At 47.1% G+C, this 143456-nt stretch overlaps 1 protein-coding gene across 4 annotated transcripts; it reads left to right on the forward strand.

Annotated features, from left to right (window-relative positions):
* Nucleotides 1–26910: 26910 nt before the first annotated feature.
* On the forward strand, nt 26911–86856 carry USP12 (ubiquitin specific peptidase 12). Of its 4 annotated transcripts, none has more exons than XM_086329653.1 (9): nt 26911–27123; nt 59177–59257; nt 68613–68826; nt 74184–74410; nt 76363–76439; nt 76560–76643; nt 79780–79977; nt 82466–82544; nt 83662–86856. In XM_086329653.1, the coding sequence occupies exons 1-9, from the start codon at nt 27076–27078 to the stop codon at nt 83761–83763; spliced, it is 1110 nt and encodes a 369-aa protein (XP_086185779.1). In that variant the 5' UTR covers nt 26911–27075; the 3' UTR covers nt 83764–86856. The 4 variants fall into 4 exon arrangements, with proteins under 4 accessions (XP_086185779.1, XP_086185778.1, XP_086185781.1 ...); XM_086329652.1 differs by lacking the exon at nt 26911–27123 and adding an exon at nt 28515–28616; XM_086329655.1 differs by lacking the exon at nt 26911–27123 and adding an exon at nt 56470–56589.
* The last annotated feature ends 56600 nt before the right edge of the window (nt 86857–143456 follow it).

The raw sequence follows: 143456 nt of genomic DNA on the forward strand, positions 1-143456 counted from the left end.
TACCAGAATTCCAGTGGCAACTGTACAGCTGCTGAATTGCCTTGAACTGACTTGGATTTTTAATTTATACTGTAATTAGGCTAATTTTGCTTCACTATTATTCTGTTATGTCTGTAAATTTCCAGTGAAACTGCTTGTTAGGTCAAATTTCTGGGAAAATCACATAAATATGGAACTAGCACTTGATGAGACTTGTTAAAATTTCTCTTGGAGACACTTTAAAAAGAAAGCCACACAAGTTTTCTCAAAACAGCCTTTTTGGTTGTCAAGTGAAATAGGTGAGCAATTAGGCTTTGGTCCTCTGAGTAGACTCAGAATTTTCTGCTGACTGGCCATGTCCTGTCTCCACCTCTCTGCTATCATTCAGGTCCTTGGCTGTACTCTCAGGGAATAAAGAAGAGTTTGTGGTTGAAATATTTTGACTACAGTACTTGCTGACAAAAGACTGAAACCTTTTTAGCCATTAGAAAAATTACTTGGGCTCCAGTTTCATAATGCCAGGAATTTCCGAAATAGAATTTTTTGGAAAACTGACAGTAACTTTAACCATTGTAATGAACCACAATGACATCAAAATGCTCCTGCAAAATGACTGATACAAAGTGGTTTTGAAAAAATTTTAGCGCTGGAGTTTGTAGCTGAAGTAAAAAGTGTTATGTGAACAATCTTTGTCAGACATTATTTTAGTGCTCCTAATTTTCACAAAGCTTTCACATTTTGCAAATGCAATCCCACTGCCAACTATTTTCTTCAAACTAGTTTTCAAGCATCTGTGATACTTAACAGTTGGTTTCTGTAGTATTTGAAAGCTGATTTAGGTACACGAAATTGGTGAGGCTCAATTTAAATAATTTGGTAAAATTCTATTTATTTTTAGTTGATCTAGGAGAAGATATTTGAAACTGGAGAATAAACTGGATAGGAAACTTTTTAGGGTAGTGGTCTGATTTCTTTGGCACAGTGGATTCCAAAAAATTTAAATGTAGGTTTCGTAAGGGTAAGGACTTAGTCACTTTGTATCTACTGCTTAGAGAGTGGAGCATGAAGATGACTCAGTCGTGTCCGACTCTTTTCGACTCCATGGACTGTAGCCTACCGTGCTCCTCCGGCCGTGGGATTCTCCAGGCGAGAATACTGGAGTGGGTTGCCATTTCCTTCTCCAGTAGATCTTCCCAACCCAGGGACTGAACCCGGGTCTCCCGCATTGCAGGCAGACGCTTTACCACCTGAGCCACCAGGGAAGCTCAAGTAAATGCTCAAGAAATAATTGGAAATAGAGATGGAAAAAATGGAACTGGATGGGAGCAATAAAATAGCCCAATTGGTTCAATGTTACTATGGGTAATTTTTTAAAATGCCGATTATTTGGCTGCATCAGGTCTTAGTTGTTGCACGTGGGATCTTCCTTGGGGTCGGCAGGCTCAGTAACTGTGGCCTGGTGGGCTTAGTTGTCCCACAGTATGTGGAATCTTAGTTCTCCAACTAGGGATTGAACCCGCTTCCGCTTCATTGGAAGGCAGATTCTTAACCAATAGATCACCAAGGCAGTCCCTGGGCAGAATTTGATAACACTTTGCTAGGTGCATGTTCCCATTCCCTGTATAACTCAGCAATTCTGTCGGTAAGTACCTGCAACTGCTTCTGCACATGAACACAAGGAGACATCCATAAGGACATTCATAGCAGGATGAAAATGGCGTTTCCACCTTCTTTTCTGCAAGCATTGAATAGATGCAGAGTCTATCTCTGTGGATGAAGTGACCCAGAATTTTAGTTATATGAATAACTCATTAGGGAAGTGCTTAAAAATAAACAGAAGATTTTCATAGAACTACACATTCCTTTTTTACTCTGGGTAATTTTAACATGGCATCAGACTGGCAAGTCACCTCTAATAAAATATAAACTGAAAACAGATTTTTTTCCTTCATTGTCTAGACTATTTAATTTTGTTCTCCTTTGCTATTTTGTCTAGTTTCAAAAGGAGCAGCTTCATGTGAAATTTGTGGGAAGGCTGCTATTCAGAGTTTAATGCCATTATGTAGTAGCCCCGTGAAAATCCAGCAGGAAGAATGTAGATACTTCTAGAAGATGCTGAAAACTATTTGAAAAATGAAGAATTCATAGACATAATTTCTCTAAAGTCATTGAGTTGGAGATTGAATAAATGGATAATTGAATGAATGGGTGATTCAAAATACATCATTAATGAATTGGAAGTAATCAATTATGTCACCTGGTCCTAAAAATATTCCTCTAAGGGCTTCCCTAGTGACTCATATGGTAAAGAATCTGCCTGGAATGCCGGGTTCAATCCCTGGGTTGAGAAGGAAATGGATACCCACTCTAGTAATCTTGCCTGGGAAATCTCATCGAGAGAGGAGCCTGGCTTGCTACAGTCCATGGGGTCACAAAGAGTCGGATACGACTGAGTGACTTAGATTTTTTTTTTGTCCTAGAGAATGAAGCATGTGATAAAGCCAGTGAGTTCCTTGGTCAAGATCCCACTGGCAAATGACAGCCTCTGTAAATGCATCTCTTTACAACATTGTGGTGATAGAGAAGACAGTCTCTGAGTTCGGGAATGCTAGTGCTGGTGGAACTCCTAGGGGGCAGGGAAGGCAAGCACATGATTGGAGCAAAGATCCATCCCACTGAGGCTGATTCTGCTGGAGGGGTCTCTTGCTGACTCCTTGGGGCACGGTGCCATCTCAGGGTCTCAGTGTTGATCAGATGCCAGCAGGTTGGACATTCAGCCCCTGAAGAAGCCAGACCAGAGTTGGAAAGGGAATAAGCTACTGGCGTGTACAGCTTCCACCCTGCCTCCTATGTCCTTTGTTCATGAGCCCCTGGATCAGGCTCGCGGGTGACGAGGAAAGACTGCCACAGGTCCACAGGGTGGATCAACTTGACCACCTGATTACTGCTAGGGGCTAGGTTTCCCCTCCTCATATCCATGAGTTTATGTATTTGGAGAAGGGCCTTAAGGGAGATAATTGTTGTTGTTCACCCAGTAAGTCGTGTCCTATTCTTTGTGACCCCGTGGACTGTAGCCCACCAGGCTGCTCTGTCTTTGGGGATTCTCCAGGCACGAATACTGAAGTGGTTGGTATTTCCTTCTCCAGGGGATCTTCCTGACCCAGGGATGGAACTCACATCTCCTGCATTGGCAGGAGAATTCTTTACCATCCGAACCACCAGAGAGGCCCCTTAAGGAGATGCTGCTGCTGCTGCTAAGTTGCTTCAGTCATGTCCGACTCTGTGCGACCCCATAGACGGCAGCCCACCAGGCTCCCCTGTCCCTTGGATTCTCCAGGCAAGAACACTGGAGTGGGTTGCCATTTCCTTCTCCAATGCATGAAAGTGAAAAGTCAAAGTGAAGTCGCTCAGTCGTGTCCGACTCTTAGTGACCCCATGGACTGCAGCCTACCAGGCTCCTCCGTCCGTGGGATTTTCCAGGCGAGAGTACTGGAGTGGGGTGCCATTGCCTTCTCCCTTAAGGAGGTGATTCGAGTTAAATGAGGCCCTACAGAGGGGGCACTAATCCAACAGGACTGTTGTCCTTAGAAGAGGAGGAAGGCTAAATGTTCATTATAGCTCAGTAAAGCTGGGAAAAATTTGAATAAACAAAAATGAGGAACAAAGGGGAAAAAAGACGAGGAGACCTCAAAGAGCTCTCTCACCACTGGCGCTCAGTGGAGAGGCCTGGTGAGGACCGAGAGAAGACCGCCTTCTCTTAACCAGGAAGAGAGGCTTCACGGAAACCAGCCCTCATGGCACCTTGCTGTTGGGACTTTTAGCCTCCACAACATGGAGAAAGAAATGGCTGTTGTCTAAGCCTGCCAGGCTGTGGAATTGTAATCTGGCCACCTGTACAGATTCTGTACACATTCCAAAACACATTCCAGCCACACGTCTCTCCCACGCCCTCCCGCCACTAAACTATTTTTTCCAAATCCCCGATCATGTGGTGAACCCGCTACCACTGCCCATGAGTCAGGTGATCATTCCTCAGACCTCCTTCTCTTTTCTACAGTAAAGCAGGAGGACGCGCCCCATCCTCCCTTCTTTCAGGCCACCCCTACTCGTTGGCTCATCCCTGCTGTCTGGCTCCATCCTACCATGTACATCCATGAATAAATCCAGCCAATTTCTCCTTCTTTGCAAGCGGCTGCAAGGAACTTTCCATCGGTCCACCAGTGTGTGTTGAGAGGGGAGCAGTCAAGCTGTAGGAAGAGGTGCCACGGAGCGTGGACCGCCCGATTTGAGGTTTCTAGACCTGCAGAGCCTGGTCTCAGTGCATCACTCACAGCACACTGCTGGGCATGCCCTGGGTGTGAGGGGTCAAATGGTCAGTCCCTCTGGGGCCCTCAAACTGTCCAGGAGCTGCTTTTCAACTGCAAAAATAGTTATCAGCAGGACTACTTCCCTGGTGGTCCACTGGTTAAGAATTCGTCTGCCAGTGCAGGGGATATGGCTTCGATCCATGGTCCAGGAAGATCCCACATGCTGAGGAGTAACTAAGCCCATGCACCATAAGTACTGCAGCCTGTGAGCCTAGAGCCTGTGTTCAGCAATAAGAGAAGCCACTGCACTGAGAAGCCCACTCATTGCAACAAAGAGTAGCACCCACTCATTGAAACTAGAGAAAGTATCCGCTCACAGCAATGAAGAATCAGTGCAAGTAAAAACAAAAAAATTACTGAAAAAAATTATTTATCAGCAGTTGGCTTTACTTGGCTCTTATTGGGTCTTCCCAGGCCCTCCCCACCCCCAACCCCACCCCCATAGCATCTCCGTCTGCCACAGATTCTCCCAGGCCACTGGGTCTGCAGCTCACAGGGCTTGTAACACAGCCTGGATTTGTTTCAGAACCTTTCATATCCTGTGCCCATTCAAAATGGGCAGCCTGGTAGGTTACCTGGTGAGTCGGTCAGAGGGGCACACAGCAACACGTGGTTGAAGTCGCCTCTAATATCTCGGTGCTGTGTCTCCCAGAGGGTGTGGGGCGGGGCACAGCAGCTATCTCCCACTTGCAGAAGAAGACAACCCAGCATGCCCCAGGCCCCTGGGACCATCAATGATGCAGCAGCCCCTGGACTTCCCAGGGGGTTAGCTCCCAACTCCTTGGCACGTGTTTTGCCAATGCACCTAAGGCTCCTGCCACCTCCTGCTCCCCGATCCAATTAGCATAATGCCATCAGAGTAATAGACCAGCATGACGTTCTGCAGAGTATCGATGCAAACAAGCGCTCTCCTGATTGGGTCCAAACAGCAGGATTTGATATAGTTCTGAGGCAGAACAGTTACAATAGAGTGTTGTCCTTGACACATGAAGACAAACTGCTTTTAATTTTTTTGCTGATGGAGAAGGAGGGTAGTAAAAGCATTTTACAGATAATTTGGTGCATACTAGGTGCCAGAGAGTTGGACTGTGAAGAAAGCTGAGCACTGAAGTATTGATGCTTTTGAACTGTGGTGTTGGAGAAGACTCTTGAGAGTCCCTTGGACTGCAAGAAGATCCAACCAGTCTATCCTAAAAGAGATCAGTCCTGGGTGTGCATTGGAAGGACTGATGCTGAAGCTGAAACTCCAATACTTTGGCCACCTCATGCAAAGAGTTGACTCATTGGAAAAGACCCTGATGCTGGGAGGGATTGGGGGCAGGAGGAGAAGGGGATGACAGAGGATGAGATGGCTGGATGGCATCACCGACTCTATGGACATGAATTTGGGTAAACTCCAGGAGTTGGTGATGGACAGGGAGGCCTAGCGTGCTGCGATTCATGGGGTCACAAAGAGTCGGACACGACTGAGCGACTGAACTGAACTGAACTGAGGTGCCAGAACAATGGAAACAGTGACAGACTTTATTTTCTTGGGCTCCAGAATCACTGCAGATGGTGACTGCAGCCATGAAGTTAAAAGATGCTTGCTCCTTGGAAGAAAAGCTATGACCAACCTAGACAGCATATTCAAAAGTAGAGACATTACTTTGCAGATAAAGGCCTGTCTCGTCAAAGCTACGGTTTTTCCAGTAGTCATGTATGGATGTGAGAGTCGGACTATAAAGAAAGCTGAGTGCTGAGGAATTGATGCTTTTGAACTGCGGTATTGGAGAAAACTCTTGAGAGTCCCTTGGACTGAAAGGAAATCCAACCAGTCCATCCTAAAGGAAATCAGTCCTGAATATTCATTGGAAGGACTGATACTGAAGCTGAAACTCCAATACTTTGGCCACCTGATGTGAAGAATGACTCATTGGAAAAGACCTTGATGCTGGGAAAGATTGAAGGCAGGAGGAGAAGGGGAGGACGGAAGATGAGATGGTTGGATGGCATCACCAACTCAATGGACATGAGTTTGAGCAAGCTCTGGGAGTTGGTGATGGGCAGGGAAGCCTAGCATGCTACAGTCCTTGGGATCTCAAAGAGTTGGACATGACTGAGCAACTGAACTGAACTGAGGTGCCAGAAGGTGTTGCCTTTGGAGCAGCCAACCCACAGCAACCCTGAAGAGGAAGCCAGGGTTATAAACACGCCAGCCAGTCTCCAAGCTCCTGCTGGTGCCTCCAGGTACTCAAATCCAAATAAAACCCAATCCTATAGGTTAGACCGTGGGACAGGAGGCAGAGCAGAGAAAGCGGAGACTGGGTCAGAGATACAAATGGAAACCAGCATGACATAGTGCACACTTGATAAACAAGTGAATAATTGGATTCTGATGTTAAGGGCTTCTCTGGGGGCTCAGTGGTAAAGAACCTGCCTGCGATGCAGGAGACCCAGGTTCGATCCCTGGATTGGGAAGATCCCTTGGAGAAGGGAACGGCTACCCACTCCAGTATTCTTGCTTGGAGAATCCCATGGATAGAGGAGACTCCCAGCTGCCACTGCCTGTTTTGAGACCCATGACCCAGGTCCCACTCAGCTCTTTTCTCTTTCTTGCCCTCATAAGTAACTGTCTTATTTCTGAGCCATATTCTATCTGTTTTTCTTTTCTCTGCATATATTTTGTTTGGCATTGCTTAACACATGCAGAGGATGAAGTGCATCCTGACTGGAAAGCCAAGCATTATTATTATAATTTGTATCTTAAATCATGGAAAATTCATTCCTTTCTCCTTATAGGGTCTGTTCTGCAATACACTGACATTGTGTCGTTCTTACTTTTCATGCACAGGCAAAACCAGACATTACCTTTCAGATCATCATAGTATCCCTTTTCTGAGCTCTGAAACATAGTTATACCATGAGGGAAACAGGCATGGGAGAGAAGACCTTTGATGTTCAGGGGGTTCACCTACTGTCTCTACCTGCTGCCAGCCCCTTCTGGGGGGAGGAGCACATGCCGAGGTATTAAATACTTGCAGTATTTAATGCCGCCTTGTCAGCACACTTCTCCTTATGGGTCACCCTAAGTCACTTTTGCTTCTCCTTCGCGTCTCTCCAGTCTCAATGGAAATGAACAGCTGGCTGGCCATCCTTGCTCCCCTCCTCCCCTCCCCTCTCCTCAGGAGCAGAGTCCTTTTGTAGCAGGAGATCATTCTTTAGTCACTCTGGAGCCATTTCTCTCCCTGGATGACTCACACCCCTTTCTTAAAGGTCCGACCTCGGTTTTATCATTCTGAGTGGTTAGTCATCTTAGTCATCAGATGGCTTTTCTTTGAAATCCTCCCTAAGCCCTTTTCCTCTCTAAAAGTTGAGGTCCGAATGAGTTGGATACTCTTCTGCAGAGCATTTCCAGGAGGGATGAGACCATAATCCTTTTCATAATTCTTAGGATTAAAACATAAAACACAATGAAGTAAACCACTGACAACTGTGCCCTGACAAATAAGGATGCAAATACACAGTTGGGGGATTACCCTTGTTTCTCTTAAATATTCCCATTATGTTTCTTGCTCTGAACCAGGTCCTTATCTGCTAGGCTGCTGTCCTCCCTGATGTCCATTTTCTCCTTTGTAATCAAACCCCCAGTTACTGGCTGGACAAGTGACCCCTCAGAGTAGGGACTCTTTCTCAGGCTCCTTCCTAGCTCAATGGGGCTGTGATCAGCGGAATGATTTTGGAAGTGTTGCATGTGACGACTGACAAATAATTTTAAAGGGTAAGCGCAGGCCCTGCGACCCTTTCTCCCTTCTCCTTGCTGGAAAAGGAGATGAGATGGTAGGGACCAAGCACCTTTAGGGGCCATGAGGATGCTGTCTGCGGAGAGAGACCTGTACAACTATTGGCCTGGATCCAGATGATCATGTTAGAGCAGCCTGGGCTGCCTACCTTCTGGCTTGTTTTGTGTGTGAGAGATATTCATTTCTATTTTCATAAGCCTTTTGTGTGTGTGTGTGTGTGTGTGTGTGTGTATCTGTGTGTGTGTATGTAGAGGCAAGAGTATGTATTTATTTCACGCAGCTAAACTTGACTCAATGGCCTTAGGAGGTGTTTGTATATGTTTTGTTTTGTTTCACTGGCAGAGAATGATACAGAGACTATCTAGCTGGTTGTTTTCCTCTCCTCTGTGTAAGAATAGCTCAAGTGTACCAAATGCTTACTGGGCTTCCCAGGTGGCTGAGTGGTAAAGAATCTGCCTGCCAATGTAGGAGACGCAGGAGATGAGGGTTCGATCCCTGGATTGGGAAGATCCCCTGGAGGAGGAAATGGCAACTCTCTCCAGCATTCTTGCCTGGAGAATCCCATGGGCAGAGGATCCTGGTGGGCTACAGTCCATGGGGTCACAAAGAGTTGGACATGACTGAGCATGGACGCACCACTAAATGCTTACTCTCTAGCAGGTATTTGGTACGCCTTGATATTAATCCTGATATACATGCTAGTATGATGCTGCTTTTATTTTCTTTTTCAATGAAAGTACACTGACACCGAGAGGTAAATAACATGCTCAAGGTCACACAGTTGGTTAAGAGTGGATACAGGATTTGCATCGGACAGCCTGGCCCCAGAGCCCACCGTCTTGGTACTTTATATGAATGTGGATTCTGTTCCCTAAGGACCTATCAAAAAGGTGTTCATAATAGCTACCATTCACTGAGTCCCTGCTCCATGCAGGCGCACTGCTGAGACAGAAAGCAAATTCTAGAAAGCCTGGACTGAACTGGGCAGAGGGGAAGCAGAGCGAGCAAGGCAGCCAGGGGCCTGAATGGCGAGTGTTTCCAACATCAGAGCACCTTTCAACAGTGCTGGGTAGCATAATTTTCCTCTCTTTCCACTGATGTATTTTGAAATTGTGATTGATAGATGCATTCTTTTTGAAGTTCAGTAATCCACGATTCTTTCTTGTACTTCTGTCTAAATTATTCTCTTAAATTGCTTCATCTGGACTCTCCCTTTGTTTTATGTTGAGAATACTGATATCATACAAATCTTATTCATCAAATGCTTAGATTAATTCTGGAAAGTACTTACTCTTGTACTTGTCTTACTGACTCATATCCAAACTCATCACGAGACAAAAGAACACGAAGTATAATAAAAATACAGTAATTTCTCAGCTATTAACCTGCAGATATTATACATGACTTAAGCTACAAATAAAGTCAAATAAAAGATTCTTCGATGTCACTTAATTAACATTTAAAAATCATCCCCTTTTAGACTAACAACCTTGGGAAAATTCAACACGCAATATACTCAATAAACTATTGATTGATGGCACGTGAAAATAACCATTCTTTTTTAATTCTCCTTTAGCTGTTCTTTAACAGGAGAAAACTCTTCTCCATTTGCATTTTGAACAATTAGTAAGGTGAACTTTCAGCCCAAATTAAGCAATCTTTCCCCATGAAATTCTGTCATACATTTTTATGCTCCTCTGCTTCTTGAATAATCGATCTCACCATCTTTTTAATTGAGAGCCACATATGAAAGTGTGACTCATGAGTATAAATCCTACACATTGTAACTTTGAACCAATATTGCAAATTAGATTCTCTGAGCCATTTTTTTTTCATGCTGATGCACTGTAATGATACAAATAATATCAGCTGCAAGATATAAAAGCTATTTTTCATAGCTAAATTGGTTATAGCTTTGAACTACCCAACTAGTACTTGAATATGGGAGCAGTAGAGTTTCTGTAGTATCGTGCAGTACTGTAAGAACAAATGGTGAAGCATAAAAACCACTCCTTGTTGTTCAGTCACTCAGTTGTGTCCGACTCTTTGCGACCCCATGGACTGCAGCACTCCAGGCTTCCCTGTCCTTCACTATCTCCTGGAGTTTGCTCAAACTTATGTCCATTGAGTCAGTGATGCCATCCAACCAACTTAACCTCTGCTGCCCTCTTCTCCTCTTGCTCTCAATCTTTTCCAGCATGGGGGTCTTTTCCAAACCACTTAAAAAGAGACAAACTCCATAGTTTTGATCACTATTAAAAAAATAAAATTCTGTATTGCAAAAATGTGGCATTCAAAAAAGCAAACTACAGATTTGTAAAACTAAATATACCACACAAAAATATAGAGAGCTCACAAAAATAACTTAAAAAACCATAGGACACCAACAGAAGCATAGGGAAAGACTACAGATACAAAATTCATGAAAGAAGAGGTACAAACAGCTACTAAATATAACAAAAGTTATTCTCAAAAACAAAGAGATACAAATTAAAATACACAGTGATTTAAAATATCTCACCTTAGCAAACATTTTAAAGTAATGCTCTGTTAAATAGATTTGGTTGGAGTGCACATTCTTGCTTTGTTCTGATCTTAGGGAGAAACCCTTTGGTCTGAATCCATTAACTATGATGCTAGTTGTATATTTTTCGTACATACTCTTGATCCTGTTGAAAAAGCTCCTTTTTATTCCAGAATTCCCTTTTGTTCTCTAGTTTGCCAACAATGCCCAAGGTTAGCAACAATGTCACAAGACATACACAGATTCTCTGCTGTGGGAGTGTATGTTTGCACGCTGTCTCTAAAATCAAGTTAGCACTATGTATCAAATCTATATACTGTATGTTTAATTTTTTTTTCTTTGGCCACACCCTGGGGCATGAGGGATCTTAGTTCTGGACCTGGGATGGTACTGCTTGCAGTGGAAGCTTGATTTCTAAACCCTGGACCACCAGGGAAGTCCCTGTGCCATATTTTATGTCAGTACTTTTGCTTCCACAAACCAGACCTAAGACAGTCACCTGATATATGCCTAAAGATTTATTTACAAAAATATTCACTGAAATGTTATTCATAACAGTGACAAACTGAAAACTAATCTAAGGTCAATATTAGGACAATGGTTAAGACAATTATGGCTGAACATAAAAGAATAATATGCAACCATTCCTTTTCAATTTGCAGAGGCTTTTTAATGCTTGTAAGTGGGGGGGTGGGAAGTATGATAAAGATCAGTTCTGGTCCAGGACTCTGGCTTCAGGGTCAAAGATGTGAGATGAATGGATTTGAAGTGACAGGGCTCTGAGATCCTGACCAGGGACATGATTGGGGGACCAGAGACTGAGGGAAGACTTAAATTAGGGTCACAAGCCCACAAATCTGCATTCAGTGGGGGAAGAAGTAGAGCCCAGTGTAGGAAAGAAGAAACAGAGCGAGAGTCATCAGTGAGGAACAGAACAGAGGAGACAGAGACCATGCTGCCAATGCAGGAGATGCAAGAGACGAGGGTTGGATCCCTGGGTCGGGAAAATCTCCTGGAGGAGGAAGTGTCAACCCACTGGAGTATTCTTGCCTGGGAGATCCCATGGACAGAGAAGCCTGGTGGGCTACAGTCTATGCAGTCCCGAAAAGTCAGACACTGCTGAACAATGAGCACTTAAAGTAACTAAGGTTCCAACAGGCAGAGAGGGGAGGAAGCCATGATTTCCCAGAGGGTAGGAATTAGGTTTATCTTGTTCCCTACTGATTCCCTCGCTATAAGCTCGTTCCTGGTTCTTAGTAGGTGTCCAGAAAACATTTAAGAAACGTTTGTGGGCAGGGTAAAGGGAAGAGACACATAATCAAATTCCCAGCCATGAGGAAACAGGTTTATTCATATAAAACCTAGTTTTCTTTGGTAGGAGGATAAGCTGCATGAAGAGGAGCATTGGAATTTAAATGGGAAAGTTATCTGTCAAGTCCAAGTATGCTAGACTAAGGAGCACACAGTAGATAATCACGATGGTGGACTGGAAATGTTCACCTGCAGTGGTTTTCAAAATCAGTGAAATAGACCAAAGATGAAGAACCAAGTGTAAATCTGTTAAAAGATAATTGGGGGAATATAGATGCAGACTGGGTATTTGACAATGTTAAACAATTATTGTTCTTTTAGGTGTGATAATAATAGTTTGGTGATCTCAAAGAAATACAAAGAAATATTTACAGATAAAGTAAGAAGATATCTGGATTTTCTTCAAAGTCATCCTGAGATGTCCAGGAGTAGGGGTACAGATGAAACAAGCGTGGCTTTGTATTGATAACTGCCAAACTGGGTGATGGCAAAGGAGCTTTCTGGGGTGATGGGAAAATTCTTTATATTGATAGGGTGTGGCAGTCAAACAAGTATATGCATGCATGCTGAGTTTTTTGTCCAACTCTATGCAACCCCATGGACTGTAGCTCACCAGACTCCTCTGTCCATGGAATTTTCCAGGCAAGAATACTGGAAGGCGTTGCCATTTCCTACTCCAGAGGATATTCACAACCCAGGGATTGAATCCAAATCTCCTGCGTCTCCTGCATTGGCAGGCAGATTCTTTACCACTGTACCACAGGGAAGCCTCAAACAAGCATATGATTTATCAAAGCATATTGTACACTTAAAATCCATGCATTTTACTACATGCAAATTTTCTGTAGAAAAATTGGATGATGAGTAAATTGGGTTCTGTTTATTCAATGGGTAAGTTGGGTTGTATTTACCCAATGGGTAAATTGGGTTACTATTCCCCCTGCTTTTTTAATATATTTGAAAATTTTCATAACAAAAAGCAAAAAGGAAAGAAGAATCTACTGCAGTCTTGGCAGCAGGGAAATTATTTAAATTAGAGTAGTGGCATGGAAAGAAGGCAGAAAGATAAAGAGTGAGATCTTTTAGGTTCAAACAGGTGATGGATTGCTGGATGGAGCAGGATTTGGCCTCCCTGGAACACTCACGTGGTGTTGCAGAACTGCGGTTGGTTTGGGTTGCTTTGACCCAGGCATTAGAACAGGAGAACACAAAAGAATTCATTTGGTATTTTCCAATGCAATTCCCATTTTCTCCAACCAGCTTCATTACCTGCATCATCAAAATGCCTGCTTGATATTCTCATCCACAGAACTGCTACTCCACCATCTCTCAAGGGAAGAAAAAAAGAAAACAGTGAGAAGAAATTTTCTTTGATGTGCTTTGGTTTTAGGGTTGAGACTTTCTCAGACCATTTCATAGTAGAACCAGGAGGAAGGATATTTAGGGCTTTCCAGGGTATGCTTAATCCTAGAGATCTGGTACCTTGACTCTTTCCCTGGGTGGCTTCTTCTGTTCGAACTATGTCAACAAAATAGACGATATTGCCTTTTTCATGTCTGTTGAGTTGTTTTCATTTTTATATTTGAATGGGAGCAATCTCTCTGGGGGTATTTTCCTGAAGATCTGGTATTCTAATTACTAAAAATGACAATGAGTGGTGTTTGATGTAAGAGTTAGGGAGCAGGGATGGTCGAGGAAAGTTTTCAGGACAAGGTTGGCAGGTCCTGAGCATGTAACTAGTGTGAACAGGTTCTAACATGGCATGTGCCTGGGCAGGAAGGCAGGGTATTCACCCAGAGCTTTACAATAACACTCTGAGTAACATTCAAACATACCGTTAAATGCACTATCCCAGAAGTACGCTGACAGGGTGGAAAGAAGACTCTACTGGAGGCAGCTCTGGCCTGGAGGTGGATCATTCCCCCAGTCCTACTCCCAGTGGACACATTTACCTAGCCTCTCTTCCTTGCTTCTTCTCTTCTCCCTGTTTTTTAGAGCTTAAATGTTTTGTCTTCTGGTTCTGAAGATCAGAAGTCTGACACATGCCTCACTGGGCTAAACTCAAGGTCTGGGCCAGGCTGAATTCCTTTCTGGACACTCTAGGGAGGGGTCATTTCCTTGTCTTTTCCAGCTTCAAGGGACCATCCACATTCCTTGGCTTATCCCCTTCTACCATCGTCAAAGCCAGCATCCTAGCATCTCCGTGAACCCCCTCTCGTCATCACATTTTGCTTCTTCCCTTCTGACCGAATGCTTGCTTTGGCCAGGGTGGCCCTCATCCCCCAGACAGTCTCATGCCTCAAGGACAGCTGACCTACAGAGCAGGTCTGGGGGCGAGCCTGCTTAGTCACCCAGCAAATTCCACACCTGTACCCTGCCAGTGATCTGCTCAGAAACTTACTTGTGTCTGTTTTCTCCACTTAAATGTGGAGGAACTCCATGAGAATGTGGATGGTCACCTGCTTTGCCAAGAACCTGGAACAGTGTTGGGCATAGAATTCTCACTTAATGAATGAATTCATCTTTTCCATTCCTCTTTGGCAAAGTTTAATTGCCCACCTACTTTATGTCAGGGATTCTTCTGAGTGCTGGGGACGAGAAGATATACAAGACTTAAGGATGGGCTTCCCAGGTGGCTTGGTGGTAAAGAATCCACCTGCCAATGCAGGAGACATCAGAGACACAGGTTTGATCCCTGTGTCGGGAAGATCCCCTGGAGGAGGAAATGGCAACCCACTCCAGTATTCTTGTCTGGGTAATCCCGTGGACAGAGGATCCTGGCGGGCTACAGTCCGTGGGGTCATGAAGAGTTGGACATGACTGAGTGACTGAGCACACCTAAGATCAAGGAGTCTAGCAGGGAAGACAGACAGTTCCCTAACAATGCACCACGGTGAACACTGTCATGAAGTCACACAGAGAAAGCCGAGTGGGCAAGGCTTCCCACACCTCCAACAGGGAGCAGATCATGAAGGATGAAGAATTAGGGCAAATGCAGTGACCACGTACCTTGTTGCCCAAACCAGGACACTGTGGAGAGTAAAAAGAAGGCTATTCATAATTACACCGAACAACAGGTGTAAGCAGAGACTGCTCTGGGCAAACCATGCTATGTGCGCCTTGGTGGAAGCCCGCAGGGATGGGGAGATGTTTGTGTGTTGTGGTGAGGGAGGGGCTGGGCTGGTATGGCAGGTGCCTGTGTGAGGGGTGTATTCTGGTGAGCAAGGAGCCCAGGCGTGTCCTCCAGGGTTGGGGCCTGTGGGGCTTCTTGGCAGGAGAGCAGCATGACCAGATCTGCGTTTGGGACAACAGCTCTGGCCATGATGGGGAGAAAGGTCTGGAGGGACACAGACCAGAGGAGTGAGACCAGACCAGAGGAGAGAGACCAGACCAGAGGAGGGACACAGATCAGAGGAGGGAGACCAGACCAGAGGAGGGACACAGACCAGAGGAGAGAGACAAGACTGGAGGAGGAACACAGAATAGAGGGGGCACACCAGACTGGAGGAGGGAGCCAGACCAGAGGTGCACGCAGAGGCTTCTAGCAGGATGCAAGGGCGTGTTCCAAAGACTAGGTGCTCCTGAGGTGGCCCTGATGGAGGGGCAGAGGAGGGAAGGCAGAAATGGGTGACGCTCATGTTCCCAGCCTCAGAGCCGGGTGGCTTCTGCTGGAGACAAGCAGAGAATGACTTCAGCTGCTTGGCAGACTCTGAAGAGTTATCAGGGAACCGACACAGGAAGCTGAACCTCACAAGGCCAAGTGCCCAGCCAAGCGGGCAATCCAAGGGCTGAGTCACTCCATCCAAGGGGTCAGCACAGGTGGAAAAGAGGAGTCCAGGTGACTCACGGGGCCCAGGGAAGCCCGTGAAAGAGAAGTGCTGAAGCAGATGGGCAGTGGGGCAGGAACCGAGAGAGGCCTGGTTTTACACTGAGCCACAGGCGTGCCTGGTGTGTTTGTAGCCTCCGCATCCTAGTAGTGATTCAGAAAGGAGCGGGGACGCCTGGGCAGACCCATGGGGGCACTCGAAGGCAGGCCTTAGGGTGGGGAGGCATACGGGGTGGCAGAAGAGAAGCTGTAGGGAGGTCAGTGTGGGGCGAAGGAACTCAGTCTAAATGAATGCATTGACCCTGTCTGTGTATAAGTCCTTGGGGAGTATTTTTCGTGATTATTTTTTATTTTGGTGAAGTGTATAATCCATAGCATAAAATTTACCATATTAACATTATTAAGTACAAAGTCCATTGGCATTAAATGTGTTCATGTTGCTGTGCGCCATCACAATTGTCCATACCCCAGACCTTTTCATCATCCTTGATAGAGACTCTGTACTCATTAAACACTAACTCTCCATTTCCCTCCTCCCTGTCCCCTGGCAGCCACCATTCTCCTTGTCTCTATGCATTCAACCCATTTTATTATTTATTTATTGGCCACATTCCATGGCACATGGGATCTTAATTCCTTGGCCAGGGATTGAACCTGTGCCACTGCAGTGGAAGCACAGAGTCTTAACCATTGGACTGCCAGGGAAGCCTCTGATCATTTAGGTACTTCATGTGAGCGGAATTATACAGTATGGCCTTTTGTGACTGGCTTATTTCACTTAGCATCATGGCCTCAAAGCACTTCCATGCTGTAGTATGCATCAGAACGTTGTTCCTTTTCCAGGCCAAATAATATTCCATTATGTGTATTTGCTATAGTTTGTTTATCCATTCATCCATCGATGGACACGGGTTGTTTCCACCTCTGGCTACTGTGAATTCATTGCTCTTCGAATCAAGCAACCACACACTGTTCTGACTGAATCATCTTGTTGAAGAGAAAAGCGGAAAGAATTCATGAGAACGGTCATGCACTCTCTTATGTCACTCAGCCTGGGGGCCAGCGGAGGCCAGTCCTTACATGCAGTATCTCGTTTAATCTCCCCAACAAGCTGATGACGTCAGGGTCTTCCCCTTTGCAATAAAGAGGAAACTGGAGCTTAGAGGGTGAAGAGTTTGTTCAGGATCACAAACTGGACACCCTGTGGGGGTGAAGGGGAGGGATCCAACCAAGGTGACACCCTAATACTTTTTAAAAAAATTTATTTACTTACTATTGGCTACACGGGGTCTTCATTGCCACTCGAGGGCTTTCTCTAGTTGCGGTGAGCGGGTTCTCTTCGTTGAGTGTGTGGGCTTCTCACTGCAGTGGCTTCTCTTCCTGCGGAGCACAGGCTTGGGGGCGTGTGGGCTCGGCAGTTGGGGTACATGGGCTTCATTGCTCCGAGGTACGTGGGATCTTCCCAGACCAGAGATTGAGCCCACGTTCCCTGCGTTGGCAGCCGGATTCCTATCCACTGTACCACCAGGGAAGTCTGAGACACCCTAATTTTAAGTTGAAACCCTCTAGTATTTCAGAAGTCGACCACTGCTAACTACCAGAGAGTTTTATACAACTTTGTTTTTCCCTTATTTATTATTTTCAATGTCTGTTTCCTATTTCTTACGAATGATTAACTATTGAAGCCTTAAAAAGCTCCTTGCTGCTTGCAGGCAGCGAAGATGAGGGAGCAGTGGGACCAGGTGTGGCCAGTTTGTCAGAAGCAGCAGCCCCTGGCTTGAGCCTTGAACAGATGGGCGTGCATTTCCCTGTTCCCTGGAAGACCTGTTGAAAGAAATTCTGGTATCATCTGTCATTTTTGCTTAAGCTTTGTGCCAGTAAGCAGATATATCTGCTCCTGTGTGTAACTGTTGTTCAAAAGAGAAATAAATTTTCTACTATGCTTGGTGAGCTTCTCTGGTGGCTCAGACAGTAAAGAATTGGCCTGCAATGCAGGAGACCTGACTTTGACCTCTGGGTTGGGAAGATCCCCTGGAGAAGGGAATGGCTACCCGCTCTAGTATTCTGACCTGGAGACTTCCATGGACAGAGGAGCCTGGTGGTCTACAGTCCATAGAATCACAGAGTCGGACATGACTGAGCGACTAACACAGACACACAGACACACAGACACACACACACACACACACACACACTATGCTTAGTAGAATTGGCCAGAGGGAATTGGGAAAGGCTAAAGCAAAAAAAAAAAAAAAAAAAAAAGTCCTACAAAAACACCTAGAAAAGGTTAAGATGCAGAAGTGTCTGGGAGGATGAGCACTCTTCTGGAGAAAAGCACCGGATTGTTTCCTGGACAGGTGTCAGGCAGGAGGTCACGTGATGGTGGTCGTTGGTTCATTGGTTATATGATCACATGAGGGTGATCTCAAAAGAGATGAAAAGAAATATCATCTCTTTTCCACTTGGGCCTTGAGGATGAAGCACCAGGAACAGGAGAACAGACAGGGTTTTCTGTGTTCACCTCCTTTCTTCCCATCTCTCATTTCCTCCATGACCTCTTCCTTTTGACAGAAAGTGAAAGTGAAAGTGAAGTAGCTCAGTCGTGTCTTTGCGACCCTGTGGATTGTAGCCTACTAGGCTCTTCCCTCCATGGGATTCTCCAGGCAAGAATACTGGAGCGGGTTGCCATTTCCTTCTCCAGGGGATCTTCCCAGCTCAGGGATCGAACCCGCATCTCCCGCATTGCAGGCAGACGCTTTAACCTCTGAGCCACCAAAGCAGGAGAAATACCCATGGCTAGCCCTCTTGAGGCAGGCAGACAAAAGCTTGCCCTTCTGTAAAGAGACTGCTATCTTTCTTAACTCACAGAGTCTGAGCTAGTGTAGACAGAAGAGTCCAGAGTCTTACAGGAGGTAGTGTCAGACGTCAAATGTGTGTTCTATTTAGGCAGAGATGGACCAGACTGAACTAGGCTCCCACTGACAAGTTACTTAAAATAAAATAAAAATTTAGATTGTGCCCAATAATTTTAAAATATTGTCACATAACTACATCTTTTGGTTTAAAAAAATTCAATTTACTCAACGTTTGAAATTGACATACTTTTGCATATTCCCAAACTCAAAAAGCATAAAGAGTTTGCACCCATTCCTACTTCCTCAGTCCTGGGAAATCACCATGAACAGTTTCCTGTATGTTCAACAAGAGTTTCTGTATGCTAAATATACTTTGGAATTTTTGCCTTTGTCTAACATCACTATGCTCGGCTATTTTAATAGAAGATTCTTCTAAAAAGAAGAAGTGGGTGTCACGCCTGTCTGTCTCAAGTGATGACAGAGCTTGCGCGTCTCAGGAAACCCCCGGGGGCTACACTGCCCCATACTAGGTGCCCTTGGCAGGCTCCTCAAAGTCAAGTGCACAGGAGGCCTGGTGGGTGGTAAGATGCAAAAATGGCAATAAAATCACAGGTCAGAGGCAAACGTTTACAATACAAACTCCAAGTACATGGTTAAATTCTGGTGAATCATAGAGAAAAACTGCCCTGACATTTTTGAGAAGTAAGTCATAAGGAGAGGTCAGGATGAAGTAAGATGCTGCCTCCACAGAAAAATCCTAAAGGCACAATCAAGAAAGTCAGAGTCATGATTGGGGAAGTTAGATGTAGGTGCTTCAGACTCTCAGAGTCCACAAAGTGCATTTTCTCTCTTTTTTTTTTCCTGATGCACTTTCTTACAAGAGCTGAGCAAATGCTGAAATGAAAATGCGAAACTCCAGACGGAAAAGACTCAGAGAAGCACTGGAGTGTCTCTGAGTGCTTTCAGAGACTTCACATTCACTGCATGGATTATTCAGGATAAAACAGTTCTACCTGCTCTGGAGGGGACATGCTTAAAGAGTAGGTGTTTATCAGTTTCTGTTCATTCACTGACGTTTATTCACTGAACACTTAACTGTTCTTTCTCAGGCCTTGGGGATAGCTCTAAAACAGACAGGGTTCCAATTATCACAGATTTACACACGGTGGCATCAGAGTGGGCCTCCTGGAGAAGGTGACCATGTAAAGGAGGAGAGTGTTCCTGGGAGAAGGAATGGCCAGTACAGAGGCTCAGAAATGGCTTGGAGCTCGTTGGTGTTTGAGGAAGAAGACGGAGGTGAGTGTTACTTAAAAGATATAATTATGTTACTCTGAGATTTTCCAATTTTTCCCTTTGGATCAGATGACCCTACTCTCCAGTAAGTGGTAGAATTCTGGATGACCTAAAGAAGAAACAAGCACCTTCTTCTCTGCACAATGATAATGCTACAAATCACACAGTTGGTACTTAGCTGACTTAAAGTGGTTTGTGTACACGTCTTCTCTCTCAACTAGATGGCAAGCTTCTCGAAGGAGCAAGCTTTTTGTTCCTGAAGTGTCGGAAGTATTCAACAGATACGTGTCACTAAAAAACTGCAATTCAGATGCACAAAGTTGAGTAATCGTATGACTGGAATGGCTCACATTTGTATCCAAGGTTGTCACTCTATGGCTCTCTCTCTGTGTTCCCCCCTTTTCACAGGAGATAGAGTGGCTGATTGAAACCATTTGAAAACATATCCACTTCTCAAGTCACACTCAGCAGCTTTTGCACTTTTTCTAATCAGCTAGGATGCTCCCCAGTTTTCTCCCCAGCCTCCCACAGTCAGGCCCTGCTTAGTAAGGAGCCAAGCACTGAACAAACCATTCTGGGTTACCGCTGTGCTCACCAGAAGTCACGGTTTTTCTCCCCAGTTACAGATCAGTTAGTTTGGTGTCTCCTTGAGATTCTCTACCATGTTTAGGCTCAAAAACGGCAGGATGAAGAATCCAAATAGAGAATAGGAAGGACGAGAAACAGGTTTCTCTCTTTTTTAATATTTATTTATTTTTATTAAACAGTTCATTTTGTATTGGGGTACCACTATAGCCAGTTAATGATGTTGTGATGGTTTCAGGTGAACAGCAAAGGGACTCAGCCATACATATACATGTGTCCATGTATTTATTTACTTGGCTGCTCCAGGTTGTAGTTGCAGTATGTGGGATCTAGTTCCCTGACCAGGGATCAAACCCAGGGCCCCCTGCATCGGGAGCATGGAGTCTTAGCCACTGGACCACCAGGGAAGTCCCAGGAAACAGTGGAGTAGGCTGCTTCTCCCACTTAGTAAGGATGGAGATAGCCATAGAGGTTCCAGAGACCATAGCCCTTGTTGGTCATTGTAGGTTGGATTGCATCCCCTTAACACTCCACCCTCATCTCCACAGATACCATGGACCACTCAGTGCCCCAGCCTTAGACGAGCCTCAGGCTCAGATGGGTGTCCTCTGTGGTCCCTTCCCTCACCACTGTTCATCCTGTTCTCCCAGGTTGTGAAGCTGGTCTCAGCTCGTCCCTCCTGCAGGCAGACATGCTTCACTCTCTCAGCTCGTTTTCCATAAAACTCACCTGTTCATCCCCAAAGGACCATGTACTCCTGAGGCCACAGATTTCTCTTAAATTGGTCAGTAGATGACCAATTGATATTGGTTTTAAGGAATGAACTAATTTTTTTTCAGTTTTAAATAGAGTATAAAGGGGCTGTGCCTTTGACCCTCTATTTGAAGACCTAGATTTAAACAATGACAAAGTTTTAGATATATTAGCTACAATGCCATGCTGCCCAGCAAAATAGAGTTGTATATCCACAGAGCATATGGTTCAACTACATTGGTCTGAATTAGAAATCAGCCTTGAAAAGACAGTCACTGATTTGTTGATTGACCAACAAAAGAACATCATTGTTTTGATTAAATTATGGGGGGGCTTCCCAGGTGGCACTAGTGGTAAAGAACCTGCCTGCCAATGCAGCAGACGTTAGAGACGTGGGTTCGATACCTGGGTCAGGAAGATCCCCTGAAGGAGAGCATGGTAACCCACTCAAGTTTTCTTGCCTGGGAAATCCCATGGACAGAGGAGCTGGCAGGCTACAATCCATAGGGTTGTACAGAGTTGGCACGACTGAAGCAACTTAGCATGCTGGACAGTTTGTTGTTGTTCAGTCACTCAGTCATATCCAACTCTTTGCAACTCCATGGACTGCAGCACTCCAGGCTTCTCATCCTTCACTGTCTCCAGGAGCTTGCTCAAACTCATGTCCATTGAGACAGTGATGCCATCCAACATCTCATCCTCTGTCGTCCACTTCTTCTCCTGCCTTCAATCTTTCCCAGAATCAGAATCTTTTCCAATGAGTTGACTCTGCATCAGATGGTCAAAGTATTGGAGCTTCAGCTTCAGCATCAGTCCTGCCAATGAATTTTGTTGTTCAGTTCCTCAGTCATGTCTGACTGTTTGTGACCCCATGGACTGCAGCACACCAAGCTGTCCTTCACCATCTTCAGCAGCTTGCTCAAACTCATGTCCGTTGAGTTGGTGATGCCATCCAACCGTCATTCATTCATTTCAATGAATATTCAGGGTTGATATCCTTTAGGATTGACTAGTTTGATCTTCTTGCTGTCCAAGGGACTCTCAAATTTGAAACCATCAGTTTCACAGTTCAAAAGCATCAGTTCTTTGGTGCTCAACCTTCTTTATGATCCAGCTCTCACATGCAACTGGACAGGTAGATGATGTTAATTAGTGCCACCAAGAAGGTTAATTCACTCAACTGTCAAGGATCCAGAGAGAGAAGGGGAGAGACCCTGGGTTTTCAGCAGTTGGGTCTGGCCCCTGGCCCTGTACTGTGTGGACAGCGCTGAGATAAACATGGTAAAATGAGCACAAAATGATCCAGGTCCAAGGGCCTTGGGAGCTTCTGTTAGCAAATGCATCTGAAATACAGATCAGATGACTGGCACACAGCAGAGCCTTGTCCCATCAGAGGGAGTGAGCTGGCAGCCTGGGAGCTGTACTCGCCCATCCTGATTATTAAAACCCCGAAAAGCTTGCCAGTCTATGCTGAATGCCAGACATGTTTATAACCGTGTCTCCAGGTTTTATCCTAGTCACACTCCTCTCTCTCTCTTTTTTTTAATATGTTGTTGAGTCACTAAGTTGTGCTCCTCTGTCCTCCACTATATCCTGGAGTTTGCTCCAATTCAAGTCCATTGAGTCCGTGATGCTATCTGAACATCACACCCGTCACACCCCTCTGGGGTAGGCATAAACATTACTCTTATCTTCCAATTGAGGAAAGTAAGGCAAAGCACTATCTCTCTGAGTATATTTTGTAGCTAAAACCTGGATTGGGGTCCCAAAGGAGTGAGTACCTTTCAACCTCATTCTGTTAGAATCAAAATGAGGCACTTTGACATTTACTGGGTTAGCAGAGTATATAGAAGTGTGACCTCGGGAGCTGGGTTAAAATCCTGGTTCTATTGCTTACTAGTTGTGCAAGCTTGGAAAGTTCTTTCTGGGCCTCTGTTTCCTCATCTGGAATGAGGTAGTGGTGGCACCGACTCCATGCCTGGTGCACAGAGAAGCCCTTGATAAGCACATCCTGTTATTGTGGGTGTCTTCCGCACTTCTCCCTACCTCCTCACCGTGTCCTTCCCTCCCCATCACAGGCAACATCTCACTCACTGATGTCAGCTGGTTGCAAACCCTAATGCCTGCAGGGGAGAGAGAGGCAGCAGAAGTATACAAAGTGACACTTGGTGAACTGGAGGCAGGAAGAGAACAGAAAATACAAAGTGGCTTGCAAGGAACTATACAAGGAAATATATAAAAGATTGTGCAAAATTATTCAGATGAAGCCATTTAAATAAATATCGTGCTGACCAAATGGAATCAGCTTGGCCCTAGGTTGTTTACTTGGTTGGCCCCTGAAGTTATCCGGCGTAAACTGGAGCTGATACACTCAGGGAGGCCTGAAAGAAGTCAGTTGCACACAAACGCATCTTTTCCCTGCATACAATGAAGCTCTTTGTGAAGCTGATATGGCTGCAGGTGAAGACTGTGTTCTAAACCCAGATAATCCCTTTCAAGCTCTGGGGGCGAAAGTGTGACATTTCAGCTTAATTTTATCTTCAACAGCATTATAGATGGTAGAAAACAAAAACCAAAAAACGCACACCAGCGTAGCACCTAGTGCATGGAAGACTCTCTTCTTTACATTTGTATCTTTCTATTCAACTTTAGGCTGGAGACCTGAGGCACTGAGATATTTGCTTTTTGGATCTGTGATATCACCCAATTTATTTAAGTTTTTGACCTCACTGTGAGGCATGAGAGATCTTAGTTCCCCGACCAGGGATCAAACCTGCATCCCCCGCAATGGAAGCACAAGAGTCTTAACTGCTGGACCGCCAGGGAAGTCCCTCACCTGAATTTTGATGACTCTAAATTACAAAGGTCTGTACAGTCAAAGCTCTGATTTTTCCAGTAGTCATGTATGGATGTGAGAATAGGACCATAAAGAAGACTGAGTGCTGAAGAACTGATGCTTTTGAATTGTGGTGTTGGAGAAGACTCTTGAGAGTCCTTTGGACAGCAAGGAGATCAAACCCATGAATCCTAAAGGAAATCAATCCTGAATATTGGAAGGGCTGATGCTGAAGTTGAAGCTCCAATACTTTGGCCACCTGATGCAAACAGCCGACTCATTAGAGAATACCCTGATGCTGGGAAAGATCGAAGGCAGGAGGAAAAGGGGACAACAGAGGATGAGATGGTTGGATGGCATCACCGACTTAATGGATATGAGTTTGAACAAACTCCGGGAGATGGTGAAGGACAAGGAGGCCTGGTGTGCTACAGACCATGGGGTCACAAAGAGTTGGACATGACTGAGCAAACTGAACATCAACCAACACAACGCTGGTAATTCTACCAGAAATCCATGTAGAAAAGTCCTTGTTCTTACGTGCATGATTGATTGCAAGCTCATCAGTTGTGTCCGACTCTTTATGATCCTATAGACTGTAGCCTGCCAGGCTCCTCTGTCCATGGGTTACACTTACACGTAAATCTGGTGGCTTCTGTTCCATGGACAGGGAAAGATCTCGGTGGGCAGCATAGATAGAGGTGGGGCTCAAGTTCTGGTGCGGACCTGCTTGATGGGACAAGATGAAGATAGATGTCAACCCAAATAGGGAGACAGCATCAAGGGGCATGGTGACACTGGTAGGAGGCCCAGGCACACACTGGGGGCCTAAGCAAAATGGACCATAGCAAGAAGGAATTCAGGTGGGTGATACCTTCCGGTCTGGGCAGAGAAACAGGGAGATGAGCACCCAACACCCTGAACATATGTTTTGGAGTTTTCTAGTACTGGCTCAGGTATCAGGGCAAAGAGGGTGGGCCTGGCTTCCCAGGAGGCAGGTGCCTGGAGCATCAGGCCAGCTACTATGGGACTTAGTTACATTCTGTTTGCAATTTATTTTCCCCCCAAGCAAGCTTATAATGGAAATCACTATGGAAACAGCATGCATGTACCAGAAATCTATTTTTCACCTAAATTTTGTTTGAATGTTTTGTTTTTTTGAATGTTTTGAACTGAGGAGATAAGGAATATCTGATTTTAGATATATGTCTGAATTTCTGCCCCACTGAAATGGGGGAACCCAAAAAGCATTCCATGACCACAGTTCTTTAATTGTGAAAAATCACAGCTTTCTAATACAATAAGGGCTTCCCAGGTGGCTCAGTGGTGGAGAATCCGCCTGCCAATGCAGGAGCCACAGGAGATGCAGGTTTGATCCCTGTGTGGGGAAGATTCCCCTGGAGAAGGGAATGGCAACCCACCCTAGTGTTCTTGCCTAGAGAATCCCATGGACAGAGGAGCCTGGCCAGCCACAGTCCTTGGGGTCGGTAACAGTCAGACACGACTGAGTGACTGAGCACACATGCAGGCTAATACAATAGTTTATATTCTATTAACTTGAACTTCTTTCTCAAATAGGAAGAAGTGAAGCTGAGATGCCTGACAGGAAGGACAGGGTGCAATGATGCATTTTACAAAAGTGGAAAATGCTAACTGTCCTCCTGGCTAACACCAGCTTCACCATTTCTCACAGGACCTTTTTCTCACTTGCGGGACTACTTGTCCCTGGGAACATCATCATCACTGCTAGGTTGAGATCTTTCCTATTTTGCAACTCGACTTTCAGAACAAATATATTTAGAAACTATATTTATAACCAAATTCTAAATTTGTGGCCAAGAAGCAGGCAGGAAAGCAGCTTCGCCCCCTTCCTCGTAATTTACCTTTCTTGATTCAAAGAGCTAAATATATATAGTTTCTTCTTTGCCCCTTTCACGTTTATTGAATTAATTTGTCTTTCGCTAAATCATGGTGTTTTGACCCAGGTTATTCACCCAAAGTGTGTAAAAAGAGACAAACCACCTTGTATTTTAGCTGTTTGGGATGTTGGATGACCTGGGCTATTTTAACCGTCCAGAAGCAGGTTTCCTCCCATCGCACCCAGGATTATCGAGACCGCCCCTCAGTTTTCTGGGCAGTGGAGGCTAGCTGTTCCTTCGGCCGTGCTAGAGGCTGGAGGTCAGCTCCTTTCAGGATGGGCGCTGGTCGCCCCCGCGACCCTCTTCGTCCCTCACCCGAAGCGGAGGCTCTAGGACCGCGAGGGCCGCGGGCGGGAGGCGGTGCCGCTCGAGCCCCGCCCCGGCCGAGCGCGGGGTGGAGCCGGCGCGGGAGTTCCCAGAGTGGCGCGTTCAGGGAGGAGGAGGGAGGTGGAGGGAGATGTCCGCGGGGAGAGGGCGGGCCCGGCGCGGGAGTGGGCGGGGCTCGAGGCGGCGGGCGGGGCTCGCTGCTGTGGGCGGGGCCGGCACGGGAGAGGGCGGGGGTGCGCGGCGGTGGGCGGGGCGGCGGCGGCGGGCGGGACCGGCGCGGGACTGGTCAGGGCGCGCGGAGGTGGGAGGGGCGGGGTGGCGGAGGGGCGGGGCGGAGGCGGTGGCGGTGGGCGGGGCGGGCGCGCCGCCGGGCCGCGCAGCTGCCGGGCAGGCTGGGCATTAGGGCCTCGGCGGAGCCCGCTCCCCAGCGCGCTGGGCGGGGTGCGCGGCGGGCAGGCGCGGGCCCGGAGGCAGCGGCTGCGCCCTGCGCCGGGGAGGAGCCGGGGGCGGGCGGGCGGGCGGCCGGCAGGCGGGGGCTGGGGCCCGCGGCGGGGAGTGCCGGAGCGCCGGCGGCGAAAGCGGCAGCGGCGGCTGAGCAGGCTTGGTGCGTGGGTCCGCGGCGGCTCGGGGTCGGCCCGCGGTGCGAGCGGGCGGCCCGGCTGCCTCCCTCCCCGCCCGCCGCCGCCGCCGCGATTCGGTGGAAGATGGCGCTGGGCGGATGGAAATCCTAATGACGGTCTCCAAACTCGCCTCCATCTGTACCATGGTAGGTGCGGCAGGCGGGCGGCCAGCGTCCCCGCCCTTGCCGCCCGCGGGGCCTAGCGCGGGGCCGGCCGGGGGCGGTTGGACGGCGCGGCCCGAGCGCGGGCGGAGCGGCCCCGGGGCGCGCGGGGGCAGGGAGGGGCGCGGGCCGGCGGTGCTCCCGATCGCCGCGGCTCTGGGGGCCGGAGGCGGGAGCACGCGCGTGGTGCCCCAGCCTTTGCGTCCGGAGCGCGCGGGGCCGAGGCGGGGTAGGTAGGTCCCGCTGCCGGCCCGCGCGCACGGAAGTCGGCGCAGGTCTGCTCCCCGCGCCCTGGCGAGGCCGCGTCCCCTCGCCGGGCCCGGGGGACGGGTGTGTGTGTGTGTGTGTGTGTGTGTGTGTGTGCGAAGGGCGAAACTTTAAAGTGCTGTCGAAACTGACCCCCCCCTCCTCCCCACCGTGTCTCCTCCTCGGAGGTGACTGAGCTCCCCGGTTTGCAGCCGGGGAGTCTTGTCTGGGAATGCCCGCCGATCCTGAGAACAGCTTAAGCGTTCCTGTCGTTTGTTTACTTGAACGCACTAGACGCATCGGTGTGTGACTTGGAAGTATTTCTGTGCGGGAACAGACGGCAGCAGCATCGCTGTCTTGTGTCGGGGGCTTTTAAGTAGAAGGGGAAAAGAGCTTCAGGGGAAAAGAGCTCCTGCCTCGTGGGCAAGTCCCGAGTTAAGCAGAGCGAACGTGCGTTTAAATCTTGGTGTTCTGTGCGTGGCCGGGGTACCCGTTGTCACTCCACACGATGGGGGCGAATTCGTTTCCTTAGTTCCTTATGGCTTTAACATCTGGCGATCTCTCTGGCGATCTTAGTTATGAGCCGTCTCAGGAAAAAAAAAAAAGTTATTCTTCTACCACGTGGGCCTAGCGATCACGTTTATTAAAGACTCCTGCAGTCTTTCCTTCTGTTTTACGCCTTCCCAGCCCTTTTTGTGCCTGTGGGAAATTCCCCCCGCCCCCCACCAGCTGTCTTCCTCGTATGGGTGGTACATTTCCTGTACCTTTCTTGAAGGAGCGGCGAATCCGATCGGAAAGATGGCTTTTAGCCGCAGATTTCTGAACTGCACCCTGAGAAACAGTATTTTTAAAAATGGCTGAAATCAGGTGGGATTAAAATCTACAGTATTAAAGACATCACGCTGAAGAATGAATCATGAAGAGTCCATTTCCTCAAGTGGATGTTTTTCTCGAACAGTTCACGTTTTAGGAAAGCATTGATGTTAAAGGGACCGTTTTAAAGGATGATTTCCAAGGGTCAGGTACATTAATTACGCTTAGATGTGTCAGTTATCATCTTACTCTGTTTCAGAAGGAATGTGATAATTAAGTCTTTGAAAATGATAATCTCGATAATCTCACCAGATTGCTGAGCCTGCACAGATTGCCGGGTCATGGTTCCCTGTCAAAGTCTAGAGTTTCTGGAGAGATGTGTCTGTCTTACTGCCTGCTCATCCACTCCAGTATTTCAGGTATACATTTAGCACCTACTTCGTACAGGAGGGTGTGCTGAGCGCTGGGGATACAACAGTAGTCAAGTGGGACTCTTGCTTTCATGGTTGTTTACCTTCTAGTTAAGGGAAACAAGCGTCATTCACATTAACGAATTTATGGATGCACTAGTCACATTAAGAAAATGAGGCAGAGCAATTTGCCATGTCAAACACTGAGTGGGATCTTGATCTCAAGAACCTTATACTCTAGAGTTCTTTCTAGGGCTTCTGCTCTGGTGCATTAATTGCATGTAGTGTAATGTGTGTATTGTTGGCAGATACAGAAACATCAGTGCTCAGCCAAATGAGATTGCTCCTGAAGCAGTGTTAAAGTTGGGTGTGTCAGTTTTCATATTTGAATAAAAACTCTGACGCTGTCCGAGATAGAGCCGAACATCTCAAAGTAGCCTGCGATCTTTTGCTTAAGGAGCACTTCAGCCTATCTTCTGAGATATCACCAAGTAGACAACGAAGCAAAGCAAAGTATTTACCTGTGTGCCTTTGTAGATTTCTGGTGCATTCACAGCTCTCTCTCAAGCAGGTAGCCTTACTTGAATAATCTTACAGCTGTCCATCCCCAGCCTTCATCCCCACTCATGTCTTTTCACAGCATTTTTTTAATCTCAGTGGTACTTCCCACACTAGTTATGTTGTAAAGTTTTCTCTTATCGCCTTATTAGGATAGATTGTAAAGGCCTTAAGCGGAGGGACTGTTGTTTATTTGTGCAGTTTGGTAGAGCACTACCTTCTGCGGACGGTCAAGAGTTTGTCCGGGTCCCTTCCGTCCCATGCCAATGTCTGGGGGGAGTGAGTTTCGCTAAACGTGGCTGAGATTGAGGTTGTGTGTTGGGTGGTGGGAGGAGGGGGCTGGATCTCTCAGAGAATCAGCAGCTGTGAAAACATTTATAATGAGTTGACATTTTATACTATAAATAATAAAGTTGACAATTTTATTTCACCTGTCAACATAAGGCACTTGGGCAAATCAGCAGTCCCTTGGACTTGGATTGGATTAAGTACCTGTTAAAAGCGAATCTCTTCCAAAGTGCCTTCTCCTAGATCACTGTTCTGCTGGCATGGGAATGTTAGTCAAGTTTGTTGCTCTTAAGTCAATGTTACAGCCCAATCGAGTGAGGGATTGCGTTTAGGCTGCAGGGAATCCATCTGCAGGGTGCCTCTAGAAACCCCTCTTATTTATGATGTCCAGGAAATAATTTCAGTATCACATGGTGCTTGTTTTGCCGCCAAAGTAGCTCCTGACTTGAGGGCCTGGCACGGAGTATTTACCCAATATTTAATTTGTACTTCATCGTGGTGAAATAATGGGAAAGTGACAAATGCATGTAGAGAGGCGGCCTGCGTTTGGAAATCAAAGTGAAGTTGTAGAGCAGCTTGTAGCGGCTGGGACCTGGTGACCACACGGGTCAGGGCCGTCAGGAAGCACAGTAGGGGGTGCTCCGGGGATGTGAGAGGCATCTAGGCTTGTTTGGGTTGTAGGAGTCCTGGCCGGGGAAGGGGCATGGGCCGGGTCTTAAGTAAAGGAGAAGTTGTGGCAAAGGAAGGTGGTAGGTGGTGGGGTGGCCTGGCTTCTTGCCCGTCCCCAGTCTCTGGAGTCAGCTAGGTCCCCTGGAACATGGGACTGCTAAGCCAAGAGCATAATCTGCAGCTTGGTGTCTGACAAGTTCGCTTCCAAAAAGGCTTGGGAATCTTGAAACTGACTGTACTTACTGCAGGAAAGTCACAGTTGAGACTGGCTACTTGTCTTGTCTTATTGAGTCTCACTGGGGTCACTCACCCATGGTGCCTTGTTCATGGGAATGAGGCTGTGGGGTAGGCTCTTCTTGTAGTCTGAATATTCTATTAAATAATAACATTCTGTGTTCCTTCTTAGGAAATAGGGTGGATGTGCTGTGCTCAGTTGCTCATTCATGTCTGACTTTGCAACCCCGTGGACTGTAGCTCATGGGGATTCTCCGGGCAAGAATACTGGAGTGGGTTGCCATTCCCTTCTCCAGGGGATCTTCCTGACCCAGGGATCGCACCCAGGTCTCCTGCATTGCAGACAGATTCTTTACCATCTGAGCCACCAGGGAAGGGTGGATGTAGTTCTTTTATTAGTGAAATATTTAATTAATTTTTATCTATACTTTAGTAGTAAAATTAGTGTTTCTGTGACAGGAATATTTAAAGTGAGTTGCTGTTGGTTTTCTAATTTTGCCGTTTTTAACGTTAACTTAGGAGGGATGAAAACTTCAAAAATAAGGAGTCTTCTGTCATATAATTGGTTGGATAGGAAATGTTTGAAGAGGTGTTTGAGGACCTTAGTGGATAAATCGTTGAGAATAAGTTTTATTTAAGCCAGCTGATCTTCTGAATTTGGCCAGAATACATACTGGACATAAAAAATTATTCTCATTATAGAAAATTTGGAAAATATTCTATTAAAAAGAGTTTGGAAACTCTGAAGGCAGCAGAAAATAATTTACTTTACCCTCCCCCCCACCCCCAGAGCTTGTTTTGTCTTTAAAAAAAAAAAAAATTCACCTATTTTTGGCTGCTCTGGGTCTTTGTTGCTGCTCAAGGGCTTTCTTTAGTTGCGGTGCACAGACTTCTCATTGTGGTGGCTTCTCTTGTTGTGGAGCCACAACTCAGAAGTTGGGGTGCATGGGCTTTAGTTGCCTGAGGTATGTGAGATCTTCCACCATCAGGGATCGAACCCTCGAACCTGTGTCTCCTGTATTAGCAGGCAGATTCTTTACCACTGAGCCACCAGCCTCCCTTTAAAGTCAGATTAACTGAAGCTTACCTGAAAGTTTTACTGTCTCCAGAAAGATTATGTAAGCACTTATTTAGCATTAATTCGTTTCTAGCAATCTTCATTTTTTAGATTTAAACGATCTGATTTTGTTTTGATTTCTCTCTCAGTAGCTCCCTTCTAGAAGCTTAATATAGTATTTTATAATGTGTCCTACCGCATGGTATAATTAAAAAGAGCAGTTGGACCAGAAGGAAAACTCTAGTCCAGATTTTGACATTTAGATCTGCGCATATGGGAAAGTCTCTTAAAACTTTCCGAGTTCATTTTTCTCATTTGTAAAATAAAGGGGTTCGACTAGACGCTAATAAATATTCCTTCTGTGTTTGTTTCCTTCTAGATCTAAAACTCAGTATTCTCTAATCCTTTTAGAGTTTATAAATTGTTGATTTCATCATTTTGGGAATGTTAATCATGTTTAATTAATTAATTTTACTTTTACTTTTTTGACCTCCTTCGCCCAGTTCTCTCCACACTTCACCCTTGTCGCCTCTGGCAGCCACCACTCTTGTTCTCTGTATCTATGAGCCTTTTTTTTTTTTTTTTAAGATGCCACATATAAGTGAGCTTATGTGGTATTTGTCTGTCTGACTTATTTCACCTAGCATAATAACAGTAATATCCATTCATGTTGTTGGCAATGGCAAGATTTTTTTTTAGTGGTTAAGTAACATTCCATTGTATACACATACCTCATGTTCTTTATCCATTCATCCACTGATGAACATTTAGATAGTTTTTTTCCATATCTTGGCTATTGTAAATAGTGCTGCACTGAACATAGGGGTCCATTTATCTTTTTGGATTAGTGTTCTCATTTGATGTGGTAAATGTCCAGAAGAGGAATTGCTGGATCATATGGTAGTTCTATTTTTAATTTTTTGAGGAGCCTCCATATTGTTTTCCATAGTTGCTGTATCAACTTACATTCCTGCCAACAGTGAGCAGATTCTCTTTTCTCCACCTCCCCACTAACACTTGTTATTTTTTGTCTTTTTGACACATTCTAACAGGTGTGAGGTGATACTTCCTTGTGGTTTTGATTTGTATTTCCCTGGTGATGAATGATGTAGAGTATCTTTTCATGTAACTTTTGGCAAATGTGTATGTGTTTTTTTCAAAAGGTGTCTGTTGAGATCTTCTGCCTGCTTTGTAATTGGATTGGCTTTTTGCTATTGATTTGTATTAGTTCTTTCATATATTTTGGATATTAGTCCCTTAGCAGATATATGATTTACAGTAGTTTCTCCTGTTCAGTAGGTTGCATCTGATCATGTTTTAGATAACATGAAGAGCATGGAATTAGATATAGTTAAATATGGATTATACCTAGTTTGCTAGTTTTTAAAAAATGTTGTGGAATTTATGGATAATTATGGTCCAAAGTAAATGTTTGTTCTTTCAAAAGCATTTAGTGGAGGTGGAGAAGGCAGTGGCGACCCACTCCAGTACTCTTGCCTGGAAAATCCCATGGACGGGGGAGCCTGGTGGGCTGTGGTCCATGGGGTCGCTAAGAGTCGGACCCGACTGAGCGACTTCACTTTCTCTTTTCACTTTCATGCATTGGAGAAGGAAATGGCAACCCACTCCAGTGTTTTTGCCTGGAGAATCCCAGGGACGGGGAAGCCTGGTGGGCTGCCGTCTATGGGGTCGCACAGAGTCGGACACAACTGAAGCGACTTAGCAGCAGCAGCAGTGATATCACTATTTTATTCATTAAGGGGCTCAATCCACATAGCTGTTTACTTATTTTCGACAGTTTTTTCTTTTCCGATACCATTTTTTAAAGATTTTTGAATTGCTGCCCTTTTTGAGGGCTTTCCTGGTGGCTCAGATGGTAAGGAATCCACCTGCAATGCAAGAGACCTAGGTTCAATCCCTGGGTCAGGAAGATCCCCTGGAGAAGGAAATGGCAACCCGCTCCAGTGTTCATGCCTGGAGAATCCCATGGACAGAGGAGCCTTTGCATCCATCGGGTTGCAAACAGTCGGACACGACTGAGTTACTGAGCAGGTATAAGCCCTTTTTGAGATTCCACATTTATTTTAATGGGTGTGAGTGTGATCTTGGACAAATTAGTTCTCTGTACCACGATTTTCTTATCTGTAAAATGGGGTTGAAATAACGTCCACTTTATAGGGTTCTAGAATGGTACTGGCCCATGACTAATCATCTGTTGTGTTTGTAGTTATTATTATTATCTTTGTAAAGTGGTTTGCTCCCCTCCATGAGGTAAGGACTCATTGGCACTTCTAGTTAATGTCAGGTTAGCAAATACTAGTAACCAAAATGGAAATCTTTTAAATAAAATGCAGTTATTTTAGTTCATTTTTATCATAAGCAACATGAGTTTATTAATAGTATATGCTTCTGAGAAAGCACACATTTATTTTGAAGTTAAGTGGGTTAGATCATAATATTCAAACTAAGAATGTGGATTGTCTTTTTTCTCCTGTTTTGAGTAGTTTGTAGGAACTACTGCTTTTGGCTGGGAATAAAAATGGTCTAAATTTGCAACATTCTCAAACATGTTTGAGAAGTTTAGATAAGTTGGGAATAGTACTTTGAGAAGAAAAGTCTTATTTTTTATACTGAAAAAAAGCACACCAACTTGTCATCATTGGTAGAATGGAGTTTGTGTTTTAAAGTCAGCTTCAGGCCTTATTTCCTTTTGGATTTTCCTGTTCTTTCCTGGGGCCACATTGTTGCATTTGATTCCTTCATGCCCTGGTCCCCTACCAAGGTGACACCTCTTGTTGGCCTGTGGTGCAGTTACCAAACCTGCTTTTTGAAGAGGATTGTTGAAATATCTGTAAAATGGTTTGTGTTGGAAGAAAAAGGTAAATGCCAGGTATAATGGTGAGTTATATGAGATGCTGAATCAATAATCCAGAGACCCAGTACTGTTGAAAATACCCATATAGAAGTCATCATCATTTAAAACCTTATGCACAGAATTTATATTAGAAGGAGACGAGAGAAATGGTTTGTATACATAATTCATCTTGGAAGAAAAACCCTGACGTCTACTTTCCCAGAAGTACTCAATCAAGAAGAATTTCGTGATGCTGTGAAGTACATGATATTTAATATAGAATGTGATTGTGTGAGTGGTGTGGGTCTTCATAATCCTGTATGTTCACTGGCTTATCCTTTGCTGCTGCAGCTTCCAAAGAAAGATCAGCTTTTTCTCAGAGTTGTGTGACGTCTATAGAACGATGTCGAAGCTTGCTTAGGACCTCCATCTGTAGTAATCCACACATCGAAAGCTGCAGGCCAGTAAAAATTTTTTTCCAGCTCAGAACAAGTGGATATTTTTCCAGTGCCAGCTGACAGATATTCTTATTGAAATGCTTCATAGGTTCAGGGACCAACCCTGCACTTTCTACTTGTGAATAGTGGTCTCATCATGGTATATTTTAAAGGAGTTAGAGTATTGTTGCCTTTGGTTTTATTTTAGTCCTTTTTCTTTCAGTGACCTAAGCCAGGCTTCTTCCTGATGCTAAGTGTGTAAATGCTTTTCATGGAAGGCGTGATGGATTTATTCTTTTTAAGCTAATAGCGATGTGTTCTTTTTTGCTCCCCCCCGTAAAGAGTGCCTTTTCTTCATAAGTGCTTTGAGGAAGTATTCGCGGGGACCTGCATGCTGTCTGGGTGCGTGCGGTACTGAGAATATGAAGATGAGCATGATGAGCTCTGGTCTCACAGGACCTTCCCATTCAGTGTGTCCCGAATAGGTCATAGTTGTGCCCAGAGAGAAATCTTCTTGGCTGCTGGGCAGCCAGGAGCTGTCTGGATTGACCAGAGACCCTTGACCAATTTGTATCCAGAAAAGAACCCGCCTGCCAGTGCAGGAGACATGAGAAACGTGGGTTCAGTCCCTGGGTCGGGAAGATCCCCTAGAGAGGGAAATGGCAGCCCACTCCAGTATTCTTGCCTGGAGAATCCCATGGACAGAGGAGCCTGGCGGGCTACAGTCCAGGGGGCCACAAAGAGTCGGACTCGACCGAAGCGACTTAGCAGACAAGTACTCGTGAGAATAGTCTTACCTGTATGTTCCTGTGGGCTCCACACTTGGTACTCACTATGTGTACCATGATGAGAAAAAGGTCGGGAAGGAGGCCAGACGCATACAGCACATCAGGAGTGAGGAATAATCAGTATGGGAAAGAGGAAGTGGTCATTTCTCCCTGGGAAAGAGACGAGGGCTTGGGGAGGAAACCTCTCGGAAGAGATCGGAACTTAGTGCTGTTGCTGTTGTTCAGTCGCTCAGTTGTGTCCGACTTCTTGCGATCCCATGGACTGCAGCACGCCAGGCTTCCAGCACGCCAGACACTGTCCTCCAGTGTCTCCCGGAATTTGCTCAAATTCGTGTCCACTGAATCACTGATGCTATGTAACCATCTCATCCTCTGCTGCCCCCTTCTCTTGCCCTCAGTCTTTCCCAGCATCGGAGTCTTTTCCAGTGAGTCGGCTCTTTGCATCAGGTGGCCCAAGTATTGGAGCTTCAGTTTCAGCATCAGTCCTTCCAGTGAATATTCAGGGTTGAATTTAGTGCAAGGAAGTCAGTCATTGTGTGAGCAGGAAGAGAGGGGATTCCAGAGGTGAGCAGAGGTGCAGCCTCCTGGGATCTGCATTTATCCTGAGCAGGTGTAAGTTCAGAGGAGAGTTGGGATAAAGGTATAGTGGAGTTGATAAAGGTACATTGGTCAATTTTACTACATTGATTGTTAAAACGTTGCTTTTAAAAAATATGGTGACAATAACATGATGAAGTAGAAGGGACTAATGGTAGTTAAAAACTTGTTAAAAGTCTTGTCCTCTATCCAAAAAACCTCCCCAAAAACAGTATTAGAAAATTGTAAGTTGTATATGCATGGTAAAAATGAAGGCTAAATATATACCTACACAAGAAATGATTTTCCTTGTTTCCAAACTAGCTGAAACTTTATCACTCAAATTCTGAGGGCAGGAAAATAGGAAATATAAGATTAAAAAAAAAAAACAAAAGAAAAAGATGAACAGAAAACCAAAGTAAAATGGAAGAAAGCTGTTTTATTAATTATAATAAATCTAAATGGATTAAATTCATCTGTATTATAGGGAAGGAACTATCAGATTACATAAAGAACTAAATATCGCTTAAAAACCTTTGTAAAACAAAAGGACAATGTATATAACAATAACACAATACTATCATCACCTCTAAGAACTTAATGTGCAGACAGCTTTTCTAGATATTTTAAGATCATTCAAGTCCTTTTTTTGTTAGTCTCATACTCCTTCTCACATCTGTCATCTTGAAGATCCTTTCAGAGCGAGGAAAGCTTAGGAAATATCAGCCCCACTTTCACAGAGTACAAAAACAAGCTTCAAGTCGTCCCCAAAGCGACTGGAGGTGAGATCCCTGTTTCTTGACTCCCTAGTCCGTGATGGTATCTACAAGACAATACGTTGCCTCTTTCATGGTTGAGATAAAATTGTTTTTCTTTCCTTTTTAAACAAGAATTTGGGAAATTTTTTTGTCCCTAATTTCTAAGCTTCTCTGTATGTGTGTGTAGCTTTGAGTCCCACTCCACTTACTAATTATGTGTATTTGGATGGACCACTTACTGTGAGATGGAATCATTCTCCCCATTAGATCAAATGAGAGAAAGCCTGTGAAGGGAGATGATCCATGTGGAACTGCTTTCTTTGCACTGGAAACATAAATGGAGATCCCCGTGGTGGTTGGTGATGGGCATTCGTCCTCAGGGGCAGAGGGCGGGGCGTGTCTGGCCACCTGGGCTGTGGCATGGCAGCGGGCTCCCAGGTTCCCTTTGACGAAATAGAAGTCAGTGCAGAGTTTGAAAATGAGTGTTTTAGTGATCCTGGTCTTGCGGTGCTCAGGTAACTGATGAAGCACAATTTTAGGTTCTCTTTCATTAAAAAAGTCTTTTAGGGATTTATGGTTCATAGACTTTTTTTTTCTTTTCTTTCTAATGAGGTATCTGTGGGCTTGGTTCTCCTACGACATGCAGTTCATTGCCAAATTATTTGTGCTATGAGGGAGCAGTTTACTTGTGATGTCAGCTAACTTCTTGTTGTTTCCTTCTAGTGCCATTTTTTTTTTAAGGTCTAAAATTATAGTGAATCAATTGTGTTAATCTCTATAGTATTCATCTACCTGAGTTTTTCAGGAATGCCTGAAAAGAAAGCTTTAGTAATTCTTTCAAATTAGGCTTGTAGAAAGAGAGCCCATCTGGGCACAAAGAAAGGAAGCAGTGGAGTAAGTCCTAGGGGCAAGGAAAGTAGAAAATAAGAGCCCCCTATTCTCTGGAGTGGAAAATATGTTTATAATGTGAGATCCTGTAGACATAAACATTTCCTCTGCTCTGAACCTCAGTCCAGAAAGCCAGCCACTGTCATTTTGAAGAATTTTTTTTTCTTTCTTCCCTAGAATGTTGTTCCACAGTTTTGTTTTGTTTTTTGGTTTGTTTGCTTTCCCTGATGTTGGGACGATTCCCTGGTGTTTAATCTGCTTCACGGAAGTGCTCTTCTGCAGGATGATCAAGGTGGTACCTTGGGGTAGCAGTTGGTACTTTGAAGTTTGCACGAGGAAGATGTGTCTTGAAATAGCAGAGGAAGGGTGTTCTGGTTTCTACTGAACAAGACAGCATGTTTAGACGGTTTCAGACTTCGGCTGTGAATGACGTGGCTTTGGTTCATCCAGGAGCAGGCGAGGAATGGAAATCAAGTGTTCTCCGTGTCCCCCTGAGGGAATCAGGGTTACTAAAGGTGAACAGAAGTCGGAACAGTTTTGAAATGTCAAAGGCTCAAAACTAGATACAGTTGATCAAAAACGAAACCCCAGGTACTGTATTAACGACTCTGCTAGGCAAATTTATTATTTTTGTTTTCGTTAATTTGCATGTCATTCTTTAAAAAGACAGTTCATTTTTTTTTTTTTTCAAAACTAGTTTCTCTAGTTTACTAGTGAGTTTCATTTGTTTTTGCTGCGTATTTTAACTTGAAGGAAGCTTACGTCTCCCTCCCAGGGGACGCAGCCAGCCCACAGGACGATTCCCCTCCCTGGTTAAGCAGGTGCCCCGGGGGAGCTGGTCAGCCCAGCAGGAGAAACCTAGAGGCACCTGTGAGCGCTCTGGTGGGTTTTCCCTGTGAAAATCCAGCCCTCACCCCTTGACCACGCTTGCAATCTGCCTCGTTGTCTTCTTCTTTGAAGACACTCATACGTTGCCCTTTTCGACCGAAAAGTGGACTCTCTTACCTTTTCTCATCTCTGCTTGTGGTTTGTTTTTATTTTTGTCCTTTCGAGGCGGCGTGGCTGCCTCTCGCGTGTCCTCCCGCCTCTCTCCCGTGGTTGCAGTTTTCACCCCAGATGTCATCTTCTCTCCTTTTCGCTCCAGGAACTGCGCTGTGGTTCTTATACCACCCTGTATGTTGTGTTAGTGATGAGCTGGCTCATCTCCGTGGTCACTTTCGAGGCGGGGTGGTGCCTCTCTCTCTTGTCCTCCCACCTGTCCCCCTGTGTGTTAGACCTGGGGTGGTAGATACGCCTCTGAGGTTGCATAAATTGTTTGGAACTATTAAAATGAGGATTTTAAAAGGGAGCACTTTGAATGCATTACCCCACCTCCTCAGCCTTGCTCCTGCTGAGAAGGTGTCCCTTCTAAGTGACTCATCCTTTTTCTCACACTGCTTTGAATTTTTTCTCCTTGTCTTTGACTTTCAGCGTTTTCACTATCACATGCCTGGTTGTGGGTCTGTGTGTTTATGACCTATAGATTCTTAAATTCGGGTTTATATTAAATGCCTATACCATTCAGTTGAAAGTTTGTTTGTTTTTTTTAGGATGGTACATTTCAGTTATAATATATCAACTTCATAGGCCAGAGTGATTAAATTCATTCAAAATCATTGTGTCTCAACCAAGAATATATTACTGCAGTTAAATATTACAAACATTCTCACAGAAGACATTCTTAAGAAAATTGGAAGCAAACTAAAATGAAATGATAGTGTGAATTCCTTTCATGAGTTGTATATTGGTATGCCTTTAGACTAGCCTTGCTGAGTATTTATGCCACAGATGAAATTGCTGGGTGTGAGCTCTTTGGAAAGGCAGTGCTCTTGAGGGTGTCCTGCATGCTTATCGGATGGTGTATTAGCTTTGTAGGGCTTCTGTAACAGGAGCTGCAAACTGAATGGCTTAGAACAAGGGAAATTTATTGTCTTACAGTCTGGAGGCCAGAGTCCAAGTCCACGGTCTTGACAGTGTACTGCGCCCTTGGAAGGTGCTGGGCTCCCTGCCCCGCCGCCAGCATCTGAGAGTCTCACTTGGAAGTCTGAGCCTCAGGTGTCCCGTGGCTTGTCAGTGGCCACCTTCCCCTGTGTCCCTTCACATCATTTTTCCTCTGTGCGTGTCTATGTCTCAATTCCCCTTTTTAAAAGGACACCAGTCATACTGAATTGGAGTTCACCTTAGTGACCTCATTCTAGCTTGATTACTTCTGTAAAGACCCAGTTTTTAAATAAGATCACAATCCACGCTGCTGTGAGTTAAGTTTTACATACATCTTTTTTTTTTTTTTGGTGGGGAGGGTGGGAATGGATACAGTTCAGTTCATAATGGGTGGCTTAAAGAAACATTGCCATCTCAATCCTTTCAGAAATCACATAGGGACTTAAAGAGCTGTAGTTTTTTGGTGGTGAGCGGGGAGCAACCAGTTTAAGTGTCTTTTAAACTAACTAGTGTAAATATCTCTAACGTCACTTGTGAGCCAAGATTGGACCTGTGCAGTGGTGGACACTTAATATTCCATTAAACCAATGATGGCTGACGTTTTCTGGAAGTGGATGTAGTTGGTTAGCTGTGCGATTTTTTTTTTTCCTTTGTGATTGATCATTTGCTACCTTCTACCCAGCTTCCCACTCCCAAGTCTTTCACAGATGTGTGATGTTTTCTTTTAGTTACATGGATACTTACTAAGAAATTTTACTGTCTTACTGATTATAACAGGAAAAAAATGTGATGGACAGCAATGTGTAAAGAAGCCAGAAGTCACCAGTAACCCATTAATCATTTACTCGTATTTGATTACATGTTTTTGTATCTCTCCTGGTCTTTTCCATACATGGCAGACATGATTTTTAAAACACAATTTGTATTATTAAATATGCTCTTACCGTCTTGTGGGTAATTGAGTTAATTATTAATACTAGCGCTCTCATAGCAGACGTTTTATTTGCTCTTGTATCTTTCTATTCTCTGACCTCTTAGAAACCAAGATATATTTATTTTTGTTGTTTCTCATTCTCTCTTCTGACAACCAGAGTTTAGAATTACAGATTTACAGTTTTGGAGTTTAAAAAGAACCTTTTGACAACTGGCCCTTTACAATAAGTATGTGGTGCAGGGGAGCTAAATCTGACGTCCTGATATTTCACAGTGATGCGCAGATTCTGAATGAACTCCTTAAGCATCATGGTTTAGTTTGAAGCTCAATGGGAGCTAGTGTACATTATTATTAATTTGTCCTTCCTTCTGAAAAGCTGCCAAACTGGAATGGCAAGCATTGGAAGAGAGTGGTTATGTAGGAAGTCTCCAGCCAGCAGACTGATTTCCAGAGGTCTTGTCAGTCAGTTGGTGCTCATTGACTCTCCAGCGGAAACAGTGTATATAATTTAGTTCCTTAGCCAAAGGGATAAGGCCTGTTTTAGCCTGAGTGTTACTGTGGTTCAGCCACATTATGACATGTGGTTCATGCAGAGGGGCTGCTGTTGCCACCTGGGAAGGTGGGACTCAGTCTCATGTTTTTGCTGCCTGTTGTTTTTCAAGAAGACTCCCTGGGGAAGGTCTTGCACTTCGCTAGTGATCTGAGGTGGACCTGACATTGGGAAGGGGGTGTGATGAGGAGGGGGAGCTCTGTGATTCTTACCCGAGTTGCGCTTTCCCCTCTGCCATTTATTAGTTACAGTCATGGGCCTATTGCCTTCAACCCTTGAGTTTATTTTCTGTATAAAGTGGGCCCCACATAATGTGCGTAATAGCTGGGTAGTGCTGACTGCATACTTGTCATTATTCTAAGCCCTTTGCATACATGAATCCATTTAGTTTTCATGGTAGTTCTGTGGGGTCGGAACTGTTGTTTTCCTTTACGGGTGGGAAAAGTGAAAGTGAAAGTCACTCAGTCGTGTCTGACTCTGTGACACCATGGACTATACAGTCCATGGAATTCTCCAGGCCAGAATACTGGAATGGGTAGCTGTGCTCTTCTCCAGGGGATATTCCCAACCCAGGGATCAAATCCAGGTCTCCTGCATTGCAGGTGGAAAAAGAAGAGAAGCGAAAAGCAAAGGAGAAAAGGAAAGATATAAACATCTGAATGCAGAGTTCCAAAGAATAGCAAGAAGAGATAAGAAAGCCTTCTTCAGCGATCAATGCAAAGAAATAGAGGAAAACAACAGAATGGGAAAGACTAGAGATCTCTTCAAGAAAATTAGAGATACCAAGGGAACATTTCATGCAAAGATGGGCTCAATAAAGGACAGAAATGGTATGGACCTAACAGAAGCAGAAGATATTAAGAAGAGATGGCAAGAATACACAGAAGAACTGTACAAAAAGATCTTCACGACCCAGATAATTACTATGGTGTTATCACTGACCTAGAGCCAGACATCCTGGAATGTGAAGTCAAGTGGGCCTTAGAAAGCATCACTATGAACAAAGCTAGTGGAGGTGATGGAATTCCAGTTGAGCTATTCCAGATCCTGAAAGATGATGCTGTGGAAGTGCTTCACTCAATATGCCAACAAATTTGGAAAACTCAGCAGTGGCCCAGGACTGGAAAAGGGCAGTTTTCATTCCAATCCCAAAGAAAGGCAATGCCAAAGAATGCTCAAACTACCGCACAATTGTACTCATCTCACACGCTAGTAAAGTAATGCTCAAAATTCTCCAAGCCAGGCTTCAGCAATATGTGAACCGTGAACTTCCAGATGTGCAAGCTGGTTTTAGAAAAGGCAGAGGAACCAGAGATCAAATTGCCATCATCCACTGGATCATTGAAAAAGCAAGAGAGTTCCAGAAAAACATCTATTTCTGCTTTCTTGACTATGCCAAAGCCTTTGACTGTGTGGATCACAATAAACTGTGGAAAATTCTGAAAGAGATGGGAATACCAGACCACCTGATCTGCCTCTTGAAAAATTTGTATGCAGGTCAGGAAGCAACAGTTAGAACTGGGCATGGAACAACAGACTGGTTCCAAATAGGAAAAGGAGTACGTCAAGGCTGTATATTGTCACCCTGCTTATTTAACTTCTATGCAGAGTACATCATGAGAAACACTGGACTGGAAGAAACACAAGCTGGAATCAAGATGGCTGGGAGAAATATCAGTAACCTCAGATATGCAGATGACACCATCCTTATGGCAGAAAGTGAAGAGGATCTAAAAAGCCTCTTGATGAAAGTGAAAGTGGAGAGTGAAAAAGTTGGCTTAAAGCTCAACATTCAGAAAACGAAGATCATGGCATCCGGTCCCATCACTTCATGGGAAATAGATGGGGAAACAGTGGAAACAGCGTCAGACTTTACTTTTCTGGGCTCCAAAATCACTGCAGATGGTGACTGCAGCCATGAAATTAGAAGACGCTTACTCCTTGGAAGGAAAGTTATGACCAACCTAGATAGCATATTCAAAAGCAGAGACATTACTTTGCCAACAAAGGTTCGTCTAGTCAAGGCTATGGTTTTTCCTGTGGTCATGTATGGATGTGAGAGTTGGACTGTAAAGAAGGCTGAGCGCCGAAGAATTGATGCTTTTGAACTGTGGTGTTGGAGAAGACTCTTGAGAGTCCCTTGGACTGCAAGGAGATCCAACCAGTCCATTCTGAAGGAGATCAGCCCTGGGATTTCTTTGGAGGGAATGATGTTGAAGCTGCAACTCCAGTACTTTGGCCACCTCATGCGAAGAGTTGACTCATTGGAAAAGACTCTGATGCTGGGCGGGATTTCGGGCAAGAGGAGAAGGGGACGACAGAGGATGAGATGGCTGGATGGCATCACTGACTCGATGGATGTGAGTCTCAGTGAACTCCGGGAGTTGGTGATGGACAGGGAGGCCTGGCATACTGCGATTCACGGGGTCGCAAAGAGTCGGACACGACTGAGCGACTAATCTGATCTGATCTGATCTGATCTTTACCACCTGAGCCAACAGGGAAGCAAACTGAGGCATAAAAAGCTGAAGGAGTTTTCCTACCGTCATGCAGATCTAGGGTTCAGATCCCTTGAGTCTGGGTCCAGAGTCTTGGTTTATAACTGTCTCACTTAACCGGTTGTCCAGAAGCACTGCTCTGAGGTTACTGGGGGGCTCGCAGGTGGCTCAGTGGTAAAATACCCACCTGGCTATGTAGCAGACGTGAATTCGATCCCTGGCTTGGGAAGATCCTCTGGAGAAGGAAATGACAACCCACTCCAGTGTTCTTCCCCAGGAAATCCCATGGACAGAGGAGCCTGGCAGGCTAGAGTCCATGTGGTGGCGAAGAGTCAGACACAACTAAGCGACTGAGCACACACACATGAGGTTTCTAGGAGGAGTAAATGAGATGGTATATCAGGGATCTGGTTCAGTAAATGTTAGCTCCCTTCTTCAGCTCTCAAGTAGTCCTCGAGGAACCCTGTGTATTCATGGCTGACTATATACTCAATCAAGTTATGAACTTCCTGTATCAGCAAGGTGAATTTTAATAACATAGTAGTACTTCGCTTGACCTGTCTGCACATTACCTTTTTATTTCAGGTGGAAATCCTTAGTCAAAATTCAGGCAGTTTTGGGGTGAGTGGAAAGGGAGGGACAGACCCTGGGAAGGGTCTGCCCAGGACATGATGGAGTTGCTTGGTGTCAGGCATCATCGGCAGTTGGAAAGTCTGAGGCATCAGAGCACTTGCCACTGGGGGGTAGGGCCATCTCTCTGTGGTGGTTCTGAGTTATACTTAGCTCTTTCTTGGTTTAGGTTCTAGTGGGAGAAATTAACCTTTCAATTAAAAGTTATGTGTTCAATAAAGGAATTGAATTCTAAGTGGGCAGATTCTGATGGATCATCTCAAAATCAGGGCTTCCTTCGACCTGACAGGTCCATTCCTCACCTGTGACAAGCCGTGGCAGTTTTCTAATGCTGTCTCTCATGCACAACGCAGTACCTGTGTGTGACTTCACCTGCGTTTATATATATCCTAAGGTCCGCTGGAGGAGGGCATGGCAGTTCACTCCACTGTTCTTACCTGGAGAATTCCATGCACAGAGGAGCCTGGTGGGCTACAGTCCAGCAGGGGTAACAAAGAGTTGGACGCAAATGAAGAGACTTAGCATGCATGTACCACATAAAATAAAGTGGGCCTAGGGCTTCCCTGGTGGCTCAGATGGTAAAGTGTGTGCCTGCAATGCAGGAGATCTGGATTCGATCCCTGGCCAGGAAGATCCCCTGGAGAAGGAAATGGCAACCCACTCCAGTACCCTTCCCAGGACAATCCAATGGACAGAGAGGCCCTGTAGGCTACAGTCCATGGGGTCGCAGAGAGTCGTGCATGACTGAGTGACTTCAACTGCGTATATGAAATTGCTGTAGGAAAGCTCTGTCTTTCTAAAGAGGTTTCTGACATTAAAGTTTTATCTAAGAACAACTGTTTTAGAAACAATTTTATTTTTTATTTTTTTTTAGAAACAATTTTATACACGTGTGTAGCGCGAGCTGGAGGAACCTTACTACTGTGGTAGGGATATTGGATGTATCAGCATTAAAGAAATGAATCTTCCTCCATTAGATGTAAACTAAGGAAAGCTCTGTTGAATGTGTCTGCAAGCTTAAATGTTGGTATTTTGATCTGTACGCTGAACTTCTTTACCAAAGAAATCATTAATCTGGGCAAAGTCCAGCAGAATGTTAACGGTAATAGATAGAGATATGTAGGGTGTTCAGCTGGAGCAAACTGAAAAGAATGAAAGGTGCAGTCGTGCTTGGGAAGATAATGATTTAAGGTGTAGAATGTGAATACAAGGCTGTGTTCTCGTCTCACCTGGGGCCCTCTGGGACTGAAATGTGTGCTGACACCTGGCCCACACCGTCTCAGGCAGAGCAGGGCACCGTCGTCCTTCTGCAGGGTCAACGTTGATCTCTCTGTTGTATCCTGGGGTTCCAGAATCAGTGTTTCTTTAAACTCAAGAGACAGAACGATGGCAAAACTAAAGGGGCAAACACTGCACAAACTGTGACAAATGTAGAGCTTCAGAATTGAGGATTGTCACAAAGTTCGCAGCTTAAACCAGCATGCGTTTGTCATCGAGCAGACCCACTGCCAGGTGAGGCTCTGATGGGAACTGACCTCTGGCCAGGGCACCAACTGCAGCCTTGCAGAGGGCACAGGTTGGAGGGGCCTGGCTTTTGGCCGGCTGTCTGTAGGAGACAACCCTCAGCACTGAGAGGCCGCCTCCAGTTCCTGGCTCTGAGACCTCTCCATGGGAGCCCTCCTCCATGTAGCCCTCCCCTCCACGTGGCCCCTCTCTGTCCTGGGATGGTCCTCTCAGCTCCTGGCAGCCTGTTCCTTCAGAGCCAGTCAGTGAGTCAGACAGCACGCCAGGGAGCGGTGCAGAGTCTTCTATAACCAAAGAATTGTCATCCCATGACCTTCGTCAGATTCTGTTGGTTAGAAGCAAGTTGCTGGCCCTTCCTGCAGTCAAGGGGAGCCCTTTAACTCTGTCCACCACAGTGATGCCTTCCCAGCAGCTTGTCAGTGTGAAGTCAGCCTGACTGAGGCCTGTTTCTCCCCTTGCTTGGTAAATGTCCTACTTGTGATTATTTTCTGTGAAGGGGCCACCTCTGTCTAAATGAATCCGTTATCTGAATCACTTCTTTGGCAGTTCATCATGTTTCCCATTCTGTTTTAACCAAGCACAGTCTTCTTTCCTAAAGAAAAACAGACGTCTCTCGGGTCAACGCTTCATGTCGCGTGCCGCCGTGCACCATCTGCTGTCTGCAGCCCAGAGTGTCTCTTGACCAGCCTGTCTTCTTCCTTCCCACCTGCTGTACACCTCCTGGGTTATTTTGAGGTGAACCCCAGGTACCATGTTATCACTGAAATTAACTTTTCCTGTTGGGCCCTGGTTCTCCTCTCCTACGCTGTGGGTTCCCTGCAAATAGGGATCGCCTCGTCCACATCTTGCTTTGTCCTGGTGGTGCCAAGTGGGTAGGCAGCTACACACACGTGTGCAAAGTCATTTCAGAATCCCTATCGCTTTCCACATAGACTCATGATGACGAAGCAGTCCTTTGATAACAAGACTCCGCAGTAACTCAGGCCTGTGGTGGGAGGATTCCTAGACGGAATCCTGCCTGAGTTCTAGCCGGAAGGAACCCTGTTCACACAAAGCTCATGTGTTCTGGGTGGGGAGACATGTGTCCTGGCCCCCTCCCCAGTGTGCTCCTGGCTGCACTTGTTGACGTATGATTGTATCCTCCGTAGAGACCAGCCGATATCTTAGGATTTGTGTCTTTCATAGACCTCAGTGGCTAAGTGTTTATGTAAATGTTTGGTGGTGCAGCTGAGACCATAAAGCATTTCCTGTATTCAATTGATAAATTTTGTTACACTTAGAGATCTGAGATAAAAAAAAAAAAAAACTATGAATGTTTTCATTCACTGTATGATGCCTCTTCGTTCATCTTCAGGCTGCTTGTAGGTACCTCTAGCAGCAGTGTTTTGTTCCTGATGTGTTTGTGTCATCCGGCCCAGCTTGTCTGCATGGCATCTCCTCTCTTGTTTAAGTGCATCACGTGTAAGTCTCTCTTTATGACACTGGTGGATACTGTGGCTTGGGATGGCGTTCCTGTTCACAGAATGGAGCACTGTTTTTCGTCTGCTTGTTTGCTGATACCCCACATAATATATCACTAATTGCTGACCTAGTCTTTCCTTTATAAAAGTGATTTTTAAAAGACTATTTATTTTATTTATTTGGCTGCACTGGGTCTTAGTTGTGGCATGTGGCATCTAGTTCTCAGACCAGGGATCGAACCCGGGCTCCCTGCATTGGGAGCTTGGAGTCTTAGCCACTGGACCCCCAGGGCAGCTCCCTGTAAAAGTGATTTTAAAGCTTTGTTAGAACATCCATCGGGAGAAGGCAATGGCACCCCACTCCAGTACTGTTGCCTGGAAAATCCATGGATGGAGGAGCCTGGTAGGCTGCAGTCCATGGGGTCACTAAGAGTCGGACACGACTGAGCGACTTCACTTTCACTTTCCACTTTCATGCATTGGAGAAGGAAATGGCAACCCACTCCAGTGTTCTTGCCTGGAAAATCCCATGGATGGAGAAGCCTGGTAGGCTGCAGTCCATGGGGTCGCACGGAGTCAGACACGACTGAAGCAACTTAGCAGCAGCAGCAGCAGCAGAACATCCATCACATTCTGTAATGAGATCACGTCTCTAGCATTACAAAATTATGTTCAAGTTGTGTTCAAGTTCCTTACTTCTTCTCTAGAGGAATTAGAATTACTGTTTGTTGGGGTTGTTTCAGACTTCCTCGGCTTACTCTTCGCTGTTCAGAAGGAAGTAACTGTGAGAGTATTTTTGGTAGTAGGAAAGACTTAAGGGGACCTGAATGGAGAGCAGGTCCCTATTCTTTGGGATTTGGGGGAGGGAGCACCATGTGTCTGGGCAGGTGATGTGTGTGCTCACCTTGGGACTCACGTTTCCCTCCTCAGACTGAATAGAGGAGACCTGTTCCCCACCTCTGTGTCAGTTTCAGAATATAATGGAAGATGATTCTAGACGGCAAACCAAATGGGATAAGGATATTTTTGAAGTTGAGTCACCTTTGGTCTGCACACTGCTTCTCTCCATGTTCTATCCCGTGGGAATCAGCATCACTATAAAGAGCAGTCCTTTAGTCCTTCTTTGGAGTGTGGTGACACAGTCAGTGTGACTAATAAGTTTTCAAATTTGTTCTAATTTATAAAAACTATTCTGAAGTAGATAATGGATCTATGAGTTTCTTTTACATTTCTGGATGTAATAAGAAAGCATTGTTGGAAGTGACTTCAGGAAACAGCGGTCTGAATGGAACAGCCTTTGCTGTGGGGTGTGAGTTTCTGCTCAGATTGGTTTAGCACCAAGAAGGACTCCTTTCATGACTGTAGATGTTTATTAGCAGAGCTTGTTATAGGATTTAGATATATTAGTGTCATGTGGAGCGTAGACTACTGGAAGTGATATAATACTTGTTAATATAAAAACTCTTACAAGATCTGCTATAAAGGACCCTGTGGCCAGTGTGAGCACATGCATGTCTGCTTCTTCAGTGGCACCATCTGTGGGAGTCAAAGAAAGGTGTGTCTGCGTGCATGTGCTGAGTGGCTGGCTATTGGTGCTTTGTCTATTGAACTGCAATAGAGCTAGAGGGTGAGCGGCGTTACCGATGCACCAGATCCTTTGAGGGATTCCTAGAGGACTGGAAAGTAGTGATGGGAAAGAAAAGAAGCAAAAAACAGACCAGCCAGCTGTGGTCCTCCCCAGAGAGCTCCTGTGGAAGCTTGAACTTGGAATCTGCCGTTCATGGTTGGCTGTGGCTGTGATGCCGTCACCATGGTAATCGCATCTAGCCTCTGGCTTGGGAGAGCTGGGTCAGGGAGCCTTCTCGCTTCCTATTGACACAGAGTAGTGGGCACATGGGGTCAGGCCAGAGACCTGGTCTTTGCAGAGAGTGGCTGACCTTCTGTCTGGGGGTGGGTGGACTGGCCGTGAGGGCTGGGGAGAGAGCAGGGACCGGCATGTGATGGGCTGGGTCCCCACAGACCTAAGGCCAGCCCAGGGTGCAGCCACCCCCTGCCACGCCCCCCGGCGCTCTGCCTCCCTGTCCCTCCCAGCTCTTTCAGGACCAGTGGGGAGGAATCCCAATCAGAGATGCAGATGCTGGCCATCTTTCTTTCACAAGTTGGATCTGCTAAGCAGGGGTTTCCAGACACTTAAGGGAAACCGGGGAGGGAGAAGGAGAACGGGAAACTTGAAAGATTCTCCTTTAAGTGACAATAGTTAAATGTCCAAGGGCCATGTGTCTGTTCCTTAGGTTTTTTCTTGTTGACTTTCCTGAACTTTGTCGCATCAATGTTTTTTTTTGATAGTTGTAAAGTTTGGCCGCCTTTGTAACTCACATTTTCTTACGTCGAAGTTACTCAACGTCTTTTTGTCTGCTTTCGAGTTGAGCTCCCCGGGCAGCATTGGCTGCCCTCCAAGCCGCTGTCTGTGGAGCTCCTATGTTGTGAGTGAAGTGTGGTGGGTGAATTGTCACAGAAGCAAATGTGAGTGGTCCAGCCTTTGCCCAGGTAAACAGGTAGTAGGGATGGGGAGGAAGGAGGGACATAGAAGGAGAGTTTCACAGCAGTAATTTACCTATTTTATGAGATTGGTGAATCTGGCTAGAGAGTTAAATATAGAATTACTAGATTCCCTAAAGCAATCTTATACCCAGTAATTCATAATAAAAACTGGGAGGTGGTGTGGGGAAGGAGAACCGGAGGCGTGTGCGTGCCAGTTTCACATTTGCAGAGCAGGTTTAAAGCTGGTGACGAGACATCTGTAATTTACAGCTGTGATAATAACCACTGTAGAGCTGAAACCAAGCTGTTAGCAGCCGGTGTCTCTGGGGAAAGGAACTGAAGGGAGGGGGCGACCAATAACACCTTGCTTTTACCCTCTACCCTCTGCACTTTGCATTGTGTTCAGTGTATGAGCTTGCAGTATTTATTAAATAAGGTGTTACATGAGGCACACAAAAGGGATTTGGTGCTTGTTCTAGTATTTATTACAACTGACCAGGGGGTGCTAACTTAAGACTTTGGGATAAAGAGCTATGTGTTTTCTTTAACCTGCCCAGTAGCTTCCCAAACAAAGTACAAGTGAGGTAGTTCGCTGTCTTCTGTTGGAATTTTCCGTTGTGTTGTTCCGTTTGGTTGAAACCATCACTTGAGTGACTGATGCTTCTGATAGCCTTACAAAGGGCAGCTTCACTCTCTTTGTTTGCTTTCCAGCCCCATGAGCTTGGCAGAGTAGGTGTTTTCCTGTATTAGGAGGTGCAGAGACCACACCAGCCTTGGTGACTTGTCCGGAGGTGGTGCTGAGCTTGGGCTCAGACTCTGTCCCCGATTCCCGGCCCCCACATAGGATCTCTGTAGCATTCCCAAACTCAGGCTCCCACTCCGATTTCTCCCTGCATTTGGAACATTGTGTTCTAGTTGTATTTAAAACAGGTACAATTATGTAAAGTTTAAAAATAAAATAAAATAAAATAAAAAAAGAAAACAAAAACAAAAAAACAGGTAAGCCTGTGTTTATTTTGAAAGGTGAGTTCTCTTGAGGTTTTTCAGCAGTGCCGCACATGACACTGGGAGTCACTCAGCCTCTCACTGTTGGGCATCTGGACCACACTTGCTCTCTGCCCTGCTGTCCTCGTCTTTCCTCAGACAGCAGTGCCTCCCGGAATTTTCCCTATGTCTTTATTTTGCACTCTTGTAGCTAGCTCAGTCAGAGCAGTGGAAGGTAGGTATTGTTTGCTTCAAGGTTTAACTCATCTTTTGGGCTTATGACACTAAACAAGCAATGCTTGGCCTTATCTGATCCTCATGGTGAGGTTTTTTTAACCCAAGAAATTATGGATTTCAGTAGTGACTTGCCCTCCAGGAAAACAATGGTGGGGGGGGATGCGTAATTAACTCTTGTCTTGGGATCCCAGTGTAACAGCCTTGACCCTTGATCATGAAGTCCTTTTCTTAAAATTGTGGTCAGATATATATAACAAAAAAAAAAAATTGCCACTTCAGTTAATCTTATGTATAGATTTCAGTAACATTAATTACATTTGCCATGTTGTGGCAGCTGTCAATGCTGTCATATTCTAGAATGTTTTCATCACCCCAGCCGGAGCTCCATGGCCACAGTAGAACTCCCCATTCCTCCCTGTCTGCAGACTTTGCTTAATCTAAAGTTAATCTACTTTCTGTCTTCTGTGAATTTGCCCAGTAGAGGTGTTCCATGTCAATGGAATCCTACACTATTTGTCCTCTTGGGTCTGGGTCCTCTTACTTCACTTAGCATAATGTTTTCAAAGTTTATGCATGTCGTGGCATGAATCAGTACTTCATTTCTTCTTATGGCTCAATGATACTCCATTGCATTAGTCCACGGTTTGTGTATCTGTTCCTCTCTTGATGGGCATTTGGGGTTCTTTCTACCTTTTGCCTTTAATGACTAATACTGCTGTGAATGTTGACCTTCCTGTTTGCAGACCTTTTGGATATATACCTAGGATTGAAATTGTTGAGCCATATGGGAATGCCATATTAAATTTTTGGAGGAACCACTACGTTTCTTCACATCCTCACCAATGCCTGTTCTGTTTCCCCCCTTGATTCTGGCCAGTTTGATGGGTGTGAAGCGGCACCCTGTGATTTCGATTTGCATTTCCCTAGTGAGTAGTGATACTGAGCATCTTTAAATGTGCTTGTTTGCCATTTGTGCATCATCTTTGGAGAAATGTCAGTTTGAGTCACTTGCCTGTTTTTTGGTTGGGTTGTTTTTTTTGTTCTTGGGTTGTAAGAGTGCTTTATTCCGGGTGTTTATCCCACTTGGTCATGGTCGGTAATCCTTTTAGTGCATTGCTGAATTCGGTTCACTAGTGCTTTGTTGAGGTTTCTGCATCTGTATTCATAAGGGATAGCGCCTGTAGTTTTTAGTGTCTTAGTCTAGCTTCAGAGTCAGGGTGATGCTGGTTTCATAAAATGAGAAAGTATTCTCCCCTCATTTTTTCCGAAGGGTTTTAAAGCCTGTGGTTTTAAGTCTTCTGACATAGTTAATGCTGAGGGTTTTTTAGCTGAACAGTGGTGGTGGAGGGCCTGACCCCAGGAACTTCCCCCTGTGTCTCCTCTGTGACGTCTTTCCATTCTGCGGGGTGTTTTGGACAGGACTCCGCGTGCTGCCAGCTGCAGTCAGTTCCTTTCTGTGTCTAACAACTATTTCGGTTTGATGATAATTTTAGTCTTTATTACAGTTAGCCCCTGGAATCTGGAGTATGAACCCTGTTGTTACAGTAACAGAATAATTCAGTCAGTCAATAATTTACATAGTTTTGATTTCACTTCAGCTTAATAATACGTTGTAGCTGGATGGTGATTTTCCTTGCAGGAGTGTGAGGGACTTCTCACATAGTCCATTTTACTGTAACACAGGATTTGGGGAAAACAGAGGGGTTCACGCTTTTGTAAGTGGGAAAACATTGGTCCCCGTTTTCTGATTGAGCGGTTTGGCAGTTAGACCTAATATATGTGTACTTGAATATTGGAACAGAAGTCTCACAAACCACTGTTTACTCTCTCGGTAGGGAGAGGCACTGTGACCTCTTCAGCGTCACGGAAAAGGGAACAGCGGTTGTGATACTCTGCTACCTACTGAGGGCTGCGACCTTTTTGGTTCTCAGATGCTTACTGAGGTTCATCTTTTCTGGAGGACTACTGCTTTGGGATGACTTTTAGGATGCCTGAGACTGAGAGTATGGAAATGGTTTTCTCATGAAAATGTTTGTTGTCTCTGGTTTAGTGTCGGGGTACAGTGTCTGGGTTAGCGTCGGGGCACGGCATACCTGGTTTAGCGTTGGGGCATGGCGTCTCTGGTTTAGCGTCGGGGTATGGCATCTTCCAGGGGAACAGTCGTGGGCTCTCAGCCTTGTCTCCCTTCTCCATCTTCTGGTTTGGGAGACAGGAGCTTGCTTCTCACATCTCACTCTGGATTCACCCCTTTCCTGCCCGCACTCATCACTTCCTCCTTGCTTTGTCCACATCCTACCTCGCCTCTTCCTGTGCCTCCCGCACTGTTCTCGGTTTGTAGGGTCACTTGCTTCTTTGATCTTCAGGAAGCCTTTCCTGCCTGTTTTGGCAGTTCTCCTTTGGCTCCCGACCTGATCTGACCCTCTTCAGTATTAAACTGGGAATGATAAATGCTGGATTTCAAGATAGGACTTGAAACACAACAGTGGGGGAAATGTGTTTTCTCATATTTGTATTAAATACAGGCTATCTAGTATAAAGAACTGTAAGCTGTCTAATGGAAAGAAGGAAGTGCCGGCCCTCGGTATCTGTGGGTTCCGCCTCCCAGGATCGAAAACATTTGTGAACAAAGTCCCAGAAAGTTCGTAAAAGCAAAACTTGAATGTGCCGTGTGCTGGCAGCTGTTCACATGGCATTTATACTGCACTAGGTGTGACATGACCTCGAGAGATGGCTCATGGGTCATATGCAAGAACCGCATTGTTTTGCATGATGGGTTTGCGCATCCTTGGGTTTTGGGATCTGTGGAGGTCCTGGAACCAGTTCCCCACAGATACAGACAGACGACTGTGTTCTTGATAAGTCCATTTCCTATATGGAGGTGTTGATCTTTTACATTTTCATCCCTTTTTATTTCTTGCTAAAATGTATAAAGTTTGCTATTTTCTTAAGCAGTGTACACTGAACATAATTAGCTTTTCCAAATACATCTTCACAGATAACCATTTTTTAATCATAGTCGAGCTTTAGATGGTAGAAGAGATTTCCTTAATTTACTGCCTTGAAAACATTCCTGGGTGTCACTTTGCTTTTGTGTAATTGTTTCTTTCTCTCAACGGCAGGATGCAGGGCGGTCAGATGTGTTTTCCATGGTTGACTGTGTAAACGTTGTCCTTCAGAAGAGCCATCTCCCGACTGGTTTTCTTTTTTCCTATTTGCAGCTGTGTCCTCAAAACATAGTATCTTTATCAGTAAACAGAAGGTATCCTTACAGTTTCTACTTCTCTCCTTTCACATGGGTTGGTGGTTAATTTTCGGTGAGACACTCAGTTTTTTAAGAATTGGACTAGGCCAGGCCAGGGTGTTGTTAGGAGAAGGCGATGGCACCCCACTCCAGTACTCTTGCCTGGAAAACCTCCATGGACATGGAGGAGCCTGGTAGGCTGCAGTCCATGGGGTCACTAGGAGTTGGACACGACTGAGCGACTTCACTTTCACTTTTCACTTTCATGCATTGGAGAAGGAAATGGCAACCCCCTCCAGTGTTCTTGCCTGGAGAATCCCAGGGGTGGGGGAGCCTGGTGGGCTGCCGTCTATGGGGTCGCACAGAGTCGGACACGACTGAAGTGACTTAGCAGCAGCAGTGTGTTGTTAAGTTGCTCAGTCGTGTCTGACTCTTCATGACTCCATGGATGGCAGCATGCCAGGCTGTCCATCACCAACTCCCGGAGCTTGCTCAAACTCAAGTCCATTGAGTCAGTGATGCCATCCAACCATCTCATCCTCTGTCATCCCCAGCATCCAGGGTCTTTTCCAGTGAGTTGGCTCTTCATATCAGGTGGCCAAAGTATTGGAGCTTTTTTTTTTTTTAAACTGTCTCCATAATTACCATTGAGTTTTTTACTTTCAATTATGATTTTCAGATTTGGAAGTTTTATTTGATTCTTTAAAAACAAATCAGCTTAGGCTTTAAATTCTGACATTTGTTCTTATAATCAGGCTTTTGCTGTTTCTTTGTATATACCAACCATTTGCTTTATGTCATGTCTGAAATATTTCTGATGTTTAGCATCTTGAGTCTTAATTCTTCTGTCTGTATTTTCACTGGTTTTTACACATGGTGCTTTGTTTTTCTGCTTTTGTGTGTATGTGTGATTTTTGACTGTGAACTCAATCTCTTGGGAGTTTTACTTGCGGGAATTCCTTGTGGGTGGATTGAATTTGTCTTCTGGAATGAGTCTGTAATTCCACTGTTTGCTAGTTGTGGGCACCATCCGCTTAGGACCTTGTTGAATTACATTTCCTGCCTGATTTTGTTTGTGTGTGTGAATCTGGGTCACAAGCTTTGATGGGGGCCAGCTTGTGGTTATGATGTTGGGAAGATACTGGTCGTCTCTCCCACCCCCAGGCCATGGACAAGTCCTGCAGGTTCTTTTGCCATCTCCTCTTGTGGTGCAGGGTTATTTCTTGTTCCGCCTTTGCTGAAGACACAGCCCTCTTGGCTCCCTTGCCGTGCTTGGGTCTCCTGCTGGTCCCCGTCTTGAGCGGGCCCTGAGCCTCAGCCCTGGTCTCCGTGCCCCGTTCGATCCGGCCATCAGTGTGGGGTGCTCGGGTCGCTGGTGTCGGCACGTGCCTCCTCATGAAATCCGTCTTTGGCATTTGCTCATCTCTCAGGTTCTCCCATCACTTGATTTTTGGTTTCTGCAGATTTCTTATTTTCTCACCAGCTCACTAAATTACTATATATATATTTTTTTTTAATTAAAAAGTTCATCCACTTTTTGGTTGTTTTCATCAGGAGGGTCATAAATATCTAATCACTTCTTCGTGATGAATTTGTAGCAATAGGTCCTGAGTCTAAAATAATCTTACGTGGTAACGGAAGAGTCAGAAAGAATGTTTTCTTCCTTCAGTGTGTTGTGTTCTCAGACAAAACAGATGACATTCCTGATCCCCATGGCTTTAGAGCAGAGATTCCTGAGAGTGCCAGCATTTCTTCCCTTTGTCCCAGTGAAGAATCATGATTTCACGCAGTGTTGTTAATTGCAGTAGGAACATATTTCTCAAATGTGGGGATGGGAGACTGTTCAGAGCCATCCCTGTTGGATGTTGACAGGTTCTAGGCTCAGTTTAAATTTTGGGCTGCTGGATGGACTATTACTTGACGTGATAGGGTTTGGCAACCTTCAACAGAATCTTAGAATCTTCAGGGGATGGTGTTTGAGAACTCTTGTAAATGTACTAAAAAAAATTGTATAGCACATTTTCAACTTGGTGGGGTTTTTTTCTTTATTATTAATTTTTTAACCAATTAATGTCTAACTACAGTGTTGAAAACACTTCTAAATTAAAAACAAAAAAAGAACCACTCATCAGCCACTGGATTGCTCTGTCTACACCCTGCCTTTGTAGTTAGCGTTTGGCTAGAGGCAGGAATGTGCTCTGGTCGTTTCTGCAAGAGAGTCTTGAATTCCTGCCATGAGACTGTCCTCCCGCACATTCACAGAATCAGCGCCGCGGTGTCATCGCGCTGCACTAAGGTATAGTTTACTGCGCTGTACCTTAACTTAACGCTCACGTCCGTAAGTTCCGTGCTCTCTGTACTTCCCATTGCAGTCTGCTGCCCTTACTCCATCTATAACCATCTATGGTGCTTGTCATGTGCTGGTTGACTTGGAGTTCCTAGAGTTTTGTGTGAATCTAGTAATGTCCTCAGAAGTGTGGATAAAAGTGATTAGACATGATAGAATGTTGAGTTAGAAGAGACTTTAGAAATTTTCTGACCTTTAGCTGTGAAAACCTAAGTTGGTGTAAGGGATTCCTTGAACACCCAACAGATGAGCTTAGAGCTGGGATTTGGAAAATTGCTGAAGAAGTCTACCCTGGATATTCATTGGAAGGACTGATGCTGAAGCTGAAGCTCCAACAATTTGGCCACCTGATGCAAAGAGCTGACTCATCGCAAAAGACCTTGATGCTGGGAAAGATTGAGGGCAGGAGGAGAAGCGGGGGACAGAGGGTGAGATGGTTGGAAGGCATCACTGATGCAATGGACATGAATTTGAGCAAGCTCTGGGAGACAGGGAAGGACAGGGAAGCCTGGCATGCTGGGTTCTTGATTCACCCTAAGGGCGAGAAATGCTTTCCTTGGGTGTGCCTGCTGGCTTTTACTGTTCCAAGTAGATGTCCTTTGACAATAGCACCTTTTCTAGCTTTTGTGTATGTGTGTATGGAAAGAGGTTATACTTGTTTGAATGACACCAGTATCAGTTTGAATTCTTAGTGATAGTTTTCAGCACACGCGAGGAAATTCCGTGACAAGACACTTGAGCTGGTGGTGTGGACAGTGGGCTGGTAGGCTCCCCACAAAGGGCTCTGGTTCAGTGGATCTTGAAGTTGCTGTCATAACTGAATTTCGTGTTATTATTAAAAAGTGCATGGAATGCCAAATTTAAATAGTATCTGTGAGCTAGGGCTTATATCAAGGTCTTATATAAAGCTAAATAGTATGTCTTAAACAAGTAAACGTCATGTATAAATACAGGTGCTGGGCGGCTGAAATGTATTCAGGCAAATGTCTTGCTTTGGTCGAGCTTGACCACCAGCCTGCCTGGTTCCTTCCGTCAGGCCTTATTTTCAGGCCTGGCATGTCAGGAAGCCAAGGAGGCGCCACCTGACAAAGGGCCGGGCTTCCAGGCTCAGGAGGCAGCAGGGGCACGCTGGGCACCGGGTGCTGTTGAGTGCGGCTGTCCCCGGGGAGGCGCCGTGTGCGTGTCGTCCTGTCCGCGGCTTCGTACACAAGGCAGCGTTCGGCTGTTTTGTGGGTAGTGTCAGTTGTATTCATCTGGTCCTGTGTTTTCTGGGGAATTTTGAAGTTAACAGCTACTCTGTCTCCAGAATCGCTCTGACTTCCCTTTCAGACTGCGTCTGGAGTGCATTTGCTGGCACGCACCGGTGCTCAGGGCCTTTGTCACCCCCGTCCCCCCAATCCCTTTTCCTTCGGTGCCCCAGATGCACAGACGTGTCGACCGTATTCCTGAGACCGTGGCACGCGGTTACTGTCTGAGCAAGGCCCTTCTTTTGTTGGGTGTCGTCTCATTCTCCGCTCTTGTCTTTAACCCCCTTCACTTCCGCGTCCTGGCCTCCTCCGGCCCCACTCAGGTGCGTGTCGTGTACGTTCTCCAGCCCCCTTGCCGTGCGCTATTGTGTATATATGTGGTGGTGGTTGTGTTGATCTTTTTTCTTTGTGTACCTAGTATTATGTATTTGAGAAATACCTGTGTGTTTGAATGAACTCTGCTTCATTTATTCTGACAGCTACGTGGTATGCTGTCATTTTATGGGCCATCTGTTCATAGATTGCGGTCAGCTGTGCTGTCATCAGTGAGATTTCAGGAAGCGTTCTTTTTTTAATGTTTTTTTTCATATTATTCATCTATTTTTGGCAGTGTTGTGTCGGTCTTTGTTGCTGCGCAGGCTTTTCCTCAGGGGCTGTCCTCTAGTTTCTCGCTGCAGTGGCTTCTCTTGCGGTGGTGCACATGCTCTAGGCGCACGGGCTTCTGTAGTGGCAGCACCCGGGCTCAGGAGTTGTGGCCCACGGGCTTAGCTGCTCCAAGGCACGTGGGATTTTCCTGGACCAGGGATTGAACCCATGTCTCCTGCGTTGGCAGGTGGATTCCTTACCACTGAACCACCAGGGAAGCCCTCAGCAAACATTCTTGTCCCCCTTTGTTCTGCATGAGAAATTTTCATGCGTACACTGCTGAAGAAGTGTTAGGTTGCTGAAGGTATGCCTGTTTAACTTCATGATGTCTCTGAAATCACGCACCTATGAGACCACAGATACAGCAGGGGCTCTCATCCATCACGTAAGAATCATGTAGGAAAAGGAGCAGGATTTAGTAGAATTCCTCGATCCAACTGTTCCTGCAAACTGTTTTTTTTTTTTTTTTAAGTCATATTATTAAAAGGCTTTCTTCTTCATTGTCACCCTTTATTTTCTTTCCATAATGTTAGGTAGTTACAGGAAACAAAATCATTTTAAGGATCTCTCTGTAATGTGTATGCATCTGTGATAGTATTGGGAAAATACCCTGAATACTGAGATTTCTCCTTTTCGTCCCATAGGGCGCCAATGCCTCGGCATTAGAGAAAGAGATTGGTCCAGAACAGTTTCCAGTCAACGAGCACTATTTCGGATTAGTCAATGTAAGTATCAATGTAAGTTAATACGTAAGTAGCCTATAGAATTGTGCTTGGAAGTAGTCTTAAGGACAATGAATGCAGTTCATAATTTATTAAAGGAAAATTGTTCATTCGCATCAGCAGATTTAATGCAAGAAACTCGACTTGGAATTTCAGAATTCTCTCTAATGGGAGAGAGAGAGGCACTGCCTGAAGCCTTAAGAGTCTTGAAACAGTTTCTAATTTATCAGCCTGATTTTTTTTTTTTTCTATTTTGTGTCAGAATTTTCTCATAACCAAAATCTCATATGGCCTAGACCAAATGATCTGATTCTTTGAGAATTATATACATGTCTAAATATAAGTGGTCTACATGTACAGATAGAAATAAATATAGTTTTGTAAATGTCTCTGTGTGTCTATAGAGTCTAAAGAACTTTCTTTAGAATTTTGAACTCTTTCCTGAATCATCAGAGAACACAGATCTTTACACGCTTGGCATGGTAGTTTATGCTATTGTACTATTCTGTTAGGTGGATCTGTGGCATTTTAAATATATATATATATATATATATATATGTGATAATACAGGTACGAAAGTAAGTTTTATTAAACTTGGTTCTAGCATGTCGTTATGTACACATGGATTTCTTGTGCCATTTGAGGAGGGCAGATAAAGTGGTGTGTGGTGTCACCTTGCCAGGGGACTCTTCTTTGTCTGTGCTGGACAGAGAATCAGCAGTGCCCACCCTCTTCTGTATTCCCCTCCCTGGAGAAGACCACTCATCAATCCTCTGGCTCTTTTTTCTGGAATGTGTCCTTATAGAGTAAATAAGATACTTATACTTCTATTAATATATTAATATATATATATATATATATATATACACACACACACGTATATGTATACTGACTTGCTGTTTTGGCAGAAATAGAAGCAGGAACTTTGCTGTCTTTTCCCATCATCCCTGCCCAACTTCACTTTCCCTGGTTCTCCCAGTATGAAATTAATCTTGGCCTTAATTGTCACTTATTCTTAACCAAAGTCTTCAAGAGAACCAAAGAAAGCCAAGAAGACCTTGTGTCAGTTTCCACGGAGCTGTGCCCAGCAGGCCCCCTCTGTGCTCTCCTGGTGCCTGGCAGCTTCTCTTCTGTTGCCCTGCACGGCCCCTGCGCTTGACTCCTTCCCTCCATCCCGACCCCTTCCCAGTGGTTTCCTCCCTTGCTTTGCAGAACACAGCCCGCAGTCACTTGTTAAGGAGGTATGCACAGGTATAAACTCTGAGGTCGTGTGTACCAAAGACAGGTTTGGTTATCTGTCTCTAAGTGTCAGTTGGACGTCCATCCTAGGGTATACCCATCCTTCAGAGTCTTTGGGGCTTGCTCTGGTGCTTTCTGGCTTCTCTTGATGCTGAGAGGGCACTTGCCTCTCAGCAAGTGAGAGAGCCTCTCAGTAAGAGAGCCATTCTGGCTCTTTCTCTGTTACGAACGTGCCTTCTTTTCCCCTTTAGAGGGTGTCTGGGAGTCCTGAAGGGTGTTCTCTGTCCCAATGTTCTGAAATCTCATCCTGTCTCTTGATGGGAACCCTGTTGTGCTGTTTACTGACCCATTCAGACTAATGATGTGTGTCCCTCAGGTCTAAGTCATTTCCAATACTATTATTGGGATAGTTTTCTTCCTGTTACTGTAATGTCTCTGTTTTGTCTTTTTTTTTTTTTTTTATGGTTAATTGCATATTGAAACAGACTGATTCCTTATTTTTATTTTTTATCCCATTTTTGATCATTTCCCTTAGTCTCCATTTTAGACTGTATCTTCAACTGTTTTATCCACTCTTTGCATGTTTCATTTTTTAGAGTGTTACCTTGTTTTTTTTTTTTTTTTAATCTTGTTTCATGGAGACAATATCTTCTGCTCCTTTTCTTACGATATTATTCAAAGATTTTGTTGTTGCCGAGGTTTTCTTGCACTCACTGGATTGTTTCTGAGACCTTTGAGTTTATTTCCACTCCCCCGCCCCCACCTCTTTTTTAGTATCTTTACTATTGGAAGGTTTCCTCAAATTTTGTTCATCTAAAAGAGTGAAATTTTCTCTAAGTTTGCTCTGTCTCTGGTCCCTTGTCATCTTCTTTAGCCTTTTGAGTTTTTACCTAATCTATTCTTTTTTTTTTTTTAATTTTATTTTATTTTTAAACTTTACGTAATTGTATTAGTTTTGCCAAATATCAAAATGATTCCACCACAGGTATACATGTGTTCCCCATCCTGAACCCTCCTCCCTCCCCATACCATCCCTCTAGGTCGTCCCAGTGCACTAGCCCCAAGCATCCAGTATCGTGCATCGAACCTGGACTGGCGACTCGTTTCATACATGATATTTTACATGTTTCAATGCCATTCTCCCAAATCTTCCCACCCTCTCCCTCTCCCACAGAGTCCATAAGACTGTTCTATACATCAGTGTCTCTTTTGCTGTCTCGTACACAGGGTTATTGTTACCATCTTTCTAAATTCCATATATATGCGTTAGTATACTGTATTGGTGTTTTTCCTTCTGGCTTACTTCACTCTGTATAATAGGCTCCAGTTTCATCCACCTCATTAGAACTGATTCAAATGTATTCTTTTTAATGGCTGAGTAATACTCCATTGTGTATATGTACCATAGCTTTCTTATCCATTCATCTGCTGATGGACATCTAGGTTGCTTCCATGTCCTGGCTATTATAAACAGTGCTGTGATGAACATTGGGGTACACGTGTCTCTTTCCCTTCTGGTTTCCTCAGTGTGTATGCCCAACAGTGGGATTGCTGGATCATAAGGCAGTTCTATTTCCAGTTTTTTAAGGAATCTCCACACTGTTCTCCATAGTGGCTGTACTAGTTTGCATTCCCACCAACAGTGTAAGAGGGTTCCCTTTTCTCCACACCCTCTCCAGCAAATCAACCTACCTGACTTCAGGCGCTACTACAAAGCCACAGTTATCAAGATAGTATGGTACTGGCACAAAGACAGAAATATAGATCAATGGAACAAAATAGAAAGCCCAGAGATAAATCCACACACATATGGACACCTTATCTTTGACAAAGGAGGCAAGAATATACAATGGATTAAAGACAATCTCTTTAACAAGTGGTGCTGGGAAATCTGGTCAACCACTTGTAAAAGAATGAAATTAGAACACTTTCTAACACCATACACAAAAATGAACTCAAAATGGATTAAAGATCTCAACGTAAGACCAGAAACTATAAAACTCCTAGAGGAGAACATAGGCAAAACACTCTCTGACATACATCACAGCAGGATCCTCTATGACCCACCTCCCAGAATATTGGAAATAAAAGCAAAAATAAACAAATGGGACCTGATTAACCTTAAAAGCTTCTGCACATCAAAGGAAACTATTAGCAAGGTGAAAAGACAGCCTTCAGAATGGGAGAAAATAATAGCAAATGAAGCAACTGACAAACAACTAATCTCAAAAATATACAAGCAACTCCTACAGCTCAACTCCAGGAAAATAAATGACCCAATCAAAAAATGGGCCAAAGAACTAAATAGACATTTCTCCAAAGAAGACATACAGAGGGCTAACAAACACATGAAAAGATGCTCAACATCACTCATTATCAGAGAAATGCAAATCAAAACCACTATGAGGTACCATTTCACACCAGTCAGAATGGCTGCGATCCAAAAGTCTACAAATAATAATAATCTATTCTTTTACTGTCATTTTATTTGGGGTTTCGTGGGGAAGAGAGTTAAATGAATATTTAATTTCCCTTGGTTATTGAGAAGTCTAGCCTCGACTTCTGTATAGTATCTGAAATGCTTGCACTTACATATAGAGTTGCCTAGCGATCAGAAGCCTCATTTCAGTTCTGGGGGAGCAGACCCTATTTTCTTCAGTCTCACTGCTCCTTTTCTGTGGGAACCACTCTTACCTGGTTCAGACCCCAAAGCTTATTTGTGTCTTGAACTGTCGTAAAGCTGTGCCCATTGTTAGTGTCCCGGGAGAACCTCTCTTCTTTAGAACAGTAGTGTTTTCTATATTGAAGGCTGTCTTACCTTTAGCTTGTCCTGTGTAAGCATTCCAGCCTTCTCCCTTTTGTGCCTAAGTAACTTTTTTGCAAATAACCTCCAAACAAGTAAAACAACATACTTGATACGATATGAGTCCTAAAGCTCTGTGGGGCTTCTCTAGTAGCTCCGTTGGTAAAGAATCCGCCTGCAGTGCGGGAAACCTGGGTTCTATCTCGGAGTTAGGAAGATCCCCTGGAGGAGGGCATGCAACCCACTCCAGTATTCTTGCCTGGAAAATCCCCAAAGACAGAGGGACCTGGTGGGCTGCAGTCCATGGGGTCTCAAAGAGTTGGACACGACTAAGCACAAAGCTCTGTGGTATTTTTTTTTTTTTTTCTGCTAATGTTTTTAACTCAATATGATACCAAAAACCATTGTTGATTGTGTTACCAAAAGTTTCTAAGAAGGTATCATTTTTATTACTTCGTATGCACCAGTCTAAATTCAGAAGGTGGAGTTTGTGTTTCTCCCTGAAGCTGAATAAATGAGGTTCCAGTAAAGCCAAGGAAAGCCGGAATTTCCGATCTCTGTGCCTTGTTACAGTGATGAAGAATTGAGATCCCTGAGATCCTGAGGTAACCAGGGCTCCGGCTGTGAAGGGTTGATGAGCACCTCCGAACTCTGCTCAGAGATCAGTGGTGGTGAGAGCAGGCTCAGCTGACCTGGGACAGCGACACACGCTCCTGTGATCTGTGGTCTTGGGCCACTTTACAGCTGTGTTGTGTGCCTTGAACCGTTTTCCATGAGCTCTGTTTCCAACTCTTACACTGTCATCACCCTTCTCTCTAGTTTTCTTCTCCTTTTTTATTTGGAGTTATCACACTATTTATAGAGTCCCTTAAAAACTAAGGTTGGAGCTCTGAGAAGCTGGGGAGATGGCTTAGTTAATTCAGAGGTGAACATTTGAACATTTTCCTCCTGTCCCTATGCCTGTTTGCCAAGTCGTTAGTGTTTATAAACAATACGGAATGCAGCTGCTTTAGGAACTTGGTGGTTAATCTTTCCTAATAATTGGATTCTGTTAAAATGAGGCACGTGTCTGTTTTCTTCTAATCAGTCTGTTCTAGCAAAGTGTGCATTTCCAGGTTCATTTTAATCAATCTTAAAAAAAGCGAATACTGAAAGCGAATACTGAAAAGAGTTCCTGTTAGGTCTGCCTGATTGAATCCCTTTTTGCGACTAGTAAAGTACTAGAATCACTCAAAGGCATTTGCTTTTGGGAAACTGTCTGTGCATTTGGGCAATTAGAAAAGTAGACTTTTTTTTTTTTTAATGAAGAGAAGGAAAAAAACCCCATAGTTTAATTAACCTACCAGAAAATTCAGAGTGGTTACTCTTCACTTTGTTAATAACAATCTAGTTTCCATTACTTTCAGTTGTAGATATTTTTATCTTGGAGGAACATTTTCGCAAATGATAGCTTTCATGTCAGTTGACTCTTCCTGATAACTCTGATGTCTATCCCTGTGATTTGCATAATACATATAGTGGGGGTTTCCTATTGAGTTAACCCTTGTGGGTACGTTAGTATTTCTGATGTTGCAGGATGTCAGGAGAAATATGGGTGTGCCTGGTGGGCTACAGGGGAGTGCAGAAACCATCTCGAGAGGCGGAGGAGCCTTTGGGTGCTTTCTCTTGCTGTAAAATCCCTCTTTTACATGTCGGCTGTTTGTGCAGTTAGCTGAATTCTTTGAAAACAAATGGTTTTAATCTGATCAGCCAACTTGCCTTTTCCCCTTTATATCTTGTAGCCAATAAATACTTAGTCTAGTGAAGTTGAGTGAAGAGTCATTTAGACTGCTAGTGTCTTTTTCCTACGTTTTGTGCAGTTGCTCCGTTTTTAGCAGCCTTTCGAGAATCATTTTAACTTTCTAATACATAAGCCCCCAAACACAAGTCGGTTGGGATTAATGAATCTTTTTGTGAGGCTGAACCATCTTATAAAAGGCTTTCTCTAACCTGAACTGATAGTAGTCATTAGTTGGAACTCTGAATGCAGGGAACAAGTGTCACCATGGAGGAAAGAGAAATAAAAATGAAACTTACCATTTGCAGGTTACAGGGTTGAGCAGGCTGATGTCTCTTGGTTCTGTTTTCTTTTGTGTTGATTTCATTCTCCATTAGTTTCTTCCCACCTGATGTCCTTAGGCTGCTCAAAGCCTATGTTATCAGAGATCGCAGACTGTTCATATCAAACCTGACCAAAGAACTCGGGCCAGACTGGATCAAGTGCCTGACCCTGTGGCAGCATCTGCAGAAGGGCTTGTGACTGACCCCCTTACAGAATTTGCATAGAGAAGTCAGTTCCTGTGAGGAGGCCTGGGGCTGGGCAGCAGGTGAAGGGGGGAGGAGCAGGTGAGTAGGGGGGAGTATGTGGGGGGGGCAGGTCAGAAAGGGGGTCAGGATGGGGGTCAGGTGAGGGGGAGGAACAATGTCCCTGAGAATCTGGATTAGGTACCCTTGGCTGCAGGGAGCAGGTGGTTGGGGACGTGCCTGAACAGAAATTGTGGGGAGAAGAGGGTCTTCCCTTAGAAGGGGATGTTCATGGGACAGGCATCGTCACCAACCAGCGTGGGTGACAGTGGAGCAGTTAGCCATTTAAAACATTCTGTTGACATTATGTTGACATAATAGTGGTTAAAACCAGTAGTTTCCAAATGGAATATGTAAGATGATTCATTGGCGGGTGGGGGCAAAAGTATGAGCACTGCTAATGTTCATTTTTACCTAAAAATGAAAGATAGATTAAGCTTTGCTGATTCTTAATAAATGGACAATGCTGGTACCCGTACTCTGTCCACACGTGTGATGGCTCTGTATCACTTCAAGTTGCACAGTGCTGCAGGCTGATGATACCACCCCTCTGGTTTATTTGTGCTGCTGCCATCTATCATGATTTAAGTGTAGACCTGGGGATTATAGGATTTAATCTGTTTCAGCTAAGCTAATTTTCCAAAAGGGACAGATGACTCAAAAAGGTTGTTTCAAAAATAACCATGTAGTGATGAGGTATGCCAAACCACACTAAGTTCTTCATGCAGATCATTGAGTTACTTCTTCACAAGATTGTAGAGGTTGGTGCTGTTATAAACGTCATTTACAGATGAGGAAACCGATAAATAGAGTGGCTTGGTAACTTCCCTAGGAAGGCGTTGATAGTAAAAACCCATCCTGTGCTTTGAAGTCATTCTTTAAGTAATTCTGCCATCAATTTGATAGACATTTAGGTTTATTTCTGTTTATTTTTGATTTTAGGAATTTATTTTTTCTTCCTGTTTTAATTTAATTTTTTAAAAATATGGATACAGGGACTTTCCTGGTGGTCCAGCGGCTAAGATTCTGAGCTCCCAATGCAGAGGGCCCAGGTTCGATCCCTGGTTGGGGAATTAGATCTCACATGCTGCACCTAAAAGTCTGCATGCTGTAACTAAAGATCCTGTGTTCCTCAGTTGAGACCCAGGGCAGCCAAATAAATCTTTTCTTAAAAATATGGGTGCAAAAGAAACTTCTTATAACCATGTACATGCACAGCAGTCTCACTTTCATTGCTCTCTCCTCTTTTCCTTCTCTCTATAAATAATCATTTATATTAGCTTTTGATTTAGCCTTCCTAATTTTAAAATATCAGCGGACGTGTGCATGTGTTTGTGGACATAGTTGAAGGTTGCATTCTTCAGCACTCCTCTGCAGGTAGCCTGTTAGAGTTTCGCGTGCAGGACCTTACCCTGGGACAGTGCTCTGAGAACTGTCCTCGGTCCTTGTGTACTCCTTGGATCCTCCCTGAGTGACTTCCAGGTGTTTTATTAGCCTGCTTTTCACGTCATTGTCTATTCACGGGAACGAAGAAGGAAGGCAGAAAATATTTGTCAAGCTCTGTGTTCTTCTGTTTGTAAAGTAAGACTGTTTCCTCCCTTGTCATTAAATAGAAGGAAACTCGTGCCTCCCTGGCGTCTAGTGGTTAAGACTTTGTGTCTCCAATGCAAGGGTGCAGGTTTGATCCCTAGTCGGGGAACTAAGATCCCACGTGCCTTGGGGCAAGGCCAAAAAAAAAAAAGAAGGAAATTGAAGCTGAGTGAGTCATGGTCGCCTGCTCCAGGCCACACGGCCAGTGAGAGGTGGCGCAGACATTCAGGATTCAACTCCAGAGCGAGTCCACGTCCTCCTGATGGATTGAGCACAAAATGCCAGTGACCTGGCATTTCAGCATGTCAGTGGTTAGGCTGTCACACTGTTGATTCTTTCATCTAATACTTCAGAGTATCCTGTTTTTTTCTTATTTTCTGTTTTTATTTTTTGGATGGCCCTGAAGAACTTGATAGTAAACTTCACTATTATGTTTTTATAAAAGAATTTTTGAGAGTTATATTTTTAAATGTACAGTATAGAAAATAGTTCTTATACAACCGATACTATCAAAACAGTGAGAATTGGAAAAGAAAAAAATTCTCCAGAATCCTGCTGCTGCTGCTGCTAAGTCGCTTCAGTCGTGTCCGACTCTGTGCGACCCCAGAGACGGAAGGCCACCAGGCTCCCCTATCCCTGGGATTCTCCAGGCAAGAACACTGGAGTGCGTTGCCATTTCCTTCTCCACTCCAGAATCCTAAACCTTATCTAATTTCACTATTTAAACTGTAGTTCTTTAACTCAGTGGTCATAAAGGCCAAATTTATCGCATGTATCTTTCTTCCATTTTAACCTGAAACTGATGTCAAGAGCATCCATTTAATGTTAAAATCTCTAATTTGCAGTCAGGACAATTATTTTTACCCTCAGTTCAGTTCAGTCGCTCAGTCGTGTCCAACTCTTTGTGACCCCATGGACTGCAGCATGCCAGGCCTCCCTGTCCATCGCCAACTCCCAGAGTTCACTCAAACTCACGTCCATTGAGCCGGTGATGCCATCCAGCCATCTCATCCTCTGTCGTCCCCTTCTCCGGCTGCCTTCAATCTTTCCCAGCATCAGGGTCTTTTCAAATGAGTCTTCGCATCAGGTGGCCAAAGTATTGGACTTCAGCCTCAGCATCAGTTCTTCCAATGCATATTCAGGACTGATCTCCTTTAGGATGGACTGGGTGGATCTCCTTGCAGTCCAGGCACTCTCAGGCATCTTCTCCAACACCACAGTTCTACCCTCGGGTACCTTTTGATTTATGAGGATCATAAATATTCGCTATCTTGCTCTTGCTCTTCTCTCAACAACTCTAGGCTTGGAAATTCTTTCTCTGGAAATTGTTTTACCCCCAATTTTAACCAAAAAATAATTTTTTTTCTTCTTTTTCTATCCTAGTTTGGGAATACCTGCTACTGCAATTCAGTTCTTCAGGCACTTTACTTCTGTCGTCCATTTCGGGAAAAAGTTCTCGCGTATAAGAGTCAGCCCCGGAAGAAGGAGAGCCTTCTCACGTGCTTAGCAGACCTCTTCCACAGCATCGCCACCCAGAAGAAGAAGGTTGGAGTCATACCTCCTAAGAAGTTCATAACAAGATTGCGGAAAGAAAATGGTAAATAACTCTTCTGCTTCTCAACCTGCTGCTGAGGTAATAGGACGGTCGGGTGCAGCAAGCGTTGGCTGGGCGTCCTCACGCCTGATGGTGCAGCGGCTTCTGAGAAGCCAAAGGCGGTGTTCCTGCCTGGAAGGCAGCGCCAGCCGGCTCAGTGAGGACACAGTCACTTGGGTTCCTGTGAGGTGTGGCTGCCGTCTGAAGTGTGCTGTACAGAGATTAAATTCTGTATGCCCGGATATGAGAAATCGTCATTTCTCTTTTTTTGCCTACTTGGCTCTTTGATCAAGGAAAGTTGTTGGGGGCCACTTCCCCGGTGGTCCAGTGGCTAAGACTCCAGGCTCCCAGTGCGGGCCGGGGTGGGTGGGTTGGGGGTGGCTGGGTTTGATCCCTGATCAGGGAACTAGATCCTGCATGCTACAGCTAAGACCTGGTGCACCCAAATATTGAAAAAAGAAAAGTTGTGGGGTCTTCTGCAGTTTTTTTGTTGATTTTTTTTTCCAATTACTGTTCATTTGTTTTTTTTTGGTAATGCTTTTTATGCATATTAACTCATTTGATCCTTACAATAACCTGATGAAAGGCCATTATATTTCCCCCACTTTAGCCATGAAAAAAAAACAAAACAAAAACTGATGCTAAAAGACATACCCCAGGCAAAGGAAAGCGCCAACACAATAAATGAAACTTTCTGGCTTAGATAATATGGTTTTAACTCCACCCCCTACCCCACCCCACCCTTTTAAAAATAGTTACTGGCTACACCCCCACTTCCCTTTTCTCTCTTCAAATAGTTTTCATTTGATTTCCCTAGCAAGCTCATCATTAGTCACTACTTCCTCAGTTGCCTTAATGTCACTGGCACTCAGGGATGTTACGGTGACCTGTCAGGCCCGTGTCCTCCCTGACGTCTGAGCCCAGCGTCTGTCCAGGGTGGTGAACTGCCTCGGGAAGCTCGGATGGACTTGAGAAACGTGTGGAATTCTTTTGCTTATTTGCTTGGAATTAGGCATTTCAGTCACTGTAGAAAGAAAATTGGGTGTTATTTTTAGTTTCATTTGTTATCTCTCGAATATAATGATGCCCATAGACATATAATTTGAGAAGTTTCTAAGGTTGGTTATTAATGGGGAGTCCTGCCCTTAACTCAGTTGAACTGTTCATTGTCACATGAATCAAGAAAAGCATGGGTCATACTGAATTTCCTAAAACATATGAAGATGCTGGAATAATATAATTATAGGTTACTCTTTATTAATCTAATAACCATGTTAAAAGTTTTGTTCATTTTCTCCATATACAAATAGATTAATTGCTCACAAAAGCACTTTTTAAAATATTTCCCTGATTCAAAGCTAAACCTACTTACTGTCTTAAATTCCAGATGTGTCGAGTATCTGCTGTGGTGAGAAAGCCAAGTACAACTCTGTTAGAATGAGAGTGATTCAGGTCTTCTTGGAGAGTTGTTGTTTTTTTTGTCTGTGTTGGTGGGACACTTAAAAAATTTTGTCCTGGTAGAAAGCTCATGTACAGTTGACGTTTGGACAGCATGGGTTTATATTACACGGGTCCACTTGTACGAGGATTTTTTCAGTAGTCAATACTAGAGCCCTGCATCGTCTGTGGCAGCTCAAATCCACAGGTGCGTGACCAGGTACGGAGGGTCCTCACATACAAGGGGCCGACTATGGTTTTACGTGGGTTTTCACCTGTGCAGAGGGCCACCTCTCCTAAGGTGGCTTGAAGTCAGAACAGCTGGCTTGTAGCAATGTGCAGCATTCACATTGCTGTTGGGGGTCAAGTCTATTCTTCTTATGTCACCTTCACTGTTTCAGGGCCTGTGGTCTGTTCATTCATTTATTCAAGAAATGCCAAATGACCTCTTTGGTTTACCATGGGGTTGAATGTTTTTTCATGTATTTTATTTAACCTTTAAAATTTTGTTTCTATAAGTTGTTGATTTCAAGTCTTTTGCTGACTTTGTCTTTTGTATAAATTCTTTTTATGTTGAAGATGTTCATACCTTTCAGGTTTCACCATCTTAAAATTTTTAAATGATTTCTAATGTGTAGAACTTAGTCTTATGTGGTCATATCTGCAGCCCTTCTAAAATGTAATTTTTAAATTCCTTGTGTCTTAGGGAGGCTTTCCCTCGATTTTCTAATCGGTTTCTATTCTATCATTTTGAAAATGTAAACTGTAAACTTCCTGAACTTATATAAGCTCTGGAGGTGAAACTTCCTGGTGGGGTGGTGGTCTGAGTGCATCTTGTTGGCTGGGTACAGATGCCTGTGTGGCCAGGTGGCCTGGCTGCCCGAGTCCCCTGGGTGGGGCCAAACGGCCTGCCTTGAGTCCTGGTCCTGCCGATTCCTGTCAGTGTCTTTACCACTCTCTTCCATTTCCTCACTTGTTAAATACTGCTAATAGCGGTGTCACGGGGTTGTTAGGAAGATGTCATGAGGCCCTGCCCTGGAAGGTCTTCCTCTCCAGGCTCAGGGTACATCATGTGAGCACAGGTCAAGTGCTTAGTGTTTCCATGACAGGACTCATTTGAGTAGCTACGGGGGACGTTCCACGGAGTTACAGGTCTTTGGAAGGGCCCTTAGAGATTCTCTGGATTAAATATATTTTCCATGATGCCTTTGTTCCCTAAACCTGACTGCACAGCAGAATCACCTGGAGGAGCTTGGAGAAGTGCAGGTTCCAGGCCTCACCTGACTCTGGCAGAGCGTGTACACGGGGCTGTGTGGCCCAGTGATTTATCATGTTCAAGGCTTCCTCTGTGATTCGTATACATTTGCCCTGGCACTGCCACAAGGTCCACTTTCCGCTTTAAAACTTTCCCTGTTGTAGTATTTATCAGTTCAGTCCTATTGCTCAGTTGTGTCTGACTCTGTGACCCCATGGACTGCAGCACGCCAGGCCTCCCTGTCCATCAGCAACTCCTAGAGCTTGCTCAAACTCATGTCCATTGAGTCGGTGATGCCATCCAACCATTTCGTCCTCTGTCATCCCCTTTCTCCTCCTGCCCTCATTCTTTCCCAGCATCAGGGTCTTTTCCAATGAGTCAGTTCTTGCATCAAGTGGCCAAAGTATTGGAGTTTCAGCTTCAGCATCAGTTCTTCCAATGACTATTCAGGACTGATTTCCTTTAGGATGGACTGGTTTGATCTCCTTGCAGTCCAAGGGACTCTCAAGAGTCTTCTCCAACAACATAGTTCAAGAGCATCAATTCCTCAGCACTCAGCTTTCTTTATAGTCCGACTCTCAAATCCATACATGAGTACTGGAAAAACCATAGCCTTGACTAGATGGACCTTTGTTGGCAAAGTAATGTCTCTGCGTTTTAATATGCTGTCTAGGTTGATCATATCTTTTCTTCCAAGGAGTAAGCATCTTCTAATTTCATGGCTGCAGTCACCATCTGCAGTAATTTTGAAGCCCCTAAAAATAAAGTCTGTCACTGTTTCCATTGTTTCCCCATCTATTTGCCATGAAGTGATGGGACCGGATGCCGTGATCTCAGTTTTCTGAATGTTGAGTTTTAAGCCAACTTTTTCACTCTCCTCTTTCACTTTCATCAAGAGGCTCTTTAGATCGTCTTCATTTTCTGCCATAAGGGTGGTGTCATCTGCATATCTGAGGTTATTGATATTTCTCCCGGCAATCTTGATTCCAGCTTGTAGTTCATCCAGCCCAGCATTTCTCATGATGTACTCTGCATATAAGTTAAATAAGCAGGGTGACAGTATACAGCCTTGACGTACTCCTTTCCCGATTTGAAACCAGTCTGTTGTCCCATGTCCAGTTCTGACTGTTGCTTCCTGACCTGCATATAGATTCCTCAGGTGGTCTGGTATTCCCGTGTCTTTCAAAATTGTCCACAGTTTATTGTGATCCACACAGTCAAAGGCTTTGGCATAGTCAAGAAAGCAGAAATAGATGTTTTTCTGGAACTCTCTTGCTTTTTCCATGATCCAGCAGATGTTGGCAATTTGACCTCTGGTTCCTCTGCCTTTTCTAAATCCAGCTTGAACATCTGGAAGTTCACATTTCACATATTGCTGAAGCCTGGCTTGGAGAATTTTGAGCATTACTTTACTAGTGTGTGAGATGAGTGCAATTGTGCAGTAGTTTGAGCATTATTTGGCATTGCCTTTCTTTGGGATTGGAATGGAAACTGACCTTTTCCAGTCCCGTGGCCACTGCTGTTTTCCAAATTTGCTGGCATATTGAGTGCAGCACTTTCACAACATCATCTTTTAGGATTTGAAATAGCTCAACTGGAATTCCATCACCTCCACTAGCTTTGTTCATAATGATGCTTCCTAAGACCCACTTGACTTCACACTCCAGGATGTCTGGCTGTAGGTGAGTGATCATACCATCGTGATTATCTGGGTTGTGAAGATCTTTTTTGTATAGTTCTTCTGTGTATTCTTGCCACCTCTTCTTAATATCTTCTGCTTCTGTTAGGTCTATATCATTTCTGTCCTTTATTGAGCCCATCTTTGCATGAAATGTTCCCTTGGTTTCTCTAATTTTCTTGAAGAGATTTCTAGTCTTTCCCATTCTATTATTTTCCTCTATTTCTTTGCATTCATCACTGAGGAAGGCTTTCTTATCTCTCCTTGCTCTTCTTTGGAACTCTGCATTCAAATGGGTATATCTTTCCTTTTCTTCTTTGCCTTTCACTTCTCTTCTTTTCACAGCTATTTGTAAGGCCTCCGCAGACAACCATTTTGCCTTTTTGTAGTATTTACGGGACAATAGATTAAGTGAACTAATAAAAAGCAGTTGATTCTTACCACCTCAATACATTATGTATGAGGATAGGTTTTCTCTTTTTTGATCAATTAGTATTTTTTAGAAGATTTTTGGAGAAGGCAATGGCACCCCACTCCAGTACTCTTGCCTGGAAAATCCCATGGACGGAGGAGCCTGGTAGGCAGCGGTCCATGGGGTTGCACAGAGTCGGACACGACTGAGCGACTTTGCTTTCACTTTTCACTTTCATGCATTGGAGAAGGCAATGGCACCCCACTCCAGTACTCATGCCTGGAGAATCCCAGGGATGGGGAAGCCTGGTGGGCTGCTGTCTATGGGGTAGCACAGAGTCAGACACGACTGAAGTGACTTAGCAGCAGCAGCAGAAGACTTTTATTCATCATAACTTTATTTTCCCCACATTTGAGTCATAATTTGTATATGTGAAAGGTACGTGTTTCTTGTTCATTACTAACAGTCCCAAACATTTTATGTAATTCTGATAGAATACTAGATATACTTTTTTTAATTTAGTTTTTTTAATGAAGTTATTCATTCTGAAATAATTCTCTATGTATCATTATTTTTAGAGCTCTTTGACAACTACATGCAGCAAGATGCCCACGAATTCCTAAATTACCTACTAAATACCATTGCTGATATTTTACAAGAAGAGAGAAAGCAGGAGAAACAAAATGGTCGTTTGCCTAACGGTAACATCGACAGTGAAAATAACAGCACACCAGACCCAACATGGGTTCATGAGATCTTTCAGGGAACACTGACTAATGAAACCAGGTGTCTTACTTGTGAAACTGTAAGTATATCATCAAATGTCGTATAGAACACATCTAACCCATCGTGTTAAAAGTTCTTTGAAGATGAATGTGAGAGTGAGCTTGAGAGTTGTGGTGCCTGTGACCGACGAGCCTCTCAGCTGTCTCTTGTTGACTGAACCCTGAGCCGGCAGAGGAACACTCGCTGCGGTGTGAACTGTGCTGAGACTTCATGTTGAACAGGAGGGCTGTGTTGTGACTGCGGTGTCGTACAGAGTAGTCTCGCTGCTCTGACGGCCCTCTGTGCCCCGTGTATTTGTGCCTCCCCCCGCCCCAGCCCCTATCGGCCGCTGGTCATTTTACTGCCTCCATAGTTTGCCCTTTCCAGATGCCACGGGGTTGGAATCGTAGAGCACGTGGCCTTTTCAGATTGGCTTCTTGCACTCAGCAGTAGGTATTTAAGGTTCCCGCCCGTCTTTTCACAGCTTGATAACTCATTTTTTTTTATTGCTGAATTACATTTTATTGTCTGGATGTACCAGAGTTTATCCATTCACCTACTGAAGGACATCTCGGTTGCTTGTTTTGGTAATTATGAATAAAGCTGCTCTCAACAGGCATGTGCAGGATTTTGTGTGGATGTGTTTTCAGTGCCTCAGTTAGTGGTCAGGGGCGCAGTTGCTAGATCGTGTGGTAGGAAGAGTACGTTTAGTTTTGGAAGGAACTACATTCACATTCCCACCAGCAATGAGGGAGAGTTCCTGCTGCTCCACGTCCTGGTCAGCACATGCTGATGTCGGTGTTTTGGATTTTGGCTGTTCTAATAGGTGTGTAGTGTTGTCTTGTTTTAATTTGCATTTCTCTGATGGCATATAATGTGGAACATCTTTACATGCACCCGTTTGCCATCTATATATCTTCTTTGCTGAGGTATTAGTACTAGTCTTTGGCCCATTTTTCAAATCAGGTTGTTTGTTTTCTAGTTGTTGAGGTTTAGGAGTACTTTGTACATTTTAAATACCAGGCCTTTGTCAGCTGTGTCATTTGCAAGGATTTCTCCCAGCCTGTGGCTCATCTTTACTTTCTCTGAACCATGCCTTTGGCAGATCAGAAGTTTTTAATGTTTTAATTTTAAATTTTAATTAAGTCCAGTTTGTTTGTTTGTTTTCCTTCATGGAAATGCTTTTGATATTCTTTAAATGCTTTTGGTGTCGTATCGAGAAAGTCATCACAGACCATCTGTGCGTGTAGAGTCGTGTGGTGGTGAGGGGTCCCGGGCACGAGTCTGACGTCCCTCCTGTTGCATCCTGTCGAGGGAGGCAGCCAGCATGAGGGATGTGTCCTACTCCAGTTCACTGAATCAGTAGTAACTTTAGATCATGACAGATGATTTATTCATAGTTCAAACAGAACATGGTTAAATTCAGAGGGTAAATGAAAGAAGGTCATAAGTGAAGGCTCATTTGGCATGTTGGACTAACATTTTTTCTTAAATGGTAGTTTTTTTCTTAAATAATTAAACAATACAGAGATCATGTCCTTTACCAGCCATTCTCATTCAGCCTTGTCCTGTGTTCTTTTAAGAATTACTGTATATGGCATAGTTTGTTTTATGCTTTACACCATGGACACAGGAGCCTGGCGGGCTACAGTCCATGGGGTTGAAAGAGTGGGCCACGACTGAGTGACTAAACCACCCCCCATACCAGGATTCGGGGAAGTGATAGGATTTCACATCACACCAGCCTTTGCCAGTAAGGAGAGCAGCTGTAGGTGCACTTTGGTATTTTCCTCTAAATATAATGAAAGGTGTTGATTCAGCGTCCTTTTGTAAACTTGCATGACTCAAGTAGTATCTTTTCAACTTGGGGGAAAAGGTTCTTTATGTATTTAATAATACTGATAATAACCCACATTTAATTCTATCATTTTGAAGCAGTAATTTCCTGATATCTAAAGAAATCAACGGTAATTAATTCTCCTATTTTTACAGATAAGCAGCAAAGATGAAGATTTTTTAGACCTTTCTGTTGACGTGGAACAAAACACATCAATTACTCACTGCTTAAGGTAAGCATGGAATTATTTATTTTGACAGTTAATGATTATCTTTGGTTTTTAGAATATCTTTAAATGAATACATCATTTTCTGGTATAGGCAAAACTAATTTATTTTGAATTTTACAACAGGGGTTTTAGCAACACAGAAACTCTATGCAGTGAATACAAATATTACTGTGAAGAATGTCGCAGCAAACAGGAAGCACACAAACGGTAATTTAGTGTTTTCTGAAATTCATAGTGATTCTTTGGCCATGGATGTTCTAACCAAAAGTGATCTCTGGCAGTTTACATTGAGTAATCATCCTTCGTTTTATCACCAACCGTTAAGACTCATTAGGTAATTACTAGACAAACACATTAGGTGGTTACCAGGCAAACAGTGCTCAACTCTGTGCTGCCTTGACTGTCCACACTTGGTGAGTGTTTAATCACCATAAACCAACACAGTGAGAGGGTTCTGCTTTGAAGCTCTCCTCGTTGTGTAAGCTTTCTCTTGGTGAGGAAAGAAGAGGGGGAAAGTGCTTTCCTCACGCCCACTCCAATCTCCACTGTTCCTCCTAGGATTCATGCCTTTTCTCAGTGTGTTACCATGAAGACCGTATTCTGGTATCAGAAAAGGGACTCCTCATCACCCTGATTATTTTACTTTTTTATTTTGAAGCAGCCTCAAAAGTCTTGTGAGCAATATACCAAGAATGCTTTTTCACCCTTAACCATTTGAGAGTGGGTCCCTGCTGTGATGTCCCACAATTCTGAGGCTTTGGTAGCAGTGTCCTGCCAGCGGAGACGTTTCCCCTGTACCATGTCCGGCCACGTCAGGACAGCAGCACTGACGTGTTACTGTTGTCATAGACCTTCCTTTAGCATCACCAGATGTCCCAGTAATGTCCTTTGTAGAAAAAAAGGGTCCAGTCCAGAAGCACACGTTGCATTTAGCATTCGTGTCTCTGTCATCTTTCTACATCGGGAGCAGTTCCTTATTAGTCTTTGCTTGACTTTCACTCTCTTGACACTTAAAAATTACAGGTTAGTTACTTTACAGAATGTCCTTCTTTGGGTCCATCTAATGTTTTCATGTGATGAGGTTCAGATTATGTATTCTGGGCAGGAATCACACAGAGGTGAGGCTGTGTTCTTTTTAAATACACGATTTTGATGCGTGTCATGTGTCGGGGCCCCACGACCACTCCTGGATTTGATGCTTCCCTAGAAGGACTCACAGGATTCAGCGTCTATAGTCCTGCTCACAGCCAAGGTTTGTCACAGGGAACAGTGACAGGTCCGATCAGCAAAGGGGAAGCCAGGTGTCCTGTCCCCGTGGAGTCACTTGGACACACTTGTTTCTCCAGCATCGAATGTGGCAGCATTGTCTCCCAGAGAAGCTCATCACAGACTCAGCGTGGTGCCCGAGATTTACTGGGGGCAGGTCACCTAGGCATTCCCTGCCTGTGTGTGTGCATACACGCTCACTCACTCAGTGTCCGATTCTTTGCGGCCCCACGGACCACAGTCCGCCAGGCTCCTCTGTCTATGGGGTTCTCCAGGCAAGAATCCTGGAGTGGGTTGCCATCTCCTCCTCCAGGGGATCTTCCTGACCCAGGGATCAAGCCTGAGTCTCTTATGTCTAATGCATCGCAGGCGGATTCTTCACCCGCCAAGCCATCAGGCCTGTACCAAAACTCCAGGCTCCTGGAAGGGAAGCAAGAGCTCAGCATAAACCATATGATCTGTACCATAAGTTCAGGCACATCGAGAACCGCTTACCAGCTAGGGAACAGCGGGAGCACCCCCAGATCAGGTTCCCAGATGCCAGCTGAGGGTCAGCCCCACAGCCAGCCTTTCCCAGGACGGTCTGGGGCCTGCTCTGTAGGTCCCGTGACTCCTCCCGTTCTCTCTGGTCACTTGACTGAGGTGCTGTCGCCCAGTGTTAAGCTGTGCTTTCTCCCTAGTTTGTTACTCGTATGCATTTTGTGTGGAGGTATTTTGAGATTATGAATATCCCTATTTCTCAGTCTCAGTGAGGGCTCAGGGATATTGTATTTGAGGTTATATATTTAATTTCTAGAAATGGAATTATTGAGGAAAAGGGCATAAAGACTGTTGGTTCCTGTGGCTGGCTGGTTTTCCAGGAAAGATTAGGTTTTTACATTTATTTTCACTGATGTTTTCCACTGGCCAGGTTAATAAATATTTCTGGGATAATCAGCTGCTCCTCCACACTTAAGATCTGTAGAATGCAGAATGCAGGTTTCGAATAAGGCTATAATTTTTTTTTCACTTTATTAGAGGCAGTGGCTTAGTAAATTTTTTTTAAAATATGAAAAGTGTTTTGCTTCCCTGAACACGTACAGAATTCAGTTCCGCACTGTTTGTCAGGTACCTGCTTGTGCCAGGCATGTTACTAGGGGTGGAGAAATGCGATGAAAGAGATGGTGTCTGTCTGCCCGGAGTCCAGACCCTAGACAGAGAGAGAGACCACGACCATCTCTGTATTTTGTAGTGTAGCAAACTGTACCAAAACAGAGTGAGTCTGTAAAGTGCTGATGGAGGACGGAGGAGAACAGCTGTTTCTGTTGGACGGGAAAGCGTTGGCGGAGAATTTTTTTAAGAAGAGGCTGCCATGCGGTGACATAGGGGAGTGGAGATGGCATGGAGGGGGTCTTCAGGATTGTTGAGGATGAGGAGGCCTGGACTTCACAGGTAGAAACCTCATTCCTGTGTTTCCAGGTTATTTTATTGCCTTTCTGGGATCCACGCAGTAAGGAGCTGTATCCTGTCTGTGAAACAGCCTGAGTGGCTGGTCTTCATTGCACTTCTCTCTCTCTCTCTCTCCTGTTCCCAGTCTGTTCCTGACTTATATAGATGAGTAGAACAAATATATTTCAATCTCTGCTCAGCAGCGTTTAGGAACCGGTTTTTCCTCTACCAGACGCAGGAATCGCCTGCAGTCTGCCTTGTCATAAGGGACCTCTATTTCAGGAGTTCAGAGTTCTTAAAATAACCAGCTAGACCTCTGTCTGGGAGCCACACGGAGTTCCACGTTGCATTATGTGGTTTGGAGATGATGAGGGACGGGGCCGTCTTAAGACTGTCAGAATATTGCTCTGCTGATATAAGAGTCACAGGAGATCGCTGTTCACCTCAGACCATCACAGCATTATTAATCAGTTCTACCCCAACACAAAATAAAAAGCTTAAAAAAGGCACAGGTAGAAATAACGCGGAAGTGGGCAGTGCTGGGCTAATAAAACTGTCAACGGTTAATTGGATCCTGCAGTTTGATAGTTCTTTTAAGTACATGGTGAATGTCTGTTACGAGATTCTGTCTTCATGTTTATTCTGACAGGATGAAAGTGAAAAAGCTGCCCATGATTCTAGCTCTGCATCTGAAAAGATTTAAGTATATGGATCAACTTCATCGATACACAAAACTTTCTTACCGGGTGGTTTTTCCTTTAGAACTTCGTCTGTTTAACACTTCAGGCGATGCGACCAATCCTGACAGAATGTACGACCTCGTGGCCGTCGTGGTTCACTGTGGAAGGTAACGGGTGTGGGCCGTGCCGGCGGGAGGCTCAGGGGCGGGCAGTGTGCACAGGACACCCCAGAGCCACTCAGAGGCGGGCCTGCCAGAGATCCTGTACCCCCGGTGCTCTAGGACCGAGATGAGTTTATTTCAGAATGAGTATTTCAGATCCATTTTACCATTTCCTCCTTAAAGCTTTTATCTGTTTAAATAGTGCATTATTGCTTGGATCTGATATTTGTTCTTATTATCTAAATAGGGGCTTCCCTCGTAGCTCAGCTGGTAAAGAATCTGCCTGCAGTGCAGGAGTCTCGGGTTCAATTCCTGGGTTGGGACGATCCCCTGGGGAAGGGGATGGCAACCCATTCCAGTATTCTGGCCTGGAGAATCCCATGGACAGAGGAGCCTGGCGGGCTACAGTCCATGGGGTTGCAAAGAGTCAGAAACGACTTAGTGACTAAACCACCACCACCACCATCTAAATATTACTCTGAGAACTTTTAAGTCCTGTTAGTTTTCTTTTTTGTTTTTCTTGGTTGTTGGTTAAAAAAAAGAAAAAAGATGCTGCTTAAAGAGATTTTATAAAATAAATTCTTTATTTTTACAAAATCTGAGACTAGTTGGATATGTTCATCATATTGATAATAATGAAAAACACTTTTAGAAGGCTTTGGAGATAACCTTCAAAGATAAGTTTTCCGATTTTACAAGTCCGTGTGTATGTTTCCTATTAGCTAATTTAGTGTACTATCTCATCTACAGACCTTAATTCATAAAATAGCTCAAAAAGATTCTCAGACCACAAGAGCATTGCATAATCAACATTTATGTTTAGAACATACAGTCTTCATTGACTGTTTACTATTTCCTGTATTAATTTTATTTTATATATATATATATATATATACACACACACATACTTTGGCTGTACTGTACAGCTTGTGGGATCTTAGTTCCCTCACCAGGGATTGAACCAGGGCCCAGCCAGTGGAAGTGCAAGTCCTAACCACTGGACCACCAAGAAATTCCCTTCTTGTAATAATTTTAAAACAAGACACTCCTCCATTTCCCCTGGTGTTTGGAAACGTGTACTAACAGCGTATTGTATCCCAGATAATGAGAATGTTAGCTGTCCCTGCCTCCCACCTTTCTGCTCAGAATATGTCAAGAGAGCTGGGAGGGGGGTCCACCCTGTTACAGTCTTTAACCTCCGTGGGCTGCGTCAGCCCGTTTCCTGTCGTTTATCCTCAGCAGTAATCTTGCCTTTCCATTTTTGGAGCGTTCTGTTTCTAAAGTAAGTAATGACATCTGAACAGAGGAAAACGGTATCAGATAACTTACAGAACTCTACTGTAATGATCAGACTGGAGGTTTATGTTAGCATTAAGATTTTTTTTTTAAGTTTGAGATGTTTTCTTCTGCAGGGAAAAAGTACTCTCGTCATATCTTTCTCTCAACAAAGATACTCATTTTAACTACGGGATCAAAGATCTAAAGAAACTGGGAGGCAGCTTATTCTCAGATCTGAGGTTGCTGCTTTTAAAATAGTATTCAGAGCCATAAAGGATAATTTGTGTTGAAAATTTTTTCAAGGCCTATAATGTAATAATTGTGGTAGAATTGTAATTTAATTAAAAATTATATTAGCTTTTCTAGTGAGTCATACTTAAATAACTGGGAGAAGTTAAAAAAATCTTTGATATGTTCTTTAAAAAGAATTTCTTTTAGGGAATTGGCTGGTGGTCCGGTGGTTGGGACTCTACGCTTCCACTGCGGGGGACACGAGTTCAGTCTCTGGTTGGGGAATGAAGATCCCACAGGCCATGCAGCATGGCCAAAAAAAAAAAAAACCAAAAAAACCCCACCTTTATTTTTATATTTTTCTAGATTCTGTATCCCAGATTTATTTAAAATGAAAGGCAGAGGCAATTATAATAATTACATGTTGCTAAGAATTAAAACTAGCACTAATAATACTAAAAATAAGTTATTTGTTTAGAGAAGTTTATGAAGTTGGAGCTTGATTGCAGATCCAAGGTTTCAATATCTTTTTCAAGCATCATGTGGACTTTTTCCTCAAGAAAAACTATTGCCAAGGGTTAAGACTCAGAAATAATTCTATGTACATTGTTCTATAGTTATAATTCAGTGTGTTCTGGCCTCTCCTGCCCCACAAAAATGCTAGAAAATTTTATTTAAGTCTCTTGCAGAATCAAATTTGAACTTTACTTTAAAAATAATAATTTTAAAAGGCAACAAAGAATTTTAATAGCATAGCTTTATATAAATAGAATACTGGTTATATCTCTCAAAGCAGAGTACAAATTATTTTAAAATCGAATGACAATTCAAATCAATGTAGCTTGATCTCTTGGGGGGAAAGAATAAGTAAGGAACACTTTTATCTGTTTCAGTTTTTCTCCTTTACAGAACATGGAATTTAGGACAAGAAGAGTAATACTAATAAACTTTGTATAAAGTTAACTTTTATTTCTCTTTGTTTTAGTGGTCCCAATCGAGGCCATTATATTGCAATAGTTAAGAGTCATGATTTTTGGTTGTTGTTTGATGACGACATTGTAGAAGTAAGTAGTTTCCTGATTTCTTGTTTTCCTTCAAAGTTATGTGTGTATCTTGCTCGTGACTTTTTCCTTCCAGCTTCTCATTGTATATGACAGGTCTTCAGGTTGTAATCGAATTCCTACTTCTCAGTCCCTAATACCCAGTTCCAGTGCTGCTGGAACAGTCAGGTAGCCTTGAAAATGTTTAGAATAAAACAAGTGAGATCTTTCAACCACAGAGCTAGTTAAGAATAAGAATTTACACTATGAAAAAAATAATTTATTGAGCTATAAGACACAGTTAAGTATGCAGATTTTAAGCAACAGTTTAAATTGTTACATGTGAACACACACACATGAGCGCACACACATAACTGCCATCTAGATCAAGAACTAGTGTATTTCACCACCCCAACAAGCTCTCTTATTCGTTTTCCCCTTTAGTACCTACAGCTTTCCTCCCCCATCCCCTGGAACCCACTATTTCTAATTTTATTATCTTTACTGGGGTTAATTTTGTCTATGTTTGAATACAAATAGACTCATCCAGTATGACTTCTTTGGTGTCTTTTTTCACTCATTTGTATTTATGCAGTTCATTCTTCTTACTTGCAGTAGTAGTTCTTTTTTTAAATTGCTATCTAATTTTTCATTGTACAAATATACCATGTTAGAAACTTGGCTTTTTGTCCATTAATGACTATTAAAATAAAACTGCCTTGGTTACCCTCGTACAAGTCTTTCACTGATCATATGCACTCATTTTTTTCTTGAGTATATATTAGATTGGACCTTATGAAATTGCCATGTTCATAGATCCCAAATGGTTGACAATCCGTTGTTTCTTATAGTTCGGCCTGTGCCTAGGAATAGAGTTGCTGGGTCACAGGGTATGTTCAGGCTTAGAAGATGATGAAAGCATTTTGTCTGTGTCTGGTGCCGTTTTGCACTCCCAGCTATGAATGAGAGTTCCATGCGTTCCACGTTCTCACCAATACTGGGCATCATCCAAGCCATTCTGATTGTGCAGAGCTGTTTTACAAATGAGAAAATGAAAGACATTATCCTAAGAAAGGTTGAAGCTTTTACTGGATTCCAGGAGTCCAAAGAGTCTACTGACGTTTGTTTTTTTCCCTTGCAGAAAATAGATGCACAAGCTATTGAAGAATTCTACGGGTTAACATCAGATATCTCGAAGAACTCTGAGTCTGGCTACATCCTTTTCTATCAGTCCCGGGACTGAGGGAACCGCGATGAAGAGAGACTTTCTGCCTCATTTCTTCTCTGGTTATTTGGGAAAGGATCAAGCACCGATTTTTCCAAGAAAAGAGAACTGCAGGGAGCTCAGGGGGGCAGCAGCACACTTTGCACACAATAAAGCAAAGACCGTGGGTTAACACGCTCTTCCTATCCTGGTAGTTGATTGATTCGCTCAGGTATCATGCTGTCTGTGCAACTCTGCACAAGGCAGTGAAATCAGAGATACCAGCTCCTCTTGTAAAACAGCCTTCCAGTAACCGACATGCATTTTCTCTTCCTTCATTGCACCGGTAGTGATTGAGCTCCTTGGGGGTGCAGCAGAGAAAACGGGAGTCTGTGCGAGGTTATACTGACGATGGCAGGAGGTGATGCTGAACACGCCGCACACGCGCGTGCCTGGGTTGGACACGTAGAGAGAGAACACTGGGTAGTCTTTTCGAGCGTAAACCGGAAATGCTTTTTGGGCCCAACACTTGGAGTCGCCTTCCTGATGTAAAGAGACTTAACACATACTAGAATCCAGTGTCAGGAAGGCAAATAACGTTTGCTTCTCTGAAGAAGCTTATAATCATATACAGTATATGTATATCTAGGGAACAATTGGTCAAAAGTGGCTTTTTGTTTCCCCAAGGGGAAAGACTGGCTTTGTAATTATAATTTTTTTCCTTATTTATTTTACTTAAAACTGGTAGAGTCTAAGTATTGTATGAAGTGCCCATGATTCTGTTGGTAAATTTGAGCATATTTTTATTAGTTTTTGTCAGTTTAATGAATCCTTTCGTTTGTTTCTATTTTTAAGGTGAATTTTTAAACTATTTTAAATCATAAGTTACCCTAAGAAAAATTGCAGTGAGAGAAGGTAAATTATTCTTTTTCCAGGAGGAACTGATATCTCTGGCTCTAAATATTTGTTCCTAGTTGTAAGTTTTATTCAGCTTTAATTTCAGTAAAATTAAAAAAAAATAATCAAAAAATTCCCTATTGTTGTGGAATGATGGAAGAAATCCTGGTGTGGTAGTGGTGTGCTAGTCTTGAGGGTTCTTCAGTACTCTGTTTCAGGCTGAGGTCACGTTTGGAAAACTCATGTCACAGCAGTTACCTTATTTTCAGATGTTCTTTATTCTGGAAAGAAGTGACCATCCCAACCCCAGCCTTCCTGGGGAGCTGACAGACCTTTTGAGGAGTGCATTAATGAGGTCAACCAGGAGTACTTTGAAAGCAAGGCCTTTTCCCCCCCTTCCACCTTTACAGATCTTACTGGAAGAGTGTTTAGAAATTTAACTGTGTTTGTAAAGACTTCATTCTGTTGGGAGTTTCAAGAAGTGACATGCGTGATGTAAGATGTATGTAAACCATTGCAGTTGACACTTTCCTATACATCAGTAAGTTGTCTGACAGTGGCCGAATGTAACTTGCAGAAAGTAATTGAATATATATTCAAAATAATAGCAATCAGGTCTTAGATGTTCTTTATTCAAGTCTTTTTAAGGCAGTAATCTTTTTTTTTAATTGCTGTAATTTTCTAAACTTATTTTACTAATACTGTTGAATCTGAAAAAAAAAAAGCAACAAAGAAGAATGTTTTTGTCTGCTGCTATTATTAACATTTATTATCTGTATCTTTTAGCTCAGGAAATGACTTCACCTATTCGTTCCATGAATAGATCTTTAACAGGGTCACTTAGCTAATTGGACTGTTGAAACAAATGTGCCAGGAGAAAATGATGATGTCTTCTGACAGATTGCTTTTGCAGATAACAGTTTCTAAAGCCTTACCCCTGGCTGGGATGGTTTCGTACAAATTACATGGCCTGCCCAATCTACCAGTGTGGCTCAAGAGAATCAACCAAGAATGTGGGCAAGGTCAGAGCTCTGGAGGTGCATACATTTTTTTTGCTTTGAGGGCTTCAGCCAAATCGTCTTGTAATTTAAAGCTGAAGGTCTGCAGCTTTCAGTCCAGAGACGAGGACTGAACCAGCTTTAACTTGCACTGGTCCGCGGCATGTAGAAGAAAGATAGATGAAGTCATTTGCATAAAGGTACAGCGTTGGGATACTGTGTTGTGTTTGTAAACTTTACATTTTGCATTAAAAAAAAAAAGTACAGTAAAGTAAAAGCCAAGGTTAAATTTTCTATGAAAGCAAGTTCTCACATTTTTCTTGAGTTCCATGGTAGTCGCACACTGTTCACATCTACACCCTGTTTAATAGGACGACCTGTCAGGGGCAGGACAATGGCATGATGGTTCTCCATTCACTTTGTCCTCTTAAGTGCAGCTGCATCTACGTGCAATGTCTCGAAGCTTCTCAGAAACGCAGTATGCTTTAAAAACTCGAAGGGTTTAGGGCTGGGGGGAGAAATGCAGACAGAGAAAGAAAAGTGACGCATCTAGAAAGCGACATGAGGGTGTGTGTTGGCTGACCAACTGAAAGGAGCGGCGGGTTTCAGTTGTACACGGTGCTGATTGCCGTCTAACTGTGTACATGTTTGTTGGGATGGCTGTCCCGTATTTTGTGTTTTGGAATAAGAATTTCTATGAATTATCGTAACTGAAAGTAAGTATTCTAAATGAAGTCTCACTTCTAAGTCATATGGCTTCTGCCTTGGCAGTGGTACCTTTAGAAGCTGGCTGGAGACAGGAGCCCTGAGACTCTAGGCAGAGGGAGAAGGGGGGGTGTGTAATATATGGGTCTCGTCGCCTCTAACCATCCGTGTAGAGTTTTTTCCTTTCCTTGATGGCAGTAGAAAGACCTCACTTCCATAACATACTACTCTTGATACTTTCTTTAAAGCTACTTTTTCATTGAAGATTTCTCTCATGAGGTATTTAACCTGGGAGCCGGGAGGCTAAGGCGCTCAGGTCCTGGCTCTTCAGTGAATTTAACTGTGTGACCTTGGGCAAGTCACTTAACCTCTCTGTGCTTCAGTCTCCCTATCTTGTAAAATGGGAGTAATACCTACCTCACAGGGTTGTTGTGGGGATTAATTAGATACAATGTCTGTAAAGCATCTAAGGTTCTTGAAGAAGGCGCTATATAAATACAAAATAATATCTATTAAAGTTGGTCTATTTGTGCCTGTGGGGTTTCGTGTGTTTTTTTTTTTTTCCTCCTTAAAATGCATTTACGAAATAGAAATGTACACCGTGGGCGCTGTCTTACTGCTTTTCCTCAAAAGTTGACTACTCCTGTCGCCCAAAGAGATTTTCCCAGAACACATCCCACAAGTATAAACCTGTGTTCCATCCGTGCCTATGTTTATTCAGCATGCACCGTGCATGTATTTGTCTTTATTTAGTGGCGTTGTCTTTCCCCAAATCCCAAATTTAAAAATTTAACTTTCACGTCATAGAATCTTAGAGGGCAAGATACCTTTGCAGTCACTGTTCCTAATGCCCTGTCCTCCCTTCCACGGGCCTACTTCTCCTGGAAAATGATCACATGAACTTGAGACGAAGCCTGGTCCTCTGTAGAGTGACTTAAAAATTGCTGTTTCTTGATCCCCATGGTTCTTGGGAAGCCTGGCCAGGCAGCACTCTCATTGGAGTCTCTGAAGGAGAGCTCTCAGAGTTAAACACAGTAACAGGGCAGCCAGCTACCTGGGGACCTGAGATAAACATCTGTAACATACTGAACTTTGAGTAAATGACATTGTCTGTATTCAAGAGAGTTTCACAGACTTGAAAAAGCCGTGACTGCCCCTCACCTTTTCCACCTTGTCATCGGGTGCTTGTGTGTAAGTTATTTGAAACCCTCTCCACCTTTCTTCATTGGTCTGTTCTTTATGATAAGCTATCAACCATTTTTTAAAATCTCCAGGTTTGCTGAAATAACCCGTCATTTTTGAGTTGAGTGTGTGATAGGCACTGTACTCAGCATTTTACATTTTTAAAAAGGTAGCTTGAAGACTGTCACAGAGGTCATGATATCCTCACTTTACAAAAATGGACACTAGGTCTCTCCAAGGTTAAGTGACTCCAAAGTCACTCAGCTGGAAGGTGTCAACTAGGATTGACTTCCAAGCACTTAACCCCTTGGTTCCTAAAGAGGGTTCTACAGTGCTCTTAGGAGTTCTTTCTCAAGCAGCCACTGTGGACCTGATTCCTGAAGGAACAGGCTCACACTATTTGTCATATGCCACTGACTATGAAAGTAAAATAGTAGTGAAAGTATCAGGCGTTTGTTCAGTCATGTCCGACTGTTTTAACAACCCCATGGACTGTAGCCCAGCGGGCTCCTCTGTCCATGGGATTTCCCAGGCAAAAAGACTGGAGTGGGTAGCCATCCCCACCCAGGGATCGAACCCCAGACTCCTGCATTACAGGCGATTCTTTACCATCTAAGCCACGAGGCTTACAGTAAACCACTTATAATCCACCTTTACAACAGGTTCCTTTCTTAAATTTCCTCACTTGCTGTCAAGGATTTGCCTATAATGAAACTGATACAGAACTTAATGAACACTTTATTTCTCCAAATTGTTTTTAAATAAGCAAAACTTTCAAGAGCAAGGAAAATCGTCCCACTCTACCTACAAGTCATTTCCAAATCTGGACAATCTCAGCTCGTTGGCCAACGTTGAGAAAGCTCATTCTCAAAGGCTCCCAGGTGGTTCTAATCAACCACTTTGGGGCCTGTGTTAGGACTCCTTTGAAGTTCTAGATTATGTTTCTGTAAGGTCACGGCCAGTCTGGAGTGGACCTGATGGTAGCACTTTTGAAAAATAAAATTAAGCAATGGTCAGGGTTGATTTCCTTTAGGAGTGGCTGGTTTGATCTCCTTGTTGTCCAAAGGACTCTGAAGAATCTTATCCAGCACCACAATTCAAAAACATCAATTCTTCGGCACTCAGTCTTCTTTATGGTCCAGCTCTCACATCCATACGTGACTACTGAAAAAACCATAGCTTTGACTATATGGACCATTGGAAGGGCTGAAGCTGAAGCTCCAATACTTTGGCCACCTGATTTGAAGAGCCAACTCATTGGAAAAGACCCTGATGCTGGCAAAGATTGAGGGCAGGAGAAGGGGATGACAGAGGATGGGATGGTTGGATGTCATCACTGACTCAATGGACAGGAGTTTGAGCAAACTCTGGGAGAAGGACAGGGAAGCCTGGTGTGCTGCAGTCCATGGGGTTGCGAAGAGTCAGACCCGACCGAGCAACTAAACGACAAATTATCAGGTCATTCAGAAATGGACTCCAAAATGGGAGTCAAAACAGCAGAACTGGCTCACATCTGCGTCACACACGGTGACTGTGGTTCCATCCATCAGAGAAGGGGGTGGGGAGGTGGTGTCTGGCTGGTGGTTCTGGTCTGGTGAAAACAGTTGTCATTAACACACGCCCCAGAGGGACAGATCTGGGCTTCAGACTCCATCCTCCTCATTCCCAAGCAGGATTTGAAAATCGCCTTGAAAGCTGCAGTGAATTTTACCTGAAGGATGATAAACATTTAGCTTTGCTTTTAGAGCTTATGGCTGATCCTACATCTGAAGTGGGATGTGGGATGGCAGGCTAGAGCCCAGGAGCTTCTGAGGCCCACACATCTGAGAAGGTGGGAGGGGGAAAGCTTCCCATGACCAAGGTGTGTGTATGTGTGTGAGCCCACCAGGCTGGGACCCCAGCAGGGGGCCTTTGGAAGAGGGTGTCAGTGAGTGACCAGACCAGGAGCGTGGGGATAGGAGACCCACAGTTGAGACAAGTGTAGGGAATGTGCAGACAGATCAAGAGAAGTACTATTATTAAAATTTACTTTGCTGATACAGGGAATTCATAATTTGAATACACAGTCAGCCATGAAAACACAGGGTTCCTCGCAGACTACTAAACAGCTGAAGAAGGGAGCTTGCATTTACTGAACCAGACCCCTGACATACAATCTCATTTACTTCTCCTAGTAACCTTGTGTGAGCGTCCTCAGTCGCTCAGTTGTATCTGACTCTTTGCGACCCCACAGACTGTAGCCTGCCAGACTCCTCCGTCCATGGGATTTTCCAGGCAAGAGTACTGGAGTGGGTTGCCATTTCCTTCTCCAGGGGATCCTCCTAGCCTGGGGATCGAACCCACGTCTCCTGAGTCTCCTTCATTGGCAGGTGGATTCTCTACCACCGGGGAAGCCCCTTCACCACATCTAGCTGCCCTCAGTTTGCTTTTCTGATTCTTTCCTATGGCGCCAGACCGGGTTCCATCACAACGGCTGCGTGCTTGCGTCAGGAACTTGCATTCTACAGAAGGGCTCTTCCACCTCCACTCCAAGTCTCACTGGAGCAAACTTGCTGGCAGGTGCAAGTGAACCTGGAATCTCTCCAGCTCACCTGCACGCCTTTGAGGGGAGCTTTGTTTTTTTCCTAAACCAGCTGATGCCTGAGGTTCATGATATTGTGCTTAAGACATGTGATTCCCTACTACAGCAGTCAATTAAATATTACGTACGCAAATATAATGAGTTTGGAAGGGAGAGTTGCTTCTTTGAAAGCTCAGTTGAATGATTTGAAAAGATCCAATAAAGGTAACAATATTTGCTTTAAATTAGGTGTAGGGGACACCGGGGGAAAATAAGAACAGAAGGATTCTGTACTGGAATGGTTTTTCAACAGTCTTTAAGATCTTCAACCCCTTTAAAGAAAACAAAATCTGAAATTGTAGATAATTTATTACAGGTGTGATTTATGCAAAACCCAAGACAGCAAGATTCCCCAGCGAGGGCATCACTCAAAGAAAGACTTGGGCCCTGAGTCAAATATTGGCAAGTAAATTACCATGTATGTGTTTTAAGGTAAAAGAAAATGTTGAAAGTATTTATATGATTTTTAAATCCTTGGTTGATCCATGTACTAATCGAGAGCCTACTACGCGTCAGTGTTGTTAGCTCTGGGAATGAAGAAATAATTGATTCAGACCAACAAGTCCCTGGCGCGGAATGTACCTGCTAGTGTAGGCCAAGGCAGGAAACAGGCCTGTAAAACATACCTATGATGTCATGTACGTGTGTGGACCGCACAGGAGCACAGACCCGGGGATGCGGTGAAAAGGCAGGGGCAGGGAAGGGCTTGTTACGAGGGGACATGAGAGCAGAGAGGGAATCTGATGGGAGCCATCTGGACATCTTAAGGGGAGACTCAAGAGGCAGAGCGGCCAGGGGCAAGACCCCCAGCCCAGCCTTAGCCAGACGTATTGAAGGAACCTGGAAGCAGGTTGGAAGATGGGCACTAAGGAGAGAGGAGAGACACAGGCAGGGCCATGTCATGGGGGTGGGGGTGGGGGCTGGCTTTGGGCCTTATCCAGAAAATGAGGGGACGAACCTGGGTAGGTCTGATTTCCAGGGATTTTTTTTTTTTTTGGCTGAGCAGGGCACATGGGATCTTAGTTCCCAACCAGGGAGTCAAACCTGTGCCTCTTGCCATGGAAGTGCCGAGTGCTAACCACCGGACCGCCAGAGAAGTCCTTGATTTCCAATTTTAAAAGGACGCTCTGCTACTGTATGGATAATTGAGGCCAGGGTGTGGGGTGTAGGGTGGGTGCTGGGCTGTGCTTAGTGGCTCAGTCCTGTCTGCACTCTTTGTGACCCTATGGACTGTAGCCCACCAGGCTCCTCTCCTCCTCCAGGGGATCTTCCCCACCCAGGGATCAAATTCTGGTCATCCGCATCCGCAGGGGGATTCTTGACCGTCTGGGCCAGCAGGGAAGCCCACGGGGTGGGGGTGTGGGGTTAAAAGTGGAAGCAAAAAGCCAGAAATGGGCCAGACAGGGCTGAGCAGAGATGCTGAGGACAGCAGGGAGGCAGGATGCCCAGGGCAGCAGCGGAGAGGAGCGGGTGGGGGTGGAGGGAGTGACCCCCTACCAGTGGCATGATGGATGCAGGAGGGAGGGGGCCAGGGAGCTTAGGGAAGGGATGGGGTGCTGTGGGGGCGGGGTGCCTCGGCATGGGTGGGGAGGTGTGGGAGCGGCGAGGGGCAGGGGGTGCTAGGTGGGGCGGGGAGTGGAGACTGCGGACTTTTTCACCACAAGGGAGAAAGCCAGAGGCGAAGCCTGCTTTCCGTCTGTCTTGTGGCCAGCCAAGGGTGCGGGAGGTGCTCCCGGCCGCTCTAGCCCATTTTTGGCGGCTCCGCTGGGGCTGCTGCTGGGCCTGGTTCCCACGTGGAAGGAAAATAAGCCCCAAGCTTACATTTCTCAGGCTTTAGGTAGATGCCTTGTAGTTGGAAATCTTTTGGAAAATGTCTGTTTATAGGAATCTATTTTATATACAGGTGTCAACAATCTATTAAAAATAATAAGAATAATTTCTGGAAGCCTCTGGGCCTGGCTGGGTCCCCATCACAGACGAGAAATACCCTGAGTGGGTCACTCTTGGGGACCATGCGCTTCTGCCGAGCATGGAAGGCTCTTGACATCTTCGGAGATGTCGCGCCCCCTGTCCCCACCCTCCTGGCTTTAATTTTCTGTCATTTCTGCCTCTGCCCCTTGGTACTGGACTTTGGGAACAGACGATGCCAAAAGGTTGAAGATCTGAAATGTTTGAATTTTGCTCCAACATAGCCCTTTCTTGCCCTTGATAAGCCCAAGACAGGGAAGGTGAAGGCAGATGTACCTTTTACAAGGAGGAAGCCCCGTGTGGGTCCTTATGGACTAGTGTGGCCCTATGAGGAATTCCTTTCTCCCAGCTGGAAGTAGGTCAGGGCCCAGAACCCAGATAGGCTGGGCCTTGCCTCCTATCCCACAGCCGCCTCTTTCCTGGTGGGAGATAGCAGTGGGGGAGGGTGTGGTGTTGGGGGGCACCTGCAGGGGCAGGCAGGGACGATCAGGTGCCTGAGAGGAGCAGAGAAGAGGAGGGCAGAGCTGCTCTGGGCAGGACAGCTCCCAGAGCCTCTCCAGCTTTCTTAAGTTTGAAAAATATTGCTTTTACCGGTAAATAATAGCCAACATACCTGAAATTGCTATGAAAGTATTGGGTTGGCCAGTGAGACCATTTGGGTGGTAAGAGAAAAACCCGAATGAACTTATTGGCCAACCCAAATATATGTACAGTTTAACACCTAGGAGACCCCCGTGTGCCTCTCTCTAGTCTACCTCCGACCCCTCAGAGTGACCGCCCACCTGACTGTCCACTGCAGTGTGAGCATGCAGGTCTCTATCTTAAGCACGGCACGTGAGCTTTGACTCTTTCTAAACTGTGTGGGAGTGGAGTCATCCTCTGTTCCTTTATCCCAGCATTCATACTTTGAGATTCATCCATGCTGTTCTGTGCAGACTTAGCCCTCTGGTTCTACTGCCGTGTAGGGTTCTCTCTGGTGAATACACCCCGGTTACTTACTCATTTGACTGTGGATGGGAATTGGCTGTTGTACAAGTCCGTTGGCAACGAGCAGCGCTATTGTGAATATTTTTGTATATGAGTCACATGTGTCGTTTCTCTGCAGGTTGTACCTCACAAATTGGGAGTTCTGGGTTTGCATATCTGTGATTTTAAAGATAATGCCAAGCTGTTTTTCAAAGACATATCTGGCTTGTCCAAATCTATATCCTGGCTGATTTTTATGTTTGTTAATTATGAAAATAGGTCAAAATCACTGTATATGTTTGTAGATTTGTCTTATTTATTTATTGCTTTATATATTTGAATCTCCCAGGTGGTGATTCAAATTGTCAGTGGTGCAGTAAAGAATACACCTGCCTAGGCAGGAGACGCAAGAGATGTGAGTTTCATCCCTGGATCGGGAAGATCCCCTGGAGGAGGAAATGGCAACCCACTCCAGTGTTCTTGCCTGGGAAATCCCATGGACAGAGGAGTCTGGTGGTCTACAGTCCGTAGGGTCGCAAAGAGTTGAACACGACTGAGCACATGAACGCACACACACGCACACACATATATTTGAATCCAGGTTATTAGACACATAAAATTATTATATCCTCTTGGTTAATTGATCATATTCAAAACAATTTTGATTTAAATGCAAGAATGTTGATAAGAGGGACTTCTCTGGTGGTCCACTGGTTAAGAATCCACCTTGCCAAGCAACAATCCACCTTGCAAAGGTTCCCAATGGGGGACCCATTCGGATCTCTGGTCAGAAAACTAAGATCCCACATGCCTCAGAGCAACTATGCCTGTGCCCTGAAACTAGAGAGTCTTCGCACTGCAGTGGAAGATCCCTTATGGTGAAATGAAGATCTGGCATGCTGCAACTAAGACCCGATGCAGCTGAATAAATAAATATTAAAGAAAGAATGTTGTAAGAGCATTGTGCACTGCCAACAAGGCCGAACAGCCCCAAGTGGGCAACTGTCCGTGTGTTATCATTTTATCACTACGAAGTGACCCTCATCATCCCTGCAGATGCTTTGTGCTGTAAAGTCAACTTTGTACTGCTAACCCTGTTGCCTCTAGGATCCTAGGAGAAAAAGAATCAGAGAGAGTAAAGCTGCTGAGTGAGCTCAAGAAGACAGGAGAGTCAGGCTGCCCCTTCTTGAGGCACCTGGTCCTTGGGACGCAGAGAGGTTGGGGGGCCCTAGGTTCACTCCCTCCAGGGGCTGCAAGGAGGCGGGAGGAGAAGCAGAGACTTGAGGCCAGTGCTTCCCACTGGGACACCTGCTGGCTGGGGGTCAGCTGTGCACATGGCCTCCCAAGGGGCTCACCCCAGGGCTCTGAGATTCTGTTTCTAAGGCTCCTGTTTCTATGCTATGATATGGTTATCAACCATATTTTCAGAAGAAAAGATGTAAAATGCGAAGGCAGGTGTGATGGTGGAGGGACTCAGGCTGGGCCTCCGCTCTGGGGGGCTGGGGAGCTGGGTCCGGGGTAGGGGGCTTCCTGGGGCTTGTAGGGCTTGTTACTGTGCAGTCAGCAGGAGCCTGGACCCCTTCAACTGAGATTCAGGCTCCTCGGTGGCCCCCAAGAGGTGGGAGGGCTGCTGGAAGGACTGGAGGCCCAGCTGGCGTGTCACAGCTTCCATCCACATCACCACAGGCAGGGCAGCCTTGTGACTTACCCCCTGCTCATCTCTGCCTCATGTCTCCTTAAAGCCTGTCAGCAGAGAGGCCACGTGTGTCTGTGCGTGAGTGGGTCCTTTCAGTCGTGCCTGGCTCCCTCCTCACCCAGAAGCTGTCCTGTCTTCCTTGGGAGCCCCAGCCCTCCATCAGCAGTCCACTGGTCCTATGGTCATTGGAGTTATGTGCCCCTGAAGGTAGTAAGTGATCCCATCACTTCATATGGGGTCAGCCAACACCGTCTTACTCTTACTGGGTGAATTTCAATGTTTTTAATCTTCATGTATCTTAAATCTGACATAGAGCCTAAAACCCCAAATGCACTCCTTGCATCAGGCCCTCTGTTCCGTGGTCTTGACTGCCTGGGATTCTTGTCTGTTCAGTAAACCCTCTTTGGGACAGAAAGGAGGAAATATAGATTCTCCCCCAGACCTCCAGACACAACTCTAAAGTATCATCTCTACCCAAGAACCGGATGCCTGTGGACTATGCACCCCGTGTCATTTTCTTTCTGTGTCACTGGATGGGGTTTAGAAGCTTCTTTTCTATAGTTAGAAATTATTTGGCAGGTCAACAGCAAGCTCCAGGCCTTATTCTCTGTCTTGAATTTATAGACAAAGCACCTTAGCTCCACGAAGCTGGTTTGAGAGAGCAGCAACCTGTTTCAGCTCTTGCATGGAGGAGCTGGGACCGGTCTGCAGGGATCTGGAGGGGCAGGGAGACGTGAGAAGGCAGGTCCAGGCCTGAGGGCCGGGGGTGTGACAGCAGGAGAAAGTTCGAACGGATGCTTATAAAATAGGGAAGAGCAGAAAAACAGGTTATGAGAGTTCAGGGTCAAATAAGTGGGACGTGGCATCTCATTCCTTGTGTATTTTTCCCAGGGATCTAGAACTAGTTTTTCCTCCATGGTCACGTGTGTCGCCTGGGACACAGAGAGGGGCCCAGGCTCGTGGCCGCCAGCATGGTCAGCTCAGGGTTGGGGCTGTGGCATGTCCTTCCTTTATGAAATATGGGAGCCCCGGCTTCAGCTTCCATCTATTCCAAAGCAGAGTGTATGACGCATGTGTCCCTCTCCCCAAAACACTAATTTAATGCTCTTCAGTGCAAGGCACCACCCGCAGCTGAATTTTCACACTGAAAGTGGCCGCTGAGTACTGGAGTTGGTCAGAGTGATGTGACGCCATGGTGCTGGCGAACAGCTGAAACCTCCCTTGGGAGCAACTCGAGGGATAAAAGCCAAAAGGCCCAGGGCCCAGGGATGCCAGAGGAGCCCACGATTGTCCAACGGGGTTGCCCTGAGTTCCTACCTCCTCAGCAGAGGGTGTTTGTGTGGATAACGCCAAGTCAGCCTGGAAATCGGTGACTCAGGTTTGAAGTCGATGCACCCTTGGGTGCCCCTCACTCCCCTCCAGTTGTGCACAAGCAGGACCCGAGCCCTCCCCACACCCATGTTAAGAGCCACGACTGCCTCTCAGTGTCCTCTCTCGGGGTCAGGCCCCGTGCACAGTAGGCTTATTCCTAGTCGAAGCGGAGCCTCACCTGGTTAAGGAGCTCAGAGCCTGAAGAATTCCGCCCCGACCCCGACCCTGGCCAGTGACCAGCAGAGGTCAGAGTTAGTCCTCGTGTTTCTGGCTTCAGCTTGTGTCTGTCCATCACCCCACACAGCACGTTTGCCATCTTTGCCTCTTTTGTTTCCTTCATTTCCCCCTCTCCAGAGAAGCTCTCCGGAGGAGACTCCTGCTTGCACACAAGGACACTTTCCTGGCAGTGGGACCCCCAGCAGGTGCCTCTGACTCCCCGGGTCTCCTTCCCCCACACAAGCATCATGCCCCTGGATGTGGACCGCTGGGCAGCAGATGTGTGTCTTGCTGTCTCTGCATCCTGGAGCCGAGCCCCTCCTGGACTGCAGTCAGTGCTCAGTGTGGACAGAGCCCCCACCTTCCTCCCTCTGCACTGGTCCCACTAGGCTTTCCTCCCACGCCCCAGGGTTCTGATTGTCCCCCACGGCCACCTACGTGGCCTTTCTCAGTGCACTGCTCTCTCCTAGGCCTGAGGGAAGGGGCAGGTTGGGGCCAGAGCACGAAGCCCAGGCCACAGGGAGGGTCTCAGCAAGGTGGTCTTGACCACCTCAGGGTTCACACCTGACTCTGGTTTCCTCCATGCAGGCCTGTGTGGGGCCCCAGAAGGTGGGGGAAGTTAGCATTCAAGTTTCCTTCTGCTGCATGTTGGGGGGCAGTTTGCTCTGTGTTTGAAAGAGAAGCTAATGTTTAGCTGAGCCCATGACAGGAAGGTTCAGGACAAAGAAGTGGCCTATTAGTTGCAGGGCCTGGGGTATGGTTTTGTGGCCTCGGGTAGACATGGGCTCACATCAGTGACGGCTTCTGTCCGTCTTGGTCTGGGCCACTGGTGGGAGCCCTGCAATCTGGGTGAGAAGAAACCTGTGCTTGGGGCTGGCCGTGAAGGGTTGGGGACCCACCTATCCCAGGGGACAGAGCAGCTAGAGAACTGCCCTTATTACTGGAGGGCCGGGTCACTATCCCCCAGCCAACCCTGGCTGTGGAGCTGAGTCTGGAACCCCATAGCCTGGTGGCCACATTACAAATTAAAGGAGACTTGACTCGCATGATTTGAGGCCTATTTTGCCACCAAAATACAAAGTATTGACCACAAGACAAAACACAGAAGTCTGTAACTATTATTACTTTCGCCTTGTTGCTGAGTTCAGTCACTCAGTTGTGTCCTGCTCTGCGACCCCATGGACGGCAGCACACCAGGCTTCTCTGTCCTTCACTATCTCCCGGAGTTTGCTCAGATTCATGTCCACTGAGTCATTGATGCCATGCAATCATCTGTCGCCAACCTCTGTCCAACCTCTGTCGCCCCCTTCTCCTTTTGCCTCAGAGTTGCCTTAAGTTTTGTGATAAAAACAAAATTCGACTGAGTAAACTTGAAGATGTGACGTGCTCTGTTAGCTGAGTAATGAATTGGACAGCAGCATGTCACCCAGGTGGGCTTGTACAAAACGGTGGGTTTTTTTAGGCAGAAGGGGATGGGGGAAGGGGAGGTATTAGCAGAAGAAAAGAAAGGATTGTCCCAGGCCAGGCCAACTCTTTTGAGGGATGGGGAGGCAGGCAGGGGTCTTACCTCACTAGACTGGATCAGGAAGTGTCAGATTGGCTGTTTCAAAGATGACATCTGGAAGGGACTGAAACTGTCAGTAAGTCTTGTTTTGCTGCAGGGGTGGGGGTGGGGCACAAATGGCTCCATCTGGGCCTTGTAATTTCTTATTAACAGTTTTCTCAGTCAGTGGCTCTAGGCTTCTGTGAAGTCCTATTCCTAAATGAAGGCTTCCCAGGTGGCTCAGATGGTAAAGAATCTGCCTGCAATGTGGGAGACCTAGGTTCGATTCCTGGGTTGGGAAGATCTCGTGGAGGAGAGCATGGCAACCCACTCCAGTATTCTTCCTGGAGAATCCCCATGGACAGAGGAGCCCGGCGGGCTGCAGTCCATGGAGTCACAAAGAGTTGGACACGACTGCAGTGACTTAGCACAAGCACCAGTGGCACTAGTGGTGAAGAATTCGCCTGCCAATGCAGGGGACGAAAGATATGGGCCCGACCCCTGGGCTGGGGAGATCCCCTGGAGAAAGGAATGGCTGGCTACCCACTCCAGTGTTCTGGCCTGGAAAATCCCAAGGGCAGAGGAGCCTGGTGGGCTGCAGTGCTTGGGATGGCAAAGAGTAGACTGAGCAACTACATATGCACACACACACACACTCTCCATAAATGACCAGCGTGTAGTTCAGGCTTCCTTACAGACAGCTTTATCACATTTGATTTCTGCTCCAAAGTTGATGAATGTTGGGCAAATTTTTTGCCCCATGAATGCAGTGAGTGCTTGGATGACATTTTTATACACACCCAAAATACTTTAAATTATAATGACAGCAAATGAGGAAATAATGACACACGAGCCATCAAAATCCCTCCCATACTTTGGTTTCTGAAGTGTCTGAAGTACAGAAGCTGAGGTTTATCTTCCAACCGTAGTTAGCAGTATGAACACAACTTACAATTTCCCCGTCCATCCAGCTTTGGAACTGTATGGATCTTGATGAATTCTTACAACTTGGAAACATTTGAATCGCTTTACATTTTGCAAACAAAGTGAGGCTTTATTAATATTTTGCATGACACCACTTCAACTTTGCAAAATTTGAGTTAGCATGGGATATATTCATTCATCCCACAAATCTTTTTGGAGTCTGGTCTGCTGTGGACCAGACTCTTCTAGGCGTTGGAGATTCTGCAGGGACAAAACCAGGTCCCCACCTCGGAGGACTTAACAGTCTCGTGGGAGGACTGACAATAAATAAATAATCAGTATACTATGAGATCAGGTCAGGTAAGTTCAATGAACAAAAATAAGGCAGAGTAAAGATGGAGAAAGCGGTGCTTCTTCAAATAGGGTACCATACGGGAAGGGAGGGGGCAGGGAAGGGAAGGGCGGAGGCAGCAGTGAGCAGAGTGCCTTTGGTGACTCTTTAACACACACTGATTAACTGTATGTCTTTGGGCAAGTGATTTAATTAATCTCTCTGTGTCTGTTTGCTCATCTGTGGAGCCAGATGTAATAGTACTTGGCTCGCAGGTTTGTGGTAAATACAGGATGTGATCATGTGCATCAAACCTCTGTCTCTGACCCCAGCACATACAGAGGCTGTGCTGAGAACAAGGCGGCTGTCACTATTGTTATTATCACCAGGATGATGCGGAAGAGAGAGTGGTACTCAGAAGAACGGTGGTCTCTGTGTTAGTTTCCGCTCACAGGCAGTTCTGTTATGAAGCCTATGAATTTGTTTCAGAGCAACTGATACATTAGGGCAGCCATCCCCAACCTTTTTGGTTCCAGGGACTGTTTTCAGGGGAGACAACTTTTCCATTGAGTGGAGGTGGGTGGGGGAACAGTTTCAGGATAATTCAAGCGCATTACATTTCTTGCTCCTGCATGTGCCTGCTCAGTCATGTCCGACTGTTTGTGACCCCCTGGACTGTAGCCTGTCAGGCTCCTCTGTCCATGGGATTCTTCAGGCCAGAATACTGGAGTGGGTTGCCATTTCCTTCTCCAGGGCATCTTCCTGACCCAGGGTTCCAACCCATATCTCTTGCGTTAGTAGACAGATTCTTTACTGCTGAGCCACCTGGGAAGCCTACATCTATTGTGCACTTTCTTTCTTTTATTATTACACCAGCTCCACCTGGGGTCATCAGGCATTAGTCTCCAGACCTTGGGGATGCCTGCCATTAGGGGAAATTTAAGCATAATGTGAATTTTGTGTTTGCTTATGAGCGTTAACCTGCACCCACCTAAAATGAGCAGGGTAGGGACTGTGAACATGGGCATGTATACGTGTGTGCGAATACGCACACTAGCACATGTGCCCACGTGAATGCAAGCACTGGTGTGAGCGTGCACATGCACAGCCTCTCAGACAGCTCCTAGCGACTTGGCTTCCTTGCACCCGTGGTCCCGAAAGGCTTCACTCTGCTTGTGCATATGTGAGTTTTTCTCTATTAAATAAAAAAGAAGAAATGGTTATTCCACACCCAACTTGAGTGTGAGGCTCCAGGCCCACGACTCCAGGGAGCACGTGTGGGGAAGGCATTGCAGGTGTGTGGACACCTTTGCAGGAATCCCCAAGCCCTACGGAAGCCACCCGGCTCCACGCCATCCCGGTGGCTCAGTGGTTTCAGGTCCTGTTGCATTTCCCCAGGCGCTGAGCGCCAGTGAGAAAAACAAGAAGATCAGAAACACATTTCCAGCAGTGATTCCCAAGTTGATTGTAAGAGAAGTCAATAATACTGGATTTGATTCTCAGCTTTGATAAAAACAGATATTTACCATAAACACTTGCTTCAAAGGACCTGACTCTCCAAGGCAGGAAACCAGACCTCAGGATAAAAGGCTGGAAAGATTGCCTCCCTTTGGTCAAGGATAACCAAGGATAAGGGGCCCTGCCCCCGGCCCGTGGGTGTCATACTTCCCACCTTTCACGAAGACGCACAGGCTGCAGCCCTGCCCAGCCCTCTCCCTGAACCGCTTCAGGTCATTTCCAAGGTACAGTGCCATGTTCATTCTCCTCTTTTTTTGTATTTGTGAACCATTGATTGTGTTAAAATATGATCCTAGGGGGTCCTGTCTGTGTATGAAGGTGTCCTTGGTCTTTAGGGTTGTTCCACGGGCCCCATTTACTCCTGTGAGTCCAGGGCTGTGCATGGAGTGATTTTTGATTTTGCGCCCGGAGAGGGATTTTTCAGAACACAGGCATCACGTTAAAGCACAGCGGACTGTATTTGGCAGCGGTTTGTCAGCTGCGGTTACTTAAGGAGGCTTAGTAATCTCCCCATGTGGCTCATGGAGTATGGGGGTGGGGGTGAGGAGCCAGTGTTAATATTCTGAGGAGCCTCACATTTATTTATTAATCGAGTTTTTATTACGTTGTTTTCCAAACATACACAAATATTGAGAATACCTCTCTGGAGCTTATGATGTACAAGAAAGAGCCTGGGACTGAGAACCAGAAAAAGGACCCCAGGGCAGGCATGAAAAATTCAGTTAGGGAAGTGAGACCTGGGGACAAAACCAACCAGAGGCAACTTGAGAAAATACTCCTAGAGTGGTCCGTGATCTTTGAAGACTCAGGTCAGAGCTGTGAGCTGAGGGTATCCTGGAGAAAGGGGGGCCAGTAGGATTTGGAGGGAGGCAAGAGGGGGCATCACAAGCAAGAGAAGAGCAGGTCCAAAAGCCTGGGTGTGAGGAGGTCACCAGGCATCATCCGTCAAGAGCTTCGCAGAATACTAACACTAGCTCCCCAACCCCACCCCCATGCTCCAAGAGCCACGTGGGGAGATTACTAAGCCTCCTTAAGTAACCGCAGCTGACAATGAGTTGTGCCACAACACATTCGGGGCTCCTGGCATCCACTGCTGGCTCTGTCGGTGATGCTTGGGCCTCTGACCAGCTTAGATGGTCCATCAGCAATCTGGAGCCTCCCAGCTGCAGCCCTAGGTCCATATGGCAGAGTGACTGCCTGCACAATGTGTAAATGCCCCAGCAGAAGTCACCAGATCCATAGCTGGAGGGAGCAGAGGGTGTGACTCCTTTCTCAGGGCTGAGTGGGGTCATGGCAGCCTCACGTCTTCACTGAGGACCAGGCTGAAGGCTCCGAGAGGCTGGGCAAGGCAGAAGGAATGGAAAGAGCCTTGGGGCGGGGTGGTGTCGTGATAACCTGACCCCCTACCCAGGGTTATCCTGGAGAAGGTACCTGGAGAGGCCGGGAAGGGGTTCCCCCCAGCACACGCCACCCCCAGGGTCAGCTGTCGGGGCTTGTGTAGAAGCTCAGGGATTAATCCCTCCTCAGCTGCTCCGTCCAACCTCCTGGCATTCTGCAGGTCTGACTGCACCGCTGGCATGGCTTCCCACTCTGGGCTGGGGGCTGCAGTCCCCTCGCTAGCTTGGGAGCAGTGGAGGGAGCAGAACCTCTCCTCATCTGAGTGGGCAAGGAGTGATACCATCACCCTGACCAGTCCCTGCTGGAAATCCTTCCTTCGCACTGACCATCTCCCTCCATCCTCTCCCATCACTCCCGGCTCAGATGGAGAGTGTTTCTGGGGCACCTGTGAGCGATATTGACCTAGATGGTCCAGCATCTTTTGAGCATGTGGGTACCTGTCACCTGTTGTTCTCAGCTGTGGGGCCTCAGCTGAAACACCAAGACAAGGACAGTGTCTGATCACAATCCTACACACACAGATCTTCTGTGAATTTACTGCTCTGTCCCATGGGCCGCTGAGTGTGTCCTGTGCCACAACTGCGGTGTTTTTATTTCTAGAACCTGTTGCAAGTCTGATTCTCTAGAAATGTGGCTTATCTCTGACGACGGGATATGTTCTAAGATCAAAAAGAATAGCCGAGAAATCTTGAATTTCATTCACTGTTATTATCTGTAGTAATGTTGGTCTAGTAATTTTGAAGCTAATTACATGGGAGGATGAAATCAATAGGTAAATTTGTTAATGGAGTGAGCCAAGCTTTTCAAGGTGAGAGAAAAGCCACAAAGACTCTATAAACTAATTCGATGACTGTAGTTAAAAGAATATATCCTAAAGGTTCTCATCACAAGTAAAAAATGTTTCCTTTTTTTCTTGTTTCCCCTTGTGTCTATATGAGGTAGCAGCTGTTAACTAAATTTATTGTGATAACCATTTTACAATAGCTGTAAGTCATTACGCTGCACACCTTAAACTTACATACTGCTCTATGTCAACTTTGCTTCAATGAAACTGAAAGAAAAAAGCTGATTAAAAATGTGTATTCTAGATATAAGTTCTTTAACAGCTATATGATTTTTCAGATATTTCTCCCAGTCGATGGCTGGTTTTATTTATTTTCTTGTTCTCTTAATAATATTCTCAAAAAAGCAGAGGTTTTAGTCTTGGTGAAGTCTGCCTTTTTCTTTTATGGATCATTTTTACTTGGCATCTTTGTAAAAAGTCAGTTGTGAGCTTATGTGTGGATCTGTTTCATTCATCTGTTTGCCTTCTGCCTTGACTAGATAATTGTAGCCTATGCATAGTCTTGAAATTAGGTGGTGGTATTGGATCTTCATTTTCAGGGTTGTTTCAGTATTCTCGGCTGGGCCATGGGGGTGCCCAGATATTCAGCCAAATGTAATTCTGTGTGTTGAAGTGAGGGTATTTGGGATGAGATTAACATTTATTTCGGAGAAGGCAATGGCACCCCACTCCAGTATTCTTGCCTGGAAAATCCCATGGACGGAGGAGCCTGGTAGGCTGCAGTCAATGGGGTCTCGAAGAGTCGGACACGACTGAGCGATTTCACTTTCACTTTTCACTTTCATGAATGGGAGAAGGAAATGGCAACCCACTCCAGTGTTCTTGCCTGGAGAATCCCAGGGGCGGGGGAGCCTGGTGGGCTGCCATCTGTGGGGTCGCACAGAGTCGGACACGACTGAAGCGAATTAGTAGTAGTAATAGTAGTAGTAGCAGTAGTAGTAACATTTATTTATTTATTTTTATTGGAGTATAATTGATTTACAATGTTGCATTAGTTTCTGCTAACCACAGAGTGTATCAACCATACGGATACACATAGCTCCTCCCTCCTAGACCTCCCTCCCACTCCCCATCTTACTCCTCCAAGTCATCACAGAGCACCCAGCTGAGCTCCCTGGGCTATACAGCAGGTTCCCAATAGCTATCTATTTCACACATGGTAGGGTATATATGTCAAACCTAGAGATTAACATTTGAATTAGTAGACTGAGAAAAGCACGTTGTTCTCCCTAATGTGGGTGGGCCTCGTCCAATCGGTTGAAGGTCTGGATAGCACTGGAAGGTTAACTGGAACATTGTCTCTTCCTGGGCTTAGAGTCTGCTGGCTGTCTGACCAGAGCTTACATCACTGACTCTCCTGGTTCTCAGACCTTCAGACTTGGACTGGAGTCATACCATCTGCTCCCGTGGGTCTCTAGCTGAAAACCCACCCTGCAGGTCTTGGCACTCCCCAGCCTCCAGGATTGCAGGAGCCAGTTCCTTATAATGAATCTCTCTCTTTTCTCTCTTGATAAACAGATAAGTGTGTGTGTGTGTGTGTGTGTGTGTGTATGTGTGTGTGTGTATGTATGTATATATATATGTATATATATGGATGAAGATTGGGACTTCCCAGGTGGCACTAGTGGTAAAGAATCCACCTGCGAATACAGGGGATGTAAGAGATGCAGTTTTGATCCTGGGTTGGGAAGATCCCCTGCAGGAGGAAATGGCAACCCACTCTGGTATTCATGCTTGGAGAATCCCATAGACAGAGGAGCCTGGCGGGCTACAGTCCATGGGGTTGCAAAGAGTTGGACGTGACTGAGTGACTAAGCATATAGGGAGGTTTTTCTCCTTGATGAAAAGGAAGAGCCCTGGGAGGAGGAGCCCTCTTTGCTCTTGGCTTTATTGTGGTGTGGCAGGATGAACTGTTTAGAGCTGTAATGCTCAGCTTTGATGACAAGAACATGAGACTAGAACAGTAGTGCTGGGAAGCAGGGTTGCTGCTAAGTTGCTTCAGTCATGTCCGACTCTGTGCGACCCCATAGACGGCAGCCCACCAGGCTCCCCCATCCCTGGGATTCTCCAGGCAAGAGCACTGGAGTGGGTTGCCATTTCCTTCCCCAGTGCATGAAAGTGGAAAGTGAAAGTGAAGTCGCTCAGTCGTGTCTGACTCTTAGCAACCCCATGGACTGCAGCCCACCAGGCTCCTCCATCCATGGGATTTTCCAGGCAAGAGTACTGGAGTGGGGTGCCATTGCCTTCTCTGGAGAAGCAGGGTAGAAAGACAGAAAAGTGGATCCCTGGTGATGTGGCCAAACCACTGGATCCACGGTCCAACAGCCTGATCCAGGCATCTCCTGGAAGTTTAACCCTTGCCACCAGAAGTGTGGTCCACATCTCACCCTGATCGTATTATCCATTATCTTGGCCAGTTACTTTGTCAGTTATGTTTCACATTTCTAATAGGGATTTCCCTGGTGGCTCAGATGGTAACACATCTGCCTACGATGTGGGAGACCCAGGTTTGATTCCTGGGTTGGGAAGATCCTCTGCAGAAGGAAATGGTAACCCACTCCAGTACTCTCGCCTGGAAAATCCTGCGGATGGAGGAGCCTGGTGGGCTACAGTCCATGGGGTCGCAAAGAGTCAGACATGACTGAGCGTCTTCACTTCACTTTAGGCCCCACCCCAGGTCTTCTCATTTGAATCATTTAAAAATCAGCATCTTCATTTTAATGAGATCCCCGGGTGATTTGTATACACTCTGAAGTTTGGAAAGCCCTTGAGTGACTTTTTGCTGGGTGTTAATTTTCTTGTACCCGAGCATATCCTCATATAACTGACATGACCTCATTCAGATTCATGGATATTTGGCTTGTGTGGTTTTCTGACCATGCGGGGCCCCTTCTTTCTTGCTTGTTCCTTTGGACAGTCTGATCTCTGTCCCTTACTCCCAGTTTTTCATGCAGCTAGTGATTCTGCTTCATGACTCAGTTAAGGCATGATCACCTCCTCCAGGGAGCCCCCCTGACTCCCCCCAGGTGGAATGCAGAGTGCTTCCTGTAGTGGCTGCTGTATCCTGTTTCATTTGCACCTTATTCAGCTCTTCAGCTGGAACCCAGGTGCCTTGAGGAGAACTGATGTTTACTCTTCATACCCTCCATGTCTGCCCACCATCTAGCACAGCTAACAGCTGAGGAAGTGTTTCTGAAAGGCTGGGTTTCTGAAAGGAAGTGTTTCTGAAAAGCTTTGCCGGCGATCTTTGCTGCTGTGTCCCACTCCACCAGGGTTCTGGGCACCCGAGGAGGCACGCAGATAGGTTAGGAAGCCGGGTGGTGTTAGGGAGAGAGGAGGCCAGCTGGCCCAGCAGCTGTCTCTCCCTGCACCCCCCATCCCACCCCAGGTCCCCAGAGTGCACACACGTCAGAAGCAGCTGTCGGGGCCTCCCTCTCCCTCCCTTTCCCAGAAACAAATGTCACAAAGCACCAGACAGCTGAGGAAGAAGCATTTGGGTGAAGAGTGCGTGTGTGCTCAGTCCCTCAGTTGTGCCTGACTCTTTGCGACCCCATGGACTGTAGCCCGTCAGGCTCCTCTGTCCATGGGGATTCTCCAGGCCTGAATACCGGACTGGATAGCCATGCCCTCCTCCAGGGGATCTGGAGACCCCACAAATGTAAGCTGGAGCACCTCTGTCCTCCCCATACCGGGGCCAGTCTGTGGAGGCTATCAAGCTGCTCAGGCCCGGGCTGTCGTTTTAAAAGCCGAGTGAGTAGGGATAAAACCTCAGAGGATAGGTCTGGGGCAGCCCTCCGCAGTTAAACCCGGCATGTTCATGGCGCTTTCTTACTAAGACATGGTTAGAGGTGTGTTCAGAGAAGGCAATGGCAACCCACTCCACTACTCTTGCCTGGAAAATCCCATGGACGGCGGAGCCTGGTGGGCTGCTGTCTATGGGGTCGCATAGAGTCAGATATGACTGAAGCAACTTAGCAGCAGCAGCAGCAAAGGCGCGTTGTCGCTTCCTCCCTGGATGCAGCGTCATTTGTTTCTGTGGACAGAGGCTTCCTGCAGAAGCAGCCTGACTTTCATCTTGGCCTTTGCTGGGCGCAGACTCTCTGGGCAGGTGAGGGGAGGAGGTCAGCTGGGGTTCCCCAGCAGCTGAGGCAGGGCCCTGACCTCACCAGGGCACTCTAGCATCTGGGGTGTCACCTGTTGGGGACTGCTTGCTGAATCAGCTCTTGAGCTGAGCGGCCCCTCCAGCTGGTGCCCTCCTGGCCTGATGTGCAGATGTACTAATTGGCCTGACTGCAGGTGGAGGAAAGTACTGAGGACTCGGGGTGGGGATGTGTGTGCATCTGTCCCCAGAGGGGCCCCTGGGGAACAGTCCCCTGGATGAAGCTGCAGTGAATTTGCTCATTTTGCAGATGTTTGTGGGTGAGCCCCTGTCACCAGGATCTGGGTGGGCCTTGGGAGTCAGAGTTGGAGGGCCTGTTCCTGCCCTCAGAGTGCCCCGTCCAGCGGGGGAGACAGACAGACAGATGGACAGTCTGATGTAGGAAGTGCTGACCTAGAGGTGACCACAGGGAGTGAGGGGAACAGAACTCAGACCGAGGGGTCAGAGGACGGGTACCTGAGCCCCTTCCTGGAGGGCCAGGGCCAGAAAAGAGTAGACTGATGTCTCTTGGTGCTGGCCTGTAGTAGTCCTCTGTGTGTATGTATTATATATACCATATCTTCTTTATCCAGTCACCTATATATGGGCACTTAGGTTGCTTCCGTGTTTTGGCTCTTGCAGATAATGCTGCAATGAACATGGAGGTCCATGTGTCTTTCTGAATTAGTGTTTTTGTTTTCTTTGGATAAATACCTGGGAGTATTTACCCAAATTGCTAGATCATATGATCATTCAATTTTTTAATTTTTGGAGGAATTGGAGGTAACTTTAAATTGGGTGTCATCAGACTGTGTCAGAAGTGGTCAGCACGGTGAGTGACAATACGGGCGTCTGACCTGTTGGTGTTTGTCCTGCAACCAGGTCTAAATTCCACCAACAGGGAAGACACACTGCTTTGTTGGTGGCTGCGTCCCAGTGCCTAGCACAGTGCCTGATGCAGAGCCAGTGTGCAGAGGTATGCACTGAATTGGTAGAGGAAGGAGCTGATGAACAGGCGATGACTGTTTCCATTAGCTAATTAAAGACCTAGGAGGCCAATGGCAGACTAGTGGCCAAATCGACCAAGACACGGTTGTCTGTGACACAGCTGTTACAGTTGTTTTCTGTACAGATATGAGATCTGTTTCTGGAGAATTTTTAACAATGTGGGGAAATGCTTACAATTTGTCATGGAATGACATTGTAGAATATGACTGTTTATTAAATTTCAGTTATTTGAAAAAAGAAGAGGAGAGTGAAATAGGGTCCAGCATTGAACCTCATGATGACTGAAAATCCTAATATAAACTCTGATAAAGTTTGTTGTTTTCTACATTGAATTTATTTAGCTCCTCTGTTTCATTTGCTAGGTGTCTTCATGTCAGGGCTAAAGAATGATTAGCACCTTTAAAAATTAGAATCCTATTAAATATCCTCCTATATTCTTTGGGGCATAAAAAATGAGGAAATGAAAAATAAATAGGGCCTCTGGGCTAAGACAATCTTAGTTTTAGTCACTCATTTTTCCATTAATAAAACCATATCTGATAGAATGTAAAATGATAGGTTGAAACTTATTTTGCACATTTATTCTTTAAAATTAAAAAATGATTTTTTTTCTGATTTCAGAACTAATACATGCTCATTAGCAAAAGGTTCAATATCAAAGTAAAGTAGAAACTTAGAGTACTCTAAAATTCAGCTTCAATCAGAGCAATAACCATTAGTTACATTTCTGTAATATTCTCCAGAGTTTACTCTAAACACACACTACCCCATACAGATGTTGTGTAGAAATGAATTCATAGTACAGGATGGTCTACAAATAGCTTTTTCAGTTAAAGGATTTCTTTGGCTAAAGCTTCATGTCAATTTCCATCACCTCTCTGGTTCTTATTATCCCAGGAAGGTCTCAGACTCAGACTCGGCAACTTAGGATCTGAGAAAGGTCTCTGAAATACAGGAAGGTGGCTGCCCTCAAGGGCAGGATGGCCACGGTCCAGATGCCTAGACTGGTTCATACTCTGTTGATCATCGCTCTTCCTGGCTGTGGAGACGAAGTTCATACTCCAAGTGTGCTGGGTGGTTGGATGAACCGTTTGTGGAGTCCTTTTGGATAGAAGCAGCTGTGTAGGTAACATTACAAGAGAACCTGGGCTGTCCTCTGCTTACTGGAGTTAAAAGTCCCACCACTTGGTAGAATTCTCTGAAGGTTAATGGAGTTATTTCACTATCATTCGGAGCTGTGATGGAATATATGGAACTGTGTGAAATGGCTAAGCATACAGATTAAATGGACTTCCCCAGTGGCTCAGCAGTAAAGAATCCACCTGCAGTGCAGGAAACTTGGAGATGTGGGTTTGATCTGTGGGTTAAGAAGATCCCCTAGAGGAGAAAATGACAGCCACTCTAGTATTCTTGCCTGGAAAATCCTACGGACAGAGGAACCTGGTGGGCTACAATCCATGGGGTCCCAAAGAGTCGGACATGACTGAGCAACTAACACATTCTCATTTCAAGTAGTGATGGTATGGGGTGTGTGCTATGCGTGTTTGTGGGTATCTGTATGTCTGAGTGTTTTACTAACAATTTAGGAAATTTCAGTCTCCACATTTTCTTGTTAAGTTATGCTCTTCATGTATTCTCAGTGATTTTCTCCCCCTCCGTTTGGTGAGTGAAAAATTGTATCTTTAAGTATGCTGCTGCTGCTGCTAAGTCACTTCAATCGTGTCCGACTCTGTTCGACCCCATAGACGGCAGCCCACCAGGCTCCGCCGTCCCTGGGATTCTCCAGGCAAGAACACTGGAGTGGGTTGCCATTTCCTTCTCCAATGCATGAAAGTGAAAAGTGAAAGTGAAGTCTCTCATTCGTGTCCGACTCTTCTCGACCCCATGGACAGCAGCCTACCAGGCTCCTCCGTCCAGGGGATTTTCCAGGCAAGAGTACTGGAGTGGGGTGCCATTGCCTTCTCCATCTTTAAGTATACCGATACATTAATACATCTGAAACATCAGAATTATATTTTGAGGCATCTAATGCAAAGCAGAGGTTACTGTTGTTTAGTCACTAAGTCATGCCCCACTCTTTGAGACCCCATGTACTGTGTAGCCCACCAGGCTCCTCTGTCCATGGGATTTCCCACACAAGAATACTGGAGTGGGTTGCCATGTCCTCCTCCAGGGAATTTTCCTGACCCAGGGCTCGAACCCGCATCTCTTGAGTCTCCTGATTTGGCAGGTGGGTTATTTACCACGGAGCCACCTGGGAAGCCCAGTGGTTACTGTAGGGTCTGTAAACAGCCTTTGCCCCTCAAGTTTGGAAGGCCATGAAGTGCCAGTGTTGCTATATGTTTCAAGGCTGATTTTTCCAAATGAACTCTGCCCTGCCCTGTTTTCCAGCCTCTTACCTTGTGTCGGGAGGACTTCATGTCACATTCCCAGGGGATGATGGTACATCATCCTACCACACTGACAGTGAACAAGGACATCAGCTTCGAGCTGCGGGAAAGAAAACCTCTGCGGAGAGGAAGACTGCAATTTCAAGTTGGTTTGAAAATGCTTTCCTTGTCTTATATTTTATAGAATGCTATATAAGATAACCTATTAATTGTTCCATACTTAGAACAGCTTTTTCATTCATTTAACAGAGCAACCTGTTCACTTTCTCTCAAGGTACAGAACAAAATGTAACAGCCAACAATTACGAGTAACGGGCTCAGGGGAGCTCTATTCCTGCCCGTGGTGCACACCTCATCCATGTTCATTGGTTTCACCTTTGAGACTAAGCATCAGACACATCCTTTTATGTCAGAATCAGGAGATTCTGGAAAGAAGAGCAATTGCACAGTATTTCAGAGAAAAAGACAGGAGCAGATGGCAAGGAGACATGAAGAAGGACTTTGAGCCTGAACCTTGATTTTGAATGTCATCGATGGTACTTTCCTTGTCTGGGCAGCAGGGAGGAGGGGACTGTCTGCTAGCCTATCCCACACAGCCCAGGCGGGAGAGCATTTAGTGCTTTACTAGTCAGTCTGCAGCCCAAGCTGGGTCCTGTACATAGCAGGAGCGTGCCTGACAAACACTGCTCTCACTTCCCAGTTGGCACTAGGGGTAAAGAACCTGCCTGCCAATGCAGGAGACCTGGGTTCGATCCCTGGGTGGGGAAGATGCCATGGAGGAGGAAATGGCAACCCACTTAAGTATTCTTGCCTGGAGAATCCTGTGGACACAGGAGCCTGGTGGGCTACAGTCTATGGGGTCTCAAAGAGTCAGACACGACTGAAGTGGCTTAGCACGCACACAAATCTGAGTGGGCCAGTGGTGCCCAGACAGCTGGTTAAGCATTATTTCTGGATGTGTCTATGTGGCCATGGTTCTCTGAAGAACCCCTACTATCAACAATGGACTTAGGGTGTCTGTTTTGCAAGGTGAGACGAGTTCCAGAGATGGATGGTGGCGACTGCAGGGCAATGTGCAGATATGTGTGAGGCCACTAAACCATGCACTCGAAAATAATTCAAATGGCAGGTTTTGTTACATGTATTCTACTGTAATAAAAAAATGGGTGAAAAGGTAGTACATGATTTGCTCTCAGTCACACGAGGGGTTAATGCTGGAGTTCAGATTTATAGTGGGATCGTTCAGATTCCAGAGTTCTGACTAAACACTGCACAGTGGGTATGTCTGTCTGTGTAACTGAGGCTGACCACGGGTTGCTGTGCTGAATATCTTGCCATTGTGAAGGTGGCTATGGCGGTGGTCCCCCACCCTGAGAAGCCGGGAAGCAGCCGCCCAGCGTGCAGAGAGGTGAGGGGGGAGCTTCAGGGAAGCCACAGGGATGCCCATGCTGGTGGCTGCAGGTGCATCTGGATGTTACCTGCCTCTGTGCTAGGACCTCGTGGGAGAAGCTAGGGGACACCCCTGCCCCGACACAGGCTCCTCTCTGCAGCTCAGCTCTGCCGCCGTCTGCCCCTGTCGCACAGCAAATGAGAAGGAAATTAGACTCTGGTTGGAAAAATTAAACAAATGAGACAGAGCAAATCCCTTACCATGTCTGGAAAATTCTACCATCTAATTATACTGTCTAATTAGAAATATTGAAGATGCCAACAGAATAGACACTAAGTTCACACAAGTGAGAAATCTCTGTTTCATAGTCTCTGGGAGAGGGTGCAACTGGCTTGTTAATAACAATGTATGTGTTCTCAGTCGTTTCAGTTGTGTCCAACTTTTTGTGATCCCATGGACTGCAGCCCGCCAGGCTCCTCTGTCCATGGGATTCTCTAGGCAAGAATACTGAGGTGGGTTGCCATGTCCTCCTCCAGGGGATCTTCCTGACTCAGGGATCAAACTTGTTTGTTCTGTGTCTCCTGCGTTACAGGTGGATTCTTTACACTGAGCCACTGGAGAAACCCTGTTAATAACAATGGCGGACACTGAGCAAAGCTTTGCTGCCCAGGCATTGCATTGGCCAAGTTCTCGGCACTCTCTCTGATCTGCACTCTTCATGAAGCCTGTAGCCTGCTGAGCTTTCCTTGGCCCAGCTCTTCCTTGGATTCTCTGATTGATCCCAGCATCCCTTTAGTAACTTACCCCCCCGCCTTTTTTTTTTGACTTGAGCCAGTTCAGTGGGCCTCTGTTACTTTCAACCAATGGTCCATGACTGAGGGGTTATACCCATTATACAGTTGATGGACTTGATGCTCAAGGGATTTGAGTGATGTGCCCAAAGTTAGCAAGTGGCAGCTGCAGAATCTACCCCTTAGTCTGTGCACTGAAGCGCATCACCTCTTCAAGCTGCATTCCCAGGGTGCTTGTCCGAGGGGGTGGCTGGAGGTGCAGGCTGTGGAAAGGCTGGCAAACCTTGCCTGCTGGTCTGCATGGAAGAGAGAGGAACAGGCTGGGCAGGGGCCTGAGGTTGGCAGCTGGACAGGCCTGCAGGGAGCACGGAGTCAGGAGGTGGAAGTGACAGAGGGGCACCCACATCCACCACGCTGTTAACATCTCAAATGCTCTCCTGGTCTAGGTCTCGGTTGGACTTAGCATTTGAAAAGGAGGAGGGCCATCAGTCAGGATTTTACTTTGAAAATTCATTTGCTTGAAGGCAGTTTTAGCGAGAAAGCTCTTGGGGGGATTTTGCTTTTCCACCTTCCTGCTCCCTGCCCTGCCCCCTGGCCACACACACACACACACACACACACACACACACACACCTAGTTGGCAGAGCCCCATCTGTTAAGGAGTGTCCCCGCTGAGGGCCAGACAACCTAGCTTTGTCCAAGCTCATGGGCTCTTCTTCAAAACACCTAAGTCTCTGGGTTGTCTGCCCCTCAACGCCTGGTCTTTGGGGCCACCGAGGGCACCAACGATGGTTGAGGGAGCCCCCTGTGAAGGCTGCACTGGGCCGCTCTGTCCTTGGGGAGCCCCTGTGTTTGGAGGATGCGCATGTCCTACTGGAGAAAGGCTGGATGGTCCATTTTCTTTAAGCTGTGCCTCGAGGTGCAGGCAGAGAGCTTTGCTTGCTGGCTGGGGTTCTCAGGGCTTGTTGAGATTGCCTGAGCAGAATGTGACGTCTCCCCTGCCGCCACACTTGGGCTCCTGGCCTGGAGGCAGAGGTCGTTGGAAGGGAGAAACCAGGCATGGCAGTGAAGCAGGCAGCACCCTGCCTTCTCCTGCCTCCTGCCTCAGTGATCAGTGATTGAACTGGCACCACCTGGCGACTCGGTGCTCCCCTGGGCTGGCACTGACTGCCACCCACACTCCAGCTGGCATTCTGAGATAAACCCATCCGGACTGTTCTGAAAACACGGAGGCTTAGTGCTATTGTTGAATACTGGAAAAAAAAAAATCAGTACCCTAGGCTGCTTTTAAAGTATAACCATATGAATATATAAAAGCTAAAGTAGTGACTTGTACATTTAGCAACCTGCTCTGAGGGCGGTTGCTGAATTTCTCCCTAATTCATGCCTCCTTGTGATCGCCAAGGTTCTGTCCAGGCCCCGGGCTTGGGTCGACAGCTGAGATATCTAGGGGTGCTGAGCAAGCCAGCAGTTACCTGCTGCTCTCTGCCCAGGATAAAGCACTTGAATTGGAAGACTCACAAATTGCCTAGTCTGAACTGAACACATATAGTAAGTGGTCTTAGCAGAGAAACTGGTCAGTTTGTTGCTTACACAGGTATTTCAGTGGTCTTGAACTACGATTCACATCGTGGTGTATAGCAGCCCAGCATCCGATGTTTTGTTTTTTTAATTTTATTTTCGGTTGCACCGGATCTTCATTGCTGCACGCCAGCTTTCTCCAGTTGTGGAATCGAGGGCTCTCTTCCTTGTGGACAGGCCCACAGGGAGTGCAGAGTCAGGAGGTGGAGGTTTACGTGGGGCAGCCAGGGACGTGTCCAGTGGGCTCCTGTTCTGTGCTAGTAACGTTCTCACTGCAGGGACTTCTCTAGTTGTGGAGTGCCGGCTCTAGGCGCGCAGGCTCACTGGTTGCGGCCCACAGGCGTTCAGGCTTCAGTAGTTGGAGCACTCGGGCTCAGTAGTTGTGGCGCACAGACTTAGTTCCTCCAAGGCACGTCGGATCTTCCCAGACCAGGGATTGAACCTCTGTCCCCAGCATTGGTAGCCAGAGTCTTATCTATTGCACCACCAGGGATGTCCCGATGGCTTTTAAAAGGTGTCCACTTGTTCCTTCAGCAAGTGTTTGTCTAGCACCTGCTTCCTGTGCACGGTGGGGTTGGTCCTGCCCTTGGGGGCACTGACTGCTGGAGAAAGGGGGGCAGCGGCTGTGGGTTCATGCTCTACAGGGAAGTACGGCTTGGATGGGAGGCACCTGGACTACTCAGGGCTCCTGGGAGGGCTCCTCATGGAAGGGTGTCCTGGGTCAGACCCAGTGAGTAGCTGGGAGTCAGCAGCGGCAGATGCTGCAGGCAGAGGGTGTCCTGGGCAAAATGCTCAATGGTTACTGAGAACACAGCTCCCACCTCAGGTCAGCAGTGGGCCAACGGGGTGCCCTGGGAGGACTTGCACTGATGGATGACTGTGCTGATAGTCCCACTGCCCCCCGTCACCCTTTCAAGCACACGGGGTCTGGGGGAACCACTGCCAGCCCCGGGTCCCATAGGCCATCCATCCCACTCGGGGGAGCCTTGGGTAGAGGTGCCCGGGGTCCACACCAGTCATCAGGCTACTCCAGGAAGGTCCCCATTTCACAGAGTCGCTTGTGCTCTGCTGTCGACCCAGTCCGCCCCACCATTCCCAAGTGAAGGCCCAGAGATGAGGGACTTGCCCAGTGACCTCAGCTTGTCCAGTGCCCGGCCGGGTCTCCTGACTCACCAGCGTGGCTGCATCCGGGCTTCTTGCCCAGAGCCTCTGAGTTGTGCCCAGAAGGATGTTTTCCAAAGCGCTAATGGATGTGACAGTTTCCTGCTTAAACCCTCCTGAGGTTTTGCTTTGCATCAGGAATAAAATGCACCCCTGTCATCAGAGTCTCCAGGACTCTGGTCAAGGACTTTGTCTGGGTCAGTGCTTTGTCTCTGGGGGGCCCCACCCAGAATCCCCTGGATTGTTGATGATGCTTTGTGCAGTGTCTGGCATGTAGTAGGGACTCAGCAGGTGTTTGTGGAATGCTGTGTGGACAAGCCGGATTTCCTTGGGTCCAAGTGGCTCTGCTGGAGCAACCATCACACTTGGTGAGCTTACACCGAGCTATTTGAGGACCAGCATGGGCATCTCATTTTATCTCGGGTGCTCTTCCCGGAGGGCTGGGTGAGGCCAGAGGTCAGCCAGGCTCCCGGAGAACCAGCCCTGACGGGTGCATGGGGGCTGGGCTCCCTCTTTGGTCTGTTCCCCAGGGAACACACTGGACACGGGGCAGAGTGGTCAGGAACCTTAGTGCAGGCCCTTGCTGTCTAATTTTCTACATCTGGAGATCGACAGATTAACCACCGAGTCAGAGGCTGTCTCCAGACACAAACCTTGCAGTTAGCAAAGGCAAGGCTTCCCGAGCTGAGTTGATGTGAGGTCTCAATGTAGCACTCGGTGAAGTGGAGAGTGACTGACATCATTTCCACCTGAACAAAGCTGGAAAGATCCACTGAAGGCTGCTTTGTCTAAGGAAATGTTAAGTTGCAGTTAGAAGTGACTGAAGATCAAGAGTCATTTTTTCCTCCATCCAAGTTGACACATGACATCCCAAACCTGCCCACAGACCCTGGGGGGCTCCATGGCCCCGGGTGAGAAGTCCCTGGGGTTGGCAGGGGTCCTGGTCAACTGGGCCGAGTTGAGGCAGGAGAGGGATTGGGAGACCCTCTGCAGGAGGGGACAGAGGAGGTGCCCTCGCCGGCTGCTTAGGGTCTGGGTGTCTGTGACTCAGAGTTGCTGCTGGGCTGGCTCTTGTTTAACCGGGGACCCTGGTTTCTTTCCTGTCACTTGAAACTCATGTCACAAAGGGGAATGACTTCAGAGGAATGTGGAAACTAGACTAGAGTCAAGGTCCAAGGTCAGGGAGGGTAGTTGTGCACATCAACCCCACAATGCGGCAGAACTGGGGCGGGGAGGAGCCTACCTGGCCAGGGGCGTTTCCAGGTGAGGGCCCTTTTAAATTCGATTCTATTTATTTTGTGGCCTTGTCCACCCTGGCCCTGCCTGTATCTCAAGAGAAGGGAGTGGCCTTCTCTTGTCTTTGACCCTACAGGTTATAAACTTGAGGGCAGAGAGGTGGGGGCACAGTGGTGGGGAGGGGCAAGGGGAGGCCTGGGATGATGAGCCAGGAGCCTGGACCCCCTGTCACCCCCTGAACCGCAGGGTCACTGCCCCGCCCACCTCGGTGTCCTCGGGTGTGAGCGTGAAGTGCTGCTGACCTCTGCCACAGAGATCTCGGGCCGTGATGAACGCACATACACTCTGCCGTGTCCAGTCCCCACAGTCACAGACACAAATAAAAACAGGACAGAAAAGTAAATAGAGAAGAAAACCGGAGCGAAGGGAAACTATGGGCAGGAAAATGTGATAAAAGGCGCAGTTACACATGATCCTGTAGAGAAGGAGGAATAGGGGAACATGGGTGCTTGGGGAGGAGGGGAGGAGCTCGGGGTCGGGGGCACGTAGGGTGGGGAGGGTGCTCTGCTCCCAGCCGCTGGGGACGGCAGGGTGGGCGAGGCCAGGGGGCCCTCGGATTTCCAGCTCAGCTCCTGGGGACAGTGGAGCAGAGCCTGGGCTTGGGGGCAGACCCCAAGCTCACCTGGTCTGTGGAGTTGGAGTCCTGCTTTGATTTCATTGCTCTGGACATTGGGCATCATTGGTTCTAGGAAAGCAGAGGTCGGGCTTGGTGTGACTGTCGCTCCTGTGGGTATCCAGGGGCTTTCATTAGGACGTTTTCTCTGAAGAGAGGAGGCAAGAGATGGCAAGGTTTGGGAGCAATAAGCGGCTGAGCGTCGGTATGTGAGGTCTGGGGAGGAAGAGAGGAGAAAACACCTATTTCAAAAGATCTTTACAAATGCGTCAGCCTTGAGCTGAGATCTTAGGTGACTTCTCTGAGAACTGAGTGTTTAGTTTAACCAGGGTTCTGGGTGAATGGCGTTCCTCTGGGAATCCCTGAGCTGGAACCAGCACACAATCAATTCGGGAGAGTGGGTGTGTCTGCTGCTTGCAGCCAGCAAAGGGAGGGTCTCTCCTTGGGGAGTTCTTTCTTTGGGGAGTTCGCATGTCGGGCTCCTGGCAGGAGGCCATGTGTAAGGCGTGTGGCTACACGGCACAGTGTGTTTCATGCACAAACCAGGAACGATCACGGGACACGGAGATCCTGGAACACTGAGGGTGGGGCCCAGGCCACTGCCACACCGTCCCCCCCACCCCGCCGGCCATGTGTGCAGTTACACACTCCTGCTGTCATTTAAAAGACTGACTCAATGTTTCTGGCATTGGGGAAATTGAGCGTCTTTAAGCCTTGGCTTTCATCTCTGTGATGGAAGGATGATAATCACAGCCTCACTGAGGTGTGGCTATCGAGGGGGCACCCTGGGCTCCTCTCACAATTTGGGTGTGAGCACGTACATGCTCAGAAAATGGTACGGAAATCACCGAATCCTGGTTCAAGCTGTATGAGGAGCTGGGGGAAACCGAGAGGGAAATTGAATGTGCTTTGGTGCCTGAACTGCACAGTCTAGGGGTTACTGATGTCGTCTTGGAGTCAGGGTGGTGCCCTGCTGGAGAGCTCGCTCTCGCGTGTGCAGGACAGAAGCGATGCGTATTTATTAGAAACCACGACCCCCATGCCTGCACAGTGCTTGCGCAGGAAGCTCCGCGGTGTAGGCGCTCAGGGACCTTATGGAAGAGGCATCAAGCCAGAGAGTGGGGACCCTGCTTGGGGGCCTGTGTGTCTCCAGCATCCGGCCTGGACCCCAGGACACAAAGGACCCTTGAAGGTTGTTTCCTGATGATACAGCGAAGGTACTGACTCGACGAATTTGGAGACCTCATGCTGCAAAGACCATCTTCCACAATTTAATTTTCTTCCCTTTTTTTTTTAAGTCCTCGAAAGCACCACATCTCAAATTACACTTTTTTTCTAACTTAGGATCTTTTCTGACTTCCAATAACTGTTTAAATGTAGTTGGGGTCAGGGAGGAAAAGAAACACCTAGAGAAAAGGAGCTATAATTCTTCATGTTACTTTTGCTCCTTAGGCTGTTGGCATAAAGACAGAGATTTGATTTATTTGACAACTGGGTCACACCTCTGAGTGGAGGTACAGCTTTGGGTTCACAGAGGTAATTAATCAGCCCAGAGGTGTTGCTTCACAGAAAATAGATTGTCTTAGCCTGACACCTGCTGGTCAACCCTGTACTTACATGTTTGTGTAACAACAGATCCAAGTTCCACCATTGTTTTTAACGCAAAATGGTCCATCCAGCTAATCAAAGCTATGGTTTTTCCAGTAGTCATGTATGGATGTGAGAGTTGGACCATAAAGAAAGCTGGGTGCCGAAGAATCGATGCTTTTGAACTTTGGTGTTGGAGAAGACTCTTGAGAGTCCTTTGGACAGCAAGGAGATCAAACCAGTCAATCCTAAAGGAAATCAGTCCTGAATATTCATTGGAAGGACTGAAGCTGAATCTCCAATACTTTGGCTACCTGATGCAAACAGCCAACTCATTAGAAAAGACCCTGATGCTGGGAAAGATTGAAGGCAAGAGGAGAAGGGGCAACAGAGGATGAGATGGTTGGGTGCCATCACTGACTCAATGGACATGAGTTTGAGCAAGCTCTGAGAGATGGTGAAGGACGGGGAAGCCTGGCCATGCTGCAGTCCATGGGGTTGTGGAGAGCTGAACGACTGAGCGACTGAACAACAGTCAAGCACTTTCTCATTTCCACCCCTCTGCCCCCTGCCCTCAAGCCTGGTTGTCCCTTTCTCCTAGATCTTGGAAGCTAGAAGGCCTCACCCTCTCCTGCTTTGTTCTCCTGACCAATCTTTGACCTTTCTCTCCAGTCAGCCCCAGGGAGCATCTCTCTCTCTACTTTGCTCTTTGTCACCTGTTGCTTCCCTCCAACCTGGCTCACAGCCTGCATGAGCACCCCTCTCTGCTGGTAGCCGACCTCCGGAGCAGAGCCCAGGATTCCAGGGATCCGAGTCCTGAATACAACACCCCCTCCCCACCGACCGGGGGACTCCAGTTGTTAAACCCCTCCAGGGAAGGCATTTACAAAGAGCCTTCCAGGAGTCTCTTGCCCTGTCTCCTGTTCCTGGAACTGCGGCTAAACTCTGCCTTAAGAACGATCCCCCAGAGCCTTGATGACAAAGGAGGTGTGAGCCCGGGTGTAGCCAGGGGCCCATCCACACTTATTGTCTCTGTAGCAGCTCAGATGTGATGGTGGTGGTTTAGTTGCTAAGTCGTATCCGACTCTTTGTGACCCCGTGGACAGTAACTCCTGGTTTAACATTTGTGGAGCTTGGCTTTGAGGCAGCAGGTGTGGGGAATTTCCACCCCACCGAGCTCTGCCTTGCAAGATTAGAAAAGCCTTGCAGCTGGTGTGGAAGGCTCTCGAGTGAGACCAGCCCGAGTGCCAAAAGTCCGGGTGAGGTAGCGGAAAACGATGAAACGGTCATTTGTGACCTGAAGGCGTGTAAGCTTGCCTTTGGGAGCGCGCTGGCCGTGGAGTGATGCCAGCGCAGAAGTTGTGGGCGTTTTATTGGTGTTTCAGGGTGACATTCTGAGCGGCCGTGGTGCTTACTCACTGCTGGTTATCAGCGAGCTGTAATGCTTCCAACTGCCAGCGGACATCTGAGATAAACACAGGCAGCCTCAGACTGAGCGGCGCCTGGGCCCTGCTTCACGTGCTACGTTTCCTTTCTCTTTCCCTTTTACTGTAGGGTGAGCATTATTTCTTGACCTGGAAATATTTATGCAAGATATAAAAAGGAAAAAAAAATCCCCCAAATCTAAGGGGGATCCTTAGGGAGAATTCTGCTGCTGCTGCTGCTAAGTCGCGTCAGTCGTGTCCAACTCTGTGCGACCCCATAGACGGCAGCCCAACAGGCTCCCCTGTCCCTGGGATTCTCCAGGTAAGAACACTGGAGTGGGTTGCCATTTCCTTCTCCAATGCATGAAAGTGAAAAGTGAAAGTGAAGTCGCTCAGTCGTGTCCAACTCTTAGAGACCCCATGGGCTGCAGCCTACCAGGCTCCTCCGTCCATGGGATTCGCCAGGCAAAAGTACTGGAGTAGGGTGCCATTGCCTTCTCCGAGAGAGAATTCTATTAATCCTGTTAATGTATTCCTCCTGTCTTTGCTTTTTTCTTCTCTGTATTTGATGACAGAGAAGTAGAAGAAGACACAAGACAGTCCGGGTTTTTAGGGGGAAGTGCGTTCCCTGAACTGGCTCTGAGTGAGCAGGAAGAACTCACCTGGGAGAACTGAGTGAGCAGGGTGTTAACATTCATTGATTTCCTGGTTATGTGGTTGGGGGGGAGGATTGCACACGGGTTAGGTTCTGATATCAACACGAAAGGCAAAAATTGTGTCCAACCAAAATTACCTTTGAAATTCCCTTCAGCCTCCCATAAAGCATCCTGAAATGGTTTTAATTCAACAGTTGTGCAGGATACTTTTAAACACGTGAGTTTGAAAACCACTGACCTTGACTGGAAGGGAACTCTGTAGGTAGACTTTGGGCTCAATATTGCAATGTAAGAAAACTGTCAATACAGTTGTGTACAGAACAGCGGTGAAGGATGCCTGTTTCCCTGTGGAGTCCCTCTGTTTTATTTCAGTCCCTATAACTTTAACCCTGGGAAGGAGGTTTGCCATTTAAGGAGTGACTGAGATGGGGAGCCCCTCTCTTAACCCCCAGTCCATGAAGGGGAAAGCCTCATTTCAAGTAGGACTTTGAATGTAGGCTACTGACAAGATCTTCGGGAACCATGCACTTTTTAATTAAATTAGAAAAAAAATTTTTTTGGCTGCACTGTGAGACATGTGAGGTCTAATTCCCCAACCAGGGATTGAACCCATGCCCCCTGCAGTGGAAGCATGGAGTCTTAACTATGGGGCCACCAGGGAAGTCCGAGAACCTGGCATTTTTGATGCCAATAATAAGACTGATGAGAACTCTGCAGTCAGTCAGCATCCTTTTCTCTTTGGTCAGCTTGCCCCCAAAAGGACTCATCTAAACCCCCTGCTGCCATCTCTCCACGTGGCACCAGCCACAGAGTCTGAGCACAGTCATCACAGACCACCTCCAAACAGCAAGCCTGTGTGCCCACCTACTCACATCCTTTATGGGCTTCCCTGATGGCTCAGTGGTAAAGAACTTGCCTGCCAATGCAGGAGATGCTGGAGATGCGAGTTTGATCCCTGGGTCGGGAAGATCCCCTGGAGAAGAGAATGGCAACCCACTCCAGTATCCTTTCCTGGAGAATCCCATGGACAGAGGAGCCTGGTGGGCTACAGTCCATGGGGTCGCCAAGAGTCAGACATGATAGCACACACACACTCATGTCCTGTATACCTTCAGTTATACCATTTCCTGATGGCAGTTCTGCTGCTTTGGAGACCCATTAAACCCAATTCCATAGCAATCCTTCAGGCTTTGTAGAAAATCTGAGTATTTAGACACTTGAGTTCTACCATTTTGTTCAAGTTGGTGGAGGGAACCATCTGGAGTCCAGGGCATAGCTTGACATTGCCTGGTGATGCGTCAGACCTGATCAGAATCACTTAACTCCTTCTGACTGGCTGGGGCCCACAGAGACTAACGTGAGTTGCCAATGTTAGACTGAAGGGTGGGATAAATAGGTTTCGTGAAAGCCAATGGATATAAAATGGAAACAATGCACTCTAGGCTGCTGGAACAAGGCCGGGTGGCATGCCACCAGCCCGGGGACAGGAGCTGCCGGTGGGGTGGCCGCCTGCTGGCCGCAGTGTCCCCTGGCCAGCCAGGAAGGGCTGTGATTCCCAGAAGCATGGGTAACACAGCCACAAGATGTGGGGACAAGTGGCCCAGCTGCTTTTACCTCTGTGGCTTTAGCTAAATTACGGAGGCTCAGATGTGTAGAGATGCATCTTCAGGAAATAACACACACAGGAGGTGCCGTAAAACACTCGTGGGGCTTCATGTGCTGTTTATTTAGCAGTTTGTGAGGTGAAAAACACATCAGGGTAAATGGCTTTGCTGCCAGGCTTTTGTCTCTCTTGGTTTTATTGCTATCTCTGGGCTTTTGAACACTCAGCTCCTTTTCCTTGAATACAATTTAAATCACGAGTTGGGTGGGGAGGATGGGATCTCTGAAAGCAGCATCATCAACTGATGATTCGTGAGCAGTGTAGCATGTGCTGCGGATCCTTGTTAATTGGCCCGTGTGGTGGCGTGGAGTCCTTCCCGGAAAGGGCTCCTCTGTCCTCAGTTAGCATCTGCCCTGGGACCCTGGGAACAGCTGGATGGGGGCTGGCGCGGGCGAGGGAGGCCAGGCTGGAGGTGGAGGGGGACACTGACCCCTTGAGGGGCGGCTGCCCTCATGGCCCACCTGGTCACCCCTTCTGACGGCTCAGCAAGAAAATATCGCTGATGATGGTGTCTGGGGAGAAGATAAAAGGGCTGAGTAGGGCCTGGAGAGGGAGAGAAATGGGGAAGAGGATAGGAATGGAGAAAGAGGAGAAAAGAGGGCTGAGCCGGGACGTTCTAGAAAGCTGCTCTCCTCACTGGGACGTGGCTGCAGTCGGTCGGGAAAGCTGCAAACCGGGAAGTCTGGCAGTGGGTCATGGCTCATGTCGTCCTGGGTACATTCTCAGAAGCTTTTCCCCACCATTGGCCGAGTCCAGGCCACCCCCGCCCCACCCCTGACCCCCAGGGCCTGGTCATCCGGCTCGGGGCTAGCCAGGCTGGGCCCGGAGCTCCTTAGGGTTTCAGAGCTAGGAAGGGACCTTCTGACTCGTCGGTTCAGAGAGCAGTTTTGTCTCCCTGGGGCCAGGTTGGCGGTCAGGGGGGTGGCCTTTGCAGGAGGGCCTGTGTCATGATGAGTTCTCAGCCATGGTCAGCCGCATCTCCTTCCAGTCCAGCTGCCGTCCTGACGTTGACCAGCTGTCTACTCAGGTCGCCACCAGGCCCTGGGTCAGGGCTGAAGCTTCCGTCCAGTGGGGAGCCGGGGAGCAAGCAGGCACAGGGCCCAAGAGGCCTGGATGGGTCTTCTCAGCGCTTTCCGCATGGAGCCCGCCAACCAGGCAGCTCACGGCCTGGGAGCAAAACTCCCCGAGTTCCACGCAGTCTCCACGGCCCTCAGAACCCACACCCAGCCCTCTGACGGCAGTGGGCCACCCCCCAACCCCAGCTGACATCGTATTGTTTAATCTTTATTGTTAGAAAATTCAAAGGTACACCAGGGAGTTCACACCAGGTTCTGCGGCTGCAAGACAGTTTCTCATCTTCACTGGCAAACGAGGCTGGAGCGGCCTCCTCAGCCCAGAACCTGGCCGGTTACAGCGGGGTCACCAAGGGGGACTGTCCCTGGCTGACACACCTGTCCAGTGAGCATTTTTCCAGGGCCCTCCACTGTTCATTCATCCGCTGTGGGCTCCTTCTGAGTTACCAGGTGCTGGACAGTGTTTCAGAGGAAGCCCGTCAGCAGCCCCCTTCCAGAGATGCCCTGACCCCTCCCCTGCCCACACAGGTGCACAGTTCTGTGCCATGGGCCACAGACATCCAGAGAGCAGATGCCGCAAGCCATTAGAAAGGAAATGTCACAGCCAGGGCCAGGCTCACAGACCTCAGTGCTCGTAAGAATCATCTGGAGACGACTTCCCTCGTGGTCCAGTGGTTAAGAATCCGCCTGCCAATGAAGGAAATGCGGCAGATGCAGGTTTGATCCCTGGGTCGGGAAGATCCCCTGGAGGAGGAAATGGCTACCCAGTACCGTATTCTTGCCTGGAGAATCCCCTGGTCAGAGGAGCTTGGCAGTCCATGGGGCTGCAAAGAGTTGGACATGACTCAGCATGCACGCGTTTAGGAAGTGTTTCTCAAGTATCCTCTGAAATCCTGAGGTACAGGGCTGGGCTCCGCTGGCAGCGAAGACAGTCCCATTTCTTGGGAGTAGCTTGGAGAGGAGGTGGCCAACCTGCAGAGCACTGGGTGAGGGTGAGAGCCAGGAGGTGGACTCCTGAGGGAGCTGGGCCTCAGAGTCCACTTTGGGGGCCTCGGCCACTGTGTCCCAGGCTGTGACTGTCGAAGGCGCCACCGCCGGAAACCACATGGGGTCCCCTCAGGGCCCTGGCTTCTGTCTCCACCAGTGCCGTTCCCCACTGGCTCCTTCATACTCCATCGTCTCTGGCTCTCTCACTGGCCAGGGTCGGGGTGGGAGGGGTGCAGTGTGTCCAGAGGCCCCCAGAAGGTGGGCAGTGAAACTGACCAGGGGGCTGTGGCTCTCAGGGCCCGCGATCTTCCTAGGCCCACACCCCCACAGAGTCCATTTACCATCAGGGTCCTGTGGCCCTGCCTCCAGCTGCCCATTGCTCCCTGTGGGCACTGGGCATCCGTCAGTCAAGTTAAGGAGGGACAAGAAGAGATGGGCTGTGGGTGGGGGACCTCCCAAGAGCTTCACTTGCCCAGGAACAAGGGTAGGTGCACATTTGGGGGTGTTCTCTACTGTGAGGACGTGGGATGAGGATTTGGGGAGGGAGTGCTACAGTTTAAGAAAAATAAGACCGAGTTTGCTAGATTTTTTTTAAGAATAAGAAGAGAAAAATCTCATCAAGTTCCAAATTTTAAAAAGCCTACAAATACCACAAACAGAAATGGATCTGTGAATAAGCTGCCTGATGGAACATTTTTCTTATGTTTTTCTTTACTCACATGCATTTTGATTTTGTGATGCCATTTTTCTGTAGAGAGAACAGAGAGAATGCGGCGTGCTGGGCTGTGGGGCAGGGCGGCTTCTTTCCCATCACCCCCTCAAGAGCCAGGCTCGGGCTGCAGGGGTCAGGTGGCCCCCCGACCCGTTCTCTCGGTCCTGGAGGACTGATTCTAGAATGAACCTGGGCAGGATGCAAAGAGGTCTGACATGGGGGAAAAGAGAACACATTTCCCTGCCTAATCTTGGGGGCGAATGTGTCTGCATTTGGCAGTTGGCGTCTTTCCTTTTTCCAGCTGTCCTTTCTCTCCTACGTGGTTTGTGAACTCCTGCCCCAGCCTTGGGCTTCCACAGTGGCTCAGATGGTAAGGAATCTGCCTGCAGTGCACAAGACCCTGGTTCGATCTTCACACCCCCGTGTGTGTGTGTGGTGTGCGTGTCTGTGTGCCTTTTCCCTCAGAGGAGTAAGCCCGCTGTGCTGCCAGACGTCTTGTCTCTGTTACCATCAGAGCTGGTTCACAGAGGCTGCCCTGGGTCCCTCCTCTTTCTGGCTTTAAATTGCATCAGGTCTTTCTCCCTAAGCCACCCTCTCTATGTAACCTGTATATATATGTTCGTTGCTCAGTCGAGTCCAACTCTTTGCAACCCCATGTTCTGTAGCCCACCAGGCTCCTCTTTCCATGGAATTTTCCAGGCAAGAATACTGGAACGGGTTGCCATTTCCTCCTCCAGGGTATCTTCCTGACCTAGGGATTGAACCTACCTTCTCAGACCTACCACCAGGCATCTTCCTTCTCATGGGCTCAGGGCTCCCTCTGCTGGCTTCCTCTTCTCTTCCTGTCCCCTGACAGCCTGTCTTCCAGGGTCCATCTCAAATGCCACCTACTCCAAGGAGCCTTCCCTGATATTCAGGGACAAATGATTCTCTTCTGCCCAGAACTCCTTAGTGGCCTTTTCCTCTGGGATGGTCCTTCTAGTGTCCAGCCTTGTGCTGGATGTTCCTGAAGCACGGTTTTGCTCCTAAGAGCAGAGATTCTTATCTTCATCGTCCTCACACCCATCACAGTGTGTTCTGAACAAATAACTCTTCTCTTTTGACAGAGGAAAGCATCAGCACTCAGAGAGGTCAAGTGATGCTCCAGGGGTTATTTGCCCAAAGTCTCTCAGCTGGTGACTGGCGGAGTCAGATCAGCGTCCATGCACCCAGACGTGGTGTTTCCTGGAACCCGTCACGACCACACCATTCAGAGCCTGTGGGCCCCATCCCTGTGCCCTGAGGCTGTGCTAGGCCAGGATCTGCAGGGGAAGGAGGGCTTGAGCCTGTTGGTCCAGGTGGAGATGAGAGGGCAGGGAAGGGGCCCATTCCAGCAGGTGGGGTGTGGGTCCATCCTCTACATTTTCCTTATCACTGTCTCCAAGCACGGTGGGTTATGGAGAGGTGTCTGAGTGTTGCTTTGTATTTGTGTACATGTGTATGTGCCAAATACTTGTAGTTATTTTTAAGCCTTATTATCAAAATTTCGCACATTCAGAGAAGCAGAGTAAATAATACAGTGACCCCCCCACCCCCGCCATGTACCCAGCAAGGATAGAGATCAATCAGTATACGGTTTCCAATGTTCTAGATGCTGCCACGTGCAGCCCTGGGTGTCATTTAGTATTTTCCTCTAGTCCTGTATTTCCTGTACACTAGTTGGTAGATCTGGAAACTTGATAGGGCTTGTTTTTTTTTCTTGGTCCAGACTGCTTCCTTTACAGGAGGTGGTGTTATTTCCATCAACGGCACATAGTGTTTTATTTATTTATTTATTTTATAGTTTGCTTGTTTATACTTTAATACATTTTATTTATTTTTGAAATTTTATTTTAAAAATTCGTTTACTCGTTGATAGCTGCACTGGTCTTCGTTGCTGTGTACAGACTTCCTCTATCTGTGGCGACCAGGGGCTAGTCTCTCGTTGCAGCGTGTGGGCTTCTCATGGCTGTGGCTTCTCTTTGTGGCAGAGCACGGGCTCTCGGGTGCTCGGGCTTCAGTAGTTGCAACTCGGTCGTTGTGACTCACAGGCTCAGTAGTTGTGGCTTGAAGCTTATTTGCTCCAAAGCACGTGGGATCTTCCCTGAACAGGGGTGGAACTTGTTGCCCCCTGCATTGGCAGGTGGATTCTTAACCACTGGACCACCAGGGACGTCTCTGTGGGCACTTTGAAGTACAACATATTTGAGAGAAGATCGGCGTGATCATACTCATCTGAAGAAGGGGAAAGAGTCACTTGCCCAGTAGACCCTGACTGGAGAGATGAGGTGGGGTCTTGGTACAAGCTAGCTGATGAATTAGATCGCAGATAAAAGGCTCTGAGCACATAGCTCAGCGGGTGGCCTCCTGAGGTTAGAGGATCCCAGAGCTGGCTGCCCGCTCACCAGGACAGGATGTCAATATTTGATGACATCCGGGGACCGCCTGGAGTGCCAGGTGACGGGTGTGCCGGCAGGAATCAGGATCAGCTTTTTCAAGGAACAGTACACCGCTCCTGTTCTGCAAGGAGAGCTTGGAAAGTGTTCCAAGAGTCCCCTAGCTTCTGTCCTTGGCAAGAAAGGTGCTTCTGATCCTTGCTGTCAGTTCAGAGGGGCCGGTGGAGTGGAAGGTAAAAGAATTACAGACTGAAATGTCTCTGAGCTGGGACTCCGTGGGTGGATGAGGACCCCAGCAGAAGGTTCGATAGAAGGTGTTGGAGCCAGAGCTGGGATGGTGGCTCCTGGCGCCATCTTCGTCCTGACAATGCCCTCCAGCGAGTATTCACATCTGTTTGCAAATTGGGAGACCCCATTCATCTTCTGCTGACATTGTGCTTTCCTAGAACACTGAGGCTTTGTAGGCCCTTCATCTTAAATAATTAATTTATTTGACTGCACCGGGTCTCGGTTGCAGCATGAGAACGCTTGGGCTTCCCAGTGGTGCTAGTGGTAAAGAACTTGCCTGCCAGTGCAGGAGAAAAAAAGAGATGCAGGTTTGATCCCTGGCTCAGGAAGATCCTTGGAGAAGGGCATGGCAACCCACTCCAGTATTCTTGCCTGAAGAATCCCATGGACAGAGGAGAATCCCTGCCAGAGGAGCCTGGCAGGTTACAGTCCATGGGGTCACAAAGAGTTGGACACGACTGAAGTGACTTAGCACTCACACTTGAGAATTCTTAGTTGTGGCATGTGGGATCTAGTTTCCTGACCAGGGATGGAACCCAGGCCCCCTGCACTGGGGGCAAGGAGTCTTAGCTGCTACACCACCAGAGAAGTCTCTTAGAGTCCTTTTTATTGTTATTTCTTCTCTGTTGGCCTTGCCTCCCCAGTGAAAGGATTCTCCTGCACTCTGCAAAGTGCCATGATAGACCCAAATCAGGGTCTTAGCCATCTTCACTTGTTCTGCATTTGAGGTTGTTCAGGAATTTGGAAGAAAGTTGTTGGAGAATTTCATTGCAAGATGCCAAAGTGCTTTTCAAAAAAAAAAAAAAGCTGAAAGTCCTGCTGAAAATCCTTTCTGAGTTTCACTCCTCTTGGAGAGAGGCCCTCCAAGGCTCAGGACTGGCAAGCCATAAAGATAAGAAGCCACGCAGCCTTCTCATCTTGGAAGGGCTTATCTGTATTGGGTCCGGGGAAAAGCCGCCTCCTAGAGGACGCCCCCCATTGGCGTCCTCACTGTGGACTTTACCAGGGCCATGTCCCCAGGCTCCTGACGTCAGGCCCCTGTACCTGTGGGCAGGGCCACGTTGGGTCATTGAAGTGAGCACACCCTGGAGAGGCAGGAAGCGTTAGCTGGAGTCAGAGTCGGGCGCCAGCAGGGCCCCTCCCCAGGGCCCTCTGCACTTGAGATAGCTCAGGGAAACTTTCTCATTATCAGTGTGACCTCCAGGGCCCTGAGCTGCCCGTTAATCATTACCTGGGCAGGGCTGTATCCTGGGCTCTCGGGCCTGTTTTTGCATCCAGCTGGGTTTATTACTGGCCAAGGGGCCTTGGTGGGTGTTTGGATTGCATACTGATGGGTGGCCACTTGGCTCCAACTCACCCTTGCTGGATGTAGGACACAGGCCTCTCCTGGGAAACTTGGGTCATCTGGGTGGCTGGTACCCCGTCCCTTGAGCTACTGGAGGCCCTGAGCACCCAACATCTCCTAGGGGAGAAAACCCAAGACGGAACTGGGGCACAGGAAGGCCAGGCCAAGAGGTGAAACCTCGGAGTTGGGTGGTGAAGAGGCTAGGATGAGTCACAGCCGTGCCCCTGGGGGGCCTCTGCTCTGGGTCTAAACAGCTGGGCCGGATCAGGCTTCCTGTTCTGAAACCCTGTCTCCTTCTTGAAACCCACCTCCTCCTGTTTGTCCTCAGAGTTGCTGAGACCTGCCGGAGATGGTCGATGCACCTGTTGCGAAAGCGAGTTGACTTTCCCAGTAGCATCTCCCGGCTTCCTGATGACCATAACCCAGTTCTCGGCAATCAAAGAAAGTTGGCAAGGGTGGGGATGGGGCCCAGGGCCACCTGCCCAGATGGCCTCCCTTGAACGAGTCAGGTTTTACAGGAACACCTGGCCCTGACCCAGTCACTCGGTACAAAATCCCCGTGCCTCCCCAGCCCCAACTCACCCGTGTGCGGTGCTGTTCACATGATGCTGCCCGCCTCTGCCCCCACTGTCTGCTTTCCCACTGCCTCCCCTAACCGGCTGCCTCCTAGACCTTGCCCTTGAGCCAGCGGCCTTCTCTAGACTGCCCATCTTATTTAAGGCCTGAAACTCCTTCCCCTCCTCCAGGTGGGGTCTGCCCAGGGCCAGGTCTGAACCACAGTCCACGCTCCATTTTTCCCTGAAGTTGGTGCCCAGGCTGCACTGGGCTGGGCAGGGCTACCCTTTCCTTTGGGTCACTCCAGGGAACTCCTGGGCCTGCTGCAAGTACAGGGATGTCACCGGGGTGACGCTGGGGCCCCTTCTGTGTTGCTGGGAAATCTGGCTCTGCTTGGGGTTGGTGTCTGTGCAGAACAAGAGGGGACTCTTGGTTCAGACGCACGTCCACCTGTGTGCATCACGTGAGCCCCTCCACCCGAGGGTGGTGAGGGGGAGGCTGCACTCACGGCCCCTCCCTCTCTGTAATCCAGGCAGTGGGGGTGGCCATGGGAGCAGCTTCCTCCTGGGGAGGGGGCTTAAACAAAGGCTAGATCTGAAGCCCCTCCCCCTTGCACCCCCAGGGCATTTGTGGGCGGCCCTTTGGTTTTGCGCAGGGCACAGGTGCTGTTGCCAGGCGGGCACCCAGGCTAGTGAGTGGCCTGCATCTAACACTGCCTCCTTTATGCTCCCTTCCTCCTGGCCCTCATTCCTGAGTTTGCGTGATGGGAGAATACGTCACTACAGACGAAGCCTTCTTCCTCTCTTTTATGTCACATGCTCAGTTGATCAGTTGTGTCTGACTCTTTGCAACCCCATGGACAGTAGCCCACCAGACTCCTCTGTCCATGGGATTCTCCGGGCAAAATACTTGAGTGGGTTGCCATGCCCTCCTCCAGGGGAACTTCCCAACCCAGGGATCGAACTGGAGTCTCCTGCACTAGCAGGCGGATTCTTTACCACTGAGCCACCAGGGAAGTCCCATTTTTATGACACAGTTGACAGCATTAGTTTCCTTCATGATTTCTTTTATTACCCTCAGTTTTTATTAATCCCGTGGCTGCAGGTGATAACAATCTCATAAAATAATCACTGGGTGAAGCTCTGCTGGGAGGCCCATTCTGATGAGTTTGAGAGTGTCTCTTTGCCCCCAGGATATTGAGATATTGAGATTTGCAACCCCATGGACTGTAGCCCACCAGGCTCCTCTGTTCATGTAATTCTCCAGGCAAGAATACTGGAGTGGGTAGCCATTCCCTTCTCCAGGGGATCTTCCCAACCCAGGGATCGAACCCAGGTCTCCCGTATTGCAGGTGGATTCTTTACCATCTGAGACACCACTTCACTTCACTTTGTCCCCCAGAGTGAGGGGGTGCTGGGGACAAGGGCAGGGGCTCCTCAGCGTGTCGGCATCACCTCCAGGATTTATGACAATGGGTCCTCTCCTGTGACAGGCTCACCTGGGGCTTGGAGCAGAGACAGCTTCTCTAGAGCCTTGAATCTCACAGTCGAGGGCTTGGATGCAGATACAACTGACAGGGAGGGGACAGAGGAGGTGCTGCCCCCAACGTGCTCTGTGTCCTGGGTTCACGCCGGGTGGGGGTCAGAGCTGAGGCCTGTTTGACTAATGGACCCCAAGCAGGGGAGACAGAGCCTCTGCACGAAGTCAACTGTCCTACCTGGGAAGCCCCAGATTCCCTTCAAAGTGAAAGCGCCAGCTGCTCAGCCGTGTCTGACCCTTTTCGACCCCACAGAATGTCGCCCACCAGGAGTGATGGGATAGGGTGGGTTTCAGCTTGCCTTCAGAACCCAGCTCATCCCGTCCCTGTCCTTTTGTGTTTTCAGAATGGTCCTTTCTTTAGCATCCCTCCCGCCCACACCAGCCTCGCTACCCTGTACAGCCTGGTCCTTTCTGCCCCCAGGGACTGGGGTCCTGATCCCAGCTCAGTAGCCCCAAGGTCCGCATCCTCCTCCTCCGGTCAGTCCTGCCCAGCACCAGCGCTCTTCACTCACACTCATTCTGCTACGTTTATGACCCACTTGCCGGAAGCTGCGAGTGTTTGAAGACTCATTGGTCTGCACTTTAGTAGCATGTTATATCTCTCTCCTGGCCTTTATACCCACTTTTATTAAAAATCAATGCTCTGCAAACATACTCAACTCAACTTTTCGTACTCAACACTTGCTTATTTAACTCAGAGAGCAAAAGGACAAACGGATTCCCTGGAGTCCAGCCTGGTCCCCAGCTTGATGTGCGCCCAGCAGAAGTGCACAGTGTCCACTGGGAATACACCAACGTGTGCTCTCATCACAATGGCCCAGACCATGACCAACCCTCAGGAGTACTACCAGGAGAGGGGCAAGAAGACGGGGACACGTCCCTGTGGGGTCAGGCCCCGGGTCAGGGCAGTGACCATGGGGGTGAACCAGCACACGTGTCCGGCTGACCCAGAGGGAGACAGGCACACAGAGAACTTACATGACATTTAAGACCAGGCAAAACCTGCCTGGGGCGTTTGAAGTCAGGATGGTGGTTACCGGGGGAGGGAAGCGCCTGGAAGGGGTCTGGGGGCTCCCAGGGCCGATCATGCTCTGTGCTGTGATTTGGGTGCAGGGCCCACAGGCAAACGCCCTGGGTAGGGAATTCGTTGAGCTGCATTCTTGCAATTTGTGTGCTTTTCTGTTATTAATATACTTCAGGAAAAGGGCTTCTGGAAAAATCCTGCCCCCCCGACATCAAATTCACTCTGGATTTGGTGCTTTTTAGGAATTTGTCATTTTAACCAATTACTGTAGTCTCAATGGCCCATTTCTTCAGCTCTTACCAAGGACTGCTCTGTGGCATGGTCAGGACCGCTGGTCCTTGCCTGCGTTGTGTTTTGATACTTCTTGACATCAGCTCAACCCCAAAGCAGCCCTCATTGGCGTGATTAACAAGTAAGGCATTGATTTGTTTTGCTGGGAGCTGAGAGGAGGGGAACAGACAGCACACGTTGGATCTTCACACCGAGGGTGACGTCCTAGCCGGCCCCTCTGCAGTATGAGGCCAGCACACCTGACCCCCATGCCCTGTCCTCCCCCAGGGTCAGAGGTCGCGCCTCGACCGCACCCCGTGTGGGCAACCCTCCCGCCCTGAGCTGGAGGAGCTGGGCCTTTGGGGGAGGCTGAGGGCTGGGATGTGCCTCTGACCTTCAGTTTGCAGTGGGTTGGGGCCCAGCGAGCACAGCATGAGGTGGCCGGCCTGGAGGTGTGGGAAGAAATGGGTAGGGAGAGGGGGTGAAACCACCTCCCACGGCTGCCCGAGGGGTGCTCACTGGTTACATATTAACCAGGGACCAGCCGCGTGGCTGCCCGGGGCCTCCGGCAAAAGCCGCGCAGGCATGTTTATAGCCAACAGCCTTCCAAAAAGTGACCTCTCCTGCCACACGCGCCCGCTCCCCCTTTCATGTCAGCCTCGTCACCAGGCTGAGATGACAGGTGAGCAAACAGCAGGGGCGACGGGCCAGGGAAATCCCTGTGCTCAGCCGGGCCACAAAGCTCCCTGCACCTGACCCTGGCCCTTTATCGCCTGGGAACAGACTGTGCAGATAACGGAACCGCGGGGGCGGCTGTTGCCCTGGAAGGAGGCCCCAGGGGTGAGGGGGCGGAGGGGGGAGGAGGTGGGGAGGGCTCTGTGGAGGGGATCACTTCATCTCCACCAGGGAGGGAGCCTTCGGGTTTTCTAGAACTAAGACACTGAGAGGTGCTGGGGAGGAGGAGCCTCTATCAGGGCTCAGGGGGAGCGAGGTGATGGGGGCCTGGCTGGTGTGAACCTCTGCAGCCATGGGGCCCTTTGCCATGGACACTGATCGTGGACAGCTGAGCCCCTGTGCTCACGTACGAGTTTGTCCGGGCCCTGAAATGCTCAGGACAGGAGAGACCCGGAACCCACCCCCAGCCCTCTGGGGTTTCAGAATTCTGGGCAGTGAAATGGGGACAGGACTCATCAAGTCCTAAAACAAAGCCAGGGCAAGTTCTGAGGGCCTAGAAAGCCCCCTTGGTTCTCAGGCCGTAAGCAAACACGTGATGCCGAGAGGGAGCCGCGTCGTGTCTATCCGCCTCTGCCTCGTGTGTCCGTCTGTCTGCTCCTCTTCTCTCTTTCCCACCCTCCTTCCCTGCCCCATGTCTTTACTGAGCACCAGCTGTGTATCAGGCCCTGTCCGAGTAGCAGGGGAACTGAGAGGGGTGAGCTTGGCCCCCTTCCTCTGGGCAGCTGCAGCCCTGCCCAGGGCACTGAGCAAGCGTGGGCAGGTGGCTGGGAAGCAAGGCCAGGTGTCCCCTCAGGGCACAGGGAGGGTGCGCTGACTTCCTGCTGGGCCTGGACTGAGGCAGCGTACACCATCCGAGTTTCTAAACAAATTATGGTGAAATACACATAACATCAAATTTACCACCTTCACCATTTTTATGCACTCAGTTCAGCAGTGTTGAGTCCATTCATGTTCTTTTGCCACCACCCCCAGAATCTTTTCATCATGTGAAACCAAAGCTCTGTCCCCATGGAACAGCAGCTCCCCACCCCCGGCTGCTCAGCCCCTGGTCCCCGGCCCCATGGGCCTGCTTTCTGTCTCCATGAATCTGACCGCTCCAGGGGCCTCATACAGGTGGTGTCCCACAGCCCTCGTCTTTTTTTCCCCATTGTCCTCACGGCCCTCCACACTGTAGCCTGTGTCAGGATTCACTGCACTTTGAGGGCTGAATAATATTCCATTGCACAGATACATTGCAGTTTGTTTGTCCGTTGGTCCGTCGGTGGACACTTGGGTAGCTTCTACCTTTCAGCTACTGTGAACAGTGCTGCTTTGAGCACGGGTGTGCAGATACCCAACCTCCAAACTGTAAACTGTTTGGAATCTTTCAACTTGTGCTGGATGAGGGGAACTTCCTCACTGGCCTGAATGGAAGGCAGGGGAGCGGCGGCCAGGACGCTCGAAGGCCACCCTGGGGTGGATGGTGTCTGTGAAGGGGGCAGACAGCACAGGTGTGAGTGTGGCCAGCCCTCACCTGTCCCCTGCCCATCTGCCCGGAGGAACATGCCATAACCTCACAACAAGTTCTCCTGTCTTAACCTTGGCCAGGGATTGTTGGGCTGGGGTCTTTGTTGCCTTTAACTAGGATGTCCTTGTGACCCCGTCTTCTGGGACACCCCCTCCGTCACCCTCATCCCTGTCCCTGCCTCTGACCTACCTGCCCCCCTGCCCCACCCCAGCTCGACCTCTCCTCACTGTCCCGTCCAGTTGGGTCCAAGCAGAGTCAGGCTCCGAGCCTCAGAGGCGAGGTTCACACCTGCTAGCCATGCTTGGAAACCCATTCCAGATCTTGGTTGCCATGCCAGTAAAATGGGGCTGATCACCACGTCCACTCTATGTGGGATTGTGTGTGTGTGTGTGTGTGTGAGATAACTAAATGGGCAATGGGTTTCCCCGGTGGCTGAGTGGTCAACAGTCTGCCTGTGAAGCAGGAGATGCAGGGTTCAATCCCTGGGTCTGGAAGATCCTCTGGAGGAGGGAATGGCAACCCACTCTAGTCTTCTTGCCTGGAGAATCCCGTGGACGGAGGAGCCTGGTGGGCTACTGTCCATAGCATCACTGAGTCAGACATGACTGAAGTAACTGAGCACAATTGGGCAATTCCATAAGAAAGAGAGTTACAGTTTCTTAGGTATCGAGATTGGTGATGTCAGCATGTGAAAGAAGCAGGGAGTGCCAACCTTCAGGGCAAAACTCAGGCATCATACAGAATCTTTTGTGGATGTGAAATGTGCATGAAAATTACGAGCTGTTTGTTCTGAGCACTAAGGAGGAAAGATGCTGGCAAAGCCTCAGAATACTAAAGATGACGCCAACTGGTGTTGAGGGTTCCCGGTGCCGCTCTTGCGTTGTCTCATCCATTCTTTACGATGATCCAGTGAGAGCCATGGTTTCACCCTTCTGATTCTATAGAGGAGAAAACCCAGCACAGGGTTTGGTGCCCAAGGTCACGGAGTAGGAAGTATGAGGGCGGGCGTGGGGCCTGGGCAGTTGGCAGAGAGATTGTGCCCTTGACTGTGTTCCGCCCTGCCTCCTGACTTCCGGGAGATGCTCGGGCCTGTCCTGGACGGCGGAACACAGGGCCCCTCATCTCCCGCTCGCAGACGTCCCAACAGCCAGCTCCCTCCTCTCCCTGAGGTTCCAGGCACTGGAGGGCTGTGGCCTTGAGGCGGCTACCGCCTGACAATGGCCCATCAGATGGGGTTTCTGGAAAGATGCCCTGGGCGAGCTCTCCATGAAAGTCCAGCTCGGCTCCCTTGGTCCAGAAGCACTGCAGACACTTCAGCTCTGAACCTCAAAACATAGCCTGTTTGCTCAGGGGGTCCTGTGTCTCACAGAATGGTTAGTTCATCTCTGCCCACCTCAGTGGCTTTCGGCCAGACCACAGTTGAACAGGGCTAGTGCGTGCACGCTGGGACAGCTCAGAGGCTGCCAGCTGTGTGTCCTTAGCCTGGAACGCTGAAGCCCACCTGCTGGTCAGTGCTCTGGGCACAGAAGCCGACCACAGGGGAGGGAGCACCTTGGGGCCCTCCTCCTGGCCCACCACTGTCGTCCACTCCAGGTGCTCTCGGTGGAGCAGACGCTTCCAAGATCAATCGAGGTGGCCTCCACCCTCTGAACACAGAAAAATTGAAAGGAAAACAGTGAACACACAGAACGCTCGCACCGCCCAGGGGCCCCCGTGTGAGGACGTGTGCAGATTTGCTTTGTGCTAAGTGGTGAGGCAGGTGTGGACCTTGAGTAGGACTACGTGAGCCTGACAGGTGGGCACCAAGGAGGAGGGCAGGAGAGCATGTCCCAGCCTGAGGACCTGGTGGGGTGGGGTGAGGGGTAGAAAGGCTTTTGTGCAGGAGCGTGGCTCAGCCAGGGGTGGGGTTGTTCAGCAGCCCCGACCCTGAGGGTCCACCTTTTCATTTCTCATGTAGTTGGTCACCTGGTTGGCCAGGCAGAAGATATGAGAGACCTGGAATCTTCCTCCCAATCAATTCAGTTATCCTTTGATTATGTTGCCTTCTTGACCAACTTGAAGCAAGAACTAAATAAAGCTGTTCCTATGGTGTGTATGCTTGCTGTTTCTCTCTGTCTCAGCTCAGGTGTGCTGTTACGGCTCCTTGACTGCCTGTAGCATCTCCCGTCTTGCTTCCTTTCACCTACTCATCCTTCCTTGGACACCCACAGTGCCAGGCCCCTCCTGCAGCCTGCGGCCACCAGCTTTCCCTGCGCTGAAGCACATTCATATTCCTAAAGAGTTTCCAGTCACCGTCATTGTGTTTCTTTCTCTTTTGTGCGCTCAGTCGCTCAGTTGTGTCTGACTCTAGCGACACCATGGACTGTAGCCCTCCAGGCTCCTCTGTCCATGGGATTCTCCAGGCAAGAATACTGGAGTGGGTTGCCATTCCCTTCTCCAGGGGATCTTCCTGATTCAGGGATTGAACCCATATCTCCTGTGTCTTCTGCATTGCAGGCGTATTCTTTACCCACTGAGCCATCAGGGAAGTCCGATGGTCTTGGCTTTCTTTATTTCTAGATTCTTTGAAGACCTGAGAGTTCAGCCACTCACCTGACACCTGCCCAGTAAAGTCAACTAAGAAAGATCCTGGACAGTGGGGGAGTTGTGAGGACTCTTTCTACTTCTGCTAAACTCAGAGAATGCCATTAATTTCCCAGAAAAGAAAACAGAAGTTAAAATAAATATTAACAAAGTTATATTTTGTGACGGGCCATGAAAATGCTACTCTTCTCTTTTCTAAACTCAATCATAGAATATTAGTTTACTTTGTGGCATCAAATGACTCTTTATTTCTCCTTGACTGAATTTTTATTGTCGCTCTGGCCCCCTCCCTCTGTCTTGCCCGGCCGCCCTGGTGCCTGTATCAGCTCAGAGAATTTCAGGCGGCGGGGCGGGGGGGTGGTTTTTCCCTTATAGGTAAGGCTCCAAACAAATTCTGCTAATCTCAGGGCTTGGTGAAACTCTTTGCTCAGAAACTTTATGGCCATTGGGAATTGATGGTTTGTGTTTGTTCTTCAAATAAAGGAACCTTGGAGGCAGAGAAGGGCATTTTCTCCGTAGCTGCTGAGTTTTGAAATCTTGAGCCCTCTTCCTTATCAGGCCTGTTTATCACAGGTTTCATAAATGTTTTATGATGCCATGGTGAGGCCCTGCTGACTTGGGGTGGTGGCAGCTGTCTCCAACCTTCCACATTGTTGACAAGATCAAAGGACAGATTTACCACCTGATAAGATTGGGCGGATAAGATCGGGCGGAATCCCAAACTGACTTTTTGCCTCCATGCACACGGCAAACACCCTGGGCTGGACAGGGGTAGGGGGTGGGCTTTTTCTTTGCTGGTTGGAGCCCTTTGTCTCCTGCATCAATTGTGGGACCAACCGCACCTCCCAAGCAATTCCCACCCCAATCACCGTTCAAATCAATCACTGTTTCTCTTTCACATTTTCAGAATTTTTTTTTAAATGTATGTTTTACAGATTGAAAATTATCTGTGTGCTTCCATCCCCCCCGCCACGTGTTGATACATGTGACACAGATTTTAAAATATGTGCAATGGAAAAGAGGAAAAATGTGTGCTTGGAAATAATTTACAGCCAAATAAATCATCTCTACTATATTTATGTGTTCATGGAGAGGAATGATATTGACTATTTCTAGCCATTGTTAACATTTGACTACCATTGCCTTGAGCATGACTGCTGCAAATTGGAACCTTCCTTTTATCAGAAACCTCTCTTTTTCTTGAGATGGAGGGGCTAATTCTTTCCTGTATCAAAAGAAGTCTTTCCAATTTTCCAACAATGCCCAGCTCCTTGCCCGCCTGCCTTCTCTGCGGCTCACCTGGCCCCTCTGCTCGTGGCTGTGGTGTCAGGCCAGATGGATGGCCCTGCCTATTTCAGGGCCATGTCTATGTTCTGGTATGTTCCGGTAGTGACACACACATCTGGGTGATGCTTTACAGCTGCTGAAGTCTACTCTGCTGACTATTAAGGGGCCACTTCATCATCCACCTTGTTCTAGAAGGGCTGACACGCAGACCCTGAGAGAACCTGTGAGGACAGCTCTCCTCCCCTGGATTGGGGTTTCCATCCTTCCCGCTCCCTTCTCCCCAGCCCGTGGGTCTCCCTTTGCCCTGAGCTCCCCGATCTTTCTCTGTCGGGGTGCCCTCCCCACCCCTCCACAGCTCTGCGTCTTCTCCTTTTCATGTCTGTTTCAAACACACCTGCACCTGCCGTGTGCCCGAGGCCTCTTGGAAAGCGAGCTGACAAATGAACCGCCATGAAGGCGCGCTTGCTGGTCAGCCCTCTGTGCCTCTCCCCTCCCGTGGTGCTCAGGTTTGCAGAGCCCTGGATGGCACTGGTGGCGATTGCACCACCAGCGTCATGCCGTGTGCCCCCTGTCCTGCACGCTCATCTGGACCTTGCTCTAGGAGACACAGGTGTCTTCTGAGCCACCCCTTCGGCTCTCCCCCCAGCGCCAGGATCCGGGGACAGGTGTTCACACGGAGATGGTTCTGGCATGGAAACATGGCCCTTCCCCACTCTGGGTACAAGCTCAGGCCAGGGCTCTGTCTTCTGAGTCACATTTGGGAGGGTAAAAGCACACCCATGTTCTGTAAATGCTTCTCAGGAGGTGTGGGATTGTTAAGGGGACTGAAGAACCAGCCTTGGGTTGGGTCGGGCTTGAAAAGAGACAGGAAAAGTCACCTGGAAAAGGACTTTGGAAAATAAAGAAAGGAAAGGTGGTTTAAAAAGACTCGTGTGTAGGTTTCAGAAGCAGCAGTGTGTGCCTGGGAGTAGGTTTACTTCCCTGGCGGGGTCAGCCTCTTCTGCACTGTTGCACTTACAGTTAACTCAGGAAGAAGCCGGTTGGAGCCCAGCCCCTCGGCCTCTGGTCCACGCAGCGGCGGAGGCCTCCCAAGGCAGCGCTGGGTGCACCTCATCTTCTTGGGAACAAAGTGTGCAAGGAGAATAGATCTGTTGAAAGTGCAGATTCCTGGCCAGCAGGAAGCTAGGGTGGCCGTGGAACTGGCACTTGATCCGGATGCTCTGACTGGCCCTGATGCAGGATGCGGCTCACCTCACCTGGCCTGGCGGGCCGGAGGAGCCCTGAGCCACAAGGGGAGAGAGCTGACTTCCAGCCTCCCCTCTGCTGTGTGACCTTGGACAAGTCACCCTGCCCAGATGGATTACAGGGTCCTCCAGCTCCTACGGCCCCCACTGCACCCTCTCCACACCAGTTTCAAAACTGGGAGAAGCTAGGGTAGTATCTAGGCCTTCCCTGGTGGCTCAGCCACCTGCAGTGCAACAGCTGCAGGAGGCTTGGATTCAATCCCTGGGTCGGGAGGATCCCATAGAGGAGGGCATGGCAACACGCTCCAGTATTCTTGCCTGGGGAATCCCAAGGTCAGAGGAGCCTGATGGGTTACAGTCTGTGGGGTTGCAAAGAGTCAGACATGACTGAGCATGCACACATGCAGGCTAGTATCTAGATATTTTGCTTGGCTCAGCTCTGGGGAACTTCAGAACTCTGAAGAGGGGTGTATCTTTATACTTTGATCCAGAAGGCCATGTTGGCAGAGGGCTGGCTCTCTGACTCCCATCTGACCCTGGTCCCTGCAGCCACCAGGCCAGGTGGCTACCCTGACCACATGACCATTACCCAAGCGGTGCAGCCCTACCTTCACACTTTAGGGGCAGCAGTGGCATGAGGCCACCTCTCATTCACCAGCTGTATGGCCTTGAGTCCCTTTGCCTCTCCTAGCCTTGGCTTCAGCTTCATTAAAATGGGGGTAATAGCAACAGTATCTCCCTCACAGGGGCTTCCCTGGTGGCTCAGAAGGTAGAGAACCTGCCTGCTAATGCAGGAGATACAGAAGTTGAAAAAAAAGTTGAAAGTGAAAGTTGCTTAGTTGTGTCTGACTCTTTGCGATCCAATGGACCATACGGTCCATGGAATTCTCCAGGCCAGAATACTGGAGTGGGTAGCTGTTCCCCTTTCCAGGGGATCTTCCCAACCCAGGGATGGAACCCAGTTCTCCCGCATTGCAGGCGGATTCTTTACCTGCTGAGCCACAAGGGAAGCAAAACAACACTGGAGTGGGTAGCCTAGCCCTTCTCCAGTGGATCTTCCCGATCAGGAATCGAATTGGTGTCTCCTGCCTTGCAGGTAGATTCTTTACCAACTGAGCTATCAGGGAAGCCAATGCAGGAAATACAAAAGATGTGGGTTCAATCCCTGGGTCAAGAAGATCCCCTGGAGGAGGGCGTGGCAACCCACTCTAGTATTCTTGCCTGGAAAATCCTGTGGACAGAGGAGCCTGGCAGGCTGCAGTCCATGGAGTCACAAAGAGTCAGACATGACTAAGTGACTAACACATTGGGCATAGGGATTTGGGGGTGTAATTGTAAGGAGTTAATCTGTACGAGATGCTCATCCTGGCACCTGGCACTTAGTGAGTAACTGCTGGGGGATGTCATTGTTGCTGTTGTTACAGCACCTTACAGTTTACGAGGCGCTTCTATCAATATTACATGTTCCTGTGATTTTCATAAAGACTCGTGGAGAAGGCAAGTCATTCCATGGTGCTGATCAATTAACTGTGACACTCAGAGAAGTTCCAGGAGCTCATTTCTTTGGCCGCCAAACCAGGAGTGGTCTCTGATTCACAACAATGATGTCTGACTTGTGGTTGGCGGAGACTCGTGTTTGGAAGAACTGGGGCTCGTGTTTGTGGATGTTTACTGCTTCCACAGCAGTACTGAGAGTGTTTAGAGTGTCGTGGTGACGGTGGGGGTGGGGAGGGCACGAGGCCGTCCTCAGGGGCCAGCTGTGTGCTGTGGGTGGGGTTCAGCGCCCCCTCTCCCCACTCCCTCTGTCCCACGTCCCCAGCTACCATGCCCTGTTTGGATCAGGACGTGGGCGGAGCAGCAGAACCAAGGACCACAGGTGTGGTTTCAGGTCTGGAGGACAAACTTGGTGCCAAAAACTCGAGTCTGCAGTCAGGGCTTCCCCTCCCTGAGCTCCAGCCTGGGCCCAGCGGTTGAGACAAGCGTGGGGAGGCGGATGCAGACAGCCTGGAGATGGTGCAGGCCTAAGGCCGCCAGTCCGGATTGAAGCAGGGATGCAGGACCCTGGGGAAGCCCAGGGGTGGAGAGGGGTGCACAGGTCTCTCCTGCTCTCTGTCCAGAACCAGCCAGCATCTTTGATGAACACCGTCCACCCAGTAGGGAGCTTCGGCTTGAAAGCCCTGCTGTGTTTGCTGGGGTGGTGGGGGAGGGGGGGTCTTGGTTCCAAGCAAGTCAGGCCGGGAAGCACAGGAGATCCAGATGGAGAAAACCTGTGCCAAGCACGGATGCTAAAGCTGAAGCTCCGGTACACCTGATGTGAAGAGCCGACTCATTGGAAAAGACCCTGATGCTGGGAAAGATTGAAGGCAGGAGGAGAAGGGGGGTGACAGAGGATGAGATGGTTGGTTGGCATCACCGACTTGATGGACGTGAGTCTGAGCAAGGCTTCAGGAGATAGTGGAAGACAGGGAAGCCTGGCGTGCTGCAGTCTGTGGGGTGGCAAAGAGTCGGATACGACTGAGCGACTGAACGACATCGACAGACGCCACTGGGGTATCCTGAGCCAACAGCAAAGTGAGTGAATGAGAAAGAGACCAGACTCCGAGTTACACAGTGGTTCCTTGGGGGTGTTGGCCTGAGGGCCCTTTGCTGGGACACATCATCGGCTGGAGGTGGTCCCCAGGTGCTGTGTCCAAGATCGTGTTGCAGGCTACTCCTTCCTCCTCGACCCCCAAAAGTGCAGATTCCTGTGAAGACCTCTGGAAGGTGGTTTCCTTGCACGAGGCCAGTGCAGGCGGAGCAGGGGGTGGAAGCTTGAGAGCAGGGCAGCTGGGGCCATGGGGTGCATGCATCTCTGTCCCTGAACAGCCCTCAAGGCCTCCCATGCCCCTAAGGCCGTGCGCTGAGGCTGCCGATTGCCAGGCAGCCTCTGGCTTGGGCCCTGTGGCCCTGTCTTTTTATGGACAAGTCTGAGGAGGAGGCTGGGCTGGGATTGGGGCTGGGTGGGGGTGTTGAAGGAGAAGCCAGCTTTTATTATCTGTGCAATTGTTTCCAAAACATTATCAACTCAGATTATTGGCCACAAATTTTCACCCGAAATCAGAGAGTAATAGGCTTTTACGGTGCAGTAAAAAGAGTATTAGCCTGTTCTGGGGTTGTCTCACTCGTTTACTCCGTTTTATCAATATTGCCATAATTTGACACTTGTGAGTAGAGGAAGATTGTAAAGTGTCCATAGATCCTGTAAACCGTGCTAAATAGAGATTAGTATTACTCCTAAGCTTAAACCCTAGTAAA

This window comes from Bos grunniens, chromosome 12, assembly GCF_055505025.1.
Source record: "Bos grunniens cultivar Pamir isolate PY7600 chromosome 12, Bosgru_T2T1.0, whole genome shotgun sequence".
Taxonomy (NCBI): Eukaryota; Metazoa; Chordata; class Mammalia; order Artiodactyla; family Bovidae; genus Bos; species Bos grunniens.

Bases quoted from the DNA above. Each gene is read 5' to 3' on its own strand.
- USP12 (XM_086329655.1), top strand. From the start codon at position 56,485: ATGTGCTCTGGTCGTTTCTGCAAGAGAGTCTTGAATTCCTGCCATGAG. The intron at 74,411-76,362 runs GTAAGTATATCA...CTATTTTTACAG, and splicing joins GGTGTCTTACTTGTGAAACT to ATAAGCAGCAAAGATGAAGA. The intron at 76,440-76,559 runs GTAAGCATGGAA...ATTTTACAACAG, and splicing joins TCAATTACTCACTGCTTAAG to GGGTTTTAGCAACACAGAAA.